Source organism: Microtus pennsylvanicus, chromosome 10, assembly GCF_037038515.1.
Source record: "Microtus pennsylvanicus isolate mMicPen1 chromosome 10, mMicPen1.hap1, whole genome shotgun sequence".
Classification (NCBI taxonomy): Eukaryota; Metazoa; Chordata; class Mammalia; order Rodentia; family Cricetidae; genus Microtus; species Microtus pennsylvanicus.
The window spans coordinates 31,257,188-31,394,804 of record NC_134588.1 but is presented as its reverse complement, the minus strand read 5'-3'; the positions used below and the strand labels follow the sequence as shown (position 1 = coordinate 31,394,804).

General features: G+C 50.5%; 4 protein-coding genes across 13 annotated transcripts; 3 read left to right on the top strand and 1 right to left on the bottom strand.

Moving 5' to 3' along the window:
• The first annotated feature begins 6,113 nt into the window (after window positions 1–6,113).
• On the top strand, window positions 6,114–7,918 carry Gpr25 (G protein-coupled receptor 25). Its single transcript, XM_075987422.1, has one exon. The coding sequence runs from the start codon at window positions 6,114–6,116 to the stop codon at window positions 7,191–7,193; it is 1,080 nt and encodes a 359-aa protein (XP_075843537.1). The 3' UTR covers window positions 7,194–7,918.
• A 19,332-nt stretch (window positions 7,919–27,250) lies between these two features.
• Window positions 27,251–48,927, top strand: Inava (innate immunity activator). Of its 3 annotated transcripts, none has more exons than XM_075988096.1 (10): window positions 27,251–27,426; window positions 33,654–33,802; window positions 34,420–34,544; window positions 35,050–35,166; window positions 35,780–36,002; window positions 40,000–40,053; window positions 40,823–41,045; window positions 41,896–42,069; window positions 45,246–45,930; window positions 47,221–48,927. In XM_075988096.1, exons 1-10 carry the CDS (start codon window positions 27,266–27,268, stop codon window positions 47,311–47,313), a joined length of 2,004 nt encoding a protein of 667 aa, XP_075844211.1. In that variant the 5' UTR covers window positions 27,251–27,265; the 3' UTR covers window positions 47,314–48,927. The 3 variants fall into 3 exon arrangements, with proteins under 3 accessions (XP_075844211.1, XP_075844212.1, XP_075844213.1); XM_075988097.1 differs by having other exon boundaries at window positions 41,899–42,069; window positions 47,221–47,442; XM_075988098.1 differs by lacking the exon at window positions 27,251–27,426 and adding an exon at window positions 30,933–31,065 and having other exon boundaries at window positions 47,221–47,442.
• Window positions 48,928–49,440: 513 nt separating this feature from the next.
• On the top strand, window positions 49,441–82,365 carry LOC142858110 (maestro heat-like repeat-containing protein family member 7). The gene is made up of 23 exons (XM_075987330.1): window positions 49,441–49,497; window positions 50,895–50,979; window positions 53,615–53,679; window positions 54,022–54,144; window positions 54,258–54,337; window positions 54,698–54,827; window positions 56,137–56,223; window positions 61,218–61,325; window positions 61,798–61,933; window positions 63,008–63,096; window positions 64,424–64,573; window positions 66,063–66,217; window positions 72,948–73,092; window positions 73,525–73,674; window positions 74,091–74,251; window positions 74,359–74,473; window positions 77,390–77,530; window positions 78,059–78,235; window positions 78,763–78,921; window positions 79,969–80,070; window positions 80,974–81,076; window positions 81,594–81,653; window positions 82,214–82,365. The coding sequence occupies exons 1-23, from the start codon at window positions 49,441–49,443 to the stop codon at window positions 82,363–82,365; spliced, it is 2,730 nt and encodes a 909-aa protein (XP_075843445.1).
• Window positions 82,366–86,182: 3,817 nt separating this feature from the next.
• Window positions 86,183–133,862, bottom strand: Kif21b (kinesin family member 21B). 8 transcript variants are annotated; one of them, XM_075988088.1, is made up of 36 exons: window positions 133,558–133,862; window positions 120,234–120,456; window positions 119,742–119,924; window positions 117,591–117,740; window positions 117,370–117,504; window positions 116,863–117,033; window positions 116,063–116,178; window positions 115,376–115,571; window positions 113,196–113,385; window positions 112,390–112,453; window positions 112,074–112,292; window positions 111,648–111,729; window positions 111,158–111,275; window positions 110,174–110,365; window positions 108,493–108,692; window positions 107,031–107,138; window positions 106,472–106,540; window positions 104,920–105,152; window positions 104,613–104,760; window positions 104,194–104,388; window positions 103,997–104,098; window positions 102,786–102,951; window positions 102,554–102,605; window positions 102,317–102,374; window positions 101,286–101,491; window positions 101,130–101,207; window positions 99,228–99,341; window positions 97,368–97,406; window positions 95,210–95,346; window positions 94,163–94,343; window positions 92,973–93,137; window positions 92,589–92,706; window positions 91,800–91,970; window positions 91,080–91,279; window positions 90,457–90,645; window positions 86,183–90,068 (listed from the first exon to the last, which is right to left on the bottom strand). In XM_075988088.1, the coding sequence occupies exons 1-35, from the start codon at window positions 133,596–133,598 to the stop codon at window positions 90,546–90,548; spliced, it is 4,920 nt and encodes a 1,639-aa protein (XP_075844203.1). In that variant the 5' UTR covers window positions 133,599–133,862; the 3' UTR covers window positions 86,183–90,068; window positions 90,457–90,545. The 8 variants fall into 8 exon arrangements, with proteins under 8 accessions (XP_075844203.1, XP_075844204.1, XP_075844207.1 ...); XM_075988089.1 differs by having other exon boundaries at window positions 111,648–111,726; window positions 133,558–133,829; XM_075988092.1 differs by lacking the exon at window positions 90,457–90,645.
• Between the last annotated feature and the right edge of the window lie 3,755 nt (window positions 133,863–137,617).

Sequence of the window (137,617 nt, the reverse complement as noted above, 5' to 3'; positions counted from 1 at the left end):
TTTCCTTGAAAGCTGCCTTCCTCCCAGGTCTCCAGTTCTGTCCCTGCTCTCCTCCCCCATGTCCTCCAAGGGCCACCAAAGATATTTGGGGTAGATCTAGCCCTGCGACAATCACCCAGCTGCAGGCCACAAGGCTTTCACTTTGACTCATCCCCTAGGCTAGAGCCCAGTGCTCATGTCTGACTCTGTCCATTCCCAGCTACCCCACCCCACGTTTAGTACCTGAAAGTTTCTAAAATAACCGTACATTTGAGATGTTCAGTGTGAGGGTGGGGCCCTTGCCAGCCGTCTCAGGTGGTAAGGCATCAGGGCCAACCCGAGTGGCCTTTGTCTGTCCTGTGCCCCTCAGTACACACACCTACAAAGGACTAACGCTAATAGTAGAAGATGCTTCACTCTCAATTCAAGATACATCAATGGAGAGGCAGGAGGATCTCTGTGAGTTCGAGACCAGCCTGGTCTACAAGAGCTAGTTCCAGGACAGGCTCCAAAACCACAGAGAAACCTTGTCTCGAAAAAGAAAAAAAAAAAAAAAAAGAAAAAGAAAAAAGATACATCAATGGGATAAAAACACAAAGCTTGGCTTTACCCTTGAAATTCAGACTATAACTTTGTCAACTCAATCCTTCTAGCAGTGTCTCTTTGTCATCCATCTTTATCTCTTCATCATGGCCCTGAGGGATTCGTCAGGATGACACCAGGTACCACGAACTGTGGTCATCAAGTCCTGGGTGAGGTCTCTGTAGATTCCTAGTACATTTGAGCAGCTGCTGTGTGCAGAGAGAATGCTCTCCTGGAAGGAAGGGCGAAAGCACTTGGAACCGGAGAGCCGCAGACGAGGGCCCCTGGTGATGATACCACCAACCAATACAGCCGACCTCATGGCTCACAGCCACCTAGAGCTCCAGTCCCATGGGATCCAGCATCTGGTCTCCGTGGGCACCAGGCACACAGGGTGGTGCACACACATACATAAAGGCACTCATCCATACTCTTAATAAGTCTTTACAATGATAACTATAGAACTCGGGGTCCACACCTCATGTAACATTTATCGTCGCTGTGACGAAATTTCTGACAGAGCAACTTAAAGGAGAAAGGATCTGTTTTAGGCTCGCTGTTGGAGAGGGCACAGTCCACCACAGCCCAAGAGGGTGTGATGGAATTCATTCACAAAGGTAGGAATAGGTTGAGGTAGGATATTACAAGGTCCTCCCCTAAACCCCACATCTACCAGCTAAATCCTACGTCCAGCAGGTTCCACAGCTTTCCAAGACAATGCCACTAGCTTGATACATATGTGCCTGTAAGAGACATTTTGCATTCAAACCATAACACATCAAAGAGAAAGTAACCTTAACCAAAAGTGATAAATCTGACTGAAAATATAAAAACTTCTTCAAATAGTTGAGAAAAAGTTTGGAAATGAAATGAAATGAAATGATCATGATTTATTCCAAATAAATAGTTTATAGAAATTAATAGTAAATATATATATATATATATGATTATAATATGTGAGAACATGACTACCTAAATATCACAAACTATAACAAAAGCACCAAAGCCACTGAAGTATCTGAATTTAAGTTCTTAAAAACTAAGCACTGGGCAGTGGTGGTGCAGGCCTGTAACCCCAGCACTTGGGAGGTAGAGGCAGGTGGCTCTCTGAGTTCCAAGACAGCCAGGGTACACAGAGAAACTTGGTCTTAAAAAGTGAGAAAAAAAAACATTAAGCACCAGAAAAAAATGCGGACTTCTGTGGCATAGAGAACAGCAGACAGTAAACTAAGCACATTCTAATGGCAAATACGGCTGAAACGGTTGTGTAAAAATCTAAATATTTGGAGAATATATGACATACAATATTTACAAAAAATCTAAGAATAATGGGAGTATGTGGACACTTTGAAAACATCCTCTATAGTTGGGTTTTATGTTTTTGTTTTATGTCTTTGAGGGCCTGCCACCCAGCTCCCGGATAAATACACAGAGACTTATTCTTACTTATGAATGCCTGGCCTTAGCTTGGCTGATTTCTAGCCAGTTTTTCTAACTAATCCCATTTCTCTTTAACTATGTTTAGCTCTGGGCCTTTACCATTCTTTAGTCTATATATCTTTCTTTCCTACTTACTCTGTGTCTGGCCATGTGACTGGGTGGCTAACCCCTGGGGTCCTCCTCTCCTCTTTCCCTTTTTCTTGCCCCTTGCCTTCATGTCTCCTATTTATTCTCTCTGCCTGGCAGGACCACCTATCCCTCTCCTGCATATCTATTGGCCGTTTAGCTCTTTATTAGACCAATCAGGTGTTTTAGACAGGCAAAGTAACACAGCTTCACAGAGTTAAACAAATGCAACATAAAAGAATGCAATAGACCTTTGAACCAATAATCAAATATTCCACCATATAAATGACTATAACACGTCTTAAACTAATATTCCACAACATCCCTCCCTGGATGAAAAAAAACTCACCAACCTATTAAGTATGGTTGTGTTGAAGAGCCAAATCTGGGGTGATTTCATGAAACTTCGTAATAAAAGAGGCAAGTACAATTCCAAACAAATTCCTTGAAGATTATGGTAATTCTTACAGAAAAATAAATAGTGGTGGGGAAAGTCGCAATGCTCTAAATACAGCCTATTTAGGGGCAGGGGGGGGAACGTCCTGAAAGCAATTGAGGTTAAATGTTGTACGCTATTCTCCCTCCATCCCAAAGACAATACAGTACTGGACAGGGCAGGATGGACCACAAAACAGTCAACCCGGAGGCTCCCACAGTACAGACAGGGGAGGCCTATGAGAGATGGTGTCAGAGAAGGCTCCAGGGGCTGATGGGAAAAGGGCCCGCCACTTCTGCTTAGGGAAAGGCCCCCCCGCCCCCCCACCACTTCTGCTTAGGGAAAGGCCCCCCGCTCCCCCCACCTCTGCTTAGGGAAAGGCCCCCCGCCCCCCCACCACCACTTCTGCTTAGCCCCTCACACTAGTCAGAGAATGGGCAGCACCCTAGGCTGGAAAAGATGGATGCTTCAATTGACTAACTCGTTTGTAATCCTGTGTCCTTCTGGGAAACAAAGAGGCAGTAGTTGGCCACATCTCACAAAGCAGCCTGGGTACCACAGGAGTCCAGGGCACTGTCCTTCACTGTCCTTTGTGGCCTTCTCCTCTCTAGACAAGCTGGGGAAAGCCACTGGGCTTGGGCCCCAGCAGAGAAAATCCACCCTATGAGCTCAGAAGACTTCCCATGGGTATGAGACCACAGCCAGGAAGCACTGATCTGTGTTTTTCAGTAAACAACCTACTTCTGCTTCCCCTCTGCCCCTTGCTCCCCTCCCCTCTGGGCAGCTGCCTCCATCTGTCTTCTCCCTGGTGGTGTCTTCGCTGTTGGTCTCCAGCTTCCATGATCACTCGGGCTCTTTGAACCCTAGACTGAGATGTGCAAAGCAGTAGAAGTTCCCAGCACTGGGCCTGGCCTCTGTCTAGGCTCTGTCCCACTGGTCTTCCTGGGAAGGCGGCTGTAGCCCCTGTGGCCAGCCGGGAGATAGCTCAGCACCATGTGGGTAGAGGGCCTCTTAGAGAAAGCCCGAGCCTAGAAACTGGGGATCCCACGAAGAGATCAGCCAGCTTTACTCCCTGAGCTCTTGACTGTCTTTCCCAGCTTATAACTGATATGAAGAATATTCTTTTAAAAACTATTATGCTTCTTTAATGCATGCGAGTATGTGTGTGGGCATGTGTGTATGGCACATGTGTGATCAGAACACAGCTTGCAGAAGTAGGTTCTTTCCTTCTACTATGTAGGTTAGGGGATTGAACTCGGCTCCTCGGGCTTGGTGGCAAGCGCCTTTGCCTACCGAGTCATCTCATCAGCCCAAGGGGAAAAAAAATTCTTGTCAGGAACAGACTAGATATGTACCCAGGCTCTGCACTTTTGAGTTAATGGGCTGATTTTGCAGATAGAGGCAGGCTCTTTCCCATTACAGAAAGGCAATCTGGCTCCCCCTCCCTCTCTAGCTTAAAATCCTCACTCTGGATTTGGATGGAAACGTGAGGACATGTAGCCCTCTATCCCATCTTCCTACTCCCTGCTCCATTATCAAAAAAAAAAAAAAACCAGCCTGGGGTATCCCGTGGCCCAGTCTGTCCAGAACAGTACCTTTTACTACCACGCTTCTTTTCCTCTTGATTTGGATCATGAGTTTTTTTCATCATCCTACATCCAATCGCTGTCAAGCTGGGCACACACACACAGCTGCCCTTCTGTGCTCTGGCCCTTTAGAGAGACATCTTCCACGCTGCTCCTCACAAGAGGAATCTACCTCTAATGCTGTCTGTGTGGAGACCCGTGCTCATCTTGACACACCCTCTTCCTACTGCCACTAGGTCAGGAGCTGGAATGTAGCTCAGGGGCAGTGCACTTGCCTGATGAAGGGGAGACCTGACCTCCTGCAAAATAAAATGATAATCACCTATTTCAGTCCCAAATACAACAGCCTCCTGTGACGTCCTGCCAGAGCTTTCCCAAAGCAGACTTGCACCCGAAGCCCTTCAGGATCAGACACCATGATGCTGTCAGCTTCATCGGCTGGCCGCTCGCTCACGCACCTACACGTCTACCCTAGGCTCTCACAGTCTGCCGGTGTCTTCCTAGGTGTGGCAGTGTCCTTGCTCTTATATCCCCTCCTAGGCTGGCTCACCCTCCCTGTTCTACCACACTTTTTTACCTTTATCCTCTTCCTAGACCTGACCTGAAGCATTGCCCCTCAGTGGCCTTTTCCCGCCAGCAGCACGGCCCTTGCTTCTAAGCTCCAGGCAGACTCTGCTTTAAACATGGACCACAGTTTGAATGACGGCATGTTGGCCATTGCACACAAGGCCTGTGCCTCTCCCTGCCTCAGTTATGGATCGGAAGTAAAGATGCATTTCTTGCAATGCACAGAACCATGCCCGCTACACAGAGAGGTCACTGTTGATGGAACAGAAACAAACACAACTGACGAGCTCCCCGGAATTTCCAGCACCGGGTCGCTCGGTGCATCAGTCACTCATTCTGGTGACAACTGGCGTGACTCTGGGAAGACATTCTTCACATTAGTTGCCACACAGCCCATCAATGGATGTCTGTTAAGAATTGGTGTGCAGCTCCGTGAGAAAGCATGTTTTCCCTCACCCACCCTCGTCCTGCCTCTTGCCATCCCATGCGAGCTCAGGCATCCTGCACACCCATCCATGAACCCTCTCCTTCCCCTCACTCCGTAAGGGCTCTCTGAACTCCAGTCTCATGATTTAGAACAGCAAATCTGTTGCTTTGTTTGGGGCCATTTTGTGTCGTCGAGGTTATGACCCTGTTTGAGTTACCCCAGCAAGGTTTTGAAGGATGGGAAAGGAGGAGGGTTAACCTAGGGCCCTGGCCCTTTCCAGCAGGGCATTACAACTGCATCTACCCTCCCTAGCTTTAAAACCCTTCCGCAGGCGCCAGGAGGACTGGACTAGGGCCGAAAGCCACTCCAGATGACACACCCAGCCCTTCATCCCAGAACTAATTAGTCCAGGAGCTCTGGAGCAATTCCTAATCAGGAACCATGGGAGGGTTCCTCAACCTCCAGGCCCGCTTTGTGCCACACGGCAGAGCAAATTACAGACAGAAACTGAGGCATCTTCTTAGTTAGAAGCCCTTGTGTCTGGTTGGTCTTCTCCTCTGCAAACACTCGAAAACAAAAGCAACCCCTGGGGAGAACCGGTAAATGCTTTAGGGCACCCACTGCCTCTTGCGCCCCATATCAGATTTCACGCACCCCTCCTCCCCAGATAATAGGCCGAGCTCCCAGAAATGATGAGCCATCAACTCTGAATGGCCACAGGTCTCCCAGTTCATAAGGACATGAAGCCCCCTTTAGACCAGCCCCAACTTGGAAGCCACCATTTCCATCACAGAGGCCTGCCCCTCCCGGCCCACACTCTTCTCCCCCTTCACCTTCCTGCTCACCCCTTCGCCTCGGCCTGGGGTGGCAGGAAGGGAAGTGCTGGGCACCGGCCTTGAAAAGCAAAGCCCCTCCTGCTCAGAGAGAGCTGCACGGCGCCAGGGTGCACGCAGGCCCAGTGACCCTAGCCATGCAATCCACCGAGGCCTGGACACAAAGCTGGGGTACGACGTTCTGGGACTATTACTATTCGGGCTCTGGCTCCCTGGATCAAATGGAGCTTTGCCTAGCCTGGAACCTGCCCTACAGCCACGCCATCATCCCTGCGCTCTACCTGGCGGCCTTCGTTGTGGGCATGCCCGGCAATGCCTTCGTGGTGTGGCTGCTGATCAGGCAGCGGGGACCGCGGCGGCTGGTGGACACCTTCGTGCTGCACCTGGCGACCGCCGACCTGGGCTTTGTACTCACGCTTCCACTGTGGGCCGCGGCGGAGGCCAAAGGCGGCCTCTGGCCCTTCGGCGACGGCCTATGCAAACTCAGCAGCTTCGCGCTGGCAGCCACGCGCTGCGCGGGCGCGCTGCTGCTGGCGGGCATGAGCGTGGACCGCTACCTGGCCGTGGGCCGGCCGCTGACAGCGCGGCCGCTGCGGAGCCCGCGCTGTGTGCGAGCCGCGTGCTGCGGCGCCTGGGCTGTGGCGTTCCTGGCCGCTCTGCCAGCCTTGCTGTATCGCCGGCTGCAGCCGAGCCCCGACGGCGTGGGCAGCCAGTGCGCCGAGGAGCCATCTGATGCGCTCCAGGGCCTCGGCTTGCTGCTCTTGCTGCTGACCTTCGCGCTGCCCCTGGCGGTCACCCTGGTCTTCTATTGCCGAGTGTCGCGCCGCCTGCCGCGCGTGGGGAGGGCCCGGAGCAATTCGCTGCGCATCATCTTCGCCGTGGAGAGCGTCTTCGTGGGCTCCTGGCTGCCCTTCGGCATCCTGCGCGCCGTCTTCCACCTGGCGCGCCTCCGGGCGCTGCCGCTGCCCTGCGCGCTGCTACTGGCGCTGCGCTGGGGTCTGGCTATCACCACCTGCCTGGCTTTCGTCAACAGCTGTGCGAACCCGATCATCTACCTCCTACTGGACCGCTCGTTCCGAGCCCGGGCCCGGTTCGGGGTGTGCACGCGCGCCGGGCGCCAGGTGCAAAGGATCAGCTCGGCGTCCTCGCTCTCCAGGGACGACAGTTCGGTTTTCTGTGGCCGGTCCCCAAAGGCGAGCTCTGCCTCGTCCTGGTAGCCTCCCCTGGGGGGGGGGTGGTAGAGGTGGAGCGGCCGCGGGGCGACAGTGCTCCCAGATTCGCCCCAGACTGTGCATCGGCTTTCTAAGAGCTGGCAGCTAAGACTGGCTGTTCTCACAGACTGATAGGCGTGGGAAGATGGGGGTGTTTCCTTAATTTTCCCCAGGGCAAGAAAGGCTGCAGATACCCACCTGGAGAAGCGCGGGAGAAGCGCGGGAAAAGCGCGGGTTCACGGAGTAGATGTGAGGGAAGAAGGTTTTCCTCTCTGCTTCATTTGATGTAGCTCAGCCCAAACATCCAACCCAGACTCTCAAAGATCCTTCTTGCCCCTGACTATTCTTGCCCCTGCAAAAGCCTTTGCCCCCTGAGAAATTTCTTCTCCAAGGCAGCCCTCTAGCAATGCCTCCTCAAAACTGTTCTGAGAGGAGTGGCAGTTCTCTCGCTCTGGTCATCTTTGTTGCTGTGTTGCCTGAATCCTGTCTCATTCCCAGTTTGGATTTTCATTTTCAAAGGCTCACCAACCCCAGAGTGAACTGCCCAACTTGGTCCTTCCCACCTGTTCCCTCAGAGTACCTGCCCTGCTGTGGCGACCCCTCTCCCCTCTGGAGAAGCTGTTCTGGCCTTCCTTCTGAATGCTGGGATCTGAAAGTTTCAGGGGGTGTTCAGATTCCCCATCACTCATCCAGGGACCCCAGGTTCTTCTGTGAGTTCCCATCTCAATAATGATAATAAACCATTTGTTAGCCCTAGTTGGCAACCGTGTCTTGACTTGAACAGCAAGAGTCAAAAGAGTGTCAGAAAGTGCATCACACAACCAGACAAAACTCGGCTCACAAGTTGAGGCACCTCGGGGTGATGGTGTGTATGATGTTGATATGGAGAGGACTAGTTTGCACCTGTCCATGTGGTACTCTGGGGGCGGGGGCAGAGAATTGCTTATTTTTTTAAAGGACATCTCGCATCTTGAAGCTTGCAAGATGAAAGAAAAAAAACCACGAGGAAGATGTACAGCATCTGTCTGCCAGGTGTCATTTCAAGGAAGAGATGTGTAATTTTGATTTTTTTAAAAATGTGGTCCAGGCTTTCCCCCAAGCTCTGGGAGTCCTTCCAGTACAAATGTTTGGAATTAACCATTTCAGACTCTGGTTTATCCTTTGAGGCTTCTGGAAGGCTTAGAAAGGAATTTTTTTTCTTGTTATTTGGTTGTGTTTTTTTTTTTTGTTTGTTTGTTTGGTTTCTGGTCTTTGGTTTTTTTGCGACAGGGTTTCTCTGTTGCTTTGGAGCCTGTCCTGGAACTCACCCTATAGACCAGGCTGGCCTCAAACTCAGAGATCAGCCTGCTTCTGCCTCTTGAGTGATAGGATTAAAGGTGTGTGACACCACGGCTCAGCCTAAGAAATGTTTTCATTTGAAAAGATTTGGCTTAGAAACATCTTGATCAGTGAGGGAAAAGGATTCCAGGATCAGGGCTGTCCCTGAGAACCACGTCCTTGCCAGACTGTGGATCATGGAGAGCTACACAGACTGATGCTTCTGTGTGAACATATGGAGATGGGCATTCTCTCGGGCTGTTTAACCTCCTCTCTCCTCATCCAGTACTGCCACATTCCCTCTAGCATTTGAGACTATTGGTTTGGAGTATATTTAGCAACACAGCCCGCTTTAACCCCACCTTGCAACCGTTCCTGTCAAAAAGAACCTTGCTGCACGCCCTCCTGCACGCCCTGGAAGTGACAAGACTGAGCCAGCAGGGTGTACTTCAGGCTCTTCGGAGTCTAAGGGCTCATTTATATCACAGTCCTGCCTAGCCTCACCGTTGCTTTCTGAGGTGAAGGCCCCAGGGCTTCCAGGACACCCTCATGGAGGGGTGTGTGTCCAGACCGAAGCTTACAGAGCAGGCGTTGTTCAAGGCTGCTGGGACAGGGCCCCCTCCAAGTTCCTCTCTGATTTCTCAGCTGAGCTCCCTGAAGACAGACAGACACAGACAGACAGAAGGCTTCTCGAACCCCTGGGAGGTTTTCATCTCCCATCCTGCATTGCTTCCTGAAACTGGCATTTTCCTACAGCACAGAGCTATGCACAGAGCGGAGCAGAGAATGGCTTCCTCTCTTGGGGTGCAGCACTCAATTGGGTTCTCATGTGCTCCTCACTCCATGGAGAATGAGCCCCACTTCCTGGTGAGGGAGAGGAGGCACGGATACAGGAACTAATAGATTGTGGAGGAAGAACAAACTAGATTCTTTTAGAAAGCAGTTGTGGGGGGAGGGCTGGAGAGATGGCTCATTGGTTAAGAGCATTGGCTGCTCTTCCAGAGGACCCAGGTTCAATTCCCAGTACCCACATGCCAGCTCATGTGTAATTCAAGTTCCAGCGGATTCTACATGCAGGTCAAACATCAATGTACATTTTTTTTAAAAAGAAAGAAAGAAAAAAACAAAACAGTTGGTCCATCTTTATCAAGAACTCTAAAGATGTGCATATTCCAGCTGGGTGGTGGCGCACACCTTTAATCCCAGCACTAGGGAGGCAGAGGCAGGTGGATCTCTGTGAGTCTGCAAAGAGGGTTCTAGGACAGTTAGAACTGTTACACAGAGAAACTCTGTGTTGAAAAAACAAAACAAAAAAAGGGAGGGGCATATTCCACAGCCTCAAATGTCCACACTCCCTAACTTTATAATAAGAGAAGTTTTTAAAGATTTAGACCCAGAAGGAGAAACTCTAAATGTCCAAACATAACCCTGTGATTTCAGGACTATGATGGATTTCAAATGCAAAAGTTAAGGTCGCATTCAGCAAGGAACCAGGAAATGCTGGTAGTAAGTGTCCAAGAGATAAAAGGCAAATTTCAGAAGTTAAATAACCTCCTCACACTTTTATTCTGAGGATGCAAATCGATCAGCACTGCTTTTGTCTCTTAGTTTGCGTTTTATTGCTGTGCTAAAACACTATAATAAAACACAGCTTGGGGAGGAAAGGGTTTATTTCAGCTTAAGGCTCCACATCACACTCTGTTGCTAAGGGAAGTAGGGGCAGGAGCCTGGAGGCAGGAGCCTGGAGGCAGGAGCTGGTGCAGAGACCATGGAGGGATGCTGCTTACTGGTTTGCTCCTCATGTCTTACTCAGCCTGCTTTCTTATTCCATCCAAGACCACCTGGGTGACACCAGGGGTGTCACCACCCACAGGGGACTGGGCCCTGATGTGTCAACCGCCTACAGGCCAATCTGATGGGGGCGTTTTCTCAATGAAGATTCTTTTTTATTTTTCCCGAATAATCATAGCTTGTGTCAAATAGATATGAAATTAGGCAGCACAGTCTCCACTGTATCAAGACTATCTTTCCTTGCTTCTCCCTCCCGGTTTAGGCATCAGGGAAGATCTTCTCTCCTTCTGTTCACCAACAGAAGACCAGGAATTCCGTTTATTTGCTGATTGGTCTCTCATCAAAGCATGCCCTCGACGATTACAGAGAATGCTGTCATTTGATTTCGTGCCGTGCCTCCAGTACTTAGAGCAGTGGCCCCATGGAGCAAGTGTTGCTTAACTGCTGCCAAATGAAGGACTGCAGGACTGTGCCACCGCAGGAGATCATCTGAAAAGGGAAAGAAATTCTGTCGCATTTTATGCATGATAATAGTTACTACTTTATCAAAGAGCATGGAGAAAGGCCAGAGGAAAATGCAATAAATGTCAATGATGATTGTGTTAGAATTAAGAGAATTATAAAACCTCTCCCCCTCTATCTCATTTGCAGAAATGTTTATTATAAGCATTGAAGGGCCGTTAGCATATAGTGATGCTTCCAATACAGAGAGGCTGAAATTAGGCCAGGGCCCGGCTCCCCATGGTCACTTCCGGTTGCCTGACCCTGGGCCCCTCACCCAGGCTTCTGAGCTGAAGGCTGGGGCTGATCATATCTGCTCTGCTGTATCATCCATCAAAGGAAATGATGTTCTTGAAAGTACTCCGTAAGTGGTGCTGGTTCAGGCAGATGCGCGCCGAGAGTCCGTCCTCAGGAATAACATTTCCAGGCCCTCATCTCCCTCCTCATCCTGTAACTGTGGAGAGACCTGTGGGGCTACCCTGGGTTTGAAAAGGTCAGCACCTTAGCTAAGGCTGTAACTTAGCAATAGAGTCCTTACCTAGAAGGTAAAAAGCTAGATTCCTTGGAGGGGAGGGAAAGGAGAGGAGGGGAGAGAAAAATAAAAGAGGGAAATTCCACATCCAGGCACGAGGCTGGCATATGGCGTGTGTCGTTCATAATTTGCCTCTTGTGACTAATTCTGACCTTTCTCCTCACCTCCCTAGACCCCATGGGTCTGTTCTCAGGGCACAGTGTGGGAACTTGGGCCCAGACTGATGAGTGATCTGGGGAGTTCAGAAGGCTGGCAGAGCCAGGATGTGTGTTGGTGATGTCTGATATGACTCAGCTGCCCTCTCCACCGAGGGCAGAGGGACCCTGGACACCGTGACGGCATCTCACTTGTGGGGTTTTCTCAGGCCTAAGTCCCTGGCCTCCCTTGGCTGAAACTGCTCATTCTCCTCATCTGACCCCAGACTCAGCAACTGCCACAAAGGATGGCCAGACCAGGAAATGCTGGTAACTTCACGGAGGAAAAATCGGAGGTGTGAAATTACCCTTCCTCCCGTTATCTTCAAAATCAAAAAGAACTTTCAAGATTGTAATCACTCCACCCAGAGACTTGTGTTTACAAAATGGCCAGAGCTGGAAGTCACCTGCTTAAGAAAATGACAATCTTTTATCTGTGGGGCACTCTGTGGAAAGCACTTGCATGAGCTCACTCAGTCTGTGGTCCCCATCAGCGAATCTGAGGCACTGAGGGCGGGAAAGTAAAGGACCACAGACCAGCGGATGGCTCAGCCATCACCCACCTGCCTTTCCTGCCCCTGCTACTCCTCCCTGTGACACAGAGTCACCTTCTCCATTTTGAACCTAACTCACATGGACAAATTACTCCCTGGCCTCTTCTCTCTCTCTTAATAATGTCAGATTTTTCTGCTGGGCATGGTGCCTTTAATCCCAGCACTTATGAGGCAGAGATAGACAGATCTCTGTAAGTTCCAGGCCAGGGCTACGTAGTGAGACCTTTTCTTAGAGGGGTGTGTGTGTGTGTGTGTGTGTGTGTGTTAAGATTTCCCTGCACTAATTATTAAAGTAATAAAAGCTTCTTTGACTTTTGGCTTGTGGGTTGTTTTTTTTCATTTCACTTTGCTCTGAAACAGAATGCTATAGTATATTGCAGGTTGATCTCAGGACCTTAGAGGCTCGACTGAGCTTTTATTAGTCTGCTAAGTGACTGGGATAGCAGGCATGGACCACCAAATCCATTTTTAAAAGAAGCTATAGTAAGATAGGAGAGTAGGAACTGTGGGAAAGGAGCGGATGCTGGGGAAGGCAGTAGGGGAAGGAGGGATGGGAGGAGAGCTAGTCCAAACTAAGGATTATGAAGAAGTTTTATGATGCCCCACTAGTTGGTAAGCTAATTACAAAGAATTAGCGAAGGGGAAACAAAGGAAATACCGAGTGTGGGTGAGAAAGCAGCTCCCAGGAGACGTCTAGTAAATGAAAATCCCAGAGTCGGCACGGTTACCTTCCTTTGTTTTATTGCTCAGGGTGTCCCCAGAGGCAGCCCGACAATACAGGCTATTGTGGTTGTTCTAGGTTGCCAGTGAGAACTAGATGGTATGACCCTGTTGCTGAAAACATCGCAGTTTGGTTGCAGGACATAAAGACACTGATCCTGGATTGACCAGGCGTCTCTCGGGGTGGCTAGCGTTCACAGTGCGGGCCGGGCTATGTAGGTTGCTGGAAAAGAAAAGACACCAGAGGCCTTATTCAGTACTGGCTCCTGCGTAATTCAGTATCATCCTACCAGGCAAGACATGCCCACTGGTGCAATAGTGGCCGGACAGCTGACGGAGGAAACCAGATGCTCTCTTGATTAGATGTGAGGCCTGCTCTGAAGGAGAATTTGTTTTAGTCAGGGTTCTCTAGAGCAACAGAACTTAAAGAATGAATCTCTCTCCATATATATATATAGAGAGAGAAAGGGAGCGAGATTAATATGTATATATTATTTTATATATTGGTGGGTGTATATGTATGCTTGCCTGTGGGGGGGGGGGATATACAAAGCAACGCTAGGGCTTGAACCACACTTTCTAGGCCAGTTCTCTGTCATCAAACTACAGTCTTGACCCTGCTGCTATATGTAATACACATTACAGCCCAAGCTAGCCTTGAATTCATGATTCTTCTGCCTCTGCCTGAGTGCTGGGATTATAGCTGTGACCCCATGTTTGACCTCTTTGCTTTACTTATGTAAAATATGCTGTTTTTATTGTGTTCTTTTACATTATAATATAAAAGTAACCTTTTCAATTTAACTAACCTGCCCATACTTATTTTTTCTTCAGATAAGTAGTCTGTGTAGCCAAGGCTTTCCTAGAACTCATCATGTAGCCCAGGTTGGCCTTCAACTCAGGATCCTCCTGACTCAGCATCCCTGGGATCACAGGGACGTGCTATTATGCCTAGTTACTTTTTCAAGTTTTACTAGTGTGATTTAACCTAATAATTCAAAATAAGTGTCCTTGTACAAAATTATTTATGCCCAGAAGCCAGGATTATTTATGCCCAGAGGCAGGAGGATCATAAGTTCAAGGCCATGATGAGTTCTATAGTAAGAACCTGTTTGGAGAGAGGGATCCCATATTCAATCCTGGATAAATTCCTAGACCTGAAATTATTCATTTTTTAAAGAGTCTTTTTACATAGTTCAGTCTTAAACTCAGAGCTCTCAGCCTCCCGCATGCTTGTATCTTAGGAGTGTACCCCACACCCGACCCTTAAAGTAAACTTCCTCACTAGAGATTCTGAGCAGCCTGAGATTGGTGTGTGGGAGTAGGGGTTGTGGTTTGACCCAAGGAGATGTGATAAACAGAGGTGATGCATAGTAGCTTCCCTGGCTGTCTTCATGATGCGCACACTCCCCATCTCCCATCTACACGCCTGCCCCAAAAAAGTCTAAAACACACAGGGCACACTGATTGGGGACCTCCTATTCTAAGTCCTAGGATCATGAAGGCACAGCATAGTGTGGCTAGCTTACCCGATCAAAATCAGCATCCCTCCCTCCCTTCCTCTTTCCCTCCCTCCCTCCCTCTCTCCCTTCCTCTTTCCCTCCCTCCCTCTTTCCCTCCCTCCCTCCCTCTTTCCCTCCCTCCCTCCTTCCCTCCCTCCTTTCTTCTCTCCCTTCCTCCTCTTCCCTCCCCCTCTTTCCTTTAGACAAAGCCTTGTTCCTTACATAACTCAGTGCCCCCAATTCCCTCAAGTCTCCACCTCTGAAATTATTATTACTACAGATAAAGCTCTGATATTAAGAGTGAAATAACTCAAGACCCTCTGCTCTACCTGAAGAACTTTCCCGTCTGCACATCTTTCGAAACCTCCTCGAGTGTGGTCACGTGCACGTGGTGACACTGTACTTACGTGGTGTTCGGCTTTTTCTTTTTAGATGTCTTATTTTATGTGTATGGTGTTTTGCCTGCACGTGTGTACGCACGCCACCTGTGTGTTTGCTGCTTGAGGAGGTCAGAAGAGGATGTTGGATCCCCCAGCCCTCGAGTCACAGGTGGTGTGTGTGTGTGTGTGTGTGTGTGTAGAATTGAACCCAGTTCCCCTGCTAGAGCAGAGACTGTTCTCAACCTCTGAGCGACCTTTCCAGCCCCAGCAGCGTTCACCCTTTTCCTTCTCACTGCACGCTACGTTTTTTTCTGTATTTCAATATAGATTTCAGACCCCGTCACCCTGAGAGCTTTCTTCTGTGGGGAGGCCATTGTAGACTAACCATCCTCCTCTTCTGCTCACGAGATTTTCTCTTATTACCATGCTGCCATGAATGTCTTTCCCCTCCAGTTGGGGACTTGATTGGAACACTTGTGTCGAAAGGGAACAGACACCTGCTGCTCACCCCTTGCCTTGGCTCGTCCCCTTTGTCACTGTATCACCCAGAAGACAGCACTCTCAGCAGCAGGGACCAGGAACTGGCGGAAACACATCACAAAAGCACACTGACAAGCAGCACAGTGTGCTAAAGAAAGCAGGGGTGACGTTCACGACTTCTGCTGCCCCTGCCTGGGTGCTAGCGCCAGCTCCGCATCTCAGTCTCTGTGACTTTGGCTACGTTAGCCACTCTCTTCCGTGTCATACTCCCCATCTGGAAATCAGGGCTGATCCGGCTCTCTTATAGGGTGGATGACGGGTTAACTGTGTTGCTATGTGGAGAGTTCAGGATTAGCCTGAACATAGGAAGCATTGTATGTGTTGTAATTACCAGTAGTAAACAACAGGATATTTGCTAAGTGGCACTGGATGCTACTGTGGTTCTGGATAGTGCCTCTCAAATTCACCGAGTGAATGAAACTCTTATTTTGTAATTCCTTGTTCCAGTAAGCAAGGCCATGGGGCTCCTGCAGTGACACAGACTCCCAATTCTACAAAACAACGGTTGATAATTTAAGTCTCCATCCTATTCACAAAAAGACAGAAAATGTGGAGTTAGGGGTATAAAAGAGGAAAATAAATGCCTGCTGGCCCTTAGCTCACTGAAGCTAAAACTGTACTGCAACTTTGTGTTTCCTGGGTTTCCAGAGTGTGACTGGTCAGTGTGCCCTGGGTAGAGGCCTGGGAGTAGACCAAGGACACTTTGTCTTCCTGGGCTCAAAATTTCCTTCCAGAGGCTAGAGAGATCACTCAGCAGGTAGGAGCACTCACACTGTCCATACCCAGAAAGACAAATATAATATGTACTCACTCATAAGTGGCTTTTAGACATAAAGAATAACCAGCCTACAGTCCAGAACCCCAGAGAACCTAGACAACTAAGACCCTAAGAGAGACAAACATGGATTCACCTAGGAAGGAGAAAAGGACAAGACCTCCTGGGTAAATTGGGAGCATTGGGGGCAGAGAGGCATGGAAGGGGAGTGGGGGAAAATGTATAGCTCAATAAAGAACAGTAAATTATATATATGTGTGTGTATATATGTGTGCGTGTGTATATATATATATATATATATATATATATATGAGAGAGAGAGAGAGAGAGAGAGAGAGAGAGAGAGAGCACTCACGCTCTTTGCCAGGGGAGCTGATGCCCTCTTCTGGCCCCCACAGGTACACGGCACATAAATATCCATACATGTAAGCGAAAATGAAACTTATATTTTAAAAGATTACCTTCCAGAGCTCAGAAAGAGCCCCGAGATGAGAGGTCCTTCCCCACAGTGACATCGCCATTAAAGTGCCGCACAACCTCAGTGTCTGCTGCCTTCTGTCCCAACACTGCTACAGGTCAGAGGTCAGGAGACTTCCTGGATCCCAAACCTCAAAGATTGCAAACCCACCCATGCTCCTTCTCCAGACACTTATTTAGCTTATTGCTTTTCTAAAATATTTTTTAATTAAAAAAGCATCAACAAAAATTATAGGGACAAAGGGACAAACTAACAATGACTAAATTTAGAGCTAGGGATTTAGTTGAGCTTGGCACCGCGCTTGTCTAATGTGCACAAAGCCCTGTCTGAGTCCCAGTACCACAAAGACCAGACACGATGTCTCACTTGGGAGGTAGAGGCAGGAAGAGCAGAAGTTCAAGGTCGTCATCCTCTGCACAGCAAGTTCGAGGCCAACCTGAGTTACCAAAGATCAAAAAAGATTTTCTTAGTGGGGCAGTGGTTGTGCACACCTTTAATCCCAGTACTCAGGAGGCAGAGGCAGATGGATCTCTGTGGGTCCGAGGCCAACCTGGTCTACAGAGCAAGTTCCAAGACAGACAGAATTGTTATACAGAGAAACCCTGTCTTGAAAATGTATATATTTCTAAGTCTACATGGTAAGTAAAGGGGAATCCATTAGCCAGACTGGTGTCTCCCCACTGCGCCCCATCCCTCCACCAGCAGCTTCCCACTAGAACTCCAGTACCTGTGGCTGTGAACACAGAGACACAATGCCTTGACTTAAGTGAACTCTGACTGGGGATGGGCACCAGCTGGGGTCAGAGCTCAGAGACCGTCGGAGGAGGAAGCCACACATGGCCCACTTCCATTAAGTATACAGCTATCATCCGACCTCAGTGAACACCCTTCTTCCTCTTTTTTCATCAGGCTTAAGATATCTCAAGAGCAGTCAAGGATGTGAGGTATTAATTTGTCTCTGATGCAGGCGCAGCTCCGGTTCAGCCTTGACACTGGAAGAGTCTGGCCCTTTGAGGCAGCTAGTCACTAATCCACAAGAAATGGAGAATGGTCACTGGCAACAGGTCTGGATCTTCAAAAATATAACCATGCAGGAATCTAAGCAGTGTTACCCTGAGGGTTAGAAGTAGTGAGGAAGAAGAAAATGGGGTATTTTTTAGACTGAAAATGTAAGAAAACATCCCTTTGAAAATCGCTGCCACTAATTGGATGTTTCTATGGGCAAAGGATAATACCGAACAGTGCTTTATCTGCATGGGTTCACGGTCACACCATGAGGTGAGGGGCCCAACACACCTACTTTCCGAAGGAAGAAACCGAGGAACTTCTACAAGCTAGGCAGGTGCTCCACCCCTGGGCTACACACCCAGCTCCAAGAACATCCTTCTATTCTGTCTCCTAAATTACCTACCTGAGCCACTTAACATCATAAGAAGCCAGAAGCCGGATGGTAGTGGCTCATGCCTTTTATCCCAGCACTCTGGAGACAGAGGCAAGTGGATCTCTGTGAGTTCGAGGCCAGCCTGGTCTACAGGAGCTAGTTTCAGGACAGGCTCCAAAGCTACAGAGAAATTCTGTCTCAAAAAGAAAAAAAAACAAAAACAAAACAAGAATAAATAAATAAAATAAAAGGTCAGTGCCTAACTGTCTCAGGCACCACCTTAGGAGGCATTTGCCATCTCAGATCTTTTGAATTTAATTGTTCTTAGGTATGCTAAATAAGCAAACTATTAGAAAGGTTATTGTCTGGGCTGAGCCCCACACTGGGCCCAGGAGACCAGACCAATAGAGTCACTCACTATGAAGTTCAGCAGCCTGGCACCAAACTGCTCAGGAGGAAGAGACAAGCACTAAATTTCTCAAACTGGAAGCATTTGATTGGCAAGATAAGCAAGTTTCAGAGAGTTGTCCCTTAGAGAAAGTCACCAGAGTGACCTGATGGCAGCCAGTCACTCTCTCAGCCCCTTTCATGAGTCATACATAAAAATCCTTCAGGGCCTAAGCTAAATGTGCTATGTTCCGTTTCTTAAAAGCAACAGAGCAAGCCCCTGGTGAGCGTAAGGACCGTCACTCAGGTACACACACCACACCTCACAAGGGCCAGTCATTTAGGTTGCAATCATGGCAGTCCCTAAGTCCCTGGGCTTGTCCCCTGGCCTGGAGATGAACTGTTATCTCACCCCACTGCCAGGGAGGAAAGAGACAGGACTGGACCAATGGGTCTCTAGACCCACTGTGGCTGACTCCCAGCAAGGCTTTCCCGAGGAACCAGGAAGACCTTTCCAGGGGGGGCCCGTGGAAGGCTTGGAGCAGAACGTCCTTGAGATCAGGGTGGCCTGCCTTGGACACAGCTCCCACGGCCCTGGATGAACATCTGTCTTTCCACCGCTGTACTTAATTTTATCTTACAAAAGAAAAACAGGCCAGGCAGTGGTGGCGCACGCCTTTAATCCCAGCACTCAGGAGGCAGAGGCACGAGGATCTCTGTGAGTTTGAGGCCAGCCTTGTCTACAAGAACTAGTTCCAGGACAGACTCCAAAGCTAAAGAGAAACCTTGTCTTGAAAAATCAAAAGAAGGGCTGGAGAGATGGCTCAGTGGTTAAGAGCATTGCCTGCTCTTCCAAAGGTCCTGAGTTCAATTCCCAGCAACCACATGTGGCTCACAACCATCTGTAAAGAGGTCTGGTGCCCTCTTCTGGCCTGCAGACATGCACACAGACAGAATATTGTATAATAAATAAATAAATATTTAAAAAAAAAAGAAAAATCAAAAGAAAAAAAAAGAAGAAAGAAAGAAAAAAAGAAAAAGAAACAATAACAACAAAAATAAACCCCAAAACCCCAAAAACCAATCCACAATTCACTCTTACCTTAAAGTTTCAAGTAGTCTTTAGGCCTCCAGAAATAAGATGATAGACACCATAGGACTTGGTGGCAGGTGGTCCCCAAGGGGATGGAAGTTAGATGGTGACTTGGGTTCACAGCAAGAGAAGGAACAGGTTTGCCATCCTGAGAGGAGTGAGCCAAGTCCCTACTAGATGGACACAGGATGTGAGGGAGCATCCCAGGCTGAGGGAGATCAGCCCTCTCCCCATCACTTCTGCCCTGGGACTGTTTTAGACACAGAAGATCACTGATCCAGACCGTTTGTGACCTGAACAGTTGTGGCAACTACCACCCCCTGATGGCCTCACCTGGTACAGAAGGAAGCAGGTCAGCGATCAGTGATCCACAGGGAGCCCCAAGGGCACCTGCCTGTGGCCTCCCAAGTCCACAGAAGCTCAGAGAGCTAAGACAGAAGGGCTGGAGGAGAAGGCAAAGACAGAAACAGAAAAGGTGGAGGACATTAAAGAGAGGAAAGATGGTGGGAGCTCTGGGGAGAATTCAGAAAAATCTGGAAACTAGATCAGAACTGATGGTGTGTCCTGGGGGAGTGGCCTGTCTCAGGCAAGTCTAGGTTAAGACTCCAGGGCTTGCCCTGTCCTGTCTTCAGCACTCTTCGGTATCCTGGGCCCATTTTCACGTCTCTTCCCTTCGGCAGACAAGGGAAGCTCCTGACTTGTCCTCCTAAGTCAATCCTGTGCAGTTCAGGGAGCTACCCGCTGCAGAAGGCTCTAGATAGTGCCTGCTGGCGCTGCCCCAGTTTGCAGGAAGCGGTCAGGAGAGGAAGCAGGCCTTGCCCCAGTCTTTCTGGGGTTTCCAGAGAGCTGCTTGCCAAGACATTGATAGGACAGTGTCTGGATGGCTAACCGTTGTCTTCCATTCCCTCACCAGATTCTTACAGGCCAGGAGGAGGCTATGTGGGTGAGCTCTCCTCTGCCAGGCCCAAAGTTGGAAGGACAGGCAGAGAAGCGTCTAAAATTCAGGGCAGGAAGTGCCTGGAGACCGTCCCTCTGAAGGAGGCTGCTGGGGTACAGACAGAAGAGCCAGCTTCCAGGTAGCTTTCAGAGGGCTGGGAGATCTTGTTCTGCCCGGTTCTTCTTTGTGAGCAAGAAGTCAGTTTCTGATCTCCTGCTAGAAGAGGGCCTTTGCCTCTTCAGCCAGTGCAGAAAAAAAAAGAGAAAAAAAAAAGAAAAAAAGAGAAAAAGAGTTTAGCTGACTTTCCCCATCGACAGCTTCCATCCACCTCCAGCTGATCAGGGCTTGGATTTCTGGGCCGGAATTCCTGTCTCGCCTGCCCTGGCTTTTGCTCATGCTCAGTTCCAGCATGCTAGGCTCCAAAGGCCTCCGCTGTGAGACAGCAGCACAGCCTAAGATTTACATTTATTCAACTGCTTGAGGTTTTTTCTTTGTTTGGTTTTTGAGACAGGATTTCTCTGTGTCCTGGAACTCGCTCTTTAGACCAGCTCGAATTCAGAGATGCACCTGCCTCTGCCTCCAAAGCTCTGGCTGGGATTAAAGGAATGTTCCATCACCACCCAGCAACTGATTAAATATGTCCTGTCATTTTTTTTTTCACAAAAAAGTTGTATTTCCAGATTTTATTTTTAAAACGGATGCACTTTCTTGTGATGACAGTTGTGGTGAGGGCCCTTTAAGACAACCTGCGTTTTCTAAATTGTCCTACTGAGCCCCCATCTTCTTTCAGGCTCACCTAGGGTTCACCTCATCTCCCTTCCCCAATTCAAACCAAAACTAAGGATGAGTTGCAGGAATTGCAGGACCCTAAACAAAATACTACGATGTTTGAGGACCAGAATTCTTACATCTGACGTATTTTATTCCTTAACTTTTCAGTCCCTTTGGCACCTAAAGTTTTTCAACAAGCGCAGGGCTGTGACCACACAGGCTCTGTCTTCGCATTCTAAGCCAACTTAATTGAGTGCTTCTGGGCCTTGGCTTCCTTATCTGTCAAATGCAAGTAACAATAGCCCAACAAACAGCATCCTACAAACCCAGGTTTACAACACAGACCACCGTGAGGCATGACCTCAACTGTCAAGCTGATGAGGTTAAGGATCACCATAGAAACAAACATCTTTGGTCCTATCACTACAACAGACTCTATTGCCTTAGACTGTGAGCCCAAATATCCCTTCTTTCCATAAGCTGCATCTGACAGGCATTTTTGTCCCAGTATTGAGAAGAGGACTAACATATCTTAGACCATTTTTGGCTGCTATACCTAAGTATCTGAGACTGGGTAATTATATATATTTTTAAAACAACCCCAAAAACCCAAAAAACAAAACAAAAAACCCAACTGAGTTCTGCTGGCTGTGGTAACACACAACTTTAATCCCTCAGGAGGCAGACAGATCTCCGTAAATTGGAAGGCAGGCTGTCTACATAGCAAGTTCTATGCCAGCCAGGTCTATATCATGAGATCATGTACAAAATAAAAAATCAACAAACAAACAACAACAACAAAAAAACCACTTTAAAATCCAGGGCTATTTCTGGAGGCTCAGAAGTCCAAGAGCACTGTGCTGCTGTCTGGCAAGGGCTCCTCCTTCTGGCACAGCATGACACGGGCATGAGATAGAGCAGGCAGGCTATCTAGGGGCTCTCCAGGCTCCAAAGCCAGCATTTACCACACCTTGGGCCCCACCTTGATGACCTAATCCTGACCTAATGATTTAAGCTGGGTTACTACCTAAGACTCCAGCTTCAAGGCCATCAATTTACTAACGAGGATATTAGCTTTGCAGCACTTGAGCTTTGGGGAGCCTTATTCATACTACAGCACATGCTAATTGCTTTGATTTTGACGTAGGCAGCAAAAAACAAACAACAACAATAAACCCCCTCACAAACCCTTTTCTTAAGTAGAAGCTGAAGGCCTTGGGAAGGCTGGCATGCTAGGGAGCCTCATTTTCGCTGCTCTAGGCTCTTGAGTCTCTTGTAGACTGATGGATCCTGCTTCCTAGACACATGGGGTATAGAATCTATCAAAGCAGGAAATCTGGGCCCAAGGCTACAGCTCCTGTCCTGGCTGTGGTTCTGTCATTTCCCAAGGATATACCTTGGTGTGCCCAGGACACATAAGTTTCCTTCCCACGCTCAGTCTGTCTTATCACCTTCCTGACCTGCAAAGACTCCTGCCCGTCTCTGCGCTGGCATTTGCTAAGTGAGCCCAGAGTTGGAACATTCAGGAAGATTCTACTTCTCATCCAGAGAAAAGACATCGGTGAGCACGAGGTGGGGCCAGGGCTGGGGTTATAGAACCGTGTTTTACAAATCTCCCTATTCTGTTGGTAGCTGAGTATTGGTCACTTGTCTTGTCCCTTGACAAAGGCTACTTTAGGAAGGGTCTGTTGGCTCACGGTTTGAGGACACTGTCTGTCACAGTAAGAAGACACAGTGGCAGGAGTTTGAAGCATCTGGCCACAGTGCATCCACAGTAAAGAAGCTCAGAAATATGGGTGTTTGCTTTTCTCATTTTAAGTTCCGCCTAAGACCCCCAGATCACAGAATACTGCCACCCATATTTAGGGTATGTCTTCCTAATCTAGAAACTCCCTTACAGACATCCCCAAAGGTTTTTCTCATGGCTGATTCTAGATCCTGTCACTTGATAGTGTTAACTATCACAAATCTACGCCTTGTCAACTTGACATAGACATATCATCTTAAAACCATAACGTTCTACTCCTATGGGGATAGGTTGAGGGTCATATCATAATGAAAAGTGTGTTTAGTCTAACTTCAAATGTCCTCATAGTCTCTAGCAGTTCCAACACGGTTTAAAAGTCCAAGTCTTTTCTGAGATTCTAGGAAATAAATTATATACTTCCAATACACAATTGTATGGAATCAATATTCACCCAGGAAGGATGAGGGCATAGGAAGGAATGATGGGACCAAAGAAAGACCAAACCCCAGCAGGGAAAATACCAAGTCCTGCAGCAACAAGTCTGGCATCTGGGGTTCCTGAGAGAATCTTGGGTAGCCCTGCTTTTCCATTTCTTCTGCCTGTAGCACACACACTCTCTCTTGGGCTGGCTCTACTTCTTAGTAGACTTCCTGTGGTCTTAGCATCTCCAACATCCTAGGGGCTCCACTGTACGCAGCTTAGGCTTCCCTTTCACGGCTGCATGCAAGGATGTCTGGAGTCCTCCTTGCAGGGACTCTGACCCCTCTACACACTGCCTGGCCTGCCTGGATTTTAGGGACCTTGTGCAAACCTCCAAGACTTTCCTTCCCGGTTCTTGCATCTTTCATGCTTGTTAATTCAGTATTTTATAAAGCTGCCAAGTTCTGCTGCCAGCGTGGGAAGCAGCCTGGCCTCCTCTTAAAAATACAACAAACAAACAACAACAAAAAACGTTGACCTCTGTGTGTGACACTTTCCTGGGCAAACTGCTTTGAGAGAGAAAACCCTTAGGTGGTATTCTCAGGACAAGCTCTCTCTTTTGTACATTTTCACAAGTTAGGGCCTTCAGTGGATGGGGTCTTCCCCCCAGAAAACCGTTCCTGTTATCCCAACATGGTGGAGGAAGTTATTCTGCTGTTTATTTTTTGAAACAGGGTCTCGTTTTGCACCCCTGGCTGGCTGTGGGACTCACAGAGATCCATGCGCCTCTGCTTAGGGAGTGCCGAGATAAAAGGTGCGCAGTAGATGTGGTTTTAATGGTGCTGATCCTGTTAGCCCTTGCTGCTGCTTTCTCATGCTCTTTGTTGATGACTTTAAACTTGTACACAAGTTTTTTGTCTGTTTTTTTTTGCAACTTTTACCTTTTTCTTCTTTCCGCTCTTCCTCGCTGTAGATCTGAACAAGAGCAGGGAGCATCCCGTGTAGGAGCAGGCCACAGCCCAAATGCATGATCTGGTCTTGACAATTCTCCCATCAAGCTAATTAGCTTGTTACGTCTCAATTTGGCCTCATTCGAGTTCTCAAGGCACGGGCAGAAGAAGCCAGATTCTTTGCCAGACTACAACTCCAATGGCCTGGAGCCTTATTCCTGATAGAGTCCTTGCTCCCCTAGGAAACCTCATGAGTGGGGCCCCCACTGTCAGTTCTTTCTGCATTCTGGCCTTCTAAGCTCTCACCAGCATGGTCCATTCAACTCTATTTACAGCATCCTCCTCCTTCTCATTCTGGAGTTCACAGCTGTAAACTCTTCCACATTCCACTAAAAACCAGTTTTAAAAGACTCCAAGTCACATGGTCTGGCTGATCACAGCCATGGCCCCCACTTCTTGGTCCCAGTTTTCCGAATCTGTTATTTTTCTAGCTCTTGTGACAGCATACCTGACGAAACAAGAAGGAAACATTTATTTTGGCTAAGAGGTGGAGCGTTACAGTCCCTTCTCATGAGGAAGATGGGGCAGCAGAGACGCGAGGTGCTTGGTCACATTGCATCCACGTCCAGGAAGCAGAAAGCAACTAGGGTCGGTGCTCACCTAGCTCTCTCTTTTTTATTTGAATACACCTACATTTAAGGTATAACTTTCTACCTCAGTTAACCCAGTCTAGAAATCCCCTGGTGAGTCTAGATCTTGTCAAGCTGGCCATCAGTATTAACAACCATGAATAATAATGGCACCTCCATTTCTTCTCTTGGGTCTTTTCCCATTTTATACAATTTTCTCAGACCATCTTGGTAAGGGTTCCCAAACCATTTTCTCCAACTTTTCTTGAACTTTAGAGCTCCAGGCAGACAGGATAGACAGGGCAGTATCATTACTATTCTAAAGTAAATGCAGCTTAAATCGAGCTTTCAAGGAAGGAGCCTGGGAATTCCTAGCCCTTTCCTTCCCATTGCCCACTGAAGTCAGTTACCAACCTAGGCTGAGTCCACCGCCTGCAGAGCTCTTGACGCACCCACCCCCACCCTCACTGCCAGGACCTAGGCTTAGATCCTAGCTCCCTGTAGAGGAGCTGTGGGACAAGCTTTTCCTGGGAAGATGAAACCTGCATCTGTTTGTCCCAGATAGGTTTGACCCATGACAGCCCAAAGTAAGAATACCACCAACATCCAACCTGCTGAAACAATGAGCTTTATTGGGATTACTTACAGGAGTAGAAGCCAGGGGTTACTTACAGGACCAGACACATACTGAACATCCTGCAGGCCACTCAGCAGGTTGCAGAGTGTCCTTTCTAGGTGCCTCAGCTGATATAAACCTCTTCCATCAGCTTAGCTGGTTTCTGATTCTTCCAGGCTACTGGTCTGGTCTCCGAGTCTTCTTTGCAGTTTTGCTTGTCTGAGAACGCTCTTTACAGCTTGGCTTCCTTCAGTCTGAGAGGGACTCTCAGCTTTTATTGCTTACTCTGGTGTGCAGGGGCCTAGGGAATCTAGTCAGTTTCAGGGACTTCCTGGAGCTATTTTGATTTGTTTACCTTTCTACTTCCCTGCAGAACTGAGTGTTTCAGAGTGACATCACTGCCTTCCTAGATTTCCTTATTGCCAGGCTCTCTGCTCCCCACGCAGATTACGGTGGAGCTGCCTTGTTCACAGACCTCCTAGATCTGTGGCCTTCGGGAAAGGGAAGATTTTTATCATCTTGGTTAGTCTACAGAACACAGGATAAGGGGTCAAACATTATTTTGGGTTGTTGTGATGAGAGGTTGAGAGGTTTTTTGTTTTTGTTTTTCTTTGATGAGAATAACATTTTCTTTGATGAGCCCATTTAAATCAGTGGATTATGAGTAGAGCAGATTTCCCCCATGGGTAGGCGGGGCTCACTCAATGGGTTTGTACCATGCCCTATGGATTCTGCACTTGTCAGAGTTCACATGCACATGGCTTCTCCACTCCCACTCCTTCTGGGCTATCCTGACTTGTAGTTACTCTTCAGTTTCTTCAGTCAGCTTAGCTTATATACTCATTAGAAAAAAGGCATCTACACATTAGGAAAAAGCGCAGGTTCCAAACGAGCATTCAGATAATCAACTGGAGCTTGGGTGAGTTTTTTTTAGACAACCACACAGAACTGCTCTACCCCAGGACGGGTCCCTGCCTGTCGCAGCTTCATCCCTCTTCCCCATCGCCTATCCTAAATTCCCTACAGCTCCTAGGACCTGGTGTGTTCCTTTGCCCAATATATCTTGTACATCCTTCCTGTCAAGGTTTCCCGTCGTAGCACACTTCTTCTGACCAAGCTTGGGGACCCTCGGCCTGCGTTGGCCTCCGCTTTCCTTGGTCTTCAAAATTATGCTCTAGACTGAACAACCCTCTGGTGATGAAGTCTGAACTTAGCTTGGGCCTGGCAAAGGGCTGCACACGTGTAAATAGAATCAACGAAAAGAGGGAAAGAGCAAGTCTAAGTGAATGAATGGATGGTTTCGCGGGCTCGTAGCTAGCAGCAGGAGGCGCTGCCCAGGAGTGTGTGCCTTGCCTCTCCGCAGCCGGCGCGTTCTGCCCGCCACCCCTAAAGGGACTCAGCTGGGGCCGCAAGAGGGGAGGCGACCCCAGTTCGCTCGCGCCGCAGTCCTGGCCGCGAGAAGGAATCGGCAAGGAGGGGGAGGGGCTGCTGCCTCCTTTCATTCTTCCACGCTGGGGTCTCAGGAATGAAAACTGCCCCCAGCCGGGCCAGAGCGAGGGGGATGAAAGGCGGCCCTAAGACCTCTAGTAGAGCCTCGTCCCGCCCGGATTTCGGAAACCTGCCTAGCCGGGGGGTGTCCGGCCATGTGGCCGCCCGAATGCGGGAGGTAGGGGGCAGCGTCTCCCCTTGCGCTGTTGCTCCCGCAGGATGTACACCCGGGCTGGCACTGTCTCATCTCAACGTGACGCCCCGCCCCGTCTCTTGGATCAGAATCTCAAATCCCTTTCTAGCATCTTCCCCTCTCTCCGCTGGGCCTTTGGTATGCCCCAGGGGACAGATGTCTTGGGATCTTTAACATTTGGGATGCTGCAAATGCCGAAGTTAAATGAAATACCTCCGGGGAGGGGAGGCCCGGGGGAGCCTTGGGGAGAGGGAAGATGGGCGGGACCAACAGGTCCTGAAGCTGTGCGGAGGGCGCGGGGGGCGCGGGGGCAGGCGCGGGGAGCCAGAACTCGGTGGGACAGGTAAGGCGGAAACTTAGTGAACCGGACGCGGGACAACTGGGGGAGATCGAGTCCCTGAACCCCGATCTTCAGCCTCAGCAGAGGTGATCTTGCAGGGAACGTGGGTAATTTTACCAAGAGGTCGAGAATTCCCACCCCAAAGCCGTTTCCAACGGCTCAACCTTTCTCCTTCGATCCTCTCCCCAGGCCGGTGGATCTCTCCTGGCCAGGTTCCGGCAAGCCAGAAGGCAGGCAAACAAAAGGAGCCCAAGTTCCAGGCCGGCCTGGAAGGGGAGGGCGCGGTGGGGGAGGGGCTGGGGGGGCAGGACAAAGGGGCTTTTTACGGAGAGCCTAGAGGATTGATTTCAGGGTGCATCCTCGGCTAGCCCGAGTTCCTTTCCCTGGCTTAGTTGGGGGTGAACACCTTTCCCAGTGGCCAGATAGAAGAATGGAGAAAGAAAACAGCATCGGGGGTTGGTCTTCCATCCCTCTTGCCTTGAGAGCCCCAAACAATTTCCCGTCTTTTCCTGGTTGTGAGCTCCTGTGGCTGGCCATTGATTTGTTAATTCATTAAGTAAAGTTATGGGACTGCTGGTGCCTGTACTTGGCTGGGCGCCTTTGAGGATGTGGAGGTGCTAAGGATGGAGGACGGGGTTTTAAAAACTTTGACTCCTAGCGATCACAGAAATCTAAAGAAGGAACTTCGGGGCTGCGAGGGGCGTATGGTTGGTTACAGGTCTGTGGAAGGGTTTGGTCACGAAAGGTTTTGAAGAGGAGGCTTTCCCGCGAAGGGTTGTCTTCCACCGAGGTCACATTCCAGGGCTGTGCAAGGAGCCCAAGGAGCCCTCGCTTTCTCGCCTGTCGGTGGTCTTTCTTGTTGTCAGTGCCCTGGAACTAGCGGTCAGAAGCATCAGCTTCCTGGTTCCTAGAATGGGGCTCCGAGTTCCAAGTTCTTAGCTACCTCCGGAGTGCCCACCTTTCCTTGCTGTGGCCCCCTCCTAACCCTCTCCTTGGCAGGAGGGCTATTGGTTTGTCAGCTGCACTGCAAACCTTATATTCTGTTGCGTTGGGGAATGGTGGATTTGGAGTATTTAAAAATCAAGGATGAACACAAGCAGGTTGGTCTGAGGTGCGTTGCTGAGCAAGGGCCTACTACCCATCTTCAATAGAAGTCTGTACTACAGCCCTGGGTTTCTGCAATAAAAGAAAAAGGAAAAGCTCCGTTTCACAGCTGACCTGCAATGAGACTGGGAGCAGTGAGTGAAACTCTTTCTACACGATTAGTGGGTGCTGAAGAGGGAGGACGCTGATGGTTGGTTTCGGGGCTTGCCTCTCTGCAGGTTGCATATTTCCTTGGTGTGGGGGGGGGGACAGGTTCTGCTTGAGGGGGTTTGAGTTTGTGATGTCGCTGGCCTGGCTTCTTCTGCTCAAGTCCATTCTTGAAAAGCGGGTTTCAAGCAGCAGGAATCATTGGTGAAGCCTGGAGGCTTTTCCTGGAAGACAGCTTAAGGAATTTATGTCCCTGTGTGTACAGGCCTTAACCCGATTTTGAATTTTGTCCTTGAATTCAGATGGCATTACCTGAGGCCGTAGTTCTTAGCTGGGTTCAAACCTGTCACCCCAGGCTGCAGGGGCAGCGTCCGTAACTGTGGCTCTCCCGTGAGGTCGGTTTCCTCGCGCCCTGAAGTTATATGTAAATAGCTTCATTCATCGGTTGCTTGAAATGACCCGTTGCTGGGTCTTGTTTAATGTTAATAATGAAGTATACATGTTGTTACGTTTTTGTGGTTTCTGAAAGGCACTTCAGTGTAATTGGGCTTCATAACTGGTCTCTTTATTTTAAACATTAAGAAAATCAAGCAGAGTTGGTTCTAGAAACTCCACCACTGTCCCCAGTTGGAGCTGGGGGGATGGGCCAAGACAGCTCCAGCCCAGAGTCAACCCTTCACAGACACTGGACAAGCGTGTAAACCTGTTGGGGGATGGGAAGAGACTGCAGTATTGTGGAGGACTAGGGGGGTGGAAGGAGGTTCAGAGAGCATGCTCCCCACGGTGGGGAGGGTCTGTCCCCTGTGAGGGCCCCTCGGCCTCTGTTTGGGGAGCGGAGGAGGTGGTCAGCCTGTAGGAGTCCAGGGCTAGCGCTGTTTGGAAAGAGGGCGTGTACAGGAATGTGAAGGTATGGGAGGGGGGTTATGTCTAGAAGGAATGGAGTTGTAGAGAAGGGTGGTGGCAGACTGTGACCCAGCTCTGTTCAGGAGATGCTTAACAGCCAGCTTGTCTGATGTTTAGGTGCTGGGGCGTGGAGAGTGAGGACCGGGTCTCTTTGGGGCTAGGAGAAGGAAGGTCCGTATTGAGTTCCTAGGTTGCAGAGGTGGAGGATGGGAGGGGATGGGACAAAGGCTTGAGCGGTGCAGCCAATCTGCAGTGTATCTCTAGCCTCTGGGAAGAGGCCGCTGTCAGCCTCAGGTCTTGTATACTAAGAAAGTTTGCATTTGCTTGAGGGTCAGTGGACTGAAAGGCCTGGAAGCCAACTTTTGGCAGGGACCAAGTTCCAGGGTAGTGACTGGTTCCCCGTGTTTGGAGAACAGGCTAAAGATTGCTGCTCTCCTGTGGAGTAAGTGATGGCTAGACTGTTGGTCAGGGCCCCACAGAGGATTGCTGGGGTGGGATGTGATGCTCTTGATGTTGCTGGAATAAAAAGAAAGCAGCGTGGTCCCCCATCTCTAGCACCCTAGAGTCTGCAGGAGCAATCCTGTCCTGTTTTTCTTGTCCATTTGCTTTTGTTTCTTTTTTAGGTGCTGGGTTTTAAACTTGTACTCTACCCATGCCTTCCATACATTCACCACAGCCATCTTTTCTTCTTCCTCCTCCTCCTCCTCTATTTTTTTTTTTTTTACCCAGGCTGGTCCTCAGTCTATGGGCTCATGTGATCCTCCTGCCTCGGATCACAAGTAGTTGGGTTGGGACTGCAAGTTGCTACAGGTGCCTGACACAATCCCCAACTCAGCCCGAGGTTTGAGGCTTTTAAATCCCTAATCTGGGAAAGCTGAGGCTGTGTTAGGGAAAGCGGTGACCCCCGTGTCTGTGGATTTTCTGATGATGCTCTCTGCATACAGTGAATTTTTTATTTGTTTTATTGGGGGGGTTAACATTCTTCAATTTCTAGAAAGAAAAGTGGGGTACACGAGAGGCCAGAACCACGCAGGACAGAAGGGCACTGAAGTGTTTCATAGCTCAGCACACTGTATTCGGGTTCTTTGTGGCTGTGGAAACCTGATTCTGCTGCCTTCTGGCTGTCTTTCATGGGGAACCCCTTTTTCCCTGCTCCCCTCGGCCCGGAAGTGCAGAGGCCTAGGAGCTGCCTGCCGGCGACTGCCAGCAGCCGGATTAGTTCAGGGAAGGACTTGCTCACCTGCTCCTCCCCTCTGACTCAAGTCGTAACAAGTAACCTGGTTCCCCTGGCCCGGCAGCCTGGGAGGGACAGCAGGCAGGCGGGACCCGATGAGAGGGAGAGGCAGGGCCATCAGCGTATGGAAAGCTTGCTGGAAGCAAGAGCACCAGGTGGCCTGCTTGTGACCTGGGAGACCCCGAGGTGGCACAAGAGGCACCTCAAACCCCTGATCAGAAGTCTTTCCTGATCTGAACTGAGCTCTGGAGCAGGTGAGAGTGGGGGTGGGGCAGGGGTGAGGCTAGTCTCTGGGTTTGAGCTGTAGGCAGACCAGGAAATAGAGGGAGCCCTGGTCAGACATGGCTATCATTCCCCTACACCGAAGGTCACATTTGGGTTCAGGAGAAAAAGAGGTTTGCTAGTGGGTTTGGGAGCAGGGACCCTGTCTCTGTGAGCAGGCCTAAATTTCCAACAAAGATGAGCTGGGACAGAGGGGATCGGCTTTGGGGACACATTTGTGATGTGGAGGTCCCCAATGGCTTCCCTGAGAGAAAATATGTAGGAGCTTCGATCTCTTTCTGAGACAATCTTTCTCCCTCTGGCTTTGTCTGGGGTAGCCGGCGTCTTGCTCTGGGCTGGCTGGGAGGGTCAGGGGGGCAGAGAGACTCCTGAGTTGGGGGTGGGGTTGTTACCTGAACTGCCTTTTTCTAAAGCAAGGCCTTCCTTGCCTAGGCCCAAGCTCTGCTGGGTGGGGCCTGTGCTGCCCCTGTGAATCCTGGGGAAGGTTCCTCACATTGGAGAGCTGTGCTCTGTGTCTCTATGGGTGTCATTTGTAGCCTTGTATTGCCCAGAAGCTAATTCAGATGTAGGGGCTGGGAAGGGCCTTAGACCTGTCTGATTTTCATTATCCTTGTGAGGAAAAGTGGGCCTTCGGAGGCCAGAGACCCTCCTCGGCTGTCTCACGAAGCTGCATAACTGGGTGCTGAACCCAGATCTTTGGACCTGTGCACTTTGCCCTCCTTAGAGCAGCAAGTGAGCCTAGAGTTGACCCTGCATCCTGTTGGGTCCACGGTGAATATCAGAGCCTTGAGGAGAGAGAAACTGGAGAAGACATGCTAAGACATCCCTTAGTCTCCAAAGGAACCCCTCTTGTCTGCTTAGTCTCCGAACGAACCCCTCTCTTGTCTGCAACAGCCCCCCTGAGAGGAAGGGCTTGAGGTGTTTCAACCTTTCAAGGCAACTTCTTAGTGGTTAATAATCAATTAGCAAGTGTGACTAATTGATGGCTTCCCCTCCCACTTTCCCCCTCCCTCTGTCCAAAGCAAAAGGCTCCAGGTGCCAGCTGCCAGCCCTGCTAGAGTCTTGGTCCTGCTTCCTAGTTGCTTGTCTTCTTCTGGGATGAGTGGGAAGATGCCTCGAGGTGGGAGAAAGACCCAGCTGTCTGCTTCTCTGGGCTAGAAAGAGTAAGGGTTTGAGACAAACGGACAGCATGAGCTAACAGTTGCCCTAGCTTCCTGGAAGTCCCAGAGGACATGGCCGGTCCCTTCAGTGTGTCCGTCAAGGCACCACGTCAACTTTTATTCCTTTTATTCATGCCTTTATTCTCCAGACTTGCTTGGAAGATTGAAATTCCCGAGTGCAAAGTACATGTCGATTTCAGGGCCTTGGTTTTAACCATTGCTGTCCACTGTGCGTTGATAAACTGTGTTGTTTACACAATCTAGTAAAGCTCTCCTTATCCCCCTGGTCTTTCGGGCTCAGTCAGCAGACCTGGGGAGCTTAGCTGATAGTGGTACCCCCTTCTCCCTGCTTCACAGTCCGTTCTTCCAAGGAGCACCATTCTGCTCTGTTGTCTATCAGGCAGGGACGAAGCACCCCCCTCCCACCGTGCCCCACCCCTGCAGCCCTTGTCCTCTGTGGAGGCAGCAGGATAAGTTCCAGACAGAAACTCTGAAGGACTTTTGGACTCTTGCTCAATGGGCTGACTCAGTGAGGAGGTGGTGGCTGGCCTCTGCTTCCAGACCTCCGCCTGGGCTCCACCCACCCTTCCCCACCCTGGCTCTAGCCAACAGCTGCCAGCCCTGGCCAGCTGGGATCCCACCGAGGGTGTGGGTTTGGAAAAGAGATAAGGGGAGGTCACAGGTGTTTGGGTGAGTGACGTGCTGGGCTGTAGCTAAACCACCAAGGTGTTCTCTAGTCACAGGGGGGCATAGAAGCCAGTGTTTTCCTTTCCGTCCTTGGTAACTTCTAGTCAGCTTCCAGCCATTCAATAGACTCCTCCCGCCTAGCTGTGGAGTGTAGAGTCCGCAGGTTAACTCCTCTTGGGGAAGTCTCCTAGGTATGCTGGTGGCTTGGGATTCAGGACAACTCTCTGGCATGGAACTGCTTCTTTGACCTATAGGTGAATGACCAGGTCCAGTCAGCAAGGTGCCCTGGTCCTTGGGTCCCAGATTGGCTTTGTGGTCACTGCCCAGCCATTTCTTGCCAGTGCCTTTAGCCAGTGAAGCAGTAGGCAGGCCATGCCTCATGCCTCCTGTGTTCTCAAGGTGAGGATGGCTATACCTCTTAAAGACAGCTTTTCATCTCCCCCCTTCGCCATCCTGTTCCATCTTCCCGCCTTTTCATCTTCTCTTTGTTATTTTCCTTGTTTTTGTACAGCCACCAGTTCAGCCAACCTCTTTGGACCTAGAGGACTTTCTGAGTGGGAGCTAAGCTGTACCCTAAGAGTGTCCCACCACCCCCAGAAAACCTCTCACCCCCAGATCATTCCAGAAACACAATCCTCACTTCCACTTCCCCACCTCAAGCATTGAAACCACAGGCGGCTTCACAGAGTGTTCTTGTTATTTTCTCTTAAAAGCTGGGAAAACGCCAGGCAACCTACCCATCCTGGCGCAGGCTGGGACCGGCGCAGCCCCTTCTTCCTCTGTACCCCTTCCCCCCAGAAATTCATCATGGAGAGTAAGGATGAGGTCAGTGACACGGACAGTGGCATCATCCTGCAGTCTGGTGAGTGATGTAGGAAATTCCCCTGCCCTGGTCGCTGCTGACTCCAGGCTGAGTCCCTAGGCCTTGGGCTAGTTAAGCTAAACGTCCCAAAGGGCTGGAGAAGGAGAAGGTGGCAAGGGAAGTGGGGGGACTGGATGGTCTGGCACTTCTAGGAACTGTAGTTTTCCTTGCTGGAAGGCACTAGCCAGGAGTTTCTGTCCTGTCTGGAGCAAGGATCTGCTGTGTCCTACTTTAGTTGCAGCGATGAACTAAGAAGCCGAAAACTCTTATCTAATGACTGTTAATGTCCTCTCTACTAAGCCTGAGCCTGTGGGTCTAGACTTCCCTGGCTTCGAGAAAGGACAGGAGACAGGGGAAGACACAGTTCTGCCCATGACCCCTTCTCCCCACAGGTCACCTGGTGGGGCAGCTCTCCCTTTGTACTATAATGGTACCAACCTTTGGGCAGCCAGGAGATAGGATGTTTTGTGGTTGTGACACAGACCTTAGCAGCTAGCTTGTAATATGTGGGCAAGCATGAGACTGTAGGGGAGTGCGCACTCCTGGAAGTGGTCAACAGTGTCCTAAGGATGCCTTGCTTCCGCAGTCCTGAGCAGGTGTCCCTTGTCTTCCCGCAGGCCCAGACAGCCCTGTTTCACCAATGAAGGAGCTGACCAATGCAGTGCGCAAGCAGCAGAGGGCCCTGGAAGCGAGGCTGGAGGCCTGCTTGGAGGAACTGCGTAGGCTCTGCCTGAGGGAGGCGGTGAGGCCCCTGGAGCTATGCTTTGGGATATTGGGGCTGAGGAGAAAGTCACATTTTTGAAGGGATTGGAAATCAGACTGGGGTCTGGGCCTAGCATCTCCCTCATGTGGGTTTGACCTGAACACTGAGTAGAGGGGAAATAGACCTGGCAGAGGTTCAGGTACTGGAGAGGAAGAGATGAGGGGCTGCAGAGAGGTCAGAGAGATGCACTTTTGATAATTGTACCTTAGGTCAGGGTAGCCTTCGGGAGGAAGTGATCAGATGGGCTGAGATGGTGAAAGGGGAGAGAGCGGGGTGCTCGAGAACGGGAGTAAGAAGACAACTGTGGCATGATGGGATGAGCTGGGCAAGAGCACAAGTTGCTCTTGATTTCTGGAATTCTTGATCTCCAAGGTTTCTGGGATGTCAGGCCCATGCAGCGTGGGACTAGACAGCAAGTTTAAATGGTTGGATGAGGGCGGAGCAGGTGGTGAGGGCCTGACTTGACTCTGCCCCCCAACCCCAGGAGCTGACTGGTACTTTGCCAGCAGAATATCCCCTTAAGCCGGGAGAGAAGGCCCCCAAGGTCCGGCGTAGGATCGGAGCAGCGTACAAGCTGGATGAGTGGGCTCTGCACAGAGAGGTGAGGCGTGTCAGAGGTCATGGTCACTGTGCCCCATCCCCGGAGGCTGACTACCGAAGCAGCCCAGTGCTCTGGCAATGTCTGCCATCCAGTCTGGGTGCTGGCCGTGTTAACCCAGGGCTTCTCCTCATGAGTAGCCCAGATGGCTCTGAGCAAGCATGCTACCTCAGCAGCTGGGGAGCTGAGCTCAAGGGAAGATACTGGGCTTGGCCCTAGTGGGCAGAGGATTAAGAATACCAGTAACCACCACGAAGAAGCGGTTGCCAAGGGGGTTGGTGTAGCATGAGGCCCAGCCTTTCTCAGCCTAGGTAGAAGGAGGTGGGGTGGCTCTGGCCTTAGGTGACCTTCCCCTTAGATTCCCATGAGTTGACATGCTAGGTTCTTTGGGGTCAGGAAGGAAAGTGCCCCACTTAAATCCTCTCCCAGCCCAGCACAGCAGGTAGCTGGGGTGTGACTCTCATAATTGACAGTTGACTTTGAGCCCCTCCCACCGCTTCACCCTTTGCTGTGTGTCCCTGGACACTGCTGCCTGCACACGAGCCACCTGGAGTCTTCTGTTCCCCCTAGAGCCAAGGACTCTCCTTGGCCCTCACTTTCAACCCCCCCTCCCCAGGACCCCCTAAGCAGCCTGGAGCGCCAGTTGGCTCTGCAGCTTCAGATCACTGAGGCGGCTCGAAGGTTGTGTGCGGAGGAGAACCTCAGCAGACAGGCTCGCAGGCAGCGGAAGCATGCGGCTCTGCAAGAGGAGAAGAAACTGAGGGAGCTCGAGCGCCGCCTGGGTGATCGGCGGAGGAACAGCGAGCCCCCTCCCACCACTGTGCCCTCCCTGGGCAGAGGTGAGCCCGTTCTCCTGAGCTGTACAGGCCTCTCACAGTGCAGCCCTGTACTCCATTTTGCACTGTGCCTTTGGCTACTGCCTGTGTTCATGTCTCACATTAGCGCTACGGGCGCGCCATCAGGGTACTCCTTCCTGGGCCCACGGAGGCTCCGTCCTTACCTATGTACCCCACCAAAGCATCTCCACCCCGGGAGACCTTCCCCATCCATTTCCTCTTTCTGCGTCTCCCTCATAGTACCCACTTCTACAAAACTTTATAGACGGAAGACGTTTCTCTGCGTGATCATAACCCAAGGGTTTTATTCAATCTGGAATATTACCTTCAGGGCAAAGTGCAGTGAACCGTAGGTTCTACATTGGTGTGCTTTCCTCCAGCCCGAGTTAGGCAGCTTTTGGGATTGACTGTTGCTGTTGGTAGCCAATTGCTGATGGGTTCAGTGCCTCCTACTTGGGTGTTTAGTCCAAGTTGTACCCTCAAAGTGCTTTCAAGTGTCTACAACTGCCGTGGTCAGGAGTCCTGGTTTTCACGTCTCTGCTGAATCATTCTCGTAGCTTAGTGCCTGAGCCCGGATCCGGAGATGAGGCTGTGGGGCACCTTAGAACCAGAGCCAGCCAAAAATGACCTCAGTGTGTCCAGTCTGGTGAGCTTTTGAGCCCTCAGGTGGGACTGTTTTCCTTTGCCCTGACCCAAATCCGGCTTGTCAGGTCTGGACTTGTAACCTCCATTTCACTCCTGGTTCAGCCCTGCTCCCAGAAATCTCTTGGCCTGGCCCCGGCCACATCTGAAGGAGGCGGTGTTAGGGACAAGCTGCTGATCTGTTCACTGTAGCCTTGAATCAGAGCATGTGGAGCAATAGCCTCCCTCGCGCCCCTGTGTCCGTCGTCACCCATCAGCTGGGTTCTCTTCCTTGACTGGACACACGTTAGAAGCCTGCAGGTCCTTCCTGATCCCCACGCTCCATGCCTCGGGTAGGCATTGCTTTCGGCAGCTGCGACTAGTTCCGGAGTGTGTGAACAGACACCAGCCAGGTCACCCTTGGAAACCTGGAGTAGATGGCAAAGATCAATGTTCTATGTCATGGCTGACGGAGAACCCAGAAGTAAAGCCAGGGCCTCCAGTGGGTCTGGTCCCAGTACAGGACACCACTCTCCCTTCCCAAGGCTCTAAGGAAAAGGGCACTCTGTTCCGTCTCCATTTCCCACAGGCCCTGGGTATGGGAAAGATACCAGATGACTGAAGCATAGTGATCCCCAAGGGCCACCTCTGTACTTGGAGGAGCCATTAATGATGAGATGAGCCCTATCCCGGTAGGTCTCAACCCCTCTGGTCCCTCTCCACCTTTGCCTGTAGGTGCTGCCATGGCTAGGCGCCTTTGCTCAGAGAGGGACTTTACTGGGGTGCGGGGGATGGCGTCACTACCACTGCCATTGAGATTGATGACACTCCTTGTCGGAAGTGGGGAAGCAGGCCAGGACGTGCCTATGGCTTTGGCTTAACCCTCTGTAGGAGGCGAGCAGCTGAGGTTCTCAGGGCCTTTAGCCCAGAGAAGCTAGGAGGTGTGCAGAGGAAACACCTGGTACAGCCAGAGCCTCGTTTGGCTCTGGCGCAGACAGACCCTGCCCTCCAGACAGGCCCGAGGTTCTGGGTTCTAGTGTCCTGATTTGGGAGCGCAGAAGGAAGTAGTTCTAGACTAACCATTCCTGTTTCGTGGCTCCCCCGTCCCTTGGGGGAGCTCACCTGGAAAGGAGGAAGTCGAGAGAGATTAATAATTAGTTTGAGGCTAGAGGGTGTTTTCAATTCAAAAGGAAAAATAAGCAAACAGACCAAAAAAAAAAAAAAAAACGAAACCCCACTCACCACCCCCTTTGCACACAAGGGTTATTCAGTTGGAGAAAGTAATTAGCCAGGTGAGGGTAATTAGTTCTCTGCAGGTGGCAAGGAGTGGCCGGGCATTGAGCTAATTTTTACTGTGAGCAAGCCGAGACCCACCCCCTGGACTCCTTATGCAATGGGCGATCGGGATGTGCTTGTTGATTGACAGTGTCAGTCAGCACTATCTAATAGGGACTCAGCGATGGAAACACTGTGCTGGCCAGTATGGTGACTGCCTGCTGCACGTAGCTCCTGGACATTTGGACTGTGCCCTGTGTGACTGAGGAACTGAACTTTTCTTTTGAGTTAGCGCAGTCTCGTAGTCTGGTTTGGTTTGTTGGGCAGTGTAGCTTAGTAAGTATGGTTTCGTGGTTCTACCTCTGCCTGGGGTATTCTGTCATGGCTGCGGGGGGAGAGTCGTGGTAGGTAAGGGAGCAGGACAGGAGTGAACCAGGACCAAACTGGGACAGGGTGGAGACAGTGGGCATCTCAGGAGCCACTGTGTTTGGCAGCTTATCCTCCCAGCTTCCACCCTGCAAAGCCACGTGACTCCAGAACTCCACACAGCATTGTATCCTTTGACCTACAAAACCAACAGTCCTGTTTATGTGAGGATTGGAGGTGACAGGGAATGATGTCTTCCCAGACCTTTCCGCCCTGACCAACACCTGTGATTTGAACCCACATTGCACTAGTGGGCCGTGAGAATAACACTTGCATCATTTCTTCAATTTGACATTTGCAAAAACAAAAAATAATTGCTCTTAAAGTTTTTTGTAAAAGACACCAAACAGAGAACCAGAATTCAACAAGAGGGCTTCTCATCACTGCACCCCAAAGCAAAGGTTAACTGTGAGTTATGCAAAGCCTTGGCTAGCTACTCGGCAGCCTATCCACAAAGCCACAGACGATAAGAATTGCTATAGGTAGAGTTTATCTTTGGCTATAGTTACAGATCAGAGATTGGCAATTTTCTCTATAAAGACCTGGAGAACAAAGATTTTAGACTTTGTGGGTTATACAGTCCCTTATCACAACTAACTCTGCCTTGTTGGTGCTGAGGCAGCCAGACATCAGGACTCGGGAGCTGTGTCTCAATACGACCTCACCGGTGCAGCCCTGCCCACAGACCAGATTTGGTCTGTGGGATGAAGTGTACCAGCCTTTTTAACAAATGATTTTAAGATGGTTGAGACTGTTTGTTCCGCTTAGAACTTTCTGGTAACGGCCTATACTGGCTGACAGGAGAACTAATCAAGGGATGTGGCTTACTTGGAGCACAGCCTCTAGCAAGACCGGTCAGGTGTGAATTCTTCCTCGGCAGCCTTTTTGGTGGATTGACCCAAATCTCCTTGCTTGGGCTAAGACTCCGTTTCCCCAGTTACATGGAGATGACGGTATCTACCTCAGTTGTTAGGGGTTTTACATGAATTAGCGCAGGTGAGATATTTAGGAAAGGATTGGCACAGTAGATTACTAATATTAATTAGTAATTAATTATTAACTATTATTAATGTTTTCTCATCTCCGTTCCATCTGGGCCACTCCGAGTTAGCCTCAAACTCCAGAGCATCACATCTGTTCAGGGGCAAAAGAAAAATAGGGCTCCCCTCCCCCACCCCATGTCCTGAGTGACAGCTGTATTTCACGCGGCACTGCCGGGCTCCAGTTCCCTCAGGTGACTGGCAGGGCACTAGCCGGCCACTCTTCTTAGGGCCCCATAGTCCCCACAGCCCAGACTCCCACCCCCACTGCTCTTGTGGGTACTACAGGAATTCTTATGTCTGAGACCCTGGAGATGAGTTGCATTTGGGGTATTTGAAGATTGTAGACACCCTAGCTAAATACTCTGCATCCTAAGAGCATTCTAAAGTTGTTCTCAGTCTTTCTCCTTATTACCAGAAAGTCCTTGTTGGCTGATGGGAAGTCTGTAGTCCAGAGCCTTGAAATGTCTTAATTTGTGAACCCCTTTTTACCTCTAGGTAATAGGTTCTGAGTACATGGTTTAGCACGTAGTGGGTATTTCCTGGGGGAATTCAGCCGCTGTCCTGGCAGAGGAAGTGGGCAGCTTAACTCTGGGCTCACTGCCTCTCTTCTCTGTCCTCCTCTTTGATTGTTGCAGAGCTCAGTGCTTCGGATGACAGTTCCCTGTCTGATGGGCTACTCCTGGAGGAAGGTGAGATGTCAAGGCTGTGGGGATTTGCAGGGTTTGCTAATGAGATCTCTCAGCGGGACTGGAAAGTTGAGGATGCTGATGAAGGCAGGGGCACCAGCTAAAGGTCTGCCTCAGATCTGATGTCAGTTGCTGTGTGTCCAGGCTCATGCCCCGTTGAGGGTGGGGGATGTGCTGAGCTCTTCTTTCAATGGGTCCTTTTGATGAGGAAGGGAACGATGAGCTCTAGCCTGTCCCATTAACCCTGGTGTCCCTGCTTCGCTCAGAGGCTGTGTTTCAGAGCCAGTTAGAGCCAGTGAACGGCCCACTCAAAATCATTGCTGGGGTTGAAAGGAAGGCAACACTGGAGAGGACATACAAGACTATGGATTAAGGATTGTGTTTAAAAAGACTGAGAGCAGTGAGGGTCAAAGTGGACTAAGAAGGCAATGCAGGCGTGCCCAGGGTGTGCCGAGGCCAATAAGGAAACAGGGCACCTAGGTGAGGCAGGAACAAGAAAAGTAGGTAGCTGCAGACAGGCACCCACCGTGAGCAAGTGCTGGGAAGTGGAGTAGAGAGGCTGAGCAAGGAAGCAGGTGTAAAATTAAAATAGGACTGGGGGAAAGGGGGAAGGAGTCCCAAGGGAGAAGAAAACAGTGTTTCTTATCTGGGATTGGGGCTGTAGCCTGGAGCAGTAGGTCAAGGCATCGAAGAGGGAGAGCAAACCCTGGGCTGTGGAGGTTCTTGCTGAGCCGGTTTTCCCCAGCCTCTGCCTTTTCTTCTACCCTTGCAGAAGATTCCAAAGCACCAAAACCTCCCCCAGAGTCCCCAGCACCAGCACCGGCACCACCTTCACGGCCTCTTCCACCCCAGAGCCTTGAGGGCCTGCAGGCAACAGGACCTGAGTCTGGCGGCCTAGAACGGGCCCCCATCCAAAACAGTCCATGGAAGGAGACCAGCCTGGATCACCCCTATGAGAAGCCCAGGAAGTCTTCTGAGCTCAGTAGCGAGTCCAGGTCAGGCTGGGGAGGAAGGCAGGGGGCAGATAGTTAGAGAGTACTAGGGTGGTCCTGACTGGGGCTGTGGATGAGGGATGTGCAGGTGGTCACTAGGGTGGTCCCGACTGGGGCTGTGGATGAGGATGTGCAGGTGGTCACGAGGGTGGTCCCGACTGGGGCTGTGGATGAGAGATGTGCAGGTGGTCACGAGGGTGGTCCCGACTGGGGCTGTGGATGAGGGATGTGCAGGTGGTCACTAGGGTGGTCCCGACTGGAGCTGTGGATGAGGGATGTGCAGGTGGTCACTAGGGTGGTCCTGACTGGGGCTGTGGATGGGAATTTGCAGGTGGTCACTAGGGTGGTCCTGACTGGGGCTGTGGATGAGGGATGTGCAGGTGGTCACTAGGGTGGTCCTGACCGGGGCTGTGGATGGGAATTTGCAGGTGGTCACTAGGGTGGTCCCGACTGGGGCTGTGGATGGGGAATGCCCAAGTGATCACTCTTATTAGCTGGGTGATGCCAGAGGTGTGAGAACTGGTAGCCTTTTGGGGTGCTGACACTTTGTACCATTCCCACTGAGGCCCCAGCCTTGTGAGCCTTCAAATTAGAGGTTCTCAACCTGTGGGTCCTGGCCCTGTGGGTCGGGAAGGACTCTTTCACAAGGGCTATCTGTGAGAACACAGATATTTACTTTATAATTTACAATAGTAGCGAAATTATAGTTTTAAAGTAACAACAAAAATAATTTTACGGTTGGGGGTCACCACAACTTGAGGAGCTGTGTTAAAGGGTCACAGCCTTAGGAAGGTGGAGGACCACCGCTCTAAATAAAACACTGCGGCCACCGACATCCCCCATCTCTTTGCAGCAGCCCAGCCACCACCCCTCAGGAGCAGCCCAGCGCCTCCAGCCTATGGCTGCTAGATCCTGCCTCCTACCACGTGGTCCCCATCCGAAATGTTCCTGGCCAGTGGCAGGGCCGCACCAGTGCCCCAGCTACCCCTGAGATGCAGGGCAGGAGGGGCCAGTCGCAGTCTCTGAGGTAAGAAGGCTACCTTAGGGGTGTAGGGGACCGCCCAGTCCCATCCCCAGCTACGCAGATATGGCTGAGACACCCTGGGTGACACAGGGCTAGCACCTTGGGTGCTCCTTTGCATCCCTCTGGGGTGCCTCTCTGAGGAGGTCGAGTGCAAAGCATTTCATCCGCGAAGAAGGATTCCTTGACACGAGGTTCCCAGCCTCACCCTGGTTTCACACACTGGCGAATATTGCTTGACTGTTGGTCGCCAACAAAGCATGCTTTTCCAGTCGATGCACAGTTGGTTCTCGTTATTCACGGTAGTCATGGACTACAGCATGGCTGAAAACACCAATAGCAGAGGTTCTCAACCTGTGGGTCGCAACCCCTTTGGGGGTGGAACCACCCTTTTCACGGTGTCACCTAAGACCATCTGAAAACACAGATATTTACATTACATTTCATAACAGTAGCAAAATTACAGTTACGAAGTAGCAACAAAAGTAATTTTGTTGGGGGTCACCACAACATGTATTAAAGGGTTGCAGTATTAGGAAGCTTGAGAACCTCTGTCTTAAGGAAATACAGATTTTGGTGACAGTGTTGCTCATTAACCGAGTACTGCATATGTCCTTGTTGAACATGAGTTTCTGTTTAGGACACTTAATACATCTGTGGCTTCATTAACACTAAACTCTTGCCAAATGACACTGTAAGTTAGTCTGAATGAAGTTGATCTAGCAGTCTTATTTTACTACAGGACGGTTCACAGTGTTCTTGTGCTTTGAAACTGCAGGGAGCAGTTCAGCATCACTTGTGGGGTCATTTGAAATAGAAAGTAGTCAGGTGTGGTACCTCCCATCACTTGAGAGGCAGAAGCAGGTGGGTTTCAGGCCAGCTTGGTCTACAGAACAAGGTCCAGGACAGCCAGGACTACATTGAGAGACCCTTTTTCCAAACAAGCAAGCAAGCTGGGCAGTGGTGGCACACGCCTTTTATCCAAGCACTTGGGAGGCAGAGAGAGGCAGATCTCTGTGAGCTCGAGGCCAGTCTGGTTGACAGAGCGAGTTCCAGGACAGGTTCCAAAGCTACACAAAACCTGTCTCAATAAACAAAAATAAAACAAAAGAAGCAAGCAAACAAAAAATAATAGTCACCTTCCCTCCCCCATGCACTAAGTAATAAATACTACAGAAAGTCTGAAGGATGAAGTATGATGGCCACACATGAACTATTTAGTTCTATTTCAGTGTGGGGCAGAGCTGGAGAAGGAACCCAGGCCCCATGAGTGATGGAGAAGCTTTCTATGTACCCCAGCTGTGGTTTGTTATTGTTGTGTTTGCTGGTAGATAAGATTTCCCTGCGTAGTCTAGCCTGGCCTGGAATCCACCATCCTCCTGCCTCAGCCTCCTTGTGCGGTACCTCTGTATTACCCACACCAAACTCAGCACTTGACCCTTGGTCAACCTCTGCTGGAGATGTGTTCTTAAAGCAATCTGAATCCTCTGCTGCGCCAAGCAACCATGACTATGTGTTAGTTACTTTTCTCCTTCGATGCTGGGATTAAAATACCAGGCAAAGCAACTCAAGGAAGGAGGCTTTGCTTTGGATCACAGTTGGAGGTGCTGTCCACTGTGTAGGGAAGGCATGGCAGCAGGAGGGTGAGGTAACTCAGTGCATCTGCGGCCAGGAAGCAGAGAGAGATGAATGCTGCTTCCCAGCTCATTCTCAGTTCCTTTGTTTTGTTTTGTTTTGTTTTTGTTTTTCAAGAAGAGTTTCTCTGTGTAGTCATGGCTGTCCTGGAACTCTGTAGACCTGGTTAGCCTTGAATTTGGAGATCCGCCTGCCTCTGCCTCCTGAGTGCTGGGATCAGAGGTGTGCACCACCAGGCTCAGCAACTCTCGGTCCTTTTAATTCCGTCCAGGACCCTAGCCCATGGAAAGGTGCCACCCATATTTAGGGTGGTCTTCTCACTTCAACTAACCCAGTATAGAAACTCCTCACAGACATATCCAGAGGTTTGTCTTGTAGGTGATTCTAGATCCTGTCAAGTGGACAAGATTAGCCATTGCAAAACGCTGCACATATTGACTTTGGAATCAATTTTAGCAAATGGGTGAATTGGCAAATACTAAACCTATGAGTAATGAAAACCAACCGGATGTTTCTTTCCAAGCCCCTACTACCTGATAGTAGTAGTTTCAGTCAACGAGATGTGAAAAGTGGTGCTAGCCACGCCTACCTGATAGCACCAAAGCCTCTTCAGGTTGCTCATCAACCTGACAGGTGCAATGGCTCCGAAGTAAAGCTGGTTTTATACTGTCGCTACCACCAAGGTCACTTTATAAACAGTGTCTTTGTACAGAAATTTCAAAGGGAATCCTGCCCCATGCCCAGTATGTAAGCAGAGCAGGGGCTAGATTTGATCCCGCCCTGCATGCTCCTGCCCTTTGGAACACATAAAAGCTTTTCACATTGAAGTTAGATGCTCGACAATGTCTAAGCAGACAGCGTCTGAAGGAAATGTTATTTAGCAGAGTGTACCCTAGCTGCCTGGGAAATGTGACATGGATATCGCAGAATGTCGGCCTTCCTATCTGTGGTTGGAATTGACTGAGAAACCAAAATCCTTTTAAAAAAAATCACATATGTATCAGACAGGAACAAAATCCCTTTTGCAGGGCTGGGCATTTTTGACCCTAGGACTTCATGCATGCTAAGCAAGTATTCTTACCTCTGAGCCACATTCCCCGTTCATCAGATTCTCGTCACTATTCCTAAATAGTACAGTACGTGAACTAGTACATGGCCTTTGCACCGCATTAGGAATTATAAGAACTCCAGAGATGGTTTAAAGTCCACAGGATGTATTGTATGTAACGCTTACCTATTTTATCAAGGGACTTGTGACCTGGATTTTGTGACTCATGCTAGCACCCATGGATTCAGTTTATCCCTACATGAAAAGAGCTAGAAGGAATCACTTGGGTGAATGGAGCAGGAGCAGATAGCAATAGAGCATGCTGGGAGGAAATGTGTTGCTTCTGCATATAAGCACAAGTGACTGAGGAGGTCTGACCAGAGTAAGCCTAGCACACGCTCATTGCCTTGGCTTTGGAATAGAACACTGGCCTCCAAGTCATAACTTATCATAACAGTGTGGCTCCTCCCCCACTCAGCTTTCCTGCTTTCCTCTTCAGGATGGACTCCTTCCGATCAGGTGCGGAGGGCCGAGGTCGCAGTGCCTTTCCCCGCCGCCGCCCTACTCATTACACGGTGACGGTGCCGGACTCCTGCTTCACGCCCAGCAAGCCCCCACTGCCGCATCCTGCCTGCCACTCTTGCTCTGAAGACAGCGGCTCTGACGTCTCCAGCATCTCCCACCCCACCTCACCGGGCAGCAGCAGCCCAGACATTTCCTTTCTGCGGCCCCTCGGTCCCCCTGAGCCACCCCGCCATCATGGGGCCCGGGGCCCAGCCTATGGCCGAGAGCTGGCCCCTCACTACCCTAAACTTCTGCTGCCCGCTGGATACTTCCCAACGGGGCGCTACGTGATGGTGGCCGAGGGCCATCTGCCACCGGGCGAGTGGGAGCTGTGTCGTGCAGCCCTAAGTGCTGCCTACGATGAGGAGGGCGCTCCCTTGCGCTACCAGCGGCTGGTGCCCTCCCACAGCCGAATCGTGCGCACACCCTCATTGAAGGACAGTCCCGCGGGCAGGGCACTCAGCAAGGCAGCCGTCTCCGAGGAGCTCAAGTGGTGGCATGAGCGGGCACGTCTCCGGAGCAGCCGTCCCCACTCACTGGACCGCCAAGGGGCTTTCCGCGTTAGGAGCCTGCCTCCCGGGAGGGAGAGCTTCGGGAGGGCCTCAGGACCCCGGACACAGGTCGAGCATCCCCTGGGGGAAGACATTAGATCAGCAGACTACTGGCCAAGTAATCCCTAATTGGGAAAATTAGGCTAAAAAAAGAGTGTATCCTTTTGGCATTAGAAGGCACTTCTGACCTCCCTAGGAGTGTTTCTGACTTGTGCCTGCTGTGTCTAGTGTCTCCTGCAAGAGCACATACCAGTGTGGCCCTGTAAAGATCATCCACACAGATAGCAGTGGAGATTTCCCCCTAATGGCTTCACAGACGATCCACACAACAGATAAACTTCCGTGTAACCAAATGTGCAACCCAAATTAACCCCTGGAATTTCCTGACTCCAGGGCCCAGAACAAAGGGAGAATCTGGAAAACGGCCTTGCAGAAAGCAACTCAGGGCAGCCAAGCTGAAATGGTTTCTTGGTTAACAGCTAGAGTACCCGGTTCTAATCTCAGCCCCACTTGTTACAAGTTATGTGCTCCTGTGGGTTACTTAACTCGCAGACTTCTATTTCTCCCCCTCAAAAAGACAGGCATTGTAAGTGACTCCTCTCGTAGGGCGATTAAGCATCTAAAATGACTAGATCAATGCGCAAGAGTGCTGAGTGAGAGGTAATATCACCCAGGCTCACAGAGGCCAGGGTAGGGAGGAAGGTTGCAGTGATAGCATTTCGGCTTAAGAACACTGACTTTGGGTAGGGATGCAACCTTGGTTTCTGTGAGACCCATTTCTTCATTCTTAGAGCGAGGATAGCAGGCATGAATTCTCTCTTTCTTTTCCCTTCCTGATTCAGAAGGCTGTGCAGGGGACACGCTCTAGAAGTTACCAACAAGCTGCTTCTTTGAGACCCCAGATTCCCAGCAGCCCAGCTGCATCATCCTCCCCTCCCCCCTGGTTCTTTGGGCTGTTGCAGCTGCCATCCCTGGCTGGGCAGCACCCTGGCCCAGTCCCAGGCTGAACACCCTTCCAGCTGACATGCTTTTCTCTTCCTACGAGCTCGGACCTGTCTTTGGTCTAGGCTTGGCCCATCCCAACCTGTCAGACAGGGACGGTGATGAGACATGAGGCCAGGAAAGGTGGGGAAGAAGGTCAGGGTGCCCGTCACACCCCAAAGAACCTGGAGTGGTAAACAGATGCGGGGGGTGGAGGGGTACCTGGGAGTATCATTCTTGGGGAGGGTGGGAGCAGACCACAGGGGATTGGTCTGTGGTGGTCTATGCTTTTAAGCAAGAAAAAAGGTGTGAGTGTGTTCTCAGTGCTGACATGTCTGCCCAGTTTGCTTATCCGCCTCTCCTTTCTCCCTGTGACAGGTGCCCCCAGTGTGTGTACTCCGGAGGTCACCAGATGGGGCTCCGGTGCAAGTCTTTGTGCCTGAGAACGGCGAGATCATCAGCCAGGTGTAACTACATTGAAAGCCTTGGCCACAGCTGGAAAAGACTTTCATATTGGAGCTGGGGTTGACACCCCTCACCCCTAAGTGCTTCCTTCGGCTCTCCTGCCCTCATCGCCGGCCGATGACTCAGAGCTGAAGCCTTTGTTTTTTACATGAGCATTTTCCAGAAGCCCTGACCTGAGGATTTATATCTGTGATTTGTCTTTACGGTTCCTATAATATGATTGTACTTTATCCCCCGGAGTCTGGCCTTTTGGACTTAAGGACTTGCTGGGCTGATGGCAGCATTTATCTTCTTATGCAGTCCAAGTGGCCTAGAGGCCCCTTGGGATTCCCCCGATGCTCTGTGCCTTCTTCCTGAGGTGGCTGCTGGTTCCGACCGTGGGAGGCGGGATGTGGTACACACACAACAAGGACTCTTCCCTTGTTCCCAGATCTTTGGGTACCATATGCTGGGCAGGATTCTCCTCTCCCTTTTATGTGCTCTGTGATGCACACTCAATGGCAGGAAAGTCACTATGTCCTGGCGGAGCCTTGTCTTCCTGCTGTTCTCCCAATCCTAAAGGTCTCTGCTAGCAGCCTCCACCTCTGTTCTGTCTCCACACCTTTGAGCTCTCAGACCACTGAACCTGGACTTTGAGGCTACACTAGACTGTCTAATCAGGGGGCTGGTTGGTGGGGAACACCTCGCCCTTCACAGGCACTGCTGGCCAATGTGAGGCTAGGCTGGTTAGCAAGTATGCCCTCTGAAATCTTCATAGTCCTAGAAGCCAGCACCTTAAAAAAATGTATACATGTTTATATATATATCTATGAATACATTTTTTTTGAGTACCACTTCTGTGGCATGTTTGAGGGGCAATTACTGCTCCTTCCATTTTCTGCTCTGAGAAAAGTCCTTGTTTGTTCACACCCGGAGAAGTTCATTGATGACTCCCTATAGGGGGCTGGATTGGCTTAGATAACATGAATGAGTTGTCCCAGCTCCTGAGACCAGGCAAGCCAGGAAGCTGCCTACACTTACACCACTGGTACAATTAAGTTCCTTTGCTGCCAGGTCAGAAGCCCAGGTAAGCGGTTGTGAGTCTGTGTGGCCTTCTCCACTTGAGCACTTCTCCGGTTCCTCTCCGGACTGGATGAACTCCAGATGCCTGACTCTAATGATCTGTTTCTCCTGCTGGAGAGAAAACAGTGTGGCCCATTGCACTGGGGCTGGGGGAGGGGCGGTGCTAGGAATTTAGGGGGCTAAGGCAAGCTCGAGGAGATGCACAAGGCATTTCTGTCCTGTGTTCTCACCGCATCCTACAGTCGTCCCAGCTCCGCTCTCCACACTGTTTGGCTGCCCTGCTTTTGTTTGTCTGACTTCTGAGCCCCTTCCCTAGTGTATAGATGCCCCTTCCCAGTGTGTTCTCTGGATCCCTAAGTGCCTTAGATCCTAAGTCACAAAGCTGGGAGACATCTGAGTGCTGGGCCCTCTCCATGCCTGAGCACCCTCTGCGTTAACTTATTGGTCTTACCTAACAGCTATTTCGTGTGTTTGCACAGTGGCGGTGCCCGCAGCTGCAGGGCTGAAACTGTGCAACGTTGTGCCAAATACTTCAATAAAGTCTGATTGGCCCAGCTGAGGAGGAAGGATTTTGTGTGTGTGTGCATGTGTAGAGTTTTCTGACAAAGGCTGTGCCCAGCTCCCTGGGCATCTGGCTCACCTTTCCGATGGTCTGGCCATGTCTCTAAGGAGCAGGTGGGGTGACAGAGGGAGAGCCAAGTTGCTTCTTTGACCGAAGGGAATCCTTCGCAGCTCCTTGATGTCTCCAGGGACTGAGGGCTATGCTTTGGAAGTCATCTCCAGAGAGATCAGATTTTGGGACAGGCTCACCTCTGGTGTCAAATGGCCCAAGCCAAGCAGTGGTTAGAGGCTTGTGAGAAACAATTCCTGTAGCTGGAAAAACAGGCTTTCCTTGGGTAAAAGAGGGGTTGTCCATAACTCCTGTGTTTCTGCAAAAAGCCCGGGGAAGGGGGTGGAGGGTGGGAGACTGCAGGTTTCACTGGGTCCTGTTGGGGTGCTCAGGAACTGGGAGCAGACTGCCCCCTATGACTCCAGTTTCTGGGGACGCTTGTGGTCTGAGTCTGAGGTAGCATGTGTCAAGTAAAGGGGTCTCTGTTTTGCCTGTCCCTGCCCACAGTCAAGGAAGAGGTAGGTCACAAAGGGGCAGGCAGGTGGTTATGCAGGTGTGACTGCAGCTCTGCCCTGGGTGCCCAGCCCTAGGGACTGTGAGCATCTGACCGTCAAGGGCCTGACTTCCTTAGGCCTGGGGGTTACTTTATACTGGGGGCTAGGCAGGGAGGGAAGGTAGTTCCAGAGCCTGTAGAGAGAAGCTGTGGGCATCCTAATCTCAGATCTGAGCATCCATTTAACTTTTAGCTGTGGGCAGGAGGGACTTGATTTTGGATTTAACTTATTTTGTGGTGAGTTTGAACTTTTCTTTGCTGCGTTGGGGATGGAACCCAGGGTTTCACACATGTTAGGCGAGTATTCAATTTTGTATTTTAGCCACTTGTTATCTGTTAGGCTAAGGAAATATATTTTTAGACTTTTTTTTTAAAAAATGTGTGTGGGTGTTTTGACTGTATGTGCACTATGTGTGTGCAGTACCCACTTCAGCCAGAAGAGGGCATGAGGTTCCCTGGAACTGGAGTTACTGTGAGGGTGTTGGTAATGGAACCTAGGTTTTCCAGAAGATCAGTCAATGTTCTTAACTGTTGAGCCATCTCTCCAGCCTCCACCCCCAACTCCAGGAAAAACTTGAGCCATATCAGAGGGCTCTGCTGAGATAATCTGTGCAGGAGGCAAGGCAAGTTAAAGGGGAAGGGTTAAAAAAGAAAATCAAAGTTTTTCCTTAGCAGCCAGCCATGAAATGTGCCAGTGTGAAGACCTGGTCAAGCAGCAGTTCCTTTCAGTCCACAGGCTCCTTCTGCTGCGCCATGTCTGGGAAGGGCAGGCGTGTGGAGCACTTAGCCCCCCCACCAGAGGGCAGAAGTGGGATGATGAATCCCAGGGAACAGGAATGAAGCCTCTCTGCTCAGAGCAGCTTTGGGATTTGGCCTTAAGACACCCAGAGCCATAGATGGAGACTTCCCTGAGATCCAACTCGAGTCTGCTATCACCCCGGGGAGATCCTTGGATGGAACAGGTGCCTACACAAATCATAAGTAATCAGGACCCTTCAGGGGGCTGTGCACCTGGGGGTTGTGCCCCTTCCCCTGAGGGAGCAGTTGAAGTGGGAAGCTGACAAAGGGGAGCCAGCACGGGCAGCATCTTGGGTTGGTTCTTTTCCTGTAGTTATTCTCCCGTTTTTTGCACTCTGCCCCCATGCCGTGGATACGTTTAGAGCCTCAGTGTACACTAAGGCTAACGGCAGCGCTCTGCTATTGAAACACCATCCTCCAACCCCGTCCTTTTCCTGGAAATGGTCAGGCTGTCTCCTGCAACCTCCCCCTATACTAATCCTGACTCCCCAAGAGGACCCAGCTCACAGCAGGCCTGACTGCCAGTCCCATCACAAACTATTGGGTTCTATCCTGGGTGCGCAGACGAATCGACACCTCGAGAAAAATCTGAGCAGAGTAACATTTCATCCATCGAATTACGAGTTCTTCTTGAAGCCATGCTTCTCAGGTGAGCAGCTTTCTCCAGGCCCGGGTATCTCTCATCTTACTGCCACCGTTTGGAAGTGGGTGAGGATGAGGATGATTGCCTGGCCCTTGCGGGAGACGACCCTCCAAGGGCGCATGTCCTACCCCCACCCCCACAGCTCTCATCTTTACAGGTCTGCCCCTTTCGCAAGCTTGCCTTCCTGAGAGGCCTGGAGCTGGGCACTGACATTGGCTAAGATCTTGGCCCTAGCTCACCTAAAGACAACTAGATGTTCAGGGGATCTGTAGTGCAGGCCATCAACCTCTAACAGACACCTGCAGTGTCCAAAGTCCAAGTTCCAACACCACCAGTATTTTTCAGTTTAAGTGTCCTTTATTCCTTTAGTGCGTGTGTGTGCTGTGTACAATGTGCATACATGCTACGGCACACGCGTGGAGGTCAAAAGATAACTTACAGGAGTAGGTCCTCTCCACCAGTGTGGGTCTAGAAGATCAAACTCAGCCTCTCAGCCTTGGTGGCTAGCACCTCTACTTGCTCTTATTCTGTCGGTCTTCTCTTTTGTTCCCCCTTCCCTCCTCCTCCCTCTCCTTCCTCCTCCTCTCCTTTTAGACAGAGTCTTGCTACATTACTCAAGCTTGTGAGTTGTCTGCCTCGGCCTCCTGATTAGCTAGGATTGCAGGGATGCAACACCATGCCTTATCCGAAAGTCTATTGATATCTGCACTTTGATGCCTGGTAGACATTTTAGAATCAGCAGGGTCCATGCTCCAGCTGAACTCTGTCCTTACTGCTATTTCCAGGTCTCCTCAGGTCAACAAACAACAACCCAATCCTTCTAGTTTCTCAGGTCAGAACTTAATCTGTTGCTTGTTTTGGTTTTGGTTTTTTTCTCCCCCTTGAATCAGAGTCTTCCTATGTGGTACCATGTACCATGGCATTTTCCCCTCAAAGCAGAGTCTTGCTATGTGGCACCGTGTACCATGGCACTGGCTGCCTTGGAGTTTATTCTGTAGAGGAAGCGGGCATCATGTTTGCACTGATCCTTCTGCCTCAGCTTCTCAAGCACTAGAATCACAGGTGTGCGCCACCACAGCTCTTTCTTTGAATTTTGTTAGCTTTGGTATCTATTTTCACTTTCTGAGACAGGATTTTACTCTACAGGCCAGGTAGGCTTAAATCTTAACCTATATAGCCGGGGGTGCCCTCAAATCCAAGATCCTCTGCATGTGTCTCCCAAGTGCTTGGATGACAGGTGTGTGCACAGGTGTGTACACAGGTGTGTGCCACTATGCCTAATTAGATTGTGTTTTGTAGTTTTCCCGAGGAGTTGAACCCAGGCCCTTCGGCATGTTGAGCAAGTGCCCTACCACCGAATCCCAGTCCTAACTTCCACACTCTCCTCATGTCCACCATCTGTCTCTGCTGATCATCAAAATAGATTCCGGATCTGACAGCTTACTACTGCCCCCTCCCTTGCTATGCTACCATTTGTCTCTCTGGGCTGTGGTTTCAGTCTCTCAGCTCATCCCTCTGAAGGTCCGGGCTGGCCTTGCACTCAATATTGGCCAAGGATAACCTTGAACTCCTGGTTCTGTCTCTACCTTCCAGATGCTAGGATTACAGGCATGCTCAACAATCCTGGGCCGGGTGGGGGTGGGTGGCACTGATTTACTGAAGATCCCTCTGCCTTTATTAGTTCATTGAACCCCACAACGTGGAGGTCCATCTTCCCCATTGCACAACTGAGGAAACTAAGTTGAGAGCTTCCTTTGCTGCAGGCCGCAGGCTAGTGAACGGAAGAGCCATGCTGTGCCTTCAAGCCCCGCCTGGGATCGTGTGTGTGTGTGTGTGTGTGTGTGTGTGTGTGTGTGTGTGTGTGTGTGTGTGTAGGGCGATGTGGAAGAACAGCAGAGGCCTGAGCTCAGGCCCCTTATCTGTGCTCCTTTGGGGCCATACACTGCCATAGCCTTCATTCTTATCCCTCTGGACTCTTCCCAGCCTCCCTCCTAAACACTGTCTTCACCTTTCATTGCGGCAGGCCCTTTAGGTTATAGTCATTTCCCTCAAGTCCATAAGAAAGGCTCCCAAGGCCGACTTGAGACTCAAAGTCCATTCACAACCAGTAATTTCTTTCTTTCTTTCTTTCTTTCTTTCTTTCTTTCTTTCTTTCTTCTTTCTTTCTTCTTTCTTTCTTTCTTTCTTTCTTTCTTTTTTCTTTCTTCAAGACAGGATTTTTCTATAGCTTTGGAGCCTGTCCTGTAACTAGCTCTTGTAGACCAGGCTGGCCTCAAACTCACAGAGATCCATCTGTCTCTGCCTCCTGAGTGCTGGGATTAAAGGTGTGTGCAACCCCTGCCCAGCCATAAACAGGACTTTCAAAGGCAGTGTGGGACAGTCCACAGAAATCTGTGGGACGCTGAAAGGGACTTAAAGGCTTCTCCCTTCCTAATCATTCTCGAATCAGTGTCCACATCTGATGCACAAAATCTAAGTGAGAGCTGTAAGTGAAAGACCTGTGAGAGGCGCTACGCATGCCCACGCTGCACCTTGGTGGTTTTCTGGTCTTCTCAGCAGAGGGGGAGGAGAAGAGAGTCTGTCCCTCCTAGCCCACCTGATGAAATCAGCTAACCTCCTTCAATGACACCCCCCTTTTCAGGATTGTGCCAATCAGAAAAAGAAGCCTATCAGCTAATTCTGGACTTTATGGAACCAGGCGAGATGGTAAGAAAATTCTCTACGACTCTCTGAGAACTGAGGAGCAAAGGGGAAAAAATCTGAAGGTCCATCTTTCCTTAGCCCTGTTCCTGAGACCACCAGAATGTCAGCTCGCCAGGGGCTCTTGGAGGCCAGGCCACTAGACAAGGCGGCGGTACCCTTCCTCTTTAAAGGACCTTCCTTGTAGACTCTTTGCCCTCCTGTCCCCCAGAAGGCTACAGAGGCTGCAAATATCAGTGTTGTCTAGTACCAGGGCATAACCAATACTTCAGTCTGGTTGAGACTGGGCAGAGTGTGGAGTGCAGGTCTCATGGTGTGCTCCAAGACTGGTTTTGTCTTCTGCCTTAGTCTCATTTAGAGAAGCTGAATTTCCTGAATGCTGTGGCAACTCTGTGCAGTGTTGTGCGTTACCAGGCAAACGGCAACATGAATAACTACTATCCCAAAACGCTTCTGGCCAAGAAAATTGAGGTGAGAAAGAACATAACTCTTAGTTGGTCACTCTGGGTTGAAGGTGGCAGTCCTTCAACCCAAGACTGGTGACCCTCTCTGAGGTAAATTCTTATCTTCCCTGATCCTTCTAGACATTCATCCGACAAGAACCCACCGATACCTTGGATAGCGGAGTGCGTCAGCGAGCCATGCTCTGCATTGTGGCCCTGAGGTTCCTTCCCCACAGACCCTCTCCCAGCCCCTGGGGATTCTGGTCCTGAGGACATTTGGGTTGGGAAGATAGGCAAAGTTTGGGAACTTGGCTGGAGGCTAAAAGTGGCAAAGTCTATAGTTGCCACTTCATCTGCTTGCATCCTGGGACCAGGGGGGCCAATTGGAAATCTAGTAGGGCATCGAGTGTAGAAAGTCTCCTTAGTCAGTGTTCCCCCACCCTGACAAGGAGTCACTGAAAAGTGGTCCATGGTTTGTACCTCAGAGAATAGCAGAGCAGCTTCCCCCAGAGGGTTCTAAAAATATCCCTCAGCCTCACGCAGGCTCCCCGAAGTCCCTTGTTACCCGCTTCTCCTCCAAGCCAGGTGAAGCCACCTTTCCACTTATGCCAGAAGCTGGACCTGGTCAACGTGAGCATCACCAGCGTCTTCTCCCTGCCGCCCATCATGCCCAGTATAGACCGAAAGGACAGCGCTAGTCTCTACCTCCAGGTATTGGTGGTTGTTGGTTTTTTTTTTTGCACTTTTGGGGGACCCACCACCCAGCTCTCAAATAAATCACATGGAGTCTTATTTATAACTGCCCGGCCTTAGTTTGCTTGTTTCTAGCCAGCTTTTTTTTTTTTTTATCGAGACAGGGTTTCTCCGTAGCTTTTTAGTTCCTGTCCTGGAACTAGCTCTTGTAGACCAGGTTGGCCTCGAACTCACAGAGATCTGCCTGCCTCTGCCTCCCGAGTGCTGGGATTAAAGGCGTGCGCCACCACTACCCGGCTTAGCCAGCTTTTCTTAACTTAAATTATCCTAACTACCTTTTCCCTCTGAGGTTTTATCTTTCTTATTTCTGTATATCTTACCTTCACTCTTACTCCATGGCTGGCTGGCCTGGCCCTAGCGTCTTCTCTCCTCTTTTTCTTGCTCCTCCTCCTTGGTTCTCTTCTTTATTCCCTCTGCCTGCCAACCTCGCTGCTATCCTTGCCCTTGCCTCGCTATTGGCCATTCAGCTCTTCAGTTGGACCATCAGGTGGTTTAGACAGGCACAGTAACACAGCTTCACAGCGTTAAACAAAGGCAGTATAAGCAGAAGTCACACACCGGGAAAGACTAATCTACAAAAAGGCAAGCACCATTATTGTCTCTTGCTGAAGATCTCCATAGGGGTGACTTTGTTTTGGGGATCACCTCTATTTGCTTGCCTTCCTGGCCTTCTTCCTGCTCTGATTCCTCCCTCAGGACCCCATGGCCTCCATTCTGCTTGCTGTCATCCCAGGCTTCCCAAGGAATGGTCATCACCCACATCCCTTCTCCTTGAAAGTCCACATGACAGCTTTAGTCTTAGACTAGCAATAAAACCCACAGATTATATAGAATAATTGGTGAAAGGACTGCCAAGTTTTCCCAATAATATTTGGTTTTAAAATCTGGACAGGGGCTATAGCTCAGTGGTAAATCACTTGCTTAGCACCCAAGAGGTCTTGGGTTCAGTTCCCAAAATTGCAAAGATAAAACACAGTGGTCTCCATAAACTGGGAGCATGACTAGTTAACACTGAGAATCCCAGTAGGCTATCTTAGTTAGCAAGAAGTATCTACAGCCTGTATTTTACGATTGGCTACAAACTGAGATGGGCCTGCCCCCACCTTTAGTAAGCTCACTGAGAAAACTCACCACTAAGAAAACCTGACTGGAACTGGTGTGTGAGCAGATGCAAGGACAACAGAACCACGCTGGCCCCCTGCTCCTTCATCCTGTAGGAAAGACGGAAGTCATCCTATGGTATACCCCATGTCTCCTTGATCCTCAGACAATCCAGGCCTTGGATGACATGCTACAAGCTCTTGTGTTGGAACAAAGGAGCCCCGACATGCTTATATTGCAAAACTTCATAGAGGTAGGTGGCTGTTTTTTGTACGTATGCAGGGCAAGGCAGGAGGAGTACAACAGTCCGAGATTCTCCAGTGTATAAACATCACTGGAGGATGCAGTCCTGCGTCTCCCTCAAGACACTCTGAGGGGGACATTTGGAGACCACAGTCATCAGGCTGCGGAGCCTTTTCTGTCTAGAACTAGGGCATGCTGGGACATTAGCAGTGCCCATATTTATGTTATTTTTGTCCAGCTTACACTTGAATCTTCTTAGCGTGTTTTCGCTGCTCTGTGACGGAGATCAGTGTTCCCCCATAGGCTGGTCTTCTACCTCTTGATGAGAAGTACCTCCAGCAGACTCAAAGCATTACCAAGTACTTTTGTTTTTCTTTAGTTGACTTCAAAGTCTTAAGTTTTGACTAACTTTCACTTCCTGAGAACGAATTTGAATTAGGAAAATAGCCAAGGGTTCCCTGGAAATAATGTTCATGACCAAAGTGGTTACTGACTGGACTAAGACATTTTGCCCGAAATTCTGTAACATCACAAATGGAGATCAGAGTGTCCAGGTAGGACGTAAGACAGTCTTGACGAGGGCTGTCTGCAGGAGGCATTGGCTTGTGTGTGGGGAGTGACAGAGTGCTCCGGAATGGACTGTGGCTGGCGTGTTTGCTGAGAGGTATTTCCATGCTTTATAGACACCTCATTGTGAGTGTGATAACAAAGCCCTGTTATTCTTGGAGTTCGAGGCAGGGAGGGGGCACTGAGCTCTAGTTCCAGTCGTGGTGAAGTCCTCAGCATTCATTACTAGGGTTCTTGTTCTCCGAAGAAAAATGGTGCTGGGCATAGTGCATATGTCTATAAATACAGCACTGAAGTGCAGAAGCAGGAGGATTGCAATGAGTTTGAGGCCAACCTGGGCTAAATAGCGAGACTGTTTTAACTATATATAACAAAAGAAAATAAAACAGCACCACTGCAAAAGTTTCCAACTTCTCATAAAAAATGGAGTATTTTATTATTTTTAATATTATTTTTGTCAAAATAACTGTCTATATTTTTCTCTCTTTTGCTAATTGAAAATCGATTCTTTTCTCATACAATATATCCTGATTATAGCTTCCCTTCTCTCTACTTTTCCTAGCTCCTCCACACCTCCCTCCCTTTCCTCTGGATCCACTCCCTTTCTGCTGCTCATTAGAAAAGAACAGGCTTCTAAGCAACAGCAACAAACACGAAAAAATAAAATATGATAAGGTAAAGTTGAAAACTTTCATCTCTAAGCTGGACATGGCACCCCGACAGGAGGAAGAGAGCAGGCATAAGAGCCAGAGATCCACTTTCTCATAGTCAGGAGTCCCATAAAAGTACTAAGCTAATAGCTATGGTACATATACAGTGGACCTGGTGTGGACCTGCATAGGCCCTGTGCTGCTGTTCAGTCTCTGTGAGCTCAGATGCATCTTGCTTACTTGATTCAAAAGGCCGTGTTCTCCTGGGTCCTCCATCCCCTCTGACTCTGAGAATTTTCTCTTTCCTCTTCCTCAAGATTCCCTGAGCTCTGAGGGGAGGGATTTGATGGAGATCTCCAATTCAGACTCTCTTTCCATATGATGTCTGGTTGTGGGTGTCTGCATCTGCTGGGGAGACCTCTCTGATGAGAGCTGGAAAAGGCACTGGTCTATGAGTACAGTAGAAAATCATTAGGAGTCATTTGATTAATACCTTTTTTTTTTTGACCAGTAGTGCCTGGTTTTACCAGGTCTCTGGGCTATCTAGTCTCTGGTTCCTGGTTATCCTAGCAGTGCTAGTTCCTTCCCATGAAATGGACCTTAGATAAAATCAGACATATGTCGGCCACTCCCACAAGTTCTGTGCCACCATTGACCTAACGTATTTTATAGGCAGGACTGATTGGGGGTCAAAGGTCTTGTGGCTGGGTTGGTGTCCATGTTTTTCTTCCAGTAGCCTGAAGAACACCTTCCTGCACCAAAGAGACTAGAATATAGGGGTGACGGCTCGACTTCTATGTGTTCAATGAGCTCTGTAGATGTGTCCATGGCAACGGGCCCCACCATCAATTTGTGGAGGGCAACCCTTTGTCTTAGCAGCAGCCTGGGTTGTTTGGGGGGATTTCTACGGGACTCCTTTGGTCAGCAACTCTATTGAATGCAACCCAGACCCACCGCTGGAAGCCTTGCCTGTCTACAGTAGACAGCCAGTGGAGACCACACATCCTGCATTTCTAGGAGTACTCGGAGGGACCATTCTCAGTTAGGGTTTCTGTTGCTGTGAAGAGACAGCATGGCCACGGCAACTGTTATAAGGGAAAACATTTAATTGGGGCTTACGGTTTCAGAGGTTTAGTTCGTTATCATCATGGTGGGAAACAAGGCAGCACGCAAACAGGCCTGGTGCTAGAGAAGGTGCTGAGGGGTTTTACATCCTGATCCACAGAAAGGAGGAGGAGACTGTGAGCCACTAGCCTTGAACTTCTGAGACCTCAAAGCCCGCCCCCACAGTGACACATTTCCTCCAACAAGGCCACGCCTCCTAATAGTGCCCTGTGGACCAAGCATTCAAACACAGGAGTTTGTGGGGGCCATTCCTATTCAAACCACCACTTTTCTCTCCCTGACCCCCATAGGATCGTAGCAGCAACATAAACCAAAATGCATTTAGTTCAGTTTCAAAAGTTCCCACAGTCTATAACAGCCTCAAACTTGTTTAAAAATCCAAAGTTCAAAGTCTATTCTGAGACTCAGCAATCTCTTTTTGTTGTTGTTGGTGGTGGTGGTTTTTCAAGACAGGGTTTCTCTGTGTAAGAGTCTTGGCTGTCCTGGAACTCACTCTGTAGACCAGGCTGGCCTCGAACTCACAGAGATCTGCCTGCCTCTGCCTCCCAAGTGCTGGGATTAAAGGCAGACGCCACCACTGCCTGGCTTCATAACCTCTTTCTTCTGTCCTTTACTCTAAAGCCAGAATCATGTAGTCTAAGCTGTCAAATTCTGCTGCCTAGTGGGGCTGGAACATGGTCCCCTCATGCAATAACATCTTCACTAGCTTCCTGGGTTTAATGGTTTCCTTCACTGCCTAAGCTTGACTCTCCTGGAACTTGCTTTGTGGACCAGGATGGCCTTGAATTCTGAAATCTTCTCGGTTTAGTCTCCTGGGTGCTGAGATTAAAGGTGTGTACCAACATACCAGGACCTAAGCTTCTCTTTAATTCCTTTTCACAAATTAAAAGCTTAGCTGGGTGGGGGCTCGCCCTGAGGTAAGCACTCTCTTTATTCCATTTAACATTAGACTTTTCTTTAATCCGTGAGTCATTTTATATGCCACAAAATTTGGATTATATTTATCACTTCATTTAGAATCTTTTGTATAAAATTATGGTAACATACTGCATCATAATTTGTTTTAATTTGACTCTGAACTATAGAATAACACTAAAGATCACTGAAAGGAAAAAGCTACATAAAAACCATATATAAAGAATTTAGAATGGAGTTTCCATAAACAGAGGGATAATGCCTCTACCAGACACCATGGGCTGTCAGACTTTAAAAAGCCCAGCTCCAGGTGTGAGTTACCTCCCTTTAAGATATTGGTCAAGAGTACTTCATGGATCCTTCAAACAATGCAGGCAACTTCTCTTGCCCATGACTGCCCAGCAGAACTCGAGGGTAAGACCCTAGTGTTAAAACACTGTATACTTGAGTCACTAAGTATAGAAGTGAAGAAATAAAGCAGGCAATGGCCTGGAAAGTTCCCTTCCTATTGACTGGGTTTCAGAGCTTAGGCTTGTCTTGGGCTCACAGCAGCCCTCCTGCCTCTGTCTCCTGAATGTCAGGGTACGAGTGTGAGCTGCCCAGCCCAGCTGAATTGTAGATTTTTAAGTATACATCTACTACAAGTCTGAATTTTTATTGGATACCAGGTATGGGTAGTTCTCTCTCTCTCTCTCTCTCTCTCTCTCTCTCTCTCTGTCTCTCTCCCTCCCTCCCTCCCTCTCTCTCATCTTCTTCATCCCTTTCCCTCTCCCACCCCTTCTCCCTCTCTTTGTCTCTCTCTTATCTCTGTCTGTCTGTCTGTCTCTCTCTGTTTCTCTCTCTCTCTCTCTCTCTCTCTCTCTCTCTGTCATCCCCCTCCCTCCATTTTTCTTTAATGCCAGGAATTGAATCCAGGTCCTCAGGCAAATGCTGTATCACTGAGCCACAGTTCCAGCCCATCCTCCATTCTCTCTCTCTCTCTCTCTCTCTCTCTCTCTCTCTCTCTCTCTCTCCCCTCCCTCTCTCTCCTTTCTCTCTCAGCCCTTGATTTTTCCTATTTATTTTTATTTTTAATTTAATTAACTTATTTATTTTTGTTTTTTTTAGTTTCTCTGTGTAGCCCTGGCTGTCATAAATTCACTCTGTAGACCAGGCTGGCCTCTAACTCAGATCCACCTGCCCCTGCTTCTCAATTACACACAGGAACTGTGTGGTGGAATTAACTGCATGCACTGCCACGACCCAGTCTATCCCCCTTTTTAAAAACTAAATGTCCATGATAGGGAGAAAGGTTCCTGTTCCTCGGCTCTGACCCCAGACCCGCTTTCCGAAAGTAAGCTCCAAGCAGGACAAAGGACCCTCTTCACTGGCGGGACCTCGACTTAAAACAGCGATAAAAATCCCATCCCACAGGACTGAGGGAGGACGCTGTGAGTTCTTGTCCACAGAGCTCTGACTGGAAGCACATTATTATCAAGCCGTAGCAACCACTGGCTCTGAATTCACCCTTCAGAGAACACTTCTCTGGCTTGGGGGGGGGTGTGATGTGTCTTCCATTTCCTCCTGCTCCTCCTGGCCCTCGAAGCTGCGCCTTGCTCTCCCTGGAACTATTGCCCAAGTGAAGAAGCTCAGAACCGGCATCGGGGTGCTCCTCCGTGACTGCTGTAGAGTCCTGTCTCGGTCTTTTCTGGCGAGGAAGGCAGTGCTGCTCTACGGCCGCGTTGATGCGTCTCTGTCCCATCCGCAGATCATCTTACCTTGGTTAATGATGACCGACAAAGTGCACGAACAGACCCGAGCCTTGGGCACTATCTCCCGACTGCTGAGGTTTATTTGCAATTTCTCAGAACTATCAGTGAGTATTTGAGGTTGCTCGCGGCAAGGCAGACGCAGCAGGCCTTGCGTCTCTGTACAGGGCCTCTGGTTGAACCCGGCTTCTGCAGGAGCCACTGGAGGGCAGGTAGACAGAGTATGCCCCACTTTTCTGCTTCAGTGTATTTCTGTCCCTGAGGACCAAGAGACTTGATTTGTTTTTTGGTTTCTCCTGGACCTAATAAGCTCCAATAAGCCTGGTTGGGGTCCTTGGCCTAGACAGCCGATGGGAGACCCAGTGCCCACTGGGTAAGGTGTTTCTGGGCTTTATCTGTTCCTTTCCTCATTGTTGGCTAGGGATGCTTTCCTTGGCCAGGACAGTGTGGGGTAGGGAGGCATGGGGCACACAGAGGCACACAGAAGAATGTGGAAGGAAGGAGAAATTTGGAGTGGGGGACCTTCGGGGAGAGAAGCTGCCTCGGGATGATGTGGTGACCATTTCTGCTTCCCGTCAGCACATGGTATTGTTCTCCATAATCGGGAGGCTGATCGGGACCTTCAGCATCTTCTGCCTGGATCCCAACCAGGATGTCAGCTCAGGAGCGCTGGAGGCCCTGTATTACTTGTTCACCATCCTTGTGCTTCAGAGAAGTAAGTGGGTGGCACTTGGGTGGAAGCCTGCAGCTGGACCCACTGAGCTGGTGGAGACCTGCATTGTTTTAGATGTACCCCCAAAGCTGGGCCCTCTAGCGGGTGCACCTGAGAGAGGTTAGGATATGCCATGGTGCAAGGAGGCCAGCTGATCAGTGGATCAAACCTAGAAACTTTACTTGGATAAATGCCAGCCCCATCCCAGATACTATGTCCTTTTCAATGACAATCTTGTGAGGGGGCAGCTAAGCTTACTTTTGGGGGTCCACTTGGTACTTCCATATTTCCTAGATGTCCCCTCCCAACCATATTTGTAACACTAGGAAAGTAAGCATCTTTTCTTGGGGAACAAATGTGGGGATATTTTTCTTTTCATAGTTTTTTAAGTAAAAAATTTACTTTTTATTTTACATACCAACCCCAGTTCTTCGTCCCTCCCCTTCCCACCTCCATCCTCTCCTCAGAGTGGGTGTGGCCTTCCTTGGAGAGTCAACAAAGTCTAGGATACCAACTTGAGGCAGGACCAAGGCCCTCCCTCCGTACCAAGGCTGAGCAAGGCATCCCACCCCAGGGAATGGGCTCCAAAAAGCCAGCTTATACATCTGGAATAAGTCCTGGTGTGACTGTCAGTCACCCCACCCAGAACAGATCAAGTTACATAACTGTCACCCACATTCAGAGGGTCTAGTTTGGTCCCATGCAGGTTCCCCAGCTGTCAGTCCAGAGTCTGTGAGCTCCCACTAGTTCAGGCTGGCTGTTCTGTATCAAACAATCATGGTCACAGAGGTACCAAGGCATTTGTAACCCCCCTAAAGGCAGTTTCTTGTGATTCAATGAGGATGACTTAAGTCCACATCTTGTCATGGTACAGGAATAGGGGCCAGCTTCAGTCCCAGCCCACATCCTCCCTTCGCCCTTCACTTAAATGCTAGAGAACCCCCTTTATTCTTTGGGGCGAGTGCTGTTTAATCCGTTTGTCTCTATTGCTCTCAGAGACCTGGAGGAGAGATGGGAGTGTGGGTTCCTTTTCCTCTGATGAGGCTTAGCCCCTTATTTGCTCCTTTTGGATTGGAGGTGTCAGACCAAAGACAGAGAAGATTCTGAAGGACTTACAGAAGCATTTCCGTGGCAACTGGCTGGCGAACATGCAGAACCTCACACTGGTAACCCAGATGCCCACCGTGCACGGGATGCCCAGAGCGGGAGGGCTAGTAGGTCAGAGAGGGGTCTGGGTCATGGATTATAGAAGTCATAACTGCAACAAACAGAAGTGTTTACAAATCCAAGTTCTCAGGGACAGGAGGCTAAAGGTGTAAGGTGCGTTCTAGTGACACTTAGCTCTGTGAAGTTTGAGGTCGCCAGGGGGTTTAGAAGGCAGGGCTGGTGTCTCCAGGCTCAGCCAACCCAGATGGCCTCGGGCAGCTATCTGGGATGTGTCCTTTGTTCCTTCTGTCCCTCCCTCTCCGTGTCCAATGCCACACCACATCTGACTGCTCTGCCTCCTGAGTAGCTAGCTCTTCAACCTGCCCACCCCGCCGCAGCCCCATGCCACCGTTCTGAGTCCCCATCACTTCTCGCCTGGTCCATACAGTAGCCTCCTCCTGAAGGCTCCATTTCAGCCATCTTTCTGCCATGCCTTTTCCACATGGAGGTAGAAAAACATTTCTAAAACACAAACCTTCAAACTGCGCACAAGTTCTCCATTGGCTTTCTCTGAAGTCTGAACCTCCTCAGGTGGTCCCCCAGGACCTTGACGGTCTGGTTCTTGCCTTACCTGCCCTGCCTTGTTCTTACTCAGTCTCTCTTCCTGCTGGCTCCAATCTTCCATGTAAGACACAGCAGTCACACTGAGGGCCTTCCTGCCCCCAACCTTCACACATTCTGCCTCATTTCTAGAACTTCGTCCCCTTTTTTGTCGGTACCGTACTCCAGGAAGTCTTTTCAGTCTTCAGGGCTAGCTTCAGCGCCCTGCCACAGCCACTCTTAGCATTTTCCTCCACACCATCTTCCCTCCGTCCTAACCCTGGATGATGGTGAGTACACAGAAGGCAAAGATATCAAGCATCATTTTATCCAGTCCTCCCTAGATCCCAACAATGGAGCCACACACAGAGTTGGCACCAGTATTGCTTGACCCCAATGGGCTTCATGTTTGCAGATTCCTATGTGAGGCAGGCCTGGCTTTCTACTTCCTTGGCAAGGCTGTACAGTCACTAGGCATAGAACATGTTTCCAGTGGGTTCACCTAACTGCATCTCAAGTTTAGAAATAAAAAGGCCTTTGGTATCATCCTCTGTGTCACATTGTCTAAACTATTGCTCTTGCTTGGGGACATCAGTGTTGGTAACGCATTAGAGTTGACCTCAAATCAGAGATGCTCCCTAGGCTGCCTCCTAATGGAAGCCTGTCTGATGGGTCTCTGTGGATGCCCAAGGTTTCGGGGCAGTCTTCGAGCAGATGCTGGAATGGAGAGTCCCATTCTTCTTTCAGTTCTTCAGGAAATACCTGACCCCCGTAGAGAGAGCCGATGTGATCATGGTGGCCATGGAGGCCATGACCAGTGGCAGCACAAATAATGTCTTAGCAGCCTCTAAGACGTTAAAGATCATTCTGAAGTACCCTCTGGAAGAAGTTGCCAAGGTAGGCACTGGTGGACACACTGCTTCGGTATCTTTCTGTCCTGTTTGGGGGTTGATCTATTTCCTATCCACTTGAGCGTAAGGAATCCCAAGTGCCTTAACCCGGAAGGGAAAAGTCTATATGGTGAGCTGTTTTTGCAGTAGTGCGAAAGGCATTTTTGTGGGGAAGAATGAAGTAGGATGCAGAATCGAATGGGACTAATGTACCTTAGAGCCAGGCATGCAAGGGAACGAGGGTAAAGATGCTTGTCACCCTCTTAGGCACAGCTCTCGAAATGTAGTTCTGTATTGTCCCCTGGCTTGTGTTCGGTTCTCGGCACCCCATGAAGAAGCAGCTCTCCGTCTTTTGTCAATTTTCTCCCATTACACCGAGTTATTGCAGCCTTGGTTCATGGCATAAGCCAGGGACAAGAACACACCATGTTATACCCAAACTCCAACCTAGACAGGTTTTTGTTACTTTAGACATAGCTTTTTATTTGCAAACTACTTCCTTAAAAATAATTAAAATCAGACTGGACGGAGAGTTCAGTGGCTAAGAGCAAGGTCTGCTCTTCCAGAGGACCCAAGTTCAGTTCCCAGCTCCTGTATCGGGCAGCTCATTTCTGTAATTCCAGCTCCAGGGGATCCTTTGCTTTTAGCCTCTATAGTCACTGCACATACACACAATTAATATAAAATAAGAAAGGCTCAAAGAGGCCATAAGCCTTGGAGATGGAAGTTTCTGGACTTCGTGCATGACAGATAATGGTCTAGCACAGCGGTTCTCAACCTTTAGTATCGCTCCTCATACAGTGGTGACCCCCAGCTATGACATTATTTTCGTTGTTACTTCATAACTGTAATCTTGCTACTGTTACAAATAGTGATGTCAATATCCTGTTATGCAGGATATCAGATCTGTGACCCCTGTGAAAGGGTCATTCAGTCGCCAAGGGGTCTCACAGCACAGGCTGAGAATCGCTGTTCCAGTCCGTGCAGGTGTGCTAACTCTGACGCTGAGGGAGATAAAATCATCCCTTTTGTTTCCTAAGTGAGGACAGAAAACGCGGGGAAGATAAAAATCATCCTCTAAGTCACAAAGGTAACTTTGGAAGCGTCTTTCAAATCCAGAGCTTCAGAGCCCATGCCACGCAACACAAAGCAGCCTCTGCTCCATAAGCCAGTAAACAGAAGAGCTAGCCAGTCCCTCCCTCTCCAGAGAGGCAACACCTTGTCCTACAGCCCTGTCTTCCACTTCCCAAGTCATTCTTCCTTCATTCTTCGTGACATGTGTTCCAGACATGGTATGGCCCTCCATGGCTGCTTTCTATCTGCCCTTCTGAAGGTCTGGAGGCCACAAGTTCACAGTCCTCTGGGAGTGGCTGGCCAGGGCGGAATGCCACAGACGGGTGTGCTCGGGCCTGACACTGGGCGCTATGCTGTCTGCTACTTCAAATGGTGATTCCCACTCTCAAAACAACCAATTCCCCTCCCCCCTGTTCTTTCAGGTGCCAGAAATCATCCACTTAATTTGCTTCCACATAGACAGAGTCACCGATAAAGCTGCCCAGAGTACCATAAGGAAGACCTTCCACTTGCTGGTCCAGTCTCACACAGACGAGGTCATCCTGACGCTGTACAAGACAGAGGACCCGTCACAGAGGTTACCCGTCCCCTCAGCTACACATTTACAGGCCGCTAGTTGTCCTCTTAACGGGATATCTGTGTGTGCACGCACATGTTCAAATGTGGCTGCAGGTGTGTGCAGATGTGCACACGTGTGTGCAGATGTGCACACGTGTGTGCAGAGGCCAGGGGTGAGGTCAGGAGTCTTCCTCAGCCACATCGCATCTTACTTTTCAGAGACAAGGTTTCTCACTGAATCTGGAGCTCACCAGTTCAGCCCCAGGGACTTGACCCTCTGCCTCCCCCGTGCTGGGGTTATGGATGGGTGCCGCTGCATGCCACTTTGTGTGGAGGCTGAAGCTCCAAATGCATCTCCCCAGCCCCAGCTTAGGCTTAAAAATCTACTCAAGATTGAATATCTTCTTATTTATTTGGAGCAGAGTGATTCTAAGAGTTGTCTGCCATATTGCAGAAAATCTTTTTGTTTGTTTGTTGTTTGTTTGAGACCAGGTTTCTCTGTATATCTTTAGCTGTCCTGGAACTCACTTTGTAGACCAGGCTGGCCTCAAACTCACAGAGACCCACCTGCCTCTGCCTTCCAAATTCTGGGATTAAAGGCGTGCGCCACCACACCTAGGTCTTATTGCAGAAAATATTGGAAGCATGTATAATTTAGAGAATGCCAAAAAAATATAATGTTTTAAATATCAGCCAGTAGAACCTTCTGTTATCATTTGGGTATAATTTATGATTTGTCTACCTTCTGAAAGCAGTTTTTTAAAAAAAACTATGTATATAATGCATGCTATGTTATATTGTATATAACAAACATTATATATAACATATACTTATTATATATAATATATGTATAGTTAAGCCCGTACTATATTTTCTAATTTGTGTGCTTTTTCATTTACTGTTTTATTTCAAAGTTTCCTAAATTATAACCATTTAGTAAGTAAAAGTTTAATGGCTTCTTAATCTTATATTGTAAGGCTATATTGTATTATAGTTTTCTTTTTTAAATAAAACAAAAATTAAAGCTTGTGGCATGCGCCTTTGATCCCAGCACTCCAGAGGCAGAGGCAGGTGGGTCTTTGTGAGTTCGAGGTCAGCCTGGTCTACAGAGGGAGTTCCAGGACAGCCAGGACTATTATATAGAGAAACCCTGTCTCAAAAACAAACAAAAAGTTAGCATATGTGTAGCAAATTCACTTTTTAAACATATAGTTAGATGGATTCTCTAAAAGTCTGGTCACAACAATCATCACCACAACCATGATGGCATGTCCATGGCTACCGGTCCTCAATTTCTAGGACCAGCCCCTTCCTGAACCCTCAGTTGCTGGCAGCCACTGGTCTGTCTTCTAGCCCCATCATTTTGCCTTTTTAAGAATGTTCTGTATCTACAACCATATAATATGTGGATGGCTTAGCAAGTGAAGGTTCTGCCCCCAAGTCTGATGACCCGAGTTCAAACCCTGGGGCCCACATGGCATAAAGAAAAACAGATTCCCACAAGTTGTCTTTTTTAAATTTAATTTAGTTTTTTGAGTATGGGTGTTTTGTCTGCATGTGTGTCTGGGCACAGTTTGCATGCCTGGTACCAGCAAAGGCTAGGAGGTGTTGGATTCCCTGAAACTGGAATTCAGATGGTTGTGAGCTGCTACATGGGCTCTGGGGATTGATCCTAGGTATTCTGGAAGAGCAACCAGCGTTTTTAACTACCGAATCAGTTCCTCAGTTCTGTAAATTGTCTTTTAACACACACACACACACACACACACACACACACTCCCACACCTTTATTTTTAAGTAGTTTTAGTTCTATATGTATATGTACATGTCTGTATGTGAGTTTGTACACATGAGTATAATGCCCATAGGAGCCAGAAAAGGGCGTAAGATTCCCTGAAACTGGACTTGTAGGTGGTCATGATGCTGTCTGATGTGAGTACTGGGAACTGAGCTTGGGTCCTCTTCTAGAGCAGTATTTGCCCTAGATCTCTGAGCCATCTCTCCAACCCCCAACAAAAATTAAAAAATTAAGTATTTTTAAAAGTAAAAAAGAAAGTTTCTTTATATTTGTAGTTTGATAAGAGTGTTTATCACAAATGCATATTAAATTTAGTTAAAATTTTTATTGCATCTATTAAAGTGATTGTAATTTTTCTTTTTCATCCTGTTAATGTAACAAATTGGACCTTTTGGACTAAAGGTCTTTGCTCTTCTTTTTTTTAATTGTAGCTAATATATCTAAAATAAGTTTCTTTTTATTTAGAATATAGCTAAATCTTTGAGATATTTGGCTGTTGTATGTATTTGTATTATTCCTTTTGTTTTGTAGTTGTGGGGATCCACCCAAGAGCCTCATGCATGTTGGGTAAACACTTTACCACAAAGCTAGACCATGTGTTTTCATCCAATCTAAAAATTCATGCCTTTTAATTTGTATATTTAGACCATTTACAATTAATGTAATTAATGGTTTATTTGGATTTATGCACCATTCTGTGATTTGTTTTCTGTCTCTCTGTTTTGTCTATTATAGCCTCCTTTTCTTCATCTTTTTTAATTATTTTAAATAATTTTTCTTTCATTTTTTTTGTTTTTGCTTTTCAAGACAGAGTTACTCTGTGTAGCGTTTGGAGCCTACCATGGAACTCACTCTGTAGACTAGACTAGGCTCAAATGTACAGAGATCCACCTCTCTCTGCCTCCTGAGTGCTGGGATTACAGGCATGTGCCACCACCACCTGGCTCTGTTTTTCTTTACACACTCATTGGAGCAGATTTTACCTTTAACTTACTAGACAATTATGAATTTATATGGCCACACTCAGTCTAATAACTAATATCTATAACTTTAGGGAAGGAAGATAGAGGAACTCCCTTTGCCTTCCTGCTTCATATGATAGCTGTCATTCACCTTGCACTTACGTATACTGAAAAAACTGCCAATAGCTACTGTTTTCCTTTTCAACAGTCATGTATATTTCTTTCATTTGTTTGGTTTGGCTTTCTGAGATAGGGTTTCTGTGTGTACCCTTGGCTATCCTGGAACTCACTCTGCAGACCAGGCTGACCTCGAACTCACAGAGATCCGCCTGTCTCTGCCTCCTGAGTGCTGGGATTAAATGCATGTGCCACCACCGCCTGACAGTCATGTATATTTTTAAACTAAGTGGAGAACGAACCATTACAATTATTCAAATATTTGCTATTTCTGTTGCTTTTTATTGAAGTGCCTACTTCACTATAATAAAAATTTCTCCTCAGCTAAAATCTTTTTATTAAAATTCACCAAGAGCATATCTTTGGGTAATAACTTCCCTTAGTTTTCATTCATTTGAGACTGTTTCCTATTGTACCTTCATCTTAAAAGATTATTTTCACTGGATACAAAATCTGGGCTGACACTCCTGTCCCTTCCCCACATGGTTTCCTTTGTCTCAGGATTCCTTGAGCCTTTCTCTCTACCTGAGTACTTGAGGGTGACGGTGGGGTTGTGTTGGTTTGCACACAGAACTGGGGAAATCCTTCACTTACTGCCTCTGAAGGATCCCTTCCAAGTCTTTTAAACTCTCTTTGTTGATACATAGCACAGTTATCAGGGCCAAAACTGAGCCAGGGGACGAGGACAACAACAGGGAGGTTAACTAGGCTGTGGTCCAGCAGTGAAGGCCTTATGAGGTTTATACAAGGCCCTGATAGTTGACTCCAGCAAAACAGGCCCTCAACAACAGTAGTGATGTCTTCCTTCCCTTACCCACCAAGTCACATGTCTCTGTGTTCCAGCCAGCCAGTTTCCAGTCTGCAGCTCCTCCAGAGTCACCGAGAAGGATTTGAAAAGAACAAAGATCTACTCACACTGTCTGACTCACAGGGCCCCATTTTCCCACTGCTGGGGGCCGGGGGCCGGGGGGTGGAGGGACGACAGAATTTCACCCAGAGGGTCTGTTCCCTGTGTCTGGTGCACAGTTTTGCTCTGGGGTCATCTGTAGGTCAAAGTTGGGAGATAAAAGAGAAAGAACAAAATCGGGATTCTTACTCAGTGGATTTCTGCATTTTGGCTTCAGTCTCCAATCTGCCTGTTTTTATTAATCTTTCAGGATCTAATCAAATTCAAGTTTTGGAAATTAGATTGAGATAGTTGATAGTATTATTCGAGGCTCTGTATCCTCATTGATCTTTCTGTGTAGCTGTCAATCACGGAGAAAGGGGTGACGGAAGTCCTGTGTTTTCAAGTGTCTGTTGTTCTAATCGGTGGGAGAGCTAGGCTAGGGTGGGCTTCGCATTCTTGGTGGGCAACAGAAACTAAAATTGATTATTATTAATTTCTAATAATGTCCTTTTTTATTTTTTTCTAATAAATGTTCTTATCATGGGAAAGGAGTTTCTGTTTTATACTGCTAATTACAATAGACAAACAAAAACAGAAAACAAGAATCAACTTTAAATTTCACCAAATACCCAATGACGTACCAGCACAGATCTTTAACAATTTAGTCCCCAAGTGTTAGTTATTTTGATCAATTTCTTCTTTTTAAATAATGACTGGGGAGAATAATCTTAAAACCTCCTTTAAAGATTTAGATTTTTAATACTTATGGATTAGAAAGATATAGTTGTCAATTTTGACGTATTTTGAATAAATATGAAAAAATAAATGTTTTTTACTACATGCAAAATTATTATACAAGAGTGGTTAAAATATGTTAGCAAACCATTTACATGTGAATGTATTTATATTTACTTAATCTGTTAAATTCTTGATATTGTGCTCCTAGGTTTATCCAGTTTGTTAGAGCTGGGTATTGGCCCCTTGGATTGTCTATAATTTTATAATATTTCATTATGCGATTGTCCCATACTTTGCCTTACCCATTCTTTTGCTGACAGTCATTTGTCGTCAGGGTTTTTGCTGTTATTATGGTACAGTTGCAACATTCTTATTCCGACACCATGTTTAGATCTATGGGGGGGGGTGCCTTCCCTTCTCCGTATCCCATGCTTCCCTCTAAGGCTGCCCTTTAGTTTATCTTCAGTAAGAATCTGCCCATCAGCCCATCCATTTGTTCATTCAGGCCATCTTCCTTAAACAAGAGACTTGCTGTGGAACTTGCAGGTTGAGGTTTTGTTGTCCAGCCGTGGAAGGCCTGACCTCTCGTCTCCTGCTGTCTGCGGGTGCTGTTAGGAAGGAGCGGTCAGCCTCACTGCCCTCCGACAGAGAATGGCCATTCTTCCCTCTGCCTTTGTTCCTAGAGCGCATGTCATGCCACGTTGCCAGCAGTGAAATTCTCTTTTTGAAAAATATATTTAGCATGTGAGCATGTGTGTATGTGTGTGCTGTGTGTGAATGTGATGTGTGTGTGTGTGGGGGGGGTGTAAGCCAGACGACAATTTGCATGATTGCAGGAGTTAGTTTTCTTCCTTCGCATCGTGGGCCCTAGTGATAGAAATCAGCTGGTCAGGTTGGGGTGAGCGCCTTCACCTGCTGAACCATGCCTGAACATTTTCTTTGCCTCTTATCTTTTTTTTTCCATTTATGCCTTGATTTCTTCTCTTCTTTTCTTTTCTTTCTTTCTTCTTTTCCTTTTTTGAGATAGATTCTATACTGGCTGTCCCAGAACTCACTCTGTAGACGAGGCTAGGCTTGAACTCACAGAGATCCACCTGCCTCTGCCTCCTAAGTGCTGGGATTAAAGGCACGTGCCATTCATTACTCCTGGCTCTTCTGATGTTTCACAGAGTCCTAGGTGACTTTAGGAGGATATTAAATGGAGTTGATTAAAACTTGATTGTAGGGCAGTAGTAGTAGGCAGGAGGATCTCCAAGTTCAAGGTCAGCAGAAGTCTACAGCGTGAGCTCCAGGACAGCCCGAACAGAGAAATCCTGTCTCAGAAAACCAAAAGAACAAAACCAACCTCCCACACATACATTATTATTTATAGAAAATAATTTTTTTTAGATATTTACTTTTGTTTTGCTTGTGGTTTTATCAGATCCAGATGTGCAAAGATATGCTAGGTGAAAACAAAGATGTCTGTGAAAGTCTCTGCAGAGTACAGGGTGGTGGGAGACTGAATGGGGCTGTGACGGGAAGAAGGGAAGCCCCCAGCCCTGCCTCAAAGTTCTCTCTCTCTCTCTTTCTCCCTCCCTCCTTCCCTCCCTCCCTCCTTCCTTCCTTCTTTCCTTTCTCCTCTTTTTCCTTCTCTACTTCCTCCTCCTCTTCTTGGGTGAGGCGAGGGGGAGTCTGTAACCAAGATGACCTCAAACTACCTGTGTGGTTAAGAATGACCATGAACTTCCGATCTTCCTGCCTCCACCTCCCAAGTGCTGGTATTATGGGTACGTGCACAACCACACCAAATTAGTAGTGGCAGGGATTGATCCTAGGATCACACATACTAGGCAAGCACGCAACCAACCGAGCTGCATCCCCAGCCCCAGATGCAGAGATGCTGATAAAGCCACAAGGTAAGAACTTGACCTGATGTTCTCAAGGGCCCTCCACAAGCTTGGTCTTAGATGTTCTCAGGCCCAAGGGTGAAGTGAATATTTTCCTATTTGCCTATATTTGACAACCATAGGACAGGGAAGCCTTGAGGTGATGAAGTAGCAGAAAGAATGGAAAGAGAAGTGGCAGGGCAGGATGGAAGCGGGGAGCTGGGCCTGGGCTAAGGAGCTGAGAGCCCTTCTGGAAAGCAATGTAGATCAGCGGAAAACGGGCTGCCTGTAACTGTTGGTGGCTTCTGTCTCTACAGAGGGACAAAGAAATCCTGGGAAATTTTGGATTCCTTTCCTAAAGGCTACCAAGTGATCATGAAATATCTGCTACAGAAGCTGATTTCACCCCAGACACACACGGACCAGGAGACCAGCCATGGAACAGAGCTCTCAACACTGATTGTATGGAGGGGCAGGTGGAGGGCTGGGAGCTGGGAAGGAAACACACGGGGATTTCTGCTGGGCTAGCCTGGGCTCTAATGGACTAGAACCATTTCGGGACCCAAGTCTCTTCTAACAGCAACAGGATTAGAAGGAGGGTTTCCAACCAACTGACTTACCTAAAACAGAAGAGTTAGATTCTAGTTTTGAATATGGGGGGTGCAGTGAGGGGAGACAAACATCCCGGGCCTGCCCGAATGCTCAAGGATGCTAAGAAACTAAAGCAAGACCCATAGTTACAAGAGCACATAAGGCATTCCAGAAGCAGCCTGGCAGAAGTCGGCTCAGTCTTCACTCGCTGGCACACTGGCGACGGCACTGGGCAGGCCTATCCAGGTGCTAGGAACTATGAGTGACGATGAAGATAATGGCATAGTACTCTTCCCACTCCAGGTCACCAGGACCATCCATGAGCTGCTGCTGATCCCGAGCCAGCAGTCGGAGGTGCAAACCTTCTTCGCCTCCCTGTTCGTGGCACTGCTTTTCCAAATCTCTTTCCTGGTGACTAACGAGAGCACCGAGAGCGAGGACAAGCTGCATGAAATTGTTAGGTACCCTGGATCCTGGGCCAGTGTGCTAGGGACTGTGATCTGGATGCCAGCATCTTGGCGCCGCCGCTAGCTTGGCCCTTTCCCATCCCCCACGCTTACTTTATCCCTCATACATCAACTCAAGAAACCTTCCTAGGTTTTCTTGAAAAAAACTTGTAAAAGTGGCCACCAACATGGATGCAGTTTCTGTACTACAATAAAGTCAAAACAAGACTGCTGGGCCACAGATCTAGATTGGATTTTCCCAGCCTCTGCAGGCTTCCCATACCGCCTGGGAGACCCCTCAGCCCTTGTTTGCATCAGTTGTGAAATGTACTTGGTCTGTGAACATCCCGTGGCCAGGTTCATAATTCACAGTGGGAATCCCACCGGAGGTTAGGACGCCGAGGGTGTGGCTGGCAATGACACCCTGCCTCCTTCTCTGCCCTCAGTTCTTCCATAGAGGCCCTGAAGACCTTACTGCGAAGCTCTGGGTACATAGAACACATGTCTCATATTCAGACCCTCAGGGGCTGGGAACTGATTGTCAGCCCTGAAAGTCACTATGAAGGAGTCACTCTGCTGGCCAGGTAAGCGGGCATCCAGTCCCTGGGCAGGCAACCTGCTACGCCTTTGATCCTGTCCCGTGGCTCGGAATAGGGTCTTCCCTATTCTGAGCGCCCTATTGTTATCTCAGGTCCCTGGTCATCAAGAACTGTTGGCACAATCGCCCTGTCTTCAGTTTCCTCATCAAGACCCTTGAGGACTCAAACTGTGCCAATTACTTGACAGCCCTGGTGTTTCTGACAGAGGTGACTAGAGACGGTTGGACAGAGGGCAGTGGGGACAGCTTCCTGGGAAGCCAGTGCGCCCAGGGGACTCATCTAAAAGGCTCCAGAGGTAGAGAAGTGGCCTGGTTTACCCCAGTCCACAGATGAACTAGGGAAGACAGGAAAGAATTCTTTACTAGGTTTCATTGAGTCATAGGCCTTTATCCTCCTCAGATCAAGGCTTTGATTCTGCCCTGACCTTGTAGGGTACTAGTTTTCTCTCCTGCAGTTACTTCAGCTTTGACTAGCCACTCTGATTCACTCTATAAATCAGTCATCAGTCAGGGAAAATGTGTAGAAAATTTATACATGTATCCAAATTCTATAAACCCATTACATGCCTTTGCTTGTATGAAGATATGTGTGTGTGTGTGAGCAAATGTGTGAGTGTGTGTGAGTGTGTATGTGAGTGCGTGAGTGTGCGTGAGTGCCTGTGAGACTGTGTGAGTGTGTATGTGAGTGAGTAAGTGTGTGAGTGTGTGTGTGTGTGTGAGAGAGTGTGTGTATTATGTGGGTGAGTGTATGTGAGTATGCATATAAGGTTAAATTAGTCTCTAATATTCTATGTTCTTTGTGTTGCATTTTTGTTTGTTTTTAAACTAACTTTTTAGTCAGGATACAAGGAAATGAGTTTCACTGGGACATTTTCACACATATACAGCATTGTAACTTTGTTCTTATTCACCCCTCCACTTTCTCCCTGTTCTCAACCACATGCCCTTTTTGAGACAGATTCTCACTATGTAGCCCTGGCTGGCCTAGAACTTTCTATGGAGATCAGGCTAGCCTTAAACACACAGAGATCCAGACACAGATTGCTTCTGTGGTAGGATTAAAGGCATGCTCCACCATGCCTAGCCTCTTGCCCCTTTTGCTGGTCTCTTCTGTTTTCACCGCATGTTCTCCGTAAAACTCTAACAATAATGAGGTGTTTAACACAACGGTGATAATGCATAGCATATTCTGCTTCTAATTTGAAACAAATGCAAACAGTACTGCAGTAAACATCTCTGTGCACAATCTTTCCAGTATTATAGATGAGTGTCTTAAATAAGGATTCTAATAGTGGAAATATGAATGCCAGAAGTGTGGGTGGCCTCTGTGACTTTTGATACTGATGTCCAAGTGTTCTCCAGTAAAGTTTATCACTTTATGCTTTCACCAGCCGGGGCTGGGCAGGTTTTGAAGTCTGCCTTACTAGTTTTAAGTTACCTGATTTTGAAAGCTATTACACACATTTATTTGTTTGTGTGTGCATGGATGTGCAAACACATATGTGAAGATCAGAGAACAACACGCAAAAACCATTTCTGTCCTTCTACCATGTGGGTCCCAGGGGTTGAACTTGTATCTCAGGCTCAATAGCAAACACTTTTACCCACTCATCCACCTCACTAGCCCCAACCTATCTAAGAGAAGACAAAGATGACTTCTGAATATCAACAGAAGATAATACAATACCAATAATACTAGGACAGAAACAGGGATCTTCATTCTAAGATGCTAGCAGACACTTGCTAAGTATGCTAAGGATTTTCTTGGAGAATGCAGGAGTCTAACTAGCTGAAGGGTGCGTTCATACAGCAGGTCTCTGTAGGCGGAGACTTCTCGTTCATTTCCCTGCCGCCAGACCCGAAATAATCACACAGAAACTGTATTAATTACAACACTCTTTGGCCTATTAGTTTAGGCATCTTATTAACTAACTCTTACATCTTAAATTAACTCATTTCTGTTATTTTAGATTTTACCATGAAGCAACGAAATTATGTTACGGTGTGTGTGGGGGGGGGGTCACCACAACATGAGGAACTGTATTGAAGGGTGTGGCATTAAGAAGGTTGAGAACCCTGCTCTAGGAGATGCTAAGCCTCACACCACCTTTTTCTGATGCTGGGTGCCTAGTTCTTCGGAATTGCTCTGGGATGGGGTACAGGAATTAGTTTTCTCTAAGCTCCCGAGTTTACAGCTGTGACCTAGGCACAGCTGGTATTGGGGAACACTCTAGAAGTTCCTTCAAATGTTGTTGCCCAGCTGAGAAGAGTAGACACCCACCCACAGAAGCAGTTGCGAGTTTCAGGCTGGAGTGGAGTTAGCAAATTGTTTGTCTTCTATTCCGAAGACTTAGGGTTCGGGAAGTTCTCCCTTATCTTCAAGTCTAATTCAATCAAGTTCTTGCCTCCTTTGCAAACTTCCATTCGTGATGCTTTGTAGCTGCTTTCAGCCTGTGGCAACGCTGCTCTTTCCTTGAAATATTCTCCAGGCAGTTCATGGTCATGTCTTGAAAGGATCCCAGCATTATTTATAATAGCCAATAATAACCTAGATGCCCCTCAGCTGAAGAATGGGTTTAAAAAAAATGGGTTACATTTACACAACTCAGCTGTAAAAAAGAAAACCAATCACATCATGAAATTTGCAGGCAAATGGATGGAACTAGACAAAACCATCCTGAGTGAGGTAACCCAGACTCAGAAAGACAAACGCGGTATGTGTTCACTCATAAGTGGATAAAAGGAAACAAAGCAAAGGATAACCAGACTACGGTCCACAGCTCCAAAGAATTGGGAGCATGGGGGTCAGAGAGGAGGGTGGAAGGGAAGAAGAGAGTAAGGAAAAGGAGTGGAAAAAATATATAGCTCAATAAAAACAAAACGGAACAAAAAGCTCCCCAGTGCTAGGATCTGTGTCAGCTGCGTACGTTTCTCGTTGTTAACTCCCGTCATCCTTTCTCAACGATGCCCGAGGAAGACTTGCACCATGGGTGAATGACAGGGTGTGAACTTGTCCTTTAAGCTCTTACCAAGGCTCTGAAAACGTTAGATGACAACAAGACAGAATCTAGATCCAGTTGTTCCCTTGCCTACCTTCCTGTCGTTCTTGGTTTCCTCTTGCTAGCTGCTCTGCTGTCCAGAAGTGGCAGGCATCGTGGATGAATTCTCCACCAAGGTTCTGGTGGATTGGTTCAAGCGCGAGGAGCCAGCCATAGACTATCTATTCCTGCAGATCGCAGAGATCTTCACAAAGCACAAAAACACGGTGAAAATGGGAGAGGGGACAAGGACATTTCACCCGGAGAAGGAACAGGTGGACCTGGAGAGCTAGTGTGTCCAGTTATAGACAGGGAGACACACTGAATTAGGACATGGGTCCCCTTGAGGCCGGTTGTCCAGCATAGAATCCAGACGGACTTGGCCATTCATACTTCCTCCCATCCAGGAAAGGTCCTGTAAGTCACTTCAGAGAACAGGATCCCAGATGTACCATCCAGATATCCAGAGAGTGGCATCATCAGGACTGAGGGAGACAGTGAGGAGGGCAATTTATGGTGCAGTAGATGGAAAATCTCTATCTTTTCACCTCTGCCCACGGAGGGCAGAAATTTCCTGGCTTGGAACCCTTTTGAAAGCCCAGTTTGATCGCCATCCAATGTCGGGGCCATTCCTACTTCCAGAGTGAAAACCGCAAGAGCTTGTGTCCACTGGTCTACATGGAGGGTGGGACTGATGGGAAGTGCCGGTGGGGACAGTTTCCTGACTCTGCTTCTGAGCGGCTGTCCCTCTGTAGATGAGGCACTTCCACATCCTGCAGCCCTACGTGTTGAGCTGCTGCTACTCCCCCAGCAGTGAGGTGGTGACGGAGACCTTCCTCATGCTGCGGCGCATCCTCAGGGACCTCACCTGGCATCACGCCTCCTCCTTCATCACTGAACTGGCCTTCACTTTGGTCCACTTCTTTGAGGAGGTAAAGCGCCCCCACCCCCCCCCCGGGATCTAGAGGTCGCTCTCTTACCCTAGGTAGCTGCGACCCAATGGAAGAGGGTGGAGCTTTTTTTGTGTGTGTATGTGCGCGCGAGGGGGCAGTTTTGAGACAGGGTTTCTCTGTGTAACAGTCCTGGCTGTCCTGGAACTCACTTTGTAGACCAGGCTGGCCTAGAAATCACAGAGATCCACCTGCCTCTACCTGCGAAGTGCTGGGATAAAAGGTGTGCGCCGCCACCACCCGACTGGGTGGAGTTTTCTTACAAAGCCCTTTCCTTGACCCCAGTGAAGTTCTTGGGAGACTGACTGCTTCTGCACTCCTGTTTTGTAATTGTCAACAAGAGGGCAGAGGAGAGCAGCACAGGGGAGCTGTGTTGCTGAACGAAGTGGACGGGGGATGTGCACGGGAGTGTGGTTAGTGGGAGCAGAGTTGAGAGCCCTTCTGACCTGGGTGGGCAGCGCAGGAGCAGAGGTGCTGGGGTCTTCCTGAGTGTGTCTCTTCTTACACAGGAGTCAGAGGAGCTGCGCCTGATAACCTTCCAGATCTACGGAAGTATCCTAACTAAGGTCTCGAAGATGGCTCTTGTCTGTCCCCTGAGGCACCAGATCCTCAACTGGCTAGTCCTCCTTGTGTCACACCTGCAGGATGTAAACGCCGACGTGGTGGAGGTGAGAAGCTGGACTGTGGAGCCTGGCGTTCGGTTCTTCCCGGAAGTTAATACAGAACATGGTGAGCCCTTGGCCAGGGCTGTGGCAGGATGGTGTAACACGGAGGGGGCCCATTAGACTTTGCTATTGGAGATGCTCAGCGAGTAGAGGTGATTGGCTGTTGGGCTGACTCTCCTCCAGCTCCAGTTTGATCCAGCTAACTACCAACTCCACTAGAAGCTGGTGGGCATGCAAACCCTAATTCAGGAAGTCTCATAGTGGCACCAGCTCCTCTCTCTGCTGCCTTGCCTTGGTCCTCGCGAACTTTCTCCTGACTGTTGTCTGCCCTTACCTTCCCAAGGAAGGGAGATGGGGCTCCTAGGGCAGGAGAGCTCCAGTTGTGGTTGTATTCTGGGCAGAGCAGAGAAGCCTGGATTATGACAGACCGAGCTGTGAGCCCAGGAGACCACAGCTAAACACTCAGAAACCACTGCCTTGATTTGTAACAGGAGACCTCTTAGATACATCCAAGGATGCTGCTGAGCATATGATGGGGAGGAATGGGTCCCTCCTGATGAACTCAGTGATGTTCCTGACCGAGCCAACTTTGATATAGAGCAGGGAAAACCCAGGTGGTGTACCAAGACTTTGAGGCACCTGGGTGAGGTGGTAGACTTCTGAGAACCCAGTACCCAAGAGTCTAATGTGCCAATTTGAGGCTAACCTGGGCTACATAGCAAAAACCTGACATTTGTTTTCCGAGAGACTGCTTTGGGGTTGGAAAGGCACGGTGCCAACGGCTGTGCTGTAGACAGTCACACTGCCGTGGGACTCGGTTTTTCTATCACAGCAGCTGCCACTTCCACCGCCTCATGGGAAAGAGGTTATCAGTAGAGCCCGATATCTGAACAGGGTCTCCATTTCTCCTGAGCCTGAATGCCTGCAGGCTCTGAGTCTTCAATCCACCAAGGCCAAATGGGCTGTGACCTGTCTCCCTCTTGGACCACTCTGTGTCTTTGTCTAAGTTTATTCCCATGATCCCTCATGCTGAGCCTCCCATCTCTCCAGGTCTGTAGGCTCAGCCTTTGCAGCATAGCTACCTTCCTGGGCTGGTCCAAACTCAAAGGGGTCTTCTCCAAGAATGATGTGTTCAGCATCCTCAGTGCTCTGGTAAGCCAGCAGCTGACTGATCCTTCTGCCCTGTGCCAGGGAGTTACCACCTATCCCCACCACCCCCATCCCCTGACCTTCAGCCATCTGGGTCAGTCTCCTCCCTGCAGCTGGTGGTGGCAGGAGCTAGCAGCGACAGTGCCTTGTGTTGGCCACCTGGTGGTGCTTCCTGCCCTCTTAGTGCCCCCTGTCTACCCTGGAGAGTTAGGCGCATGAATTGGTAATTCCAAGAGGAATACACTTTCTAATACAAAGGCAGGGCACTGCGCCCAGCTCCAGCTTGCAGAAAGGCTACCCGTGCAGAGGGGCCATCTTCATGGGGAGGAGTGGAAGAGGGTGATGCTGAGTCCCTTTTCTGTCTCCATGATTAAACACCATGAAGAGTTTATCTGAGCTTTCAGTTCGAGAGTGAGAGTCCATGGTGACAGAGGGAAGGTATGGTAACAGGACCAGGGATCTGAGGACCCCGATCTTGAGTTACAAGCAGGGAACAGAGAGAACAAATTCAAAATGGCACAAGTCTTTAAACGCTCAAAGCCTGCCCCCAGTGACACACTTCCAGCAAGGCCACAGCTCCTGAGCCTCCCCAACAGTGCCGTCAATTGCGGATCTAACATTCAAATGCCCGAGACTATGAGGGACAAGGAAACCTAGACCCCAGTAGAACTGAAGAATCACTATGTCAAGGGCTTTGTTATACATTGCTATTCCCGCAGCTTGGTCAATCTAGTAAGGCTTCAAGGAAGAGCCAAGGTTCCAGGAGTTGGGACACAGGAGAATTTATAAGATGTGGTTTTTGCAGTTGGCACGGCTTGCATTGCCCCTCCCATGTAGACTGTCTGAGAGGCAAGAAGATTGGCAGTGTGCCACTCCAGCTGTGCCATGTAATGCTGCTTCTTCCAGCTGCAGCAGGAAAGGAGCAAGGCGCTCTGGTTCCTGAAGCAGAGTGTGGCTCTCTTCAAGAGTCCGCAGGGCCCCATCCGCCAGGTCGCTGTGTGGTTTGCAGGTACGATGGCCCTCTGTCTTCTCGGGGCCACTGTCTACTTGAAGTTGGGTTGTTCAGATTGAGGGCTGGGTACGTAAGGCTCTAATTACAGGACCCATGATAATTACAGAGTCCCTGGTAATGACCCCATCTGTTCCCTTCCACCACAGGGGTTGGGTAGGGGTAACCTGTCTATAACAGAATGGGCCCACTCCTAAGAAACCAAGGCAGCATAGCCCCCAAAAGGGGGCACATCAGGCCTGTGTGTGGTCCCTAGTGGGTTCAAAGACAGGTGGACTCTACCTTCTGCCACTCAGAGGACTAGCATCCCTGAGGTGCAGTTTATCTGCATCTTCATCTGGCCTCTGCAGAATGGGAGAAGCAGTTTGGTTTCATGGAGCAAGTCCAACCCTGAGGCTGGTAACTGAGGCTGGGAAAGATAGACAAAAGGACAGGGTGGTGACTTTTACTGGGGAACTTATAGTTAGGGCCCACTTGCCCCCTTGGGAGGCCACTGAGTGCCTGTGTGCCCCTGTAGGTCAGATCATCCGGGTTCTCAACACGGCCGAGAAAGAGGAAATCAATGATGAATATATAGGTGAGTGACCACCCCATTGCCTACTGCGTGCATCTTTTAGGGGTGAGGATGCTTATCTGCCAGGCTGGTTCCTGGAATTCTCCCTAGGAAAGAGCTATCCTACCTTCTTCCCTAGAGTACCAGTGTCCCCAGCTCCTCCCCTCAAGAGTGGGAACTTTTGTGTCTCACTGTCCCTGAGACATGTCCCCTACACACTGTGTCTTTCTCTTCTATTCATGACAGAGTGCACCCCCCCCCCCGCACCAGTATGGCTCTGTCCTGGGCTGCAGTTCTGCTGCAGGGTGGGGGGGGGGTCAGAGAACTTCACATAGAATGGAGGAGGAAGGTAGAGATAGGGAGAGGCAAGTAGGACCAAAAAAGCAGCTGCCTTGTGTCTCCCTGAGCCAGGGGCTCTTGGGGGTCTTGATCGCAATGGACAGTGTGGACTTCTAGAAGACATCTTTGCTTATATTGTAAAAGTTGCCTGTTTTCCCTCTTCCTCCAAGCAGTGCCAGGGTCCTGCTGCCTCGCCTGGCCCTTTCCTCCGCTCACTGTACCACCCCCTGTATGATCTGTTACAGCCTTCAGGTACATGCAGAGAGACCCTGACCCCATAGTCAGCTGCCTTGCCGTCCAGACTATCTACATCCTCGAAGCCAAGGAGCCGGTAACTCCAGCTAAGACCCCTTCCTCCTGCCTCTGCATAAGGAGGTTCCTAAGGAGATACCACTGAGCCTGCATGCTAGGGTCCAAGATGAAGGCTTGCCACCAACACTGTGACAGCGGGCTACCTTCTGAGTCTTGCACTAGAAATGGTGTGTCCCTGTAGAACTCTGATAATAAAAAGAGAAAGCATTCATTTTTGTGCAGTTAGATATCAATCTGTGGTCACGAGCTGCTGTGTGTGTGTGTGTGTGTGGTCATCTGGGACAGGCTGGCTTCTCTGGTGCTGCTGCCCATGGCCACTCTTATTCAGTCACGTGATCTAAGCACTTTTCTTTGCATGCTGGGCATGAGACACATAAGGTAACTAGAATTCATTTGTACTAGCAGCTGTGTGTTTTGTTTTTATACAGGGTTTTGCCATGTGCCTGGGCTGGCCTCAAACTCGTATTCTCCTGCCTTTGCCGCCTGAATGCTGGGATTATGGGTGTGTATCGCCGTAACCAGCCCTTTTTAAAAAAAAAAAAAGATTTATTTATTTATTTATTACAGATAGTGTTTAGTAGGCATGAATTCCTGCACAGCAGAAGAGGACAACAGATCTCACAGATGGTTGTGAGCAACCAGGTGGTTGCTGGGAATTGAACTCAGGACCTCTGGAAGAGCAGTCAGTGCTCTTAACCTCTGAGTCATCTCTCCAGTCCCCCAGCTTTTTTTTTTTTTGAGGTACTGTCTTGCTACATACCCCAGGCTGCTTTTGAGTTCTCCTAGTGGCTGGGCAGTATTCTTGCTGGTAAACAGCAGTGTCCCCCTGGCTAGTTGACGCAGGAAAGTGATTTTTTTTTTTTTTGCTCACAGAGAGTGTGGTTAGCTCTGTAAGACCACTCTATAAAAGTAGCATACAGCTGCCCCTGGGCACCGCCCAAACCACAGCCCAGAAGTATCCTTCCCCTTGCGTATTAAGATCAGAGCTCTCTCTTTCTTGTTGAAATCAGTCTTACTGACATCAGCCCGACAGTGGGTCCTTGGGATGTTCTGGGTCCGTACAGGATCTTCTGTGGCTCCCATGGTCCCTCTCTCCTCACCATCCTTTCTCCTAAGTGACTTCAGTCACTGGGAAAAGCTTACAGGATAGCAACTTCCTAATACGAATGCAGGCTTCTTCAATGGCAGACTTGGACTTGGCTGGAGTCCTGGCTTCACAGGTCCACGCTTTGAAGTTCCAATTGGTCTCCTGAACACAAGCCTTCAGGGATCTGAGGTGCCCTCTCCTTTCGGGGCCTCCCTAGGCCCACATCTTCCTTGCATTATCTTGCAAGCTTACCTGCTTGCAAACAAGCCAAGGATGGCATTAAAGGTCCTGCTAATTTCTTCAGCAGCCAGGAGGCTTTTCTCACAGTTCCTGGCTCATCATTAGCTGCCCCCAGTTACCATGGGAAGCCTTCTGGGCTAACCACTTTATCCATAGGAGTATATACCCTGTGTATAAATAGAAATACTAAGACTCACTGACACTGATAGCTCCTTCCTTGCCCCCAAAGGATAAATGTGCCTTCACAAGCAAGGACAAATAGTATATCTTATATTAAAAATAAAATCAAACACAACAATCAGTAACAGCTGTTTGGGAAAAAACCTCCTCAGGACTGGGTGTTCCCACGTGTTGCTGCTTTCATTCACTTGAGTCAAACCAAGATATAGGTATAAAAGAGCGGGTTCCTGGAGCTCTTCTGTCCTGCTATCTCCTCAGCTAGTTCTGATGGCCTCTCTGGGCCTCGGTTCCCTCTGTGTATAAAATGAGGGATTTGGGAAAATATGTCTCTTGAGGTGCCTCCGGGCTTAGACAATGAATGGCATCAGCTTCTTAAGAGGGACTTAGTGGCTAGTGTCTGCTGCACAGACACGATGACCCAAGTCCATCCTCCCAGGACCCACAGAAGAGAGCAGAGTGTGGGGGTGCACGCACGTAACCCAAGCCCCGGGGCTGGCTGACCAGACTGAATCAGAACGCTCTCAACTCAGTGAGACCTATCTCAAAAAATAAGGGGGAGGCCAGGTATGGTGGCACTCGGGAAGGACAGGCAGGCACAGCTCTGTGGGCTCAAGGCCAGCCTGGTCTACACAGTGAGTTCCAGGCTAGACAGGACTACATGGTGAGATCCCCATCTCAAGAAATCAGAAACCAATAAAATACAAATAAGTAAGTAAGCAAGGTGGAATGTGATTGAGGAAGACATCTGGCGTCACACAGGCATGGGTACCTGCACACTAATGTGTAGGACAAACACGTGTACACACACAATTAAAATTATTAACTTTTTTTGTGATGGGGCTTCTCTGCATAGCCCTGGCTGTCCTCAAACTTACTCTGTAGACCAGGCTGGCCTCAAACTCAGGGATCAACCTGCCTCTGCCTTCCAGGTGCTGGGAGTAAAGGCGTACACCACAGTCTGCAGACTTTAAATAAACTTTTAGAAAGTCCAGCCAGTGTTCTTGACTGGCCATCATCTCTCTAGTCCCCTGTATTTAAGAATCTCTTAACTTTGGGCCCATGGCCAAGACTATTGATGTTCCCACAGGGTGACCTGAATTTTGCAAATCATTGCTGCCAACCCTCTGGGGGATGAAGGGAGGAGTTAGCGCAAGCAGGAAGCTACAGAACCCCCTCTCAGTTTCATCTATGTGCCCAGCCCAGTGGCAGTTGGCCACACCCAGTTGTCACAACACACAATGGGCTGAGTCTGTCTGTGGAGTAGTAGAATAGGATCTTATGTAAAACATGCGCTTTGGGGAGCAAGGGTGAGGCAGGAGGCTGGCATGGGGTGGAGCTCAATTGCCTAGCCAAAATCAATGATCTTCAGGAAGCCAACCCGTTCTCCAAGGCAGAAGGCTCTGTGCCTGCCCCATAGGCTGGGGACACGGGGCAGGAATGGTCACTGTGTTTCCCTTTGTGGCTAAGAGTCCCCTCCCACTAGTTCCTCTGCTGGAAGAGAAGAAGCCTCTTCTGAATTCCTCCCCACCCCCCAAACTCCGGCTCGCTGGGTCACTATGAGCAACAGGGACTTGTGTGGGTTCAGAAACCACTTGGTTTTCCTTTTGGGAAACAAAGCAACAAAAGTTGATCTTGGCTTCCTGGCTGTATAGGAGGCTTCCTAATCATAGATGGCATTAAGGAGTGGGCCAGACACACCGGAGTGTACAGAGAGACAGACAGATGACAACACAGAATGGCTGGGAGGGTAAATCAGTGGCAGGTCACATGCTTAGCATGCACAAGATGCTGGGTTCCATTCCAAGGGTGGTGGAGAAGACAGCGTCCCGAAGACTGGAAAACACCGACCTAGTAACAGCATCATGACCATCGCGGAGCTGGTTTGTTATATGAGCTTTTCAGTATGTGTACATTTCTGTCTTCTCTCCGTAAGTGGCAACGAAACAAAATATGTCCAGCCCATGCCACACACAGGGAGTCCCGAGTCCTAAGGAAGGCTTGCAATATGTGAGTGACGGAAAGTGGGTGCTTTGGTGGTGCAGGCTGATCGAAGCCCAGCCCTGTCCTGGTGAGTCTCTCCATCCTGTGAATGTCCTCATTTCATAAAGAGGCCTTCACCTAATACCAGGGATGATCTAGCAAAGAATGCCCCCAACAGTAAGGACCTCAGTACTGGGTGTTCAGTCAGTGCTGGTGTCTGTTCTTGACCACCTGTACCTGCCTGGAACCCTGCAGGCCATAGAGGGCGGGGAGAAGAGAACATACTCCATCATAGAGCATTGTTCTCCCATGGGGCCCAGTTACAAAAGCCAGCCTCATATACCTACCCATAAACAACCTCCCACCCCTAAGAAAGCACCAGCAGCCACAGGTCAACAGCCACTGGCAACACCTCTCAGACAATGGTCATTTGAGTTTTATTTATCTTAGAACACACATATCCAATTCCAGAACAGAAATGTACAACATGAGGCTTAAATAACTTTCATATCCTATGTACAGTCATCGGAAGAGGTACAAAGCATATACACACCTTGAGCTACCATGTCACGGGAGAGCGCATGAGCCAAGAGAGACCCCGCAGCTTGGGTAGGGGCAGCGGCTGGAAGAGCTGGGGGCAGGGCGGGGCACCAAGACGTCAGTGGTCTTTTCTGACTTTCAGCAGTACCGACTTTCCACTGTTTGACAAAGCCTTGAGGACACAGGATTGAAGGAGGAAGGAGGAGGCAAAGGAAGTCAGGTGGGTGCTGGAGATGAAGAGGGGTGGGCACCGGGGACGGAACAAAGATGTCAAAGAAACAGAACTTGCCCTGCAGAGTCTCTTGCACTTAAGGAGCAGTGAAGAGCCAGGAGTCAGGAGGGGACGGCTGGGCTCAGGAAGGCTCAGTGGAGCCATTGGCCATTCTTCTAAGCAGCAAGCAGTTTCCAACTTGAAAGGACAAAGGGACGGATGCCACAGGTTTGGGCCACATGACAGGATGGAATTCACCGCTCCTGCAGGGCAGGTTCTGCCCACACAGACCAACCAGGCTCAGCCAAGGGTGTGTGGCTGCACGCAGCCCAGAATCCAGGGGAGGTCCCCAGGAACTAGCAGGGTAGAACATAATGCCCCAATTTCACAGCAGCTTTCTGCCTGCACCTCCACCATGATGAACAGCATGAGAATGCCCCCGGGAGACAGCATCCTCCCTGCGTGTGTGCATTTGTGCTTTAACCTGCCCTTTGTCCAAGCCTGCAGCTGGGGCGAGGGTGGGAGGCATCTTCCAGATCCATAGCTGTCCCTTTTCAAGTAGCTGATGGTGGCACTCTGACCACATCAAGGGCTGGGCTGGGTCAGCCTCTCATTCTTTGCCTTCTCCCCCTCCTTGGCAGGCTTTCGAGGCTGATTCAGGCACAGCCTTCCAGGACCTGGCCGCTGTGGGATCAAGTCTCTCCAACAAGTGCAAACACTGAACTGGTTAATACTGGAATGGGTCCTGACCCAGGATTGTGCAGAGAAGGCCCAAGTTCCATCCAGATGGAAGCCAATCAGCTTCGGAAGCATGGACGTGGACATTAGTTCAGGAGATGGGAGCCTGGGTCCAGGCTCTTCAGGCTCAGCATGGTGGGGTACAGCTATACGTGGGTTTTTATAGGTCTGGGGTATGGGGGTCTAGGGAGGGGCCCACAGCATACAGATATGGCCTGGGCCTCAAGTCTTAGGATGGGCACAAGAAGTGATATAAGTCCCAAAAGCACATGGGTTAGTCAGCCACAGGCATGGGCATCCCTAGTCTAACTTAAGACTCAGCCCATCTGCGAAAAGCCTCTTGGACCCATGTTTGCCTATATTGTCTACCCCGAGACCTGCTTTGTGCTCAAATCACAACCAGTTTGTGCTTCCAACACGTAGGACGCTTGTGCAATGAGTGGAGCTAGGGGCCTGCCCCTGACTGTGTGCCTTGGACACCCCAAAAGAGTGGGAAGGGACACCAACATTCCCAGAACACAGCTCAGAATGACTCGGGGACAATGCGCTTAGAGCTCCAAAGGATTTCAAGTTTAGTCAATGACACTCGCTGGGACAGCATAGCAGCCCCGCCATGAGGTAGTGACCCATCAGAAATGGCGGAAGGGGCAATGACGGTGAGCACCTCTCGCGGGGCTGTAAGACCACACGCTTTGTACAAGAACTGGCCTTGCAGCTAGCTATACAGTACGGCACCCCAGGCTGGGGCAGCCCAGCCCATGGGGTCAGATAAGTCTCATGTGTTTCTGGAGTTTGTAAACACTCATGCAGATGGGTTCTGGGTTTTCTTACAGGACGTAAGGTCTAGGCTTTCCATTCAGGCGGAGAGGGGTGGAGGAGAAGACGTGGTCACTTCTGAGAGCTAAGGCAGTTTCTTAGCATGTTCAGGATGAGCAGAGGAAGGAGGATCTCTTGTCATTGCAGACAGGCTGTCTAGGTTCCAGCTGACCCGCTTTCCAGGTGTATCGTTCTGAATATCCACGTTCCCAGACTTAACACCATGTCCGACAGGGGCCACCAACAGGCGGGATAATCTTAGTCTCCGATACAGCTCCGGGATGGCTCAGAGAGGGTCTGTCCTCAGCAGGGACTCTCCCATTGCAGGGCCACATGGACAGGTACCAGTGTACCCGGCCACAGAGAGAGAAGAGCCAAATGCAGATGTGCTACGCTAACTATCCAAAGTCCTCAAGTCACCATGTCCTCTGAACAGAGCTGGGGTTCACGGCTCCCCGAACGAGGCCAGGAAGCATGAGATCAGTGAAGCAATGGAGTAAGTATGGACCAGTTTAAGGGCAGGGGAAGCCAGGGGTGAGGGATGGAGTGACCCCTCTCAAGGTCTAGACTTATAAATTCGGAGTTGTTCCTATAGGGGGCGCCAGACACAGATTACACCTCATCCTTCAGCTGAGTCCACAGCCCCGTGGGAGAAGCAAGGAAGGAGAGTGAGCCTCCTCCTGCTAATTTAAAAGGGAGGGCCTTTGGCCCAGGCTGGTTTTAAGGCTTGAAAATCCGTTTCTAGAATAACTAAAGGAAAAGAAGCAGTGGGGGCTTCCTGTCCCCATGAGGGCTGAAACATAATTAGCTGGGGGATTAGGTTAGTAGCCTTACTACCCAAGCCACTACCTAGTGGACAGTCTACCAATCTGGACCACATAGGACTCTAGGGAGCATGGGTTCCCTGGTCTTGGGCTGCTGGTCTTGGGTGGACTCTCTGACCTTCGGGGTCTGTGGGCACGAGGCCCATAAGGAAAAGACACATGTGGGCTGCAGGCATGGCTGGTATAAGGCTGCCCAGCATGATGCCAGGCCTCAGGATGGAGGAAGGCACTGCGGCATCAGGCGGCCTAGAGACCTGGACTATTCTAGAAGGTTTGCCGGGGTGGAGCAGAGCTGGGGCAAAGGCCAGAGCTGCAAAGGGTGGAAGAGGCCTTTCCCTCCTCTGCCCACCGAGCAGAGGGTGGGGCAGGGGGCTGGAGCACTAAAGAGAAGACTCCCCCACCCCGAGTGCAGGGGAGAAGATGGGAAGAAACTTCAAGTCAGTTTCCAGGAGGCAACAACAAAACATAAAAATAAAAAACAATAAGTTAGATTAACTGCAGTATTGCTGACCTTCTCCCCAGAGGAATTGTCCAAGCAGCTCCACCGCACCCTCAGCAGAGGATGCCCCAAGGAATGACTGGGCCCCACTGAGGTGGGTGGTTGGTGGCCATAGGGTTTTAGGGTCAGCTGCAGAACTCAGCTGCTTACATCTGGTTTCCATGGTTACCTGAGAACTACCTTGGTGGGCTCAGAGGCAGATGCAGTGGCTCCAGAGGTGGGGCTGGGAGACATGGAAGAGGCTAGCTCACTGGAGGATAAATGGACAGGAGGGCAGGAGGACTTCTTCTCCCTCCCAGTGCCACCCTGGGCTGAGGGCCCGGAGGAAGGGCAGGGCTGCCTCAGCAGAAGACAGTGTGACCTGTTGTGGGCAGGGCAAGGAACTGGGCGGGGAAGGGATCGTGCCCTTTGGCTTCACAGCTTACTCCCTCCCCGGCCTCTCCTTTCTCAGGAGGCAGGGGAGGGACAGAGGGGCCAGTGAGAGGAAGCAGAGCAAGAGAAGGGCCACACCCTCTGTCCTCAGTGCACCTGGCTGGTCTGCTCAGGTCAGGCGACAGCTTCCCTTCCATGCCGTGTGGACTGCCAGGTCCGAGGGTCTAGCCGCCCTCAGTCCAAACTTCAAGGGTGGGCCACCGGTAGCCGTCGCATGCTCCAGAACTTCACTGTCAGGTCACTGGGGAGGACAGAGTGAGGATGCTCAGCCATTGACGTGAGCCCAGCCGGCTGCCCCCAAAAGTAAAGGCTGGGCAGACTCCCCACCTCCCTCGTGTATGGCTGGGCTAAGGCAAACACTGCTCAGGAGCAGTGGGCACTGATGCACAGGGAAGGGTCTGGGCAAAGGGAGGGCCCAGGACATGGTCTCCAAGACCCTGCAGGACTGGCGTCCTGGGCTTTCTTGTTGTTTTGTTTTGTCCAGGCCTCAATGCCTCCCCCTCTGCTCTCCGCTACCTAGGGTTCTGTCCCACTGCTCATGCTTGCAAGATGGGCTGTTGGTGCAATCTGTTGGGCCAGGCAGGGCATGTAGGGAGAATAAGAAGGTCAAGAGTAAAACAGTCTCATACCGTGAAGAAGCAGCTCAGATCGAGGTGGGGAAAGACAGGAAAAGGCAAGAGGGAAGAATGAGAGAGGAAAGGGGAGGGCTGGAGAGGGGTCAGGGCAGGGTGGTGGCGCGGCCCTTTATGGCCAGGACTCGGCGAGGAAGGCAGGGGGTGAGTCCAGGGACGTAATTCCACAGCTTTACCCGGCAGTCACTATGGGGGGAGAGGTAGAGAGGCAGAGAGGAGAGGTAGGAAGAGATGGGAGGGGAGAGAAGGAGCATGGTGGGGACAAGGAGAGAAAAGAAGAAACCGGGCTGAGTAGTGCCCCTGGGGCTGAGGACCTGGCACTGCCTGACGGGGTGGGGGCAGAGCTGCAGCTAAAGAAGCAGAGGTTTAAAAGTGGTAGGGCAAACCTTAGCTCCTGCATGGGTGAGAGAGAAAGAGAGATTGGGACTGCTGGGAGGACAAGTCCTAGCCCAGGGCCCAGGGGCTCCCTGATCCCTTGTCTAGTGCAGCACCCAGGATATTGGGAGCTTGGTGCTCAGTGAAGATGAACAGGAGGTTTAGAGAGGAGGGCTCTGTGGGGTTCTGCTGGGTGAATCTGGGAAGAGGGAGGGGAACAAGAGGCCCTCCTGCCCGGCACCCACCTGGAGGCCGTGAAGATGTGCTTGCTGTTGGTGCAGATGGCGTTGATGGGGCTGTCGTGGCCCTTGATCTCACCAATGGGTGTGAAGTTGTCCACATTCCAGACCTTGATGAAGCCTGCCCGACAGGCGCTCAACAGCATGGGCCGGCCAGGAACATAGGCCAGGGCACATACCCAGTCCTTGTGAGCATTGGGGATTTGCTGTGGGAGGGTCAGGGCTAATAAGGTGTAGAGAAGGGAGGGGGCCTGCTCCAAGGTCCCAGGAACACACACATCCCTCTGGCTAGCAGTGGAAGGATGCTACCTGGCTCCTGGCATCTACAGCTATTAGATGGACAGACCCCACATTCCCAGGCTGAGCTAAGTTGTGCTAGAGGATTCAAAGGCCCAGACGGGTCCTTCTGCACAGTTCCCACATTCAGACTTCTGAATCTGCTCTGCTGGAAAAGTCTTCAGCCTCCAGAGGAGCCAGGCTAAAGTCAAGTGCTTCACATTCAAACTAGAAGCTAGGACACAGGACCGGGTGCTTCACATTCAAACTAGAAGCTAGGGCTTGGTGGGGAGCAGGGGTCAGAGGGTCCCAATGGAACCAACACAGACTGCAGGGAGAGGAGGGCAGGGACGGCAGGGAAGATGGCAGACAGCAGGCAGTCTTGGAGGAGCCCTGCTAAGGTCTGCCTGGGGCCTCGCCCTGGACCATCCCACCCCTCCCCTCCCGAACCTGAATGAGCTCCTGCTGTTCCAGGTCCCACTTCTTGATGCCGTTGTCCCTGGAGCCACTGAACAGTATGTCTCCTTGGATGGCCAGGCATTCGATACCGTCATAGTGAGGGGGCTCAAAGTTGTGGGTTGGGCCGATGGTGCCCATCACACAGTCGCCCAGCTGGAACATCTGCAGAGGAGGAGGGCAGAGCCCAGAGAGGGGCCTGTTTGGGGCAGGCTTTGAGCACTGTTGGAAGAACACTGCCATAGTCTCAACCCCTCCATCTCCCTTTCATCCACAAAGTGTCCAACTATATCATAGAGAGCAAACCAAATTGCATATTTTGTATTTTTTCCTACTTATTTTTTTTAAATAATTTATTTTAACTTTATTTTATGTGCATTGGTGAAAAGGTGTCAATTCCCATGTGGGTACTGGGAATTGAACCCAGGTCCTCTGGAAGAGCAGCCAGTGCTCTTAACCGCTGAGCCATCTCTCCAGTCCCCCTACTTATCATTTTAATTGTTGCATCATACCCCATTCAGAGGCTCTACCTGCAATCCTTACACATTTAGGTTGCTAATTTTTCACGATTTACAGAATAATTCTATGCCCTTGACTGATCATACACATCTTCTTGTTTTCTCTGAGATGCTCTCTCCAGCAGCAATTCCCAGAAGTCTCCCTGTTTTTTATATGTTCCCCACGTAACAGAGGGTAAAGGTGGAATAGGCGGAAATAGTGAGAACAGCATCGTTCAGGTGGCTCCAGTCAGACCCCAGCTAGTGTGAAGGCGGTTATAGGTACCTTCACATAGTGGTCCTTGGAGCCAGTCACCACGAGGTCATGCTGGTTCGAAGTCTGGGTGACTGTCAGGCACATCACTGTGCCAATGTGGCCGGTCAGTTTGCCGATGGGCTGGAACCTACAGTGGGGAGAGGCCCAACCAGGGATAGTCAGTTGGAGGGGCAACTAGGTTAGAGCAGGGGGATAGAAATAATCTGGCCTGGAATAGACACAGATTACTTTCTCCCTTTCAAAGCAAGATCAAGGACCAAGGTCAGAGACAGTGGGCAAGCGCACAGATTGGGGAACCGGAGGCACAGTTGAGGTCCAGCCCACACCAGAGTGATCCACTTTGCTGAGGCCTGTGGACCTTCCCTGGGCCTATTCTCCTGACATCTCACTGACCTGTTAAGCTCCCAGATCCGGACAGCATTGCCAGAGGCCACATACAGCATGGTGCCTGAGGGGCTGAGGGCCATCTGGTTGATCTGATGCTCGCCCTGGGCACTGGTGATGGCACGCGTGGATGTGGCTATGCAAGCATCTCCTGAGATCACCTGGCCTGAGGACCTACTCAGAGAAAAGAGAGCAAAGCCAGAGGTCACAAGAGGCTATTCACGCAGGCCGGAAAAACAAACTTCACTCGGACCAGCTGGGAAAAGTCACTTCTTCCAGGATGTCTTCTCTATGAAGGCTGAACAGCCTCCCCTGGAAGCTGGACCAAAGGCCCAGCTACACTCTAGCCAACATGTCTCTATGACCCGTTGTGTGCGTGGGCAGTTTGCACAGACTGTAGGAGTCAAGGGGCTTTGAACCTGGGCCATGTAGAAATCACTTAACTTCTCCATGCCTCAGTTTCTCCATCCATTTGTGTACGACCCCTCCCCCAGACTTCATTAAAAAAAATAGCTTTAGATCCACAGCAAAACTGAGTGGAAAGTAGTTTTCCCATCTACCTCTTTCCCTCCCAAAAGAGCCATGATCAACACCCCACACCCCAGCCTTTGCTGGCGGACCTACAATGGATATACACCCAGGCTCATGACACATAGTGGGGCTCATTCTAGGCGGTCTACATTCTATAGGGCCAGTCAAATGTGTGGCATTCTCTGTGGCTACTGCATCGTGCTGAGTAAGTCTGCAGCCCTAAATATCCCTGTGTTGGCTTTTCAAGTATCAGACTAATCAATCTGTGGCTTCTAATGCACACATAAGGATAAAACCTGACTTCTGGAGAGTCTGTGTCCCTGCTGAGGACAATGGTGGGTGGCTCATCTGTGAAGCTGGCTGGCCTTGGAGGCTGCTGCCTCCTGCTGGTGTTTCGGATTCCTAGGGCTATGTGCAGTCTATCTCAAACCGTTGATCTTGGAGGACTGAGACCAAGGTAGGGAGGGGCCAGGCAGGTCAAAGGCTCACTAACCCACTATTCAGAAACTGTCTCCTAAACCTTGTCCTCTGGAGTCAAAGTCACTCTATGGGCCAGTAAGGGCCTTTGTGCCCATCTAGTCAGGCTGTGACATGATGTGTGCTCACCTACACAGGGAAGCGCTTTTCTCAAACCAGCCCCGTGAAGCAGGAGGTAGTGAGGCACTCACGTGAGGGTCCGAATGCACTTGGCTGAGTCCCGGATGTCCCACACTTTGATGTAGGAGCTGGACACAGAGAACACCAGCCCGGAATGGCTGCAGTATTTGATAGAAACCACGTTGTTGGGGTGACCCTTGAGAGCTGCGATCTCCTGCCCTGTTACCAGGTTCCACATCTTGCAGCTACGGTCTGCCAGAGACAGGGAAACAACTATGGAGAGGAGCTGACATCAAGAGCCAGGAAGCTCCCCCAAAGGAGGGGGGGGTCCCTCTTGGTAGGGACAGACATCTCAGAACTCTGAGAGAGAAGCATGCAAGCACGTGTAATCTCATAAAAAAAAAGATAAAAAAAAATCAGGAGACAGAAAAGGGGCTGAGAACTTTAAGTAACAGTGAGTTCTCTGGTCCTTGCTGAGGTGTCTGGGCTGAAAGAAAATTGCTACAAATCCACTACTTATTACATGACCAAGTAGCAAGCAAACATGGGGAAACTTAGAACCAATCAAACACAGCTCAGTGGACAGCTATCCCTTTCCCGTGTGGATAAATGTATGTGTGTCATAGATACGTATACATATATCCGTATGTGCACACACAGGCCCCTATTATGCATGCATGCTACAAATTTGTTCTTTCTTCTGGTCAAGTCTTTAACTTTTTTGTTGTAATCAGTTGTAGGACTGTGAACCCCTGCTGCTGAGACCAGAGGTACTGACAGACAGATGCAGCGGCAGAGATGACGTGGGTGCTGGGTAATATCAGGGAGGAATTGGTGGTATCAGAGAGTGGAGATGCTGGACTTCAGAAAAGCATCCCAAAATGTCTAAAGGAGGAGGTGGGCAGGGAGAGCCGGCGGGATCATGTGGGAGGGTAGGCTCAGTCAGGAGTGTACTGACTGAGACCCTGAGCCAAGGCAAAAGACAAGCGGCAAGCTCTCCGCATAGCCTCAACCCTTGGGGGGAGCTGTACACTGCCTTCACAGCCCGCTCTGGAAAAGGAACGTGCAGTGGTGGGTGAGAGAACGTAGCCCCACTGGCCCCTCAAGTCTCCACGCACCTTTAGAGCCCGTGAAAAGCAACTCATCGGTGGCATCCAGGCAGAGGATAGGCTTGGTGTGGCCCTCGGCCATGGAGACACACTGCAATGGGGCCGTCCGTGCTCCCTTTGCTCCGCCAATGGGGGTGATGACGCCCCTTCCCAGAAGAGAGGGAAAGAGGATGTGCCAATCAGCCAAGGGGATCGTGGCCAGGCTGACCGAGGCGCACATGACAGAGGGGTCTGGGCTGAGAGGGGACAGTGAATAATGAGAGGTTCAGGGACTGCTGGCAAAACTCCACCAAGGTCTGGGAGCCAGAAAGAGCTGCGGTTGCCATCCTCAGACTGCCGGAGAAGTCCATGCCAGGCACGCTGGAAGGAACAGGATCGGGAGAGGCTAGCTAACTTGAAGCCAGCGATAGGTATGCAGCCAGCCCTGCTGGGGCAGGACGGAGGCCCAAGTGCTAGCACTGGCCTCTGTAGCGCCTATGAGTCTACATGCTTCTTCGGCGATCAAAACTGGGGGCAGGCGAGAGGAAGGATGTGCATACAGGTTGTCACACTCCCCAGACTTCATTTACCAGCCAGTGATCTAGGGCTGGCAGTAGTGAGGCAGACGGGCTCACAGAGCCACATGAGTTGGGCCAGCATGGTCAGACCTGTGCTGGTCATTTACAAAGGGATAAATCAGGGCTGGGCACACACCTGTTATCCCAGCACTTGGTAAGCTCAAGCCGGAGACGGCTGTGAGTGTGCTGCCAGACCGGTTTATATAAGGAGCTCAAGGCCAGCCTGGCACATATAGGACAACCTGTCAAACACAAGCAAACCAGCCAACAAACAAAAAATCCCCTATCCAAAGGGATAGGTCAGGGGACTGCAGCCCAGCAGGGGGCTGGGATGCCTGAACCTCTCTGGAGCAAGCCTGCCTGGGCCTGGAATGGTACCTGCTTGTCCTGCACAATACCCTGGGAGCAGGAACAAGGACGAGGCAAGGAAGTATGAGAGTTTTGCTATATCTACCTTTTGGGGTTCTGGGGGTGATTTTGTCTTTCTCAGGAAGGTCTTTAATGATGAGACCCAGCTAGGTGGCATCAAAAACCACATTCTAGCTCTTTAAAGAGAACGCTGCTGCGGACAGTGGCACAATGGCTGGGGGTGGAGTCACTGAGATGACTGACATGCCACTTGTAGCATTTTTGCACGGTCTTGCAGACTTGCCTTGGCCAGGTGCAACACCAGGACACTAGTCACACATGCCCACATGCCAGAAAAGCGCATGCATAAATAGCTCCCTACTTTCGCTGCCAGCTTGTGGTGCCAGTTTGGGCTGAGTTAGGCCAAGACCGCCATGAAAGTGTATCGAAAGGAGTCGGTGATCTAAAAGGCTGGTATGTTACTAGTAGTATCTATTGGCAAGACCTCATTGCTCAGGCTAAATCAGTGGTGCTAACCATGGTATGGCAGAATATGGTAAGCAGAGAGCATGCCTGGAGAGCTAGGGGGAGCTCTTGGCCTTTGTATAAGAGCCTTCTGCTGGCCAGGGTCCTAAGCCTTACCCCTCGCTATGAGGGCTCTGTGCTCAGTAGGCTCGAGGGACCAGCCTCTGGTCGTCCTGTGGGCTGAAGGGTAATAGACACCCACAAGCTGTGTGCTAAGAGATACAGCAGGGCACTGCCCTCCCCCCCCCGGGTGCCCCTCAGAGCTGAAGTTTGCAAGACTCACCCGCCAACACAAGCTAAGTTACAAGAACCGCAAGCACAGCCACCAAAGCTAAAGACACTCGATAAAGACTAGCAGGCTCACAAGGTCCTCGCGGTACCTCTGCTTCCACTCCAGTCCAGCCCAGGCTTCCATGTCCCTCCCCACCTTGCCTGGGGCAGGAGGGAGAAGAGAACGGCCAGCCACAAGCAGCTGCACCCTCCCCGACCACAAGCCCTTAGCTCTAGCCAGGCATGGCATAGTCTGAGGCCACGGGGTCACCATGAGAGGAAGGAACCATGGGGCAAGAAGAGGTCTCAGGAGGGCCATGGATGTAGAAGAGGCGGGGGGGTTAGGAGAGGAGGGGCAGCATGCTGAGGACAGGGGGTACAGGCAGGAGGGGCTGGTGAAGCATGAGGCAAAGACAGAAAGAGAGAGCAAGAAAGGGAATCAAACATGAGAGACATTCTGTGTGTACCTCAGGACCTCCGACAAAGAGGAGTCGCTGTCATCAGACCTGGGAAGGGCAGAAAATTAGCTGGATTAGGGGAGAGAGGAAAACACACATAGGGATGGCGGTAGCAGCAGCGGCAGCAGCAACAACAGCAGGGAGGTCAGAGGGCGGTTATTCTCTTCAGGGAAGGCAGAGAGAGGCAGGGGAAGAGGGCCTTCGGGGAGGATGGTGGGGTTAGGGTGGGGACAGACTGTCCTGGGAGCTGGGAGAGTCCCCCAGCAGCGAACCACCAGGGGGTCTCTCAGCTAGCAGGGTAGGGGTGAGGAGAGGGCCATAGGAGGTGTGGGAGGCCAGCCCACTCTTGGGGAGATGGTTCCAGGGCTCTTTGCTAGTTCCAAGCTCTCTGGTTGGCCCACTGTGTAAGCTGGGGCCGGCTGTACCACCCCAGCAATGCTTAAGCCTGTCCAAGGACACAAGAAGGCCCTCGCTGCTCTTTTCCTCCCTCAGACCATATCTAGAAGTTAACTCTGTGTTGTGTGTAGGTCCCAAGACTGGAGCACTGAATAGGACCAAAGCCTGTAAACTAGGCTAGGACGGGCAGAGTCCTACTCCAATCTGTGGGGAGTAGGAGAGGACAAAGTGGATGTAGTGGCACATGCCTGTATCCTTAGCGCTTAGGAGAGTAAATCAGAAGGATACCCTCGTGGAGATGACTCAGTCTAGATACATGGCAAGACCCTGTCTCAAAAGCAAAACAAAGAAATAAATAATAAACCAAATGACCAATCAAGTCAATTGCATGGCACTGGGGAGAGGTGAATCAGGATGGGCGGCCCAGGCATAGCCACAGCTTCTTTAGTAGGAGCTGAGATGAAGTAAGCTTGGGCAAGAACAGTATCCAGGATGCTGACCTGCTGGGTCTGCCCCGCGTGGGTTTAGCACCTAGGGAGCAGTGTTTTGAACCAGAAGGGGAGGTTGCTGTGAGAGGGTGGGCAGAGCAGGAATCACACACAAAGGGCAGGCAGTCTATAATCTGGGGCTCCCCTGAAAGTCACAACATCATTGCTCTTTATGGCAGGAAAGCTTTCAGGAGGAAAGAAGGGAGCCCTTTGGGTAACTATAGAGCCGAAGATGTCCAGAAATGAAACCATGAATGATGGGGTCCCCCTGAAGGCAAAAGTCCCATTGTCAGGGTTAGCTAGAGTCAGCAGTCCCAGATTCTGGGCCTCCTTCTAGGCAAAGGCCCCTGGACTCTGCTTTGGACCACATTCTTATGCAAATCAGGGAAGACAAACAATTCTTGGGCTGGTTGACAGTTCCTATGGAATCATGCATGTACAGCAGACCGCGAAGCAAGGTTGAGCACCGTTTGAATACAGGGATGTCTGTGAACAGAATGACCCTATAGCAATGATGGCCTAACCACAGGAGCTATGAACACAGGTGGAGCTGAGCCCACCACGTGGAGATGACTCAGAGGTCTCTGTCCACTGGGCAAATGCTCAAGGATTACCGGGGCCTTATGTAAAGCTTTTGCAATCAGTAGCTGGAGCTTTAAGAAAGGGCTGCAGAGAACAGCAAAGACAGAAGCAGTTGGAAGGGGCATTCTAGAATACCCTCTGGTACGCTTGCCCCATGGCTACTACTTCTGACTGTCCCACCCTAGGGATGTAACCTCCTCCATCTTTTCCTTTCCTGGCAGCCCAGCACTCTTGGGGGAAAGGAGAGACCCTTGATGAATACAGAAAAGTTGAAGAATATCAAGGGCCTCATGACTTAGAGGAGCTGAAACAGACTGGCTGGAGTCTACCCGGTTGACCAGCCCCACAGGCTTCCCCTCCCAGCCTCAGTGCCCTGCTTGGCTCTCCTCAGGCCTGCTCTTACTTGTCCAGTGCTGACCCCTGGCTCTGATTGCTGGTGAGACGAGAGAAGACGTTGCGGTCATTGCGGGGCCGAGTGGGAGGTGAGGATGGAGGTGTGAATCCCATGTCTGTGGATCTGGTAAATGAGAACAGGAGTCATCAGTGACCACACCCTTATCCACAAGTCCACCCAGTATTGGGTTTCCAGCTTCTGTCCCACCCCATGAAGCCCCAGGGGACAGGGCCTGTTGTGTAGTGACCTCAGAACTCCTTCCCTAGCCAAGAGCCTAGATGATGCTTTTTTCTATTTAATTAATTAATTAATTTTTATGTATGAGTGCTCTCGTGTACACTTCCAAGCCATAAGAGCATTTGATCCCATAATAGATGGTTGTGAGCCACCATGTGGTTGTAGTTGCTGGAAATTGAATTCAGGTCCTCTGGAAGAGCGCCAGTGCTCTTAACCGCTGAGCCATCTCTCCAGCCCTAGATGATGCTTTTTAAATATTTATCTTATTTTTTGTGCGTGGGTGTTCTGCTGGCATTTATATCGGTATTACAATGTGTGTGCAGTGCCAGCAGAGGGCATCGGACACCCTAGAACTGGAGTTACGGGTGGTTGTGAACCCCTGTGGGAGCTGGGAGTTGAACCCAGGTCCTCTGGAAGAACAGCCAGTACTCTTAAACATGGAGCCAACGTCTCTCCAGCCCCTAGATGCTTAAATCACACCCTCATGGTGTAGCTGGAGTTTCATCTACTGTTTGAAGTTTGTTTCTAATCCCACAATCAATGCTCCTAGTCATTCTCTGGGTGGTTATCAGACTTACATGGGGTAGTGGAAGCTTTGTATAATTTTGTGTGTGTGCTTCCAGCTGAGGCTGTTCCCACCCTGATCCTGGAAACAAGTGTCCTAGGGACGCTCCAGTTACTGCCTTTGTTTATTAGAGCATTTTTGTGTTTCTTAGTGATGGTTTTGATTTGTTTGTTTTGACACATGAGCTCACTATGTAGCGCTGTCTGGCCTGGAACAAACTATATAGACCAGAGTGGCCTTGGCTTTGCAAGACTTTGACCTGGCCTCTGTCTGGATGCTAAGATTACAAGTGTCGGCTACCACGTCCAATTATATGGAGATTTTGGTTCCTGAAACAGTTCCAAACACACTGCAACAGTCCTCTCCAACACTGCTAAGCTTTAGAAAGCTGAGAAAGATCAGACAAGCTTCGTTGGGGCCTGGGTTACAGTGCCATGGTTGAGCTCAATACTGTCAATTTGTATACAGTAACTCAGGTCTTTCTTTAAACAAGGTGATGCAGACATCATTGGAGACACAGTCAGTTCCTCATGGGAACCTGGCTCTCCATATGGAGGGAATATTCCCTAAGAGCAGTTCTGGCTCTGATTTACCGACTCGTTGTTCAGAACAATCTCCAGAAGCTGAACCATGAGAACTGACAGTTCCTTCAAGGAAGAGTCTGTGACCTCGGTGGCCTGTCTATTCCCCTCTTTGGAAAGCCACCATTACACTCTCCTCCCTTTGGATTAGCATCCTGAATTCAGCTTAGTCCTCAGACTGACTTCAGTGTGTTCTCTGAGTTCACAGATGAAGGCTGTTAGGCTGTACGTATAGCAATATCCTCTCAACTCCTCTCAACCAAGGCCACTTGCAAGCCAGAGCTATGGGCAAAGAGGGAAGACTGGGGTCTGGAGCAGGCTCTTCTCCTGCCTCTCATAGGTTGCTATGATCACGCTGAGCCCAGACGCCTCACCATTTAGCTGTGAAGATGGAGTATATGACCATGGTGCCATAAAGGGCTGCACTAGCAAGTGTATGTGATGATCCACAGAGAAGACGCTCAGAGCCATTCATGCCCCTGAGGACCGGACAGTGACTTGTGCAGATTCTAGAATGTATTTTCTCACCTGATAGGCTGCCCCCGGTCATAAGACTTTCTTCGGGTCAGAGGGGATGTGTCCGTGGCACCTCGAGACTGCCGAGGGCTAGAAAAGAAGGATCCAGTGAATCCAAGACCTAATTTTCTGCCCACGTTGACCCATGACCCGGATCCCCCTCCTTACAAAGTACTGCCTCGGGTGGGCAGGCTGACAGTACGTGAGACCTTGTCCCGGTAGTAGGGGTCTCTGATAGAGAAGCCCACTCCATCCTCTTTGATCTCGACGAGGGAGGCCAGGGACTTGGTGATGTTCTTGGTGGAACTATCCAGCGGGGGTCCCAGGCATTCCGCAGACACAGCCTTCATTTGGGCAGATAGCTTAGGCTCACCCTAGGAAAGGAAGGATGAGTAGGCCAATGTGCCCAACTGATGGACCATAAAAGGAAAGTAAGACCTGGGCCTGATGACACAGCCCCCACTATTCCAAGTACAGGGGAGGCTGAGATTCTAACTAAAAGAGCTAAGAACAGAAGATCTAGTTCAGTGTGGGCTTACCCTCCAGTATGGAAGCAAACACATGAGAAGTGGGTAAATCCTGAGGAAAATGATATTGCCTGGCCTGAGGGAGATTTGCTGATGGAAGCCCTTAGACTATGCAAACCACAGAGTATCCATCAGACTGACCTAATCAGATCATTCCAGGACGAGGCATAACTCACTGCTCAGTCTGCAGTTCCCTACAGCCAACTTTAATAAGTCTTGAGTGCTGGTTCATTCTTATCACTAATCTGTCAATCTATCACCATTAAGAAAACTTTCTCACTGTTGACTTCCATGCGGTTGAACAAATACTGCAGGGAAAATAACTAGGGATCTAGACCTGGCGTTGACCCAGAGTCTTGGGTGGGAGGGAGACGCTCTGTAAAGCAGGGTCTCTGGGTATAGTGATCTCACTAGGTAGAGAAGACACAGGCTGTCAGCGGGTCTAGTCATTTCTCCCACGGTGAAAAGAATAGGCTGCCTGGTCTACATAGCAAATTCTAGGTTGGTTCCCCCACCCCCCAGCCAGTTCCAGGCACGATCCTTCTTGGCAACTCCATTTCTTCTATGGTCAAAACTGAGTTAGGGCTGGAGGCCTGGAACTACGGTCATGGGGATCAGAATGTAAGGACTTTGCCCTACTAAACCTACAGCCTCATTTCCAACAGGACTTACCTTGAACTTGAAGTCATCATGGCTGGTGGAGCCTTTCATGGTGAATGATTGGGAAAAGCTGAGGAAGAAAGCAAGGAAGTTTAGGATCATGATAGTTATACTGTATCTCTCTAGGACCTAGCCATATCAGTCCCAAAGAGCCTGCAAATCCAAGCTTAGCCCTGGGGTCCTATGGGACCCCTCTTCCATCCCCAGGTGCATGCTGGAAGGCTGCTGCCTCCCTGCTTGAAAACTCACCTTCCTTCAGAGAACTCGGAGACTTCCTCGTCTGTGCTGGCATAGCCATTCTCTGAGGGGGTGGGGGAAGAAAGGAGGAAGGTGGGTGAGAGACCCCATCAGAGTACGCGGAAAGAGGACGAGCCTTTCTCCAGCATCTCTTCACCCGCTAGATCAGACCAAGACTTCTGAGGGAGTTCTGAGGCAGGGGAGTTTGGGGAGCTGGAAAGCCCTCTCCACAATGAAGCTTTACCCTGCTGCACATTGTAGAGGAGGGCCTGCAGCTCGGGGTGTGCCTCGGCCTTCTCACGCAAAGCGTCCAGGAGCAGGTGGTTCTGCGAGGAGCCCGTCATGTCTGTTTGTCTCAGCCGTCCTTCCAGCAGCCGGATCTGGGCTTCCTTCTGGGCCACCTGTAGACCCTGGGGCCAAAGAACAAGGTCAGGTGTACTCCTCCTGGCCTACGGTTGCTGCTGTAGCCCTTCACACACACACACACACATACACACACACACACACACACACACATACATACACACACACACACACATTAGTGAAGGCCACTCTAGCATATACTCCGTTATGGGTGGACTTACAATTCCTCATTCAATGCAGAAGTCCCAACCTCTGTTACCTTAAAATGTGAATGTACTTGGAGACAGGTCCTTTAGAGTGGGAACCAGGATAATATGAGGTCATAGGTGTGGTCCCTAATACAGTATGACTGGTGTCCTTATAATAATAGATCATTACAAGCCACACAGAGGAAGGATCATGTGGAGACTCAGGAAGAAACAATGGCCATGGAGAGAGGCTTCAGAAAAACCACCCGGCTAACACTGGGATCTTAGGCTTAGGAAATCTCTGTTGTACCAGCCACCCCGTCTGTGACATTTTGTCATGGTACCTCAGCACACTGATACAGCCCCCTAAGACAGAATGCAACACCGAGAAGCCACTGGGGGGTCTGGCTAAGAGTTGGGCAGGATGGCCTCTCAACCTCTTTCCAGTTAACTATATGGACACTAGCTGGCGTCTGTCCCAAGACTCAGGCTCTAGGACAGGAAGAAACACATTCTCCGGTCACTGAGGAGAGAGGCCCAATGACTCCCTGTGTTCTGGTAGGTCAAGGGTGGAATGTAATTTTTGCTTCCTGTTCCTCAATCCCTAATGTACACGCATTTTCCCCTCTGCCTCCAACAGACCCAAGCCCGGTCCTGCTGTGGACGGGCCTGGCCACCTATAACTGAAGCCAAGCCCATACGTGCAGCAATGCAGCATTCTGTGCAGCCAGCTGCAAGCCTTGTATTGTCAGTGTTCCGGTTTTATAGCCGTAGAACCTGAGGTCTGCAGGTTCAGTTGCTTGTCCCAGCCTGTAAATGACGCAGGTGGGAAGGAGCCAAACCCGTGGGCTTCACCACCAGGGTACACAATGCATGCCCAGTTCTAGGGGAGCTGCCAGCTCACCTTGTCAATGGATGCCTTGAGGAAGTTGTCTAGGAGTAGGCGGGCTTCAGCTAGCGAGCAGGAGCTAATGACCACGGAGGTATCTGTTGAGTCCAGCTCCTCCTTTTTGAGACCAAAAAGCAGAAACACCCATCACACAGGACTGCCAAGCCCACTCATTGCTACCACCCCACCCAGCCAGACTGTCCTGCCGGTACCTTGGTTTCCTCCAGCTGCATGATGGTGGCTTGGCAGTCAGTGATGCTGTCATTGATGTAGTCAATGTTAGCTGCCAACACTTCGATCTCCTCAGCCAGCTCCTGTAGCCCCTTCTCCTCCTCGGGGCTCTCAGCCTGCAGCCGCTCCCGCTTCCTCCGCAGAGCCTCCTGTAGGAGGAATAGCTCCTCCCTTTTCTGTGGGGATGGGGAAGGAGATAGTGATGGAGGAGACATCTCACACCTAGGCAAGCCCTGCCCACAGCTCCTACACCAAGCCACCCATCTGTCTGGGATCATCCAGAGGTCAGATCGGGCATGAGGAGCAGAGGTGGAGACGAGAAAGAGTGAGGAGCCAGAGAAATAGCAAGTGACTGGACAGATGGAAAGCGGGGTGGGAGAGATGAGAAAGGAGGTCCCACCTTTATGAGCCGCTCCATGTCAGCTTCCAGGTTGACAATGGTCATCCTCTGCATGACAATGTCGATGATCCTCCGCTCCAGGGACTGCCACTTGAGTCTTGCCGCCTTACTGAAGCTTTGGCTGGCCCCCTTCTTCTGGAACTTTTTCCTGGGAGGCAGAGGCAAAGGGGCTTTGGCTGACTGCTCTGAACCTCTGAAGCTCTACTGAGCTCCTACACAGATTCTGAAGCAGACAGCCCAGGCACCAGAGCACTTCCTGGACTTTCCCACTCCCGTCCTGCTCACAGGTGCTGCTCACACTGCTCACCTGGCTGGGCGGGTGCCATTGACAGCAGCCGCGGGGTGGTCCCCCAGGAAGTGGTTGATCTTCCGGTTCCACTGGCGCACTATACTAGAGACAGAGCGAGCTCCCGACTCAGCCTCAGACGAGGTAGTACTGGCAGACACCTCGGCCCCAGAATCCAAATTGGGGGGCTTGGATCCTACACGCCCAGCCACTCGCTCAGACATAGGCTTTGCCAAGCGCCTAAGTGCAGAGACCTGGGCAAAGTGAGGATAAGAAGAGGGGACCCGGTGAGCAAGGAAGAATGGGGGTTAAGAAGAGGGGACCGAGTGAGCAAGGAAGACTCTCAGAGGGACAAAAAGAGAGGACCCAGTAAGCAAGGAAGACTAGGGGATGAGAAGAGGGAACCCAGTGAGCAAGGAAGACTGGGGGATGAGAAGAGGGAACCTAGTGAGCAAGGAAGACTGGGGGATGAGAAGAGGGGACCTAGTGAGCAAGGAAGACTGGGGGATGAGAAGAGGGGACCCTGTGAGTAAGGAAGACTGGGGGATGAGAAGAGGGAACCTAGTGAGCAAGGAAGACTGGGGGATGAGAAGAGGGGACCCTGTGAGTAAGGAAGACTGGGGGGACAAGAAGAGGGGACCCAGTGAGCAAGGAAGACTGGGGGATGAGGAGAGGGGACCCAGTGAACAAGGAAGACTGGAACTTCAGGAAAGCCTGGTTTGGGCGTTGGGAGAACAGGGGCAGCTCTGTATAGGCCTGAGCTTGGGGCTGTAGAGGGATAAGAAGTCTGTGATGTAGAATAAACACAAGAGATGCTCGTTCTCTCTCTCTCCTATTTTTTCACTCTCATGCTCTAGAAGGTGTATACACATGTGCACACCTGGGTGTGCCTGTGCACACGTCCCCAAGCACATGGAGACCAGAGGCGGACTCTGAGTGTCTTGCTCTATTTCTCCCCCTGTGTTTGCAGGCAGTGTCTGTCAATGAACCCAGGGCTCTCCAGTAAGCTAGACTGGCTGGCCAGCAAGCTCTGAGATCCACCTGTCTCCACATGCCAGTTTTTATGTGGGTGCCGGGGATTAACGCACAGGTCCTCAGGCCTAGATGGTGAGTAATTTACTGACTGGGTCATCTTTCTAGCCCTCCCTTTTCTCTCTCTCTCTCTCTTTTTTTTTTTTGCTTTTCGAGATAGGGTTTCTCTGTATAACAGCTCTGTTCTGGAACTCACTTTGCACTAGGCTGGCCTCAAACTGACAAGAGATCTACCTGTCTCCGCCTTCCAAGCGAGGGCATTAAAGGTGTGTGCCACCACCACCTGGCTTTTTTTTTTCTTTTTTAAATGACCAGTCACAGACAGTGGGGATGGGATGTGTGAGCCCTCTAGGCTCGGCTCACTGGTTGAGAAGTCATTTCTCACAGGTCACTACAAGTTGGCAAGGCTGCACTCACTGAACGGAAGGAGATCCAGGCCACACATAGCAAGGGTTCGCCCTCCCTCTTATCTCTTTAGAGGAGTACTTCTTGAGAGTCAGAGCCCACCTGTCTATCCAGCTGGCCTGATGAGAACACTCACCTCCTGGGTCTTCCTCCTCAGGACTATTTCCTGCTGGCGCTTCTGAGACTCCAGGGCCCGGATCTGAAACTGAAAGAAAAGGGTTAGGCCACATCCAGCTACCAACAACACTCTCGCTGTCCAGACAGGGCTGGAAATGGGCTGGAAATGGGCTGGGCACTCTGCAGCGAAGAGCTCAAGACCTTCTCGTGTGATGCTCACACTGCCAAACTGTAGATAAAATGGATACTTGGATTTGCACCCTTCTACCTGGGGTGGCCGTGAGGCTAACTCTCTTGGTCTTACCTCCTACCACGAACACAAACCTGGACTAGACACCTAGTCTCCCGGGCCTGAAGCTCCAAGTGTCTGGTTTTATTGGTGACCTTGGAAAATTCATGTCCTTCTCTGGACTCAAGTTATTTTCTTGAACACGCAGGGGTTAGGACAGAAGCCAACAGTAGCTCTGCCTTTCTGATAGGCTATATTGTGTTCCAAGCAAGGCTGGTGTCACTTGGGCCGGTGGGAACTGGGGGTACTTGGTAGGCAAGGGGGGCTGAAAACTCCTGGGAGCTCTTACCTCCTGCCTCCGTTGCTCTTTCTTGAGCTGAGCAATCTCCCGGTTCCTCTTGGTCTCCACCAGCCGTCGCCGCTGCTGCTCCTCACGCATCTGTTTCATGAGGGCCACCTGGGATGGCAGAGCCAGCGGAGGTGAGGCCGGGCTGGGCCAGAGCTGCCTATATGCCCAGTCATAGCTGGTTGTGAGGACACTGGTCAGGGAGGCAGCCCTCAAAGCACCACCGACTTGGGGGTCTGAAACCTAAGATGTCCTTCCCACTCGTCCCAAGTGGGAAGCTAAGATACCTTAACAAGCTGTTAAAGAAGTGGCCTTGGCACTTAAAAGTCTATCCCAGCCCTCATTAAAAGCCACTATCCCCAGCCTGGCTGAGATTCCAGAGCCAATCTTACAGCCACAGCAACACAATGAGAACTTGTTACAAGGCAGACCCCATCCTCAGGAGGCTCAGATGAGAAAGGCCTCTCTCCTGTCTTACCAAGAAAGAAATGAGCCTTTAAGACAAAGCAACTAGAATCACAGAGCCAGGAAGAGCTGGCTAGTGGAGCCTGGGTCATCTTACTTCCCAAACCCAGGCTCCTCTCGATCTCCTGCATTCCTCATCGCAGGGGTGAAATGGGCCTCAGTCCCGAGGCAGCATTGCTCTGCAGCTCTCCTAAACTGCCAGAGACCCCAAAGCTGTGGGCCTCACAGTCAAGATCTGCAGACACAGACCGCTGCAGTCCTCGGCTGCTCCTCTTTCCCCTATAGGGAAGAAGGGGGCCCTGCTCAGGCACCCCTGAGCTAACCTTGGGTTCTTCTTTTCCACTTGTAGCCCTGGGACCATAAGAGCATAGTCAGGTGGACAGAGCCAGATCCTGGATGAAGGACTGGACCTCCCTGAGGACAGAGCCCACCCAGGTACACATCCATTTCCTCTAAAATCGATTAACTCTGTCTTTCCTGTGTGTACCAAGCATGCAAGATGCCTAACCAAGAGCTGGCAATGGTGCCAATTGTTACTATGATTAGAGGCTTGCACCAAATGAAGCTTTAAGGCTTCCTTGTACAGATGGGAACTATTAGTACAGCTACAGTGTTACATACTAATAGTGTTAACATACATATATATAGGTTATATATGCATACATATTATATATGTGTATATGCATACATATTATATATGTGTATATGCATACATATTACATATGTATACACACACACACACATATATTATACTAGTAGTGCAACTATTAGTACAGCTTCCCAACACAACAGCAGCATTGAGCAGGGTACCTGCAATGAACCCAGTACTGAGCTGAGGTAACTAGGAAGAAGTGCGCATGACTGAGGCAGGATTGGATCAGGTGATGCTGTGTTTAGTGGAAGACCCACACTTGACAGCAGTGATAATCTTTAACTTGGAATATGGATTCTAAGGCACCGCAAAGGCACCTCGACCCCACTCCTCATGCCCTCTGCCTACCTTGGCCTTCTTCATCTCAGCTACCTCCGCTTGCAGCTTCTTCAGCTCCCTTTCGTAGCGGGACTGGTTCTTGAGTAGCCTGGCATGCTCCTTTTGAGCAGCCTGTAGCTTCTGCAGGTCCCGGTTCATCTCCCGCAGCCTCTTCTCATAATCCGCCTTTATCTTGTTGGCCTTCTCCTCCGTGTAGCACTCCATGGTGCCTGAGAACAGTGAAAAGCAGTGTCGGAGCTGCAGGCTCCACGGCTCCCACTAAATGAGGGCTCAGTGGAGAGACAGGCCTGGGGTTCTTGTTTTCAGGTTGAGCTCTTCCCTGAGCCTACTTATTCATTTGAACAATGAGGATGTGGGCTCAGCAGCCATCCTAGGCTCTTTCCTGCTCTGACATTCTATCGTTCAGTAGCATTTTCAGAATGAGACTTTGGTCCCTGGAAAGGTGGTGCCAGCAAGAAGTGGACGGTTAACAAGAAGAGCTAGGGCAATGGAACTGCAGTGGAAGGAACACGCCGGCTCCTCGCCAGATGCTTGCACCAGAACGCGACATCCCCAACTGCGGGTCCAAAACCAGCCCGACTTCCACTTTTCACTCCATCTCTGAAAACCTCACCACCTCCTGCCCAGAGGCTTGGCTCCTAAGACCCGGCTCCCTTATCCACCATGCCTCCTGTCCACCCTACCTTTGAGATGCTTGAACCTGACCACATCTTACGCCAATCTGCCTCCTAAGTGGTCTAGCCTCCACTTTCATCCACCAACAAGCCAGGCACACGACTGCCTCGGGGGCTTAGCAGCTTCTGTTCCCTCTGTCTGGAATGTTCTTCCCACTGCTAGTTCTGCTCTTGGGCTACCTCATCTCTCTTGAGCCTTACTGCAAGGTTACCTTCTCCTTCTCCACGTAGCCCTCCACGCCCCAGGCTGCGCCACCCCTAAGTCCCCCATCCCCAGCCCTGCTAGCCACTCTGCTCACTATGTTGTCACCCTGCGAGACACACTCCGTGAGAAGGATTTTACACACTAAAACAACTCCAGTCCCTCGAGTAACACCTCTTCTATAACATTCATCTAACACCTGCTAAATAGGTGGACGAGGAAGTCAATCGCCCAACGAATCAGAGCAGTAGAGGGGCACAGTTTGAGAAGTTTTATAAACTGGATATAGTGGGGTGGAGGGAGGTCAGGAAGTGTCTTAGTCATATGCCTTAGGAGACAAAGGATTAAAGATTTCTAATGTATCCCATGACAACCACCAGGGAGGCTGAGGCAGAAAGACTGCCATAAGTTCAAGGCCAGCTTGGGCTACTCTGTCTCAAAAAGGGGGGGCTTCAAAATGGCTCAGCAGATAAAGGCACTTGCTGCCAAGCCTGATGACCGAAGTTAAATCACTGGGACCCAGATGGTGGAAGGAGAGAATGGGCTTCTGCAAGTTGCCCTCTGACCTCTACATGTGTGCTATAATCTTACACACACACACACACACACACACACACACACACACACACACACACACACACAAAAGTAATTTGAAAACAAAAGTAGCAGAGAAGCTGGGTTAGATACAAGAACATTTTAACTATGGGCAAAAGGTCCCTTGTGCAGAAGGCCAAGTGTTATCAGAATGATGCTGGGTGTCTTTTGACAGAGCAGGGGGATTGGTCGGGAAAGAGAAGCATGGTGCCGGCCTCACTGAGGTTCTGCAGCACACGGTCGCGCTCCAGCTGTGTGTCTCGGATCTTGTTCTGCAGCAGGATCAGCTTCTCCTCGTACTGGTGCTTGAGCGTCTGCAGCCGCCGCTGGCTGTTCTCCAGCTCGTCAATCAACTTCTGCTTGATCTCAATCTCGCAGGTCAGGTCTGCCAGGTCTGCCTGGAAGTTGACTTCTGTGGGGCGGGGCCAGACAGAGCCAGACTCAGCCCCATGCCAGGGGCTGGGGCAAAGAAGCAGAGGTGACAATGTAGGGTCAGGGGACATCCTCTGTCAGCAGTGAGCAATCAGTGACCAGAAGGGTAGGCTGAGGACTGCCACGTGGGGCAATACATTCAATGAGCAGCTTCAGAAATCCTTATTGGGTCTCAAGAGCTTAGAGGGAGTCTAACGCCTTTCTCACCCTGATGGGCCCATGTGTCTATGTCACCATGATTGATGTCACGGGACCCTGCTTGGGTGAAGGAGGGTAAAGCGACTCAGCACCTTGTAGGGCTGCAGGCGAGATGACAACAGGACAGAGCTGAAGGACAGAAGTCTCCACATGAAGGAGAGGGTCCTGGCACCAGCCAAAGTCGTTCATTCAGAAGGTTACCCCTTTCTGGGTCCACCAAAGTGGGTCAGGAACCTCTCTGAGCATGCTCAGTGGTAACTCAGGGGTGGGGGTCTAATACCTTTGCACAAGGCAGTAGCGAGCACTGGGTTTATCAAGCCTTGTGAAGGGTCAAACTCAGCACAGTGTGGGCATGTGAGGGGGCTAAGGATTCCCATCACTTGTCATTACTGTTGTTTTCATTGGCATCACAGGCAGGAGTCTGAGCCCTGTCTAGACATGCAGTCTCTGAGCACACTAGCTGGCCTACCCCACCCGATCCATCTGAACTTTTTCTTAGGGGCCAAAATCTGATTGACAGTCCCACCATTGACTGGCCACCAGCAACTCATCTCCCCAGTCCTGGCCCACGCACCCTTTTCTTCAGGGTCGGAGTCTGAGTCTACCAGGCTCTCTTCGCTGCCCGAGTCTTCATCCTCATCCTCACGCCCTTCCTCCTCCTCACAGCCACTCTCGTCTCGCTCTTCCTCCTCCTGGGCACAATGTACCATTAGGGCTGCGCCTGCCTCATGAGATGGGAGCCCCAAGACAGAGATTGGGCCACACAAGACTTCAGGGGAATCAGCAGGGGTGGGAGCCAGCCACACCCTCCTCTGGGAAGACCATCCACTGCTACTAGCCTGGGTACAGTATTTGTGGAGGATGCTCAGTCTAGCATCATCCATCTGGGATGAAGCAAAGGCCCGAGGGATGGAGATCACCATGGCAACAGTCAGCATTATCAAAATACTCAAGGATCAACTAAAGGCAACTCTCTGGCCGGGCCCACGCTACGCTGATGGAATCTCTACCCCGACAGGAACATGGCGGCAAGCCCATGATGAAGCAGCCGGGGGAACCCTCACCTCCTCAGCCTCGTTCTCAGTCTCCTCACTGTTTTCCTGATGGAGTTTTGCCCTCTTTTTGAAGGCTTCTTTCTCTGGGCTGCTTAGGGAATAAAAACGAAGCCGGATTAGAAATTAGCACCACAGGATGGTGGTGATGGGACTCGGTTCCTGCTTTGGAGGGAACGTGATCTACTCCTCCAGTACCCACCCCCAGTCCTGCTCTATCTCCTGGGATTAGCCTTGCGGAAAAGCACACAAGAGAAGGCTGGGGAGGCATCTTTGCTGCACATTGAATAAGCGCATTATTGGTAATGCCCCTAAGAGTGGGGTGAGGCTGCGTAGGGGTGCTCCTCCCTATACTTGGGGCAGGGAGTGCTTCTCCTGGATGGTGTGTGTGTGAGCACCTTCCAATGCTCTAGCTGCAGGGAAGGTAGTGACACTTACCTCTTCCTCCGCTGCCTGACCTCTTTCTTTTTCAGCCGCTCCAGGTCTTGCTTGGCCCTACGGATCACTTCCGAAGCATCTTCCATGGAGCTGGCCGGGCTGCCCCCAAAGGCTGGACCTGCTGGAGAAGCTCCCAGGGAGTAGGGATTGCGAGTGGAAGTCCGTGAGAGGCTTCGGCGGAGAGACTCATTCATGGCTTCACTCTCCAAGAGCTTTGTTCTGTGTGGACAGAGCGAGTGGGTGGGGCCCGGTGAGCCACGTAAAATTAGCCTTGCCAAGGCCATCCAGCCTGCTCACACTGGACGGGCCTACTCACCGCAGCTCCTCAATCTCCCGGATGTAGTTCTGGATCAGAGCACCAATGGCCTCATTGCCATCACCTGAACGGAGAAGACAGGCACAATAAGGAAAACAGGTGACAACAGCAAGGACCAAGGCCATGGCTCTAAGACTGGTGGCCTTGCATGTGCTTCCAGCATGGTAGCTCACACAGGCTTTTCCATAAGGGAATCTATGTGAAGGAAATACTTGAACATGACCGTAGTTGTATCCAAGCACTGTTGGGTAACGGCATGAAATTGGAAACAATCTAAACGTCCGTCAATAGTGGCGGTTCAATAAATTATTCAACATCACATATGGAGGGAGCATCATGCAGTCATTTAAAAATTAAGTGGCTTTGAATATGAAGATTTTATAAGACACGATGCTAAATGAAATAAAGGAAGTCATAAAATAGAAAGTATGACCTCATCTACAGAAAATGCAATGCATATTATCTGCACGCACAAATGATATATTCAAATGCATTTATACTCAAAACAAATGTGCTGAGAAAGTGTGGGAAAACACGCACTGGCTGCTCAGGAAGGATCCTTCTGAAAGCAGCGGGGATGTGGGTGGAAGGTCAGCTGCGGAGAGTTGCATCTTTTGCTTAATACACTATGGGTCTCTTACATGTTTAACAAGAAAGCTATGAGTGTGCCATGCTAAATTGCTGGGGAATGCATAAACGAAGTAATCTATGCATTGGCTGGTCATCACAGCCTGCTTGATACCAGGGGGCAGGAGCGATAGCAGGCATGCTACTGTTCCGAGCTAGTTTGCTGCACCCGGACTTACCAGCCTTGGCCAGAAGCAGGTTGGCCTCCTGGCTCATGAGTTGCGTGACCCGGTTGTTGATGGCATCAATGGCCTCCTGCATGGCCTTCACTCGAAGCCGCAGAGCCCCGTTCTCCTTCTGAAGCATGGCATTCTCCCGAAACAGGTCACTGTAGCCCTCAGCACCGTCTTCCCCAATCACCCGCTTGCCCTGGGATGGAGACAGGCAGGGAGCAGTCAGGAGCTAAATCTCATGGGAGGGGTACAGTGGCAATCCTCTTCCACCCGTCCTGAGCCTTTCCCAGGGCAGAGTGGCATTTCCGGTCTCTCCCTTTCTCCAGGTTTCCTAACGTAGTTCCTGTCTCCCAAGGCTCAGAAGCTGACACAGCACTGGATATGGAGCTCACTTCTTTTTTGTTTTTTGTTTGCTTTTGTTTTCTTTTTTTGTTTTTTGAGACAGAGTTTCTCTGTGTAACAGACCTGGCTGTCCTGGAACTTGCTTTGTAGACTAGGCTGGCATCGAACTCACTGAGATCCACTTACATCTACCTACCCTACCTACCGAGTGCTGGGATTAAAGGCGTGCACCACCACTACCCGGCTGGGCTCATTTCTTATAATCTCACTGTCTAGAACTCTGAAGGTCACAAATTCAAGGCCAGCCTGGGCAAAGTGAGTCCCAGGCCAACCTGGACTACGTAACAAGACTCCTCTTTAGAAAAAAAAAAAAGCCTGGCGGTGGTGACACACACCTTTAATTCCAGCACTCAGGAGGCAGCGGCAGATGGATCTATGAGTTCAAGGCCAGCCTGGTCTACAGAAAGAGTTCCAGAACAGCTATGGCTACAAGACAAACCCTGTCTTCAAAATGAACACACACACAGTTCTCTCTCTAACAGCTAGAAAGCTCAAATTCTCGATTTACCTTGCTATCGCTTGCTTTCATTCTCCAGGAATGCTAATCCAAGTGACAAAACCCTGCCAGGCAGTTGGCACATAAAGACAACAGGGAGTGGTGGGGACTGGGGTAGAGAAAAGTCACAGTCTAGGAGAGGCGGTCACTCTCTCGATATCTTTGCTCTCATGTTTACTGTCTACACTAAAGCTATAATCGGTAACTATGCACACTGTCACCAAGACACTGGGCTCACAGAGTTGTCTGTTGTATAAGTAAAATGTCAAGCTAATGAATTTCACCCCTTTAAGTCCCCTCTATTTCTGCCCACGAATGTTACCATAATCTTTGCTTAGTCAAAGAAGAGGATTACTATAAGGGTAAAGCTTTAGCGGTATAGAATTTGCCACCTCTTCATTGCCTTGATTCTGTCTGTGTCCTGAGCCACAGGACCTCTTAACAGCTTACAGACAGGATACGATTGCAAATGCACAGTTTGTTTGTGCTTGAATTATGAAATTTCTTCATGTAAGAAACACCGCTCCTCACTCCAGCCAACTTAGTGCCAGCTGTTGGCAGAGACAAATTTTTCCACAGAAGTTGAAACTTCCTTCTTAGCTTTCAGAAAAGCTGTCAAACAAGTTGCATGCTTCTGAAACCAATTCCAAACCCACCCATCTATGTGACAGATCCAGACTAGGGGCCGCCAGCGGGTGATGTCAGCCTTGGCTACACAGAATTTAGACACGCCCCCCAGAGCACCTGTTTTTCCCCTTTCTGTTGTTTTTATATGGCTTACTCTCTACCCAGAATGCCTGCTGGCCTCCTCCTTCTGTTGATACGTCATTCTTTTAAATCTCCATAAAAGGCCCATTCCATAAAGCCCTTCCTGACGACCTGGGCAAGCAGGCTGGCCGCTCTGCCCCTACAGCACCCTGTGCCTTCATTGTCAATGACTCCACCATAGTGGGGTGGTCTCATTGATTCCAACACAGTATATTCAGTGGACATACAGCACCTGGGAGGTACCTTCCCTGAACGAAAGACCCATGCTACAACACCAAGGTGCTCTAACTCGTAGACTTTGTATTCTAAGTCTAGATGGCTCAGTCTGAGCTGGATTCGCCTTAAAACCCAGGACTAGGAACTATATCTGATGCACAGTGATGTCTAGCAGACATGATGGGTGGGTGATGGGAAGGCGGGAGGCCAGCTCAGGACCTGGTTGTGGGATGCTACAGGGCAGGGTGTGGAGGGGGGGACCAGCTCCTTCTAGGAGAGCCTGGGGGAGCCTGGGGGCGCTCACCGCTTTGTACTCCATCAGTTCCATCTGCAGGCGTGCGATCTCAGCTCGCAGTGCGCTTATCTGCTGGCTGGTCTTGTCCTGGTTCACCACCACCTTGTTTTTGATGTTGCGAGCCCGGTTGGCATATTTAAGAGTGTTAAGTGTCTCCATGAAGTCCCGATCCGAGGGGCTCACACAGGCGATCATGATGGTCTGGCTAAGGGTGCAACCAGGCTGGGTGAGAACAAAGGACAAAGCCAGGCCCACAAGTACTGTTCCAGAGCAGAAGTTCTGTTTCACCCTGATCCCCTCCCCAGTTTAATGCTTAAAGGTCCTGGAACCTGGGGTGTGGGACCCTGGACCACCTAGCCAAAGAGGAAAATCCTTGAAAGCAGCTAGCAAGGGTGATGACTAACTATAGAATCCTCTGCTTGGCAAGGTAAATATGTCATGGCCTTTCTGTAGGCCTGACACTTGCCATTTCTTGTCTCTCTGGGCTATGTGGCTTCCTTTAGGATTGTCTCTCACTGTTGTGAAGTAATGAAACTGAGTCTACCTAGCCACAAGTCACTGAACAAAGTGCCTGCCTCTGAGTCTGCAGCCTAGGCTGAGAAGGCCCCCTAGGTCCTGGGAGTCAGGCCCTAAGCCCACATCAGTATTCTCCATCTAGGAACTTCCCACCCTTCCTCGACATGGGTCATCAGATACCTGTTGCCCCCCAGAGAGTCCTGGAGCAGCCGAGTGAGCTTGGAGTCCCTGTAGGGCACGTGCACCACCTTCTTGCTTTGGTCTCCCAAGGCGCTGATCACATTACCCAAGGCCAGCTGTGGGAGAGAGTGCCTGAGCTCGAGAGTCACACAGGGCGGACACAATCCCAGCTGTGGGAGAGAGCGCCTGAGCTCAAGAGTCACACAGGGCAGACACAATCCCAAACATCTGTACCCGCTGCCTCCAGCAACACTCAGGCTCCTGGGCGGGTTTATACACTGGCATGGAAACTGAGGCCTGAGGGCGAAGGAAGACCCAACAGGAGTGAGGAGGAAGAGGAGGAGGAAGAGGTAGAGGAGGAGGAGAAGGAGAAGTAGGAGGAGAGAAAGAGGAGGTGAAGGAGGAAGAGGAGGAGGAAGAAAAGGAGGAGGAGAAGAGGAAGAGGAGGAGGAGAAGAAGAAAAGAAGAAGGAGGAGGAGGAGAGGAAGAGGAAGAGGAAAAGAAGAAAAGAAGAAGAAGGAGGAGGAGGAGGAGGGGAGGAGGGGAGGAGGAAGAGGAGGAGAAGGAGGAGGAGGAGGAGGAGGAGGAGGAGGAGAAGAAGAAGAAGAAGAAGAAGAAGAAGAAGAAGAAGAAGAAGAAGAAGAAGAAGAAGAAGAAGAAGAAGAAGAAGAGCTAGAAGAAGAAGAAGAAGAAGAAGAGCTAGAAGAAGCTCGAAGAAGCTCAAAGATGCAAAGATGACTGGATAGCCATTGAAGTACACAGCCTGCTTGAGCCTGTGCCATCTGGCTCCGTGTGCCTACCAGACCACAGTTGATGGAGATGCCCTCCTTGGCCCGTTCGCCCGTGGCCCCTGTCCGCTTCAGCCGCTCGGAGCCAGCCAAATCCACAAAGTGAAACTTAGCAGTGAGAGTCTCATACTCAGTGCCCGTGGGGGCCGCTCCATCCGGAAGCCCAGTCACTGTCTCATTCACCTGCAGCAGAATGTGACATCCGGCTCACCCAAGCCCTACTCCTGTTCCTCTGTTGGCCTTCCACCCCACAGCACCACCATCCGCAAGAGTGAGGGTAGGCTGCGCAGTACCAAGCCCGCACGCGTGCAGAGCACCTGAGATCAAACACTGTATTCGCACACACTATTGATGATCATTACTCCATTGCATAAATGGGTGAGAGGCTGAAGAGGAGGAAAAATTGAGTGGAAGAGGCAAGCCCCATCTCTGGAGTGCTAGCTTAGCCCAGTGTTAATCCATCCAGTCCCTGGGTTACACCTAGAGCGTGTAGCTCCTGGGCCCCCAAGAGCACCTCACCAGGTCAGGCTGGGCACACACGCGCATCTGGCACAGGTGGATGGTGAAGATGGCATGGGACCGGGAGCTCTGAACGTTCATCTGGGTGCTGGCTGTGGTGCGTGACAGGGCGCCCTGCTTCAGGCACTGGATCAGCTGAGGACAGATGTAAAGGGAGGACTCAGGACCCACGTGCTGTAGGGCTCTGGCCTTTAAAGGTGTCCACGTATAAGGGTGCTCACCTCCTCCTGGGAGTTGATGAGACGAGACGTGACGCCTGTGGTGTAGATGCCACCATTGGCATCCTCATGGATCTTGATGTTGGACCTGCGGTGGCGGGCATCAGGGTCACGGGTACTATCGAACAGGTCAAGGATCTCTTCATTGTAGAGCTGTGATGGGGAGGAAATCATGGCTGGGCTCACATGGCCCATGCCTCCGAGCCCCAGGGGCTTTCTCGTGTTTATATACCATCTCAATTTGCTAAAGTGGAAACAAGCTCTGGAGTTTAACTCGCTGAACCCTGGTCCTCCTAGACAGTGCTAACCTGAGGCTCCCCATGCTGCTCTACTCCCCGAGGAACAGCATCCAGCAGCTCTCAGCTCCAGAGGGAGCCTGAGGCCAAGGACAGAGGGATGCAAGTCCTAGGGGTAAGGGATGGGGAAGACATGAGCCTGAATTGAGAGGATCTCATTATATCGTCAGTCTGGCAGAGATGGCACAAGGCTGTGATTTCAGATGAAGGAAGGCAAGGATCCAAGAGTCCAGGGAGATGGAAGCTCTGAGCACTGTGGTCCCTGAGGTAGACGTGATGACATCTTTGGATGGGGAAAGGATGGCTATGTGCCTTGCCCAATGCTCAGGAGCAGAGAGAGCAAGAAGGGGCACTGTGGGTCAGCCTTCTGTACCAGGTAGTCAGGTGTGGCCAGCCCATTCAGATGTCTCCTGAGGGGAGTGCTGTGATCGGAGCTGTGGGGAAAGGCTATGAGGTCAAAGGCCAGGGGCAGGGGCAGGCAGAGTGGGAGAAGGGCATTAGCCAATAGAGTGCGATAGAGCCAGAGAGCAGGGCACTGCAGCCCGCGGACATCCGAGGCTATGATGGCCTTAAAGGGCAAAAATATCCCACAGGAAGGGGAAGAGGAAACAGAAGGACAAGATGGTGGAGACGAGAGTGCCATGGTGTCTGTCTATCTTGTATTGGGTAGACACACTGCATCAGTTAACCCCTGGGGATTCACTCTCTGGCCTGAAATTTACTAGTGTGTTCTTTGAAGTTCTCCATAGCAACAAGAAGAAAACAGAGAAAAAGCTCAATGATATACAGACAACAAGAAACACAGACTCGTGTAAACAAACACCTATACATACATTAATACACACATGTGCACACTCGTGTACACACATGCATATTCATGAACACGTATGCAAACACACATGAGCACATGCATATATCCACAGATGGAACCCAAAGGACTAAAATACAGGTCCCTGCTGGGGAAAGCAGCAACCGTGGGTGCACAGGAAAGAGATACTGAGGCAGTATCCAGGGACAAGTCTCAGCCCTGTCCATCCCTCCAAGGGCAAATGAAGTTCAGTTAAAGCCTCAAGGTTGGGAGGGGAGGGACAGGGTGGTTCTGAAGCCACCAAACACACCAGAACAGGGTTTGTTGGTAGGGAAACTAGACGCTGAGAATCAGAACTGCCCAACCACATGTTACAGAGGGGCCGGGTCGGGTTCCTATGAGAAATACCAAGGCGGATCACCTTCCTGGACCTTTCCCCTCATGAAGGTCATCTCCAGCTGGAATGACAGTCGACAGCACAGCCCAAATGTAAAAGAGCCCAGAGATGCCCTCATGCACTCCCCAAAGCTTGTGGCTTCACGGTTGAGGCTGATACCTCCCAAAACTGGAGGACTAGAAGGAAGGAAAGCCTCTGTCGGAGACCCTTCTGTACTGAGAGGCCACCAAGCATCTTAGTCCAAAAGATACAGGTAGGTGCTTGGAGGCAGAGGAAGGGCCTGGTGGGGCCAGAACACAGTGACAGACAGAGCAGGGCTCCCACCACGTTCCAGGTACAGGCTTCCATGCCAGACTCACTCATCCCTAGGAAGAGGTCAAACCCACTTTGCAGAAGTAGAGCAGAATGCTCACATGACCTGCCCTAGGGCAGGGCCAGAAACAGCCAGGGTCCATCTGAAGCTGGAAACACTTCAACTACCCCCAAGTGTTTCTCTAACCCTTGCTTAGATACTCCCAGCAGCGGGGAACTACCCTCTGTAGCTGTCTCCAGGGTTCCCTAGGCTCATTTCTCAGCATTGTTGGAGCCTCCAGTTTCCATGGCCTTAGGTTCCAACACATCTCCTTCCCGACCACCCTCCAAGGCCATAGTACCTCCAGGAATTGAGCGCTGACTTTGAAATCAGGCCCAGTGACGCCCTGCTCCCGTGCCCGCCGCTTGCGTTCCTCGATGCCCCTGAAGAGGTGTGCAATGGCCCTTGGGATGATGCCCTGTTCCTCTTCTGATGTCACTGTGTCAAAGCCGGTGCCCATAGTGTATGTCTTCCCAGCCCCTGTCTGCAAGGGCAAAGACAGAGAGCACGTGGTGACCAGTGTCCTCTGGGGAACCAGCAAGCCTTGGCTTGGGCTCTTACCCATTACCTCCAGTCAAGTTGCCCCCTTTCAAACCCAGAGTCATACCCTACAGAATTCTCTGCTGAAAGCCCTGCCTCGGCTAACCAGCCATACACTCATAACTCAGACGCCAGACAAAATTGCACAACTGGGCCTTAACTGATTGCTCTCTGCTGGGCCTTTCCCCCCACTAGGTGGGGGGAGGGGAGACTGAGGTCAAAATGGCCACTGGTTGGGGCAGGGGTGGCTTACCTGTCCATAGGCCAGCACTGTGGCGTTATAGCCCTCAAAGCAGCCTTCGATGAGCTTGCTCACACAGGTTGAATAGATCTGCTCCTGCCAGGTGTCCAGGTCAAAGACAAAGTCATAGGTAAAGGCCTTGTCCTTCCCCAGCAGGACCTGGGGCTCCCCAGGGGTGACGGAGGTACAGATGTGACAGCCTTCAATCTTCTCCTTCGACAGCTGGGGTCTGATCCTGCACAGGGTGGAAAGAGCAGCTCGGTGAAGGCGACAGGCCCTCCTCTCGCATTACCAGCCATGTTTCTCCCAACCCCACAAGCCAGGAAAGGAAGCAAGGCTGGGAGCCCCAGGGAACACCTTCAGTAATGCATGAGTATCACCCAAACCAGCAGTTGCTAACATTGATTGAATGCTTGGTACTCTGAATGTATGTTTAGTATGTTCTATATAAATGAACTCATGTGTTTTTCATTGTGAACCAGCGAGGGATCTACTGATTTGCCTGATTGCCCGTGGTACAACATTGGATCAGTCATCGAGACATTCTCAGCCTCTGTCTCAATGACTGACCCAAGGCTGTACAACAGAGAGTGAAGGGGTCAAACCTGGGTGAAGGCGCCCCCTGCCTCCAGGGGCCTGGAAGTCAGTATCCCTCTTGCAAGATGACAGCTGGCCCATTCTGGAGAGATAAAGCTTAGGGACAAGGCTGGGGAGAGGGGGACAGGCCAGGAGGCTCCGTACAACTCTGGATCACATCCCTCTGGGCCAGAGTCAGGTTGGGAAGAAGGCCAAGCACCTCTGCTGAGACCTGTGCAGGCTGCAAGGGTCTTCAGGGCAGCAGCCATCTCCCGAGGTGCCGGGGCCTAGTGGTACTCTTGGACACAAGTTCTGGTTCTTTCAGGAGTTGAGGGGCCAGACCAAACACAATCAGGGCAGCCTAGGTCAAGTGCAAAGTACCCTGTCAAGGCAATGAGAAGGGACACTGAGCCAGCTGCATGGTAGGCCAACATCCCAAATTCTGGCTCAGGAGGGATTCCCATTTAGAGGGAGAGGTGGCACCAGTACTGAGCGGGGAGCTAGCCATTGGCAGAACTGTCTCCATCCAGCCTCCCCTCACTTCCTTTTCTAAGCTGCATCACCATGATGAGGTCCCCATGGCAACCAAGCCTGAGTCAGTAAGCATGCGCATGCAAGGACTGGCAGAAAGCACCCTTCAGATATCCTAGAGCAAGAGTGGGGGTAAGCTCTACTGCCATGGGTTCACACAGTGGCCCTACCGACGGGCTGTACACTTACAATGAACTGCTTGTCAGGCCCCTCTCCCTACACCAACATTTACCAGGAGAAGAAAGGAACAAGAGGGGCCAGGCCAGCACCCACTCACGGCCCAGAGGTGCCTAGCTACAGAGCCCAGGCCTCCAAGTCATCATCTTGTCCTTGTCCCAGATGCCCCAACCCCCAGGGACCCACTCAGAGCTATCAGCTGGGTAAGGAGCTCCCAAGCCTATGGCTGCTCTCCACTGTGGATGAGTGGATTGGGGCGGGGCAGGTGTGGGAGGGGGGTCAGAGGGGAGTGGGCACTCAGGCAAGTCTCTACCCATATGTGGGAGTCAGTCTGGCTTTCCTCAGAAGTATTTTCTTTGAGGTATAAAATGTCACTTTAGTGAGTGGCTCTCTCCAGAAAGAAATGGAAGCCCAAAGAAGTCCCCACCTTACATAACTGTTAAGAGCCATACCAAGATGAGAGCCCAGCTGCCCAGCCTCTTACCTACTCACTGAAACTGGGTTCTGACAGAAAGGACAAAATTGATGCTTATATGTTCACTGCGGACCTCCAGACCAGAACCCTGCCTCCTCACCACTGCCCCAGACGTTGGGGCCAGCAGGCTCCGCCTACCTTGACTTCTACTTCTGCCCTAACCACTGTGACTGACACACACAGAGCTCACTGCCTGCAGGGCAAGGTCTATGAACTGACACGTCTTAACTCTTGACCATACAACCCAGGAGGTCATTACCAGTGCCCTACGGACAGACAAGAAACCCAATGGTGTCATTCCGAGTCACAGACAGTGAGGAGCCATTCCAAGCCAGGCAGGCTGAATGTACTTGCCCTTCCACAGCCCTGTAGTAGGGCTGGGAGAGTGGAGGGAAGCCTCAGACACCCCAGGAAAGCAGGGACGGCTGTAGAGGGTGAGGCATGGCATGGCATAGAAACGGGAGCTTTGGCTCCGTCCTGGGCCTGTGAAGCTAAGACTGGATGCTTCCTCCCAGGCACAGGGGTGCTCTTCGGTGAACTGAAGACACATTGCGGGAGCCTTTGAGGACCCTCCAACCGTGTAGACGAGTATGAGTTCCTGAGATACCCTCCCTACCACGTGGCAGCCTGTGATGGGATTTCTGGATCCAGTTCAAATACCATTTAATTACTGAAGGCAGATGGCAATGCCGGCGATTGGAGAAGATTGAATCAACATCCCTGGAGACAGAGGGAGCAGGCCTGCGTCAGAGGCCTCCCAAGGTCTTCAGTAGCCAGCCGCCAGAGCATCCAAGGGCATGGCAAAGAAGAGTGGGGAGGAGAGCCGTCTGGGAGCATGTACATAGGGTCAACGGGGGCTTTAGGTGCCAAGAGTTGTGGGGTCTCTCTGGGGTTCTGTTTTTGGCCCAGCACATCTTGATATGAGGGGTTCTGTATCAGAGAGCCATCTAGCCTCTTGCTAGCCTATTCAAAACATCAGGATGCAATTTGTGAGGTTTGCCCAGGGAAGTGAAATAAATAGGAGACAGGACATAGGCCCTGGGTGAGTCACTAATTCTCAGAACAACTGATCTGGAAGAGGGCAACTGTGTCAGTCTTATGGATAACAAGCGGCTGCAGGAGCAAGCAAAGAATGAAGATCTCACAGAGGCCTTCCCGCGTGTGGGTAGCGGACTAGCCAGCACCCACTACTCCCTTACCTTGGAGGTTTACAAACTAGGGTATCATCCCCACTTCCTAGCAGGAACCATGGCTCAGTCACTCAGGTAGAAGACAAGAAGGCTGGCATTCAGCCTCTGCCCAGGCTGAAACCACAGGTGCTCCCCTACCTCCCTCGCTGCTTTCTTTCCCCCACATTGCTAGAAACTTCCTCCCTCCTGCCACTGTCAGAGCTGGATAGAGCATGTGCACTCCGGCAGCACCAACCAGGGAACTGGGCTGCCCTGCCCTCAAGGGCACACGGTCCTGTGACAGCTGAGCTCATCTTCGGTGCCTGGTAGAGATTTTGAACCCTCAGCCCAATAGGTCAGAGACAGGAGACTTTGTCCTGCCTCTACCCTCTCATGGTCTAAGCCTCAGCCTGCACTTGGATTATCTAGGTTTCTCAGTTTTAGCTTTTATTTTTTTTAGATTTATTTGTTTATTATCTATATAGTGTTCTGCCTGAATGTATGCCCGTATGCCAGAGAGGGGACCTGATCTCATTCTGTATGTTTGTGAGTTACCATGTGGATGCGGGGAATTGAACTCAGGACCTCTGGAAGAGCAGTCAGTACTCTTAACCTTTGAGCCATCTCTCCAGCATCAGTTTTAGCTTTTTAAGAACTGCATCACCCTCCCCTCCAATAGCCTCTTCCATTGGTCCCACCCTGGATGATGTCACTTCTGCGGGTTGCTCTCAAAGTGGCAGTGATCTATGGAAGGAGAAGTTTCTCTTTATAGCTGGGGAGGAGGGGCACAGATGGCAATCACTCAAAGCTGAATTCTTCCCAGTGGCGTGGAAGGAGAGGTCGGGGGTCAATTGCCAGGTTCTTCCAAGTGTACCATGGTCCCTGTGAGCTACCAAGCAGGCCAGCACTAGCAAGAGGCAAGTGGGGGCATGCATCTTAAGCACAGAACATGAGAAGGCAAGAAAGACTCAGCTGATCAAGACGGACTATCTGATGGTCTGGATATACCACGCCTAGGTATATTCCAGAAGGAATCAAAGACAGGAGACCACCATGCCAACACACCCATGTTTACTACAGATCTTTTCAGAATGGCCAAGTTGTGGGATGAGCCTAGGTGCTTATCAGGGCTTATCACTGGCTAAAGAAAATGTACATATACACAATGAAATACTATTCAGCCAGTAGGAAGAATGAAATCATGACATTTGCAGAAAATGGACTAGAGAGCCTCTTGCTAAGTTGGGCCAAGAAAACTCTAATCATGTTTTCTCTATAGATGTAGTACTTGAACTTAAAAATAAGACTTGAAGAGAAAAGAATGAGAGTCTAGCCGAATTCAGGAAGAAACTTCAAAGAATAAGAAGATTCAAAGTACATGAGACAAATACATGAGAAAGGCATATTGAAACCCATCACTGTATGATTGGAATATATCCTAAAATAGAAAATCTGGGAATGGAAAAATGCGACATTTAAAACAATTAAATTGGCATACTATGTATGACCTGCAGACCAGTTTCCTATTATCAATAAAAGCTCTCAGCCTAAAAATCCTGTGACATTTCTGCCAGGGACAGACAGTGTGAATCTCACAGCAGACCATCCCTCTATCCTTTTCTTCTCCCTGTAGAGAAGGAGGGCCCTGGGGCCCTCTCCGAAAGCCCTCCCACCCCCGCCGCCGCCGCCCCGGAATCTCCCAGAACAGAGCCGGCCTATTCGCCATTTGGCAAATGGCAGGCAGGGCAGGGCAGCCAAGGCTTTTCAGAGGCAGGATCTGGCACCGCGGCTGAGGTCGCCGTGCTTCCTCTGCTCAGAAACAAGCAGTGGCTGGCGTGATGTGGGCGACTGTCCCCACCCCCGCAGCGCTGAGCGGCAGCAGAGAGACTTAACGGCGGGGACAAAGGCGGCGAGCTGGAGCCCAGGGCTGAGGGAAGAGCTGAGCTCAGCGGTTCCAGGGCTCTTCGGGAGCAGGACAGGGCGGAAGCAAAGGGCAGAGGACACGGCAGGGGACAGGCCAGGGGATGCTGAGGGGCTGCCAAGGGCAAAACACACTCTCTGCAGAGGGTAATAACTGAGTGCATCCGGGCACATGTCTGGGACCCCACACCCAACCCCAAAGTTTAGAAGAAGAATCACCTCACGGCCTCTAATGACGTTACACAAAGTCAGCCAATGCCCCTCCTGGAAGCTCCGCCCAGTTATTGGGCTCCTAGAGGTTGGCTGGGCTTTGAAACTAGTCCCACCCACTCAGCTAGTGGCTAGGTGTCCCCAGAGTTCCTAACCTACTCTCTCCCCAAGGCTTCAGCAGAGGCTTCCAAGGGTGCAGCTTTTTACACTTAAAAAGACTTTTCACTGATGAGAAATAACAGGTGACATAAACTAACCAAGAGCTATTCCGGGTTCAGAAGTTTAAATGAAAAGAAAATAACATTTATGTTTGTGTGTGTGTGCATGTATGCATGTGTGCAGGTGCATGAATGGCAGGTGCACACGTGAAGGCCAGAGGACGTCCATTGGAGTCTTTATTTCTTCCACTGTGGGGATGCTGGGGACTGAACTTACGTTATTGGACTTGGCAACAAGCACTTTTACAGGCTGAGCTATCTCTCTGGTCCTCGGAAGCTTTTAAAGATGATGGTGAGGGGTTGGAGAGGCACTAGCTGCTGTTCCAGAGGAGCCGGGTTCGATTCCCAGCACCCGCATGGCAGCTCACAACTGTCTGTAACTCCAGTGCCAGGGGACTTGACACCTTCATATCAATGTACATAAAATAAAATTAAATAAAGATGATGATGACTCTGATCCCTGATGGCCTTTTTTTTTGTGGGGACATTACCTGGAACCTATTTCACCAAGTACTAAACTTCAGTTAAGGACTCCCACCTCGCTAGCTACAAGACGAGATGTCACCAGTCACTCCTACATGGTGGTCACAGAATGTCGTTCAACTCATGGTGGGCTATTCTGTCCTCTCTATCCTGTCCCCTAGCTCAAGGTCATTTGGCTAATAAGAAACAAGGCTGCCTTTTCCACAGAGTTTGGGCAAATTAGCTTACATACACTCTCACGTGTAAGATCTGCACCTGAGGAACTTCTGAACAGAGACACTCTCTCCCCAGACCTACCCCCAAGGCTTTCAGAACCAGAGACCTGGACTAGAGTTCCTCTCAGACGGCCAAAATAATCAACATGCTGGATCCTTCTGAAGGAGTTCCACGGACTAAAAGCAAATCTGTCTTGTTATAATGAGGCCTTTCTAGATTATTGAAAAGGAGCCCTTGGGGGCTAGTGGGGGGGGACTCCAGAGGGACATAAAGGAGCCTATCACCCAGTCTCTGACTGTGCTTTAGTCAAGCTTGATTGACACCAAAGGCAGTTTAGGCCCACTGGCTCCCTCCTCATGCCCAGCCTGACTCCTCACGCCTAGCTCCAACCACGGGTGGCAGGGCGGAGTGGTGGCCCAGCTGCCGGCTTGTCATGTATGTGTTTGGCTCACGTATGCCAGGGAAAGGAAAGGGAAGGGACTCAGAGGGGCCTCGTGGTCTCCAGTCTGCCCTTCACACAGAGTCACTAGGCTGTGCTCTGTGACCTGCCAAGGGCCAGCTCTTCCTTAGCAGTGACTGGGCAAGATCAAAGGGGAACTTAGCTGCAGCCGGAGGGATTTAGATAAGCTAGCAAAAAGAACTTCCTGCCTATAGAGATTGTTAAATCCTGGAAAAGCAAGCCTGAGGGAATCATGTCTTAGGGGCAGCAGCCTAGATGCTTTTCCCAGCTTCTCCCACCCCTTAGCCTCCTCTCAGGACAGTCCTGAACATCTAGCAGAACCTAGGTGCCAGGAGCACTTCTGCACATGAACACGGGCAATGTGTTGGGACAACACTGCGAAGCAGGGGACACATGAAACTCCGAAGGTGACATTTCACCAGCTCCGAGTCCTACAGTCTATAATGATGCACGTGAAACTCAAAGCAGCCTTGTCCGTGCCCAATCCTGCTGCAGTCACCAGGCCAGCCCTAGGCAGGGCCAGAGGGGTCAGGCTGGAGGAAAATGATCCCTATAGAATCCCTGCTGATCCCACCAGCAGCTGCCTGCCTTCCTGCCTGCGACAAGGAAAGCATTTACCGCTTTGTAGCTAAGGAGACTGAGCTAGGACCATTTGTAGAAAGCAGGCCTCCTTCGTCCTCTGTAGCCCCCCCCCACTCCCAACACACACACACACACACACACACACACCTCTCCTAGGCAGCCTGGCAACCTGCCAGCTCTGGGGAAGACTGCTAGAAACAAAATCCTTGCTCTCTCAGGGGAGTCTGGCTTTCAGACGCTCAGGGGCTTTTAGCTGACTTAGCCTAGAGAAAGCATCTTCCCACCGGGGCTAGTCTTCTCTCCATCAGGGTGGCAAGACCTAATTCAGGATGCTGACTCTTTCGTAGAGGGAGGGAAAACCCAGCACTACTAGGGGCAGAGTCACCAAGACCCCATGAGAAACAGTAGATATCACTGTTTGCCTTTGGGAACCTCCCCTGGCTTTTCATAGTCAACTCGAGTCCTCCTGTGGCAGTCCTTGGGGGAACAGACTGGGCTGGCTCTGCACCCCAAACAAGACGGCTTTGTATTGTGGGGTCAAAGGGCATGGGTTTATAAGACCCTGGTAGACTTGGTGAAAAGGGTCAGTCAACACTCTCTGCCTGACTTCTGCTTCTGAGATCACAGAGAGGGGGCATGACACCCCAAAGACTCCTTAGGAGGCACTGGGGTGTCTAGGGCTCCGACCCTACTCCCTCTCCTCCAAAGAGCATGTCCTTAACTTTACCCTTTCAGTCCATCCTAGAGTCCTGGCCACTGAGTTCTGAGTCACACCCAGAGGTAAACAGGGGAGGATACCTGCTCTGAGACACCCGGGAGAGCCGTGTTGTCCATGACCTCAGCCTCAGAGTCACACCCCAGAAGAACCAAAAGGCAGGCAGGCCTAGAAGCAGCAAGCCACAAGTGAGAGGTGTCAGAAGCCAGAGAGCAGGAGGCTGGGAGAAGGCTAGCCCCTGTCTGGGGGAGGTACCCCCACCTGGGATTGGCCAGCCAAGCTGCCAGGCTGTGATCAGCACCAGGCGCTTCCTGAGACAGGTCTCCTCTGTCTTTGGAGCCTGTGGAAAGGGCAAGCCCAAGTCAGGGAAGTGCCACTCAGCTGTGTTTCTCTGTCCCACTCCCATCCTTGGGCATCTGGTAGGGGTTTTCCATGACCTCCCAAGAGACAGGAGGCATTGCAGCATCAGGCTTAGCCCAGATCCTGAGCTGTGCCGGCATCTGCATCTGGTGGGGGGCAGCTCAGTAGGGGCTGGGCCCAGGGGACACTCCCCAGCTGAGGAATGCCAAGCAACAGGCAGCTGGCTGGCTGGAGGAGAGGGCTGTGAGCCCCGCCCCCCCTCCCGCCTCTGGCCCTGTTGCCATTCCCTATTACAAATCTGTAGGCAGCTGGCTCTCTGATAGGATGCACCTCACTGAAATAGGTCAGCTTGGCCTAAAGAAAGGACAGGCAGCCTGCCCCACTGCCATGCTACCAAGGTAAACAGGCGAGAATGCAGGGACAGGGACCATAACATGCCCTCCTTCCCATACCATAGACAAGCTGGAGGTCAGAGAAGAGTCCACTCGAGACCAGGACGGAGCAGCCATTAGGCCACCACCTGCCCATGGTTGCACGGTCCCTCGGAGTGCCCCCACCCCACGCAAATCTTCTCAGCTAAAGCAGCTGATTGGCAGTTAGCTCCAGCTGTTCCAAGGTAGAGGCTTTCCTCAATGCCTAGGGACTGGATGGTTACCCTACAGAGGTTCTCAACCTATGGGTCACGACCCCAAAAAGACCATCATCAGAAAACACAGGTATTTACATTATGATTCATAGAAGCAGGAAGACTACAGTTATGAAGTAGGAATGAAAATGATTTTATGGTTGGGGGTCACCATGACTGTATTAGGTTACAGCGTTAGGAAGGTTGAGAACCTCTGCTAGAACTTCCTTGCCTGGAGAGTGACGTGGTGGCTCAGGCAAGAGACAGCCTCAGGGACCCAAGAAGAGGAGAACAGAAGCTTCTGGAACGCAAAAGAAGGCAGCAGGGATTCGGGAGCTCAGGCCATGGTGGTGACAGGCAGCTATGCCCAGCAACCGCTAAGGCAAATTTGGAGCGATTCACCCTTGCCGCACATCTGCTCAGCATGGTGTGTATTTCCCACATCCCCTTTCACCACAACAAGGCAGGGCTGTGAAGCTTCTGAAGAAACTGAAGCCAGAGAGCACAGCACTCAGCGGGACGGAGAAGCGAGTTGGGGCAGACTAGGGACGTCATGTAAGCATGTACTTGCAAAGGAGAGTGGGCAGAGCTCAGATCCAGTCTTCCCCACCCCTGCTCCCCTCTGGGGCTCCTGTAAGCAGCATCAATTCTTTGGTCACCTGAGCAGGACAGCACAGGCACAGTGCCCAGCGCCGAGCAAAAATTTAAGCAATTATGGTGTTCAGTCACGGCCCCATGTCCACTAGAGCATACTTCTGCTTAAAAGAAAATGAATAGATGTAAATAAATTCATTTTTACTAAACAGATTATTATCACTTAAACTAAGAACCACCTCTTAAGGACACTGAGGGATTTTTGTTTAAACATTTTACTCGTCTTCAGGGTACCAGGAGTCTTCCTGTATCTCAGTCACTGCAAGGGTATTGCGCCTCCTCCTTCACCCTAAGCACTTTTCCACACAAGGCGCAGACCAGAGTGAGCCAAGCGTTCCTAGTCCACAGTGGCTAAAGATGAGGTCCAGAGAAGAGCGAAGGGGCTGCGTGACCCACCCAACCACCTGGTAGACAATTACATAAGCTAGGCCCTTTGCCCCCAGAACTATAAGAGTAAGGATGTCAGGCTTGGGTCGCCCGGGTGGATTCCCTGGCCCCAGCCCCACCCCACCTCTGCTGTTTTCAAATGCTAAGATCCAATCAAGCAGGCAGGCTGGGTAGTGGAGGGGGCCGATTTCCGGGGCCTGCGGTTGCTACACTCCACTTCCTTGTGGTGACAGAAGTACTGTTTTTGAAACAGGAGGCCACTACCAAGCTCCTCAGGTCTCCACACAGCCCATAGAGGGCCCAGTTCCCCAGATCTACAAATTAGGCAGCATGGGGCATGGCACTGAATGGCACTGCTTAGCTTTGGGACCCTGAAGGCACCCCACGTGTAAGGACCCCACAACTTCTTCTGTCTTTACTCTCCCAGCCGCCTGACCAAGCCTTGATTAAAAATTTAGGCAGCCGTTGACTAAGATTTCAGAGACGCCTAATACTTGGGAAGTAGCAGCAGTAAGAAGTCCCAGAGAGGGGTAGGGGTGGAGTCTACCACTGCCCGCTGGGTCCCTCAGTAGCCTTAAGGGCCGGTTGTGGGGCTAGCCAAGGCACCTCCCCCTCCCCAGCACACTAAAGGAAGGAAGCTGAGCTGAGACCGTCAAAGATAAGGGGAAGGGGCTAGGCAATACCAAGGACTCTCCTTAGGGTGCGGCCCAGAGCTGGGGGCTTAAATGAATTTACCATGTGACTTGGTTTCCATCCCCAATTTAACTATGTCAACTTGCATTTCTTTGGCTGCTCCCCCTTGCTTATGCCTCTGTTTTTGCAGCATGGTGCTTACAGTTCCGCCTCCTCCCTCTCTGACGTCACTGCTTACCCTTCTCCTCCCCCACCCTCACCCCAGGTAAAGACCTTTAGAGAACAGGGATTAATGGCTAAAAGGATCACAGGCAGATGGAGGGAGTCTCCAGCGTGAGGTTGACTAGCCTGGATTCAGGGCACACGTGTCTGACTCCAACTAGCAGGGGAGACCACAGTGTGAGGATCTGGGGGCTGCTCACACCTGGCCCCCTTCCCCACATCTTCAAAGTTCCCTCTCTGACTCTAGGAGTCCGGGCCTCCAAGCAGCACTTTGTACTTAGGCAGCTCCAACCCAGTTACAAGCCAAGAGCTCCAGGGTCCCCTTTTAACATCCCAGGGCCTCTCTTTCCCCAACACACTCCTGGTCAACCCTTGCTGACCAGGTCTTGCTTGCTCCCAAGGCCAGATCCCACACGTGATTTTCATGGGAATTTACAAAGATGAGGAAGGACTTCCGGGAAGTCAGAAAGAGCTGGCTTTGCCAGCAGCTGCTAGGAAACTTACGGTAGTGGCTAGGTCTAGGCAATCCCACATCTTTGCTCCTTCTCACAAATGTGCCCAAACTGGACTGTAGCCCCAAACCCAGTCCCTTCACGGACACCAGTGATTTCTGAAGGTGGGACGTAAAAAGAGATCCTAAACCACGGAGAATTCCCCCTAAAGCACATCACTGGCACCTTCTGCTCCCTTTCCCAGCCCAGTCCCACCCTCAGCTCTCTGATTAGAACCTGGGTCCTGTCCAGGCATTGTCTGCCTTGAAGGGCCAGCTGCCCATGGAGGTCCAGCGTGTGCCGGGCTGGCTGGTCAAGAGCCAGAGGGTAGATGATGAGTGGGTGGAGTTCTCACCTTCCTGGAACCCTCGGAAAGGCTAACTGTGGTCAGTTGCCCCACAACTTCATCTACACAGGTGACCCCAGCTGGGAAAAGCATCCCAAAGACCCGGGTGCAGAGGGCAGGCACCATCAAGGTCCCAGGAACCTCCTGATGGTGGTCGTGGGAAGGGAACACTAGCTTCTCCCTGACTCTCTACACTGGTGCCCATGCCCCTGGGCTCTTGAAGTAGGAACTCCTTATTTTACCATGCCAGGCCCAGACTGGGGAGTCTAAATCGAGGGGGTAAGGCCTTTGTTTGGCCCTCTCCTGCAAAATGGAGTCTAAAGGAAAGCCCCCACGGATAGCGCACCCCACCTCCTGCCCTGTCAGTTCTGGTTCATACTGGTTGAGAGTTAGGGTACCGTTTTTTTTATGGTGGGTAGCTCGCCTCTCCCCGGCTGCAGTAAATGCCATATTTACGTGTCTCACTCCCACCCCCACCATGCGCTTCCCTCGACCTCCAGGGGTCTCCGCTGCAAAGTCAGCCTCAGTAGCAGCCTGGCTCCGCCCCACCAGCCCACCAGGCACCTGCAGGGCTCCTCTTTGTCTCAGGCTGTTCGGTGCCAGGACGAGAGTGCACAAGTGATGGTCTAAGTGCTGTAGGAGACGCTGGACCGGAGGTCCTCCACCTCCCTCCCTCAGACCCGGAGCTATACGCTGACCCAGTGCCTTCTCTCTGGGTTGCACAGAGTTGGTCAGGCGGCTGGAGGCACCTGCTCTAAATGAAGCAGGAAGAGGGAACCTAATCTATCGCTTTCTCTGATCTTGTCTAGGAGCAGCTTCCCAGGATCCCTGGAATCTGGGTCATCTCTAACCCCGGGGATCTGGAGATGGGTCTCAGAGACCCACCCTAGGCTTTGACTACTCCCTTGTCCCATTCTTCAAGACTGGAACAGAGACGTGTGCTCCTCTGGACATGCCTGAGTTGGTGACCAGCTCCTACATCGGCACTCTCTCAGTATGTCCTCAAAGAGAAGACCCCAGAACCAAATCAAGGGAGCTGGTGAGCAGCATCTCCACCCAGCACAAAGAACACAGATGGTTCAACTTTGTAGCATTTCCTGCCCCTGCACCTGTGTGCAAAGGGACCCACTCAGTCACAGTCCTTCCCCCTAATGTCTGCCCGATCACTTCTAGTACCTGCAGGCATTGGAAATGGCACTCCAGATAAACCTGGGGGCCCTCCCCCTTCTCAGTGTCACCTATGTGCCTGCTGTGGACGTAGCATTCGGGTCGTGCCACCCCTTTCACCCCTTGGGGTAGTCCCTCAGATACACCTTTCCCTCCCTCCCCTAGCTCCATCTCCTTTTGGGGCAGGACCAGCAGGGTTCTCTCTCCAAAAGCCATTGGCACCCTGTGGAAGGCCGAGGCACCATTCCAACCCTTTCATGGGTCCCACAACCGATCTTTGTCTGTAGTACCCGCTCCCAGGATGGTGAGCTGGATCAAGAGCAGAGAACTAGCTAACTAGGGTAGATGGGGGGAGGGGGGAATTCCCTCCTATACCCCAGAATGAGACAGCAGCCTCATGGGGAGGCGAAGAGGAAACACACAGACGCTCCGGCCTGGGCCAGAGCTGGGTGTGAAATACCGGATTTCCTTGTTTATTCGATTTTCTGATCATTAAGGGCTCCCAAGAGGGGCCAGAAATTACCACCCAAACAAAGCCACCCTCCATCAGTCCGCAGGGCCGCCGCTCCCCTGAGGCAGCCGGGCCAGCGCGCGTCGGCCCCTCCTCCTGGACTGCGGGCTCCAGATCGAGCGGTGCCCGCGCCCCCCGCCCCGAGTCCACGCGAGACAAAGCCCGAGCCCCCCTCCTCGCACGCCCCTTCACCGCCATCGGCGCTCACCTGACGGCCACTTTGACGCAGCAGTCGCCCTGGCCAGCCATGGTCCTCTGGCACTAGGGTCTGGGCGCGGATCAGGGGTGGGGGTCCGGGGGCCACTGCTCCAGGCAGCGGCTGCGGCTGCAGGAGGCGGAGGCACGGACACTGCTAGCGAAAGCGACCTCGCAGGCTGGAGGTGACATGCTCGCAGGAGGCGGCGAGGGGCTCACCCGCGGCCGGCCCCACGGGGCTGGTCCCGCGCGTCTCCTCCAGCCATCGCGCGGCGGCGCTGAGCTGGCTGACAGCGGGCGGGTGAGACCCGCAGCTCCCTACAGCGCGGCACACGCGCGCACACACCTCCCACCCTGGCCGCCACCTCCCGCCGCAGCGCGAACAAAGGGGGCGGGGGCCGAGCCGCTCCAGGACCCACCCCCAACCCCTCAGAGCCGCACAGGGCTCCGCCCCTCCCTGGAGCCGCCAATAGAAGGTCCCAACGAGCAGCAGAGGCGGGACTTGAGACTTTAAAGGGACCTCTTGGCTCGCGTCCACCGGGTTGCTGGGAGGGGCTGGTAGGATTGCAGGGCTTGGGGGTGAAGGCGGGAGTGCCGTGATGTACTCGTCCTGGAACTTGACCATTCGGGAACCTCGGCCCTTGAATTCGTGGTACCTCAGCCTCATTGGCACCTTCCTTTCCTAAATGGGGAACGGGACTCAAAGAGGAGCAGCCCAAGGTCATACAGCGAATCTGTGGCTTGGAGTGGGTAAGAACCCTGGCCTCCGGGCAGTGTGCTGCACCTCTGAGCGTCCCACAGTGATTAGCAACTCGCCATTTGAAAAAACCAGGAAAGTATCCCTTCTGCATTTATTCCCGTAAATTCGTCAACCTTTATTGAAGGGGATTCTTGTTTATGTCTTAGTAAATTTCCCCAACTCCACGCTGCAACATCTTAAAAGCCCATCTTTTGCTTTGATTGCTGGCCAGCTCAGACTCTCTCTGCTAGACTAGGGTCCCATTGGCCTTTATGACCCACAGATGACCCATTGGGCCTGGTTCACACTCTGCTTTGTGACCGTGGGGGCAGAGGGTCAATGTGGGAGGCCAGAGCTGCCTAGGAAGTGGTAGGAACAAAAAGGCTCTTTAACTCTAGATACCTGGATGAGGCTGGATGGCAAAGAAGGTGGGAAGGGAAGGTGAAGGCCAGCAGCCAAAAACACAAAGTTACATAAAAGACAGGGGGCAGCCCTGGAGACTTTAACACCAGGCCTTGAGAGAGGAGAGGAGGCTGTGATGTTCCCTTTCCAGTTCACCTCCCCTCCCTCTGAGCCCCACTTCTCCCTGCCCCCCAACTCTCAACATTAGGGCCATTCACAGGGCCCCTCACCAGCTGCCCTCCCTTCCCTGGCTTCACCCAGCTCCCTCCTCTGGAAAAGGCCCAAGAGGAGGACCCAGCTGCAGCTGAAGATGTGGATGGAGACCTCTGGGGGAGGGGAGACAGGGGAGCCTGGCTCCAGAGCTTCTTGCATCAGCCTCAGATGATGAAATCGCCTCAGAGATTTTGGCAAGGGTGTGGGTTAGGGTCTCAAAGATCCAGTTCTTGGTGCCATCACACACACACACACACACACACACACACACACACCCGTCCCCCCACATCATCTGTGATTGCTCTGCCCAGGAACCCAGATCCCTGCTTGGAATAATTTTAAAGGGAAATCTCAAAGTTCTGTCACGATATTGTTTTTACTCTCTGAGCAAACAGGAGGCAAGCCATGCCCCAGAGTGGCGGGGGTGGTCTGGATAAGGGGTCCTGGTGGGATCCTGCATATTCATATCTGCATCCGAAGCCAGTGAACCACATGTCTTAGAACAAGAGGCCAGCAGGGCATTGAGGCATTGAGACCTCCCCATCCTCCAACTGAAATGGATGGAGGGAGGTGAGGGATGCTTGTACTACACTGGCAGGTACTTCTTGTGTATGTTCTTGTTCATCCTCCAACCTCGTGAGCTAGGTTCTAGTACTCCTTTTCAATTTTGCAAGTGGGAAAATAGAGTCTTATAAGCAGCAGAGGATTTGAACTCATGCCTGTAGTTCTAGGCTTCCCACCACCTCTAAGGTAATGCTCAAGGGGAAGGGAGCAGGATCTTCCCAGCTCTCCTTGAAGGAGCCACAGGTTATAGGCTTAGCCCTCTAGAATGATAATGTTGTGTTTTCACCAAAACGCTCTCCCTCCCATCCATCTCTGGGCTTCTTTGGTACTTAATTCTGGTTTCCTGTTTGCCTTAGGTCTTCCCAGACATCCACCAGTAGGTGACCCTTCTGACTCATAGTTCCACTGCTGGGAAATGCCACCAGAGCTGTCCCCCCCCCCCCCCCCGCATCCTCTGACGTCCAGGGTGTCCAGTTAGGGTGAGCAGGGAGGCACATGGGCTGCAGATTTGGGCCTCCTAGATAGTTTCAGGGTTCCAGTTACCCCCACCCACCCCAGCAGCTCCCTCCTGGGCCATCAAGGAGCAGCTGGGTGGCGGAGGTTCAGACCCTGCCTCCGAGGCTCCACTTTTCAGAAGTGAGGTCATGTGGGGATCTGAGGTGAGAAAGAGGCTTTGCAGTTTGGAGAGATTTAGATCAGGCCGGAGAAAGCCTAAAACAGTCTCTGCCCTTGTTGAGCTTTATCCGGCTTCAACACTACTGCTGCTTTGCCACCTTCTCACCTCCTACCTCTTCCCAGCTGCTCTTTTTCCCTCTCTCCTTTCTAAACCCTGAGGTCCCTCAGGGTCAGCTGCTTTCTGCAGTCCTCAATGCTTCACACACACACACACACACACACACACACACACACACACCCATGACATCTCTCAGGATCGGCTACCATATGCAACCCCTCAATGATACACACATACACATACATGATGTTTTTCAGCATCAGCTACTGTAAGCATATGCAGCCCTCAATACTTCACACACACACACACACACACACCTGGCACACACCCATGACATCTCTCAGGATTGACTACCATATGCAACCCCTCAATGATACACACATATACACACACACACATGATGTTTCTCAGCATCAGCTACTGTATGCATGCATATGCAGCCCTCAATACTTCACATACACACATACACTCATACACACGGCGGGGGGTGGAGAGAGAGAGAGAGAGAGAGAGAGAGAGAGAGAGAGAGAGAGAGAGAACAAGCTGGCTCCAAGCCCCTAACTGGACTAGAGTATAAGCCATAAGCCTCGACTCCTATTCTGAGCTGAGTCCCTTCCCCCAGGCATCTTGGGTCCTCCATCATTTCTCCTGACAGGAGCTGTGGGCGTCTGGGCAGATGGGAACCTAGGGGAGGTGTGGGAAGCCCCCTCCAAGTCAGGAAGCTCCCACGCAACTGTAGTTAAAATACTCCAGCAGTGACTTAGGGCAGCCATCTGGCCCAGCGCGCTCTTAGACACATTCCACTTTTTAACAGTGATGCTGTGGGAACAAATAGAAACTCTGAAGGGGGATACCCATAGATACCAGGAATGTTCCCAAGGTGGTCTCAACTTGAGTCTTTTCTCCCCCGCCCCTTTCAGGGGTGGCCCCGGGCAATAGCTTTGTAAAATCTAAATAAGCCCTGGTGTCAATGGTGGTGGAGGATACAGAACTCAGGACATTGAGTTCTAATCCCAGGCCTTTCCCAGCAGCTGTGTGGGGTCCATGGAAGCAGAGGCCTCAGCCTGTTCTTCAACAGTATCCTCAGCAGCTGTCCAGCTGCAGCCTCAATGTCCATCCAGAGGTAGAGCCCGTTCTTCCCACCAACAGGAAGCTCAGGACCCCAGAAAAAGTCCACTGAGCTGCAGACTCAGGAGATCTGAGTACAGACATGACCCGAGCCTCACTTCCTGTGTTTAGGAGGAGACAGGCTGAGCCACAGAGGAAACCAGAGTCCGTTATAAATAGCAAGGATGGCAGAGAGCTGTGGGTTTCAAACATCTATCAGTCTTAAAACAAACTCTATTTTTGGCTTCAAATATAATTAGGATTTAATTAGTGCTCTGTGTAGCCTCAAAAATGTATCTATTTCTCTTATTTTTA

Bases quoted from the DNA above. Each gene is read 5' to 3' on its own strand.
- LOC142858110 (XM_075987330.1), top strand. From the start codon at position 49,441: ATGTGTCAAGTAAAGGGGTCTCTGTTTTGCCTGTCCCTGCCCACAGTC. The intron at 61,934-63,007 runs GTAAGTGGGTGG...TTTGGATTGGAG, and splicing joins CATCCTTGTGCTTCAGAGAA to GTGTCAGACCAAAGACAGAG. The intron at 64,574-66,062 runs GTAGGCACTGGT...CTGTTCTTTCAG, and splicing joins CTCTGGAAGAAGTTGCCAAG to GTGCCAGAAATCATCCACTT.
- Kif21b (XM_075988088.1), bottom strand. From the start codon at position 133,598: ATGGCTGGCCAGGGCGACTGCTGCGTCAAAGTGGCCGTCAG. The intron at 110,366-111,157 runs GTGCGTGGGCCA...CCCGCCCCACAG, and splicing joins CTCCGACCCTGAAGAAAAGG to AAGTCAACTTCCAGGCAGAC. The intron at 108,693-110,173 runs GTGAGGCCGGCA...CACTGTTCTCAG, and splicing joins CCGTGTGCTGCAGAACCTCA to GCACCATGGAGTGCTACACG.
- Inava (XM_075988096.1), top strand. From the start codon at position 27,266: ATGCTGCAAATGCCGAAGTTAAATGAAATACCTCCGGGGAGGGGAGGC. The intron at 36,003-39,999 runs GTGAGCCCGTTC...TGATTGTTGCAG, and splicing joins TGTGCCCTCCCTGGGCAGAG to AGCTCAGTGCTTCGGATGAC. The intron at 41,046-41,895 runs GTCAGGCTGGGG...ATCTCTTTGCAG, and splicing joins GAGCTCAGTAGCGAGTCCAG to CAGCCCAGCCACCACCCCTC.
- Gpr25 (XM_075987422.1), top strand. From the start codon at position 6,114: ATGCAATCCACCGAGGCCTGGACACAAAGCTGGGGTACGACGTTCTGG.